Source organism: Apodemus sylvaticus, chromosome 10 (genome assembly GCF_947179515.1).
Source record: "Apodemus sylvaticus chromosome 10, mApoSyl1.1, whole genome shotgun sequence".
In the NCBI taxonomy this organism is placed as follows: domain Eukaryota; kingdom Metazoa; phylum Chordata; class Mammalia; order Rodentia; family Muridae; genus Apodemus; species Apodemus sylvaticus.
The window spans coordinates 7228937-7367078 of record NC_067481.1 but is presented as its reverse complement, the minus strand read 5'-3'; the positions used below and the strand labels follow the sequence as shown (position 1 = coordinate 7367078).

At 53.4% G+C, this 138142-nt stretch overlaps 7 protein-coding genes across 11 annotated transcripts in view; 3 read left to right on the top strand and 4 right to left on the bottom strand.

Moving 5' to 3' along the window:
* Nucleotides 1-7322, bottom strand: part of Cd300lf (CD300 molecule like family member f) — a 14968-nt gene extending 7646 nt beyond the window's left edge. Inside the window, exons 1-2 of the mRNA XM_052195408.1 lie at nt 7138-7322; nt 1813-2151 (exon numbers count right to left, since the gene is read on the bottom strand). Of these exons, the coding sequence (XP_052051368.1) occupies nt 1813-2151; nt 7138-7180 (382 nt within the window). The 5' untranslated portion in view covers nt 7181-7322. The remainder of the gene's footprint in view (nt 1-1812; nt 2152-7137) is intronic.
* A 16171-nt stretch (nt 7323-23493) lies between these two features.
* On the top strand, nt 23494-31507 carry Rab37 (RAB37, member RAS oncogene family). 2 transcript variants are annotated; one of them, XM_052195423.1, is made up of 9 exons: nt 23496-23646; nt 26333-26443; nt 27352-27393; nt 27880-27946; nt 28028-28080; nt 28956-29021; nt 29570-29626; nt 29705-29781; nt 29905-31507. In XM_052195423.1, exons 1-9 carry the CDS (start codon nt 23554-23556, stop codon nt 30008-30010), a joined length of 672 nt encoding a protein of 223 aa, XP_052051383.1. In that variant the 5' UTR covers nt 23496-23553; the 3' UTR covers nt 30011-31507. The 2 variants fall into 2 exon arrangements, with proteins under 2 accessions (XP_052051384.1, XP_052051383.1); XM_052195424.1 differs by lacking the exon at nt 26333-26443 and having other exon boundaries at nt 23494-23646.
* A 1114-nt stretch (nt 31508-32621) lies between these two features.
* On the top strand, nt 32622-50215 carry Nherf1 (NHERF family PDZ scaffold protein 1). Its single transcript, XM_052195787.1, has 6 exons — nt 32622-33249; nt 45394-45555; nt 46153-46306; nt 48067-48107; nt 49056-49145; nt 49367-50215. The coding sequence occupies exons 1-6, from the start codon at nt 32818-32820 to the stop codon at nt 49556-49558; spliced, it is 1071 nt and encodes a 356-aa protein (XP_052051747.1). The 5' UTR covers nt 32622-32817; the 3' UTR covers nt 49559-50215.
* Nucleotides 50216-51835: 1620 nt separating this feature from the next.
* Nucleotides 51836-56696, bottom strand: Nat9 (N-acetyltransferase 9 (putative)). Of its 3 annotated transcripts, XM_052196917.1 has the most exons (7): nt 56445-56693; nt 56080-56165; nt 54371-54480; nt 53720-53863; nt 52781-52840; nt 52336-52430; nt 51836-52247 (listed from the first exon to the last, which is right to left on the bottom strand). In XM_052196917.1, the coding sequence occupies exons 2-7, from the start codon at nt 56154-56156 to the stop codon at nt 52011-52013; spliced, it is 723 nt and encodes a 240-aa protein (XP_052052877.1). In that variant the 5' UTR covers nt 56157-56165; nt 56445-56693; the 3' UTR covers nt 51836-52010. The 3 variants fall into 3 exon arrangements, with proteins under 3 accessions (XP_052052877.1, XP_052052878.1, XP_052052876.1); XM_052196918.1 differs by having other exon boundaries at nt 51836-52223; nt 56080-56696; XM_052196916.1 differs by having other exon boundaries at nt 56080-56693.
* A 114-nt stretch (nt 56697-56810) lies between these two features.
* Tmem104 (transmembrane protein 104) lies at nt 56811-114144 on the top strand. 2 transcript variants are annotated; one of them, XM_052195042.1, is made up of 10 exons: nt 56826-56922; nt 57526-57638; nt 65308-65429; nt 69154-69235; nt 69630-69726; nt 70582-70662; nt 73401-73500; nt 73820-73928; nt 97216-97309; nt 110598-114144. In XM_052195042.1, exons 2-10 carry the CDS (start codon nt 57594-57596, stop codon nt 111356-111358), a joined length of 1491 nt encoding a protein of 496 aa, XP_052051002.1. In that variant the 5' UTR covers nt 56826-56922; nt 57526-57593; the 3' UTR covers nt 111359-114144. The 2 variants fall into 2 exon arrangements, with proteins under 2 accessions (XP_052051001.1, XP_052051002.1); XM_052195041.1 differs by lacking the exon at nt 65308-65429 and having other exon boundaries at nt 56811-56922.
* Nucleotides 114145-116378: 2234 nt separating this feature from the next.
* Nucleotides 116379-128722, bottom strand: Grin2c (glutamate ionotropic receptor NMDA type subunit 2C). Its single transcript, XM_052195608.1, has 12 exons — nt 128270-128722; nt 125357-125955; nt 124920-125034; nt 123505-123716; nt 123166-123331; nt 122779-122932; nt 121285-121410; nt 120930-121159; nt 120428-120588; nt 119808-119995; nt 118143-118375; nt 116379-117811 (listed from the first exon to the last, which is right to left on the bottom strand). Exons 1-12 carry the CDS (start codon nt 128666-128668, stop codon nt 116681-116683), a joined length of 3714 nt encoding a protein of 1237 aa, XP_052051568.1. The 5' UTR covers nt 128669-128722; the 3' UTR covers nt 116379-116680.
* Nucleotides 128723-135860: 7138 nt separating this feature from the next.
* Fdxr (ferredoxin reductase) overlaps nt 135861-138142 on the bottom strand; it is an 8687-nt gene continuing 6405 nt past the window's right edge. The window contains exons 8-12 of the mRNA XM_052196829.1: nt 137914-137998; nt 137600-137799; nt 137344-137515; nt 136406-136576; nt 135861-136276 (exon numbers count right to left, since the gene is read on the bottom strand). Of these exons, the coding sequence (XP_052052789.1) occupies nt 136146-136276; nt 136406-136576; nt 137344-137515; nt 137600-137799; nt 137914-137998 (759 nt within the window). The 3' untranslated portion in view covers nt 135861-136145. The remainder of the gene's footprint in view (nt 136277-136405; nt 136577-137343; nt 137516-137599; nt 137800-137913; nt 137999-138142) is intronic.

Below are 138142 nucleotides of genomic sequence, written 5' to 3'. Positions count from 1 at the left end.
GGTGCTGGAAGCAAGTCCCAGGAGGATGGTGAGCTAGAACAGCTGCGTACCTCACCTGTGGTGATGGCGCCTCAGCCAATGCCTCCCTCCAAGAGACAGGAAGCTTGAAGAGTTGCTAACATAACCTAGATTGGAAACTTCTAAGGTCACCAGCTAACATTGGAGCTAAAGAGATGGCTCTGCTGTTAAAAGCACACAATGTTCTTATAGAGGACACAGGTTCAGTTCCCAGCACCCACCTGGTGACTCACAACCATCAGTAACTACAGCTCTAGAGTATCTGATGCCCCTTTCTGGACTCGATGGTCACATGACACATACCTACATGTGTGCTGTCAAAATATAAATAAACTATATATAAACTAAATAAGCATCCTTTTAATAGTGAAAAGAAAATCCTAATAGTCAGGAGGACACATTGGTAGGGACAAATTAAGAAGTTTCAATAATAAGGGCAACCTTCTTCCAAGGGCATTATCAGGGTTCAGCAAGTTAACTCAAGGTTTGCACCATGCTGAACCTCAGGGAGTCCTGGTGATGGTGGACTGACTGACTGCTCGCATCTGCTACCTCTATCCTCCAAGTGCCCTATGATGTGGTACTGCCTGCCTGAGGCTGGCTGAGCTGAGCCCAAGAGAGAAACTACTCCAATCCTATACACCAAGACCTCTGAGCTAGCACCACCACCACCGCCGCCACCACTGCCACCGTCACCACCACCATAGCCACCACCACCACCACCACTGCCACCAACACTACCATCACCAACACTGTCACCATCACCACCACCACCACCACCACCATTACAACCACCACCATTGCCGCCACAACCACCACCACTGCCACCAACACTACCATCACCAACACTGTCACCATCACCACCACCACCAACAACAACAACACTGCCACCAACACTACCATCACCAACACTGTCACCATCACCACCACCACCACCACCACCACTGCCACTATTACCACCACCACCATTGCCACCACCACCACCACCACCCACCCACCCACCCACCATGAGCTCTGCACTCTAGAAGGATTCTCAGAGAACATCATTAATGGGCACAAATGGGCTCCTCAGGACACTGCAGACATCAGTAATGCAACTGTGTGTGAAGCCTTTTCTAGACCTTGCAAGTTAGACCACAACACCAGAACTAAACTGGTACCATTTCCCTCGGGATGGATATAGAGGGGCGGGGAACAGCATCAGGTGAAGGGCAACACCTGGAGCTCCTCAGAGAGCAAGGCAAACTTTCCACAGAACTCAAGGAAAGCCTTGGCAGGGATTGGAGATTGCAAACCATTGGAAGGGGTATCTTTGGCCTATGAGCTGGAGGTGGGTACAACCCTGTCCTCTCCTGGAATAGACTCAGGATGGAGCTGTGCAGTGAACAGGAGGGGAAAGTGCGTGGAATCTCTGGGAGTCGGGAGGCATTTAAAAGAAGAGAAGGAGGGATTGATTGACAGTTAAGAGCCCTGGCTGCTTCTCCAGAGGTTCAGGGTTTGATTTCCAGCACCCACATGGTGACTCATAGCTGTCTATAACTCCAGTTCCAAAGGGTTTGGCACCCTCACACAGACGTACATGCAAGCAAAACATCAGTGCACATAAAATAAATATTTGGAGAGGCGGGGGTAGAGAGAACCTGCCTCTTCGAATCCCAAGCAATCAATCAAGGGTATATGGGACTTCAGGACTCTACCTCCCCCACTGTGCAAGAGCTCTATTGAGTGACGGCTAATTCCTGAGACCTGAGAGACCAGAAAGGGCACTTAAAGAGATGTTCACACGCCTCTTACCTGGGTCAATGTTCACATTCACTTCAAACATGTGATCATTTCCAAATTTTGTAATTCCACACCAGTAAATGCCAGCATCCTTCATCCTCAGATCCTCCATGGTCACCGTGAAGATGAAGCGTGTCTGGTCGTCCCTGATGGACACACGGTTCTTCTTCACCATCTGTTCTGATGCATCGGTTTCAACGAGAATCTCACATGATTTCCGATAAGCTCCTTGGCACCAGTACTTCTGGTAATCCTTCCAGCCTGAGTTATATCTGCACTGCACTGTCAAGGAGCCCTGCTCCTGACCTCTCACCTCTGCTGGACCTGTGACCTCCTGAGTAGTGGAGCCGCCTGGAAAACACAAACACACAGACCACTGATCTCCTCCTCCAAGGGCGGGGCACAGTGCCAATTCCAAAAGCATCTTTAATTGAATGGTGGTCAAAGGATAGACACCCCTCCTCCAAAACAGGCTGCCTGCCATCCCTCAATATCCTGCTGAGTCAGAGAAGCCAGGAAAATTCTAGAGAAAACAATTACAGCCAAGCATGGCAGCACAAGCTTTAATTCCAGTACTTAATAGACAAAAAACAAGCAAAGTTTCAAAGTCTCTAAGTTCAAGGCCAGCCTGGACCAAGATTGCAAGTTCCAAGATAGCCAGGACCACATAGAGACCCTAGTGTGAGTGAGACCATGACTTCCATCTCTCACACCTGCCCTCCGCCCACCACATAAACAACATCCAGGTGTGGTGTTGCACACACCTAAACCCATCAGTCAAGAGGTTGAAGCAGGAGGACCATGAATTTAAAGCTAGCCTGGGCTACATAGTGAGACTCTGACTCAAAAACAAGTTACTCTTCCCTATGTGTATGTATGTGTATGGGGGTGTGTGTGTTTGATGCGTGTGTGTGTGTGTGTGTGTGTGTGTGTGTGTGTGTGTGTGTTATGCATGAGGCTGAGTGAATTCCCAAACAGCAGAGGAGGCTCGGGTACCCTGAGCTATTATTCCTCCTTATACTTTTTTTAAAGATTTATTTATTTGTTTGTTTGTTTTTAAAAGAATTCTTTAATTTATTTATTTTATGCATACTAGTCCACTGTCACTGTCTTCAGACACACCAGAAGAGGGCACCAGATCCCATTACAGATGGCTGTGAGCCACCATGCGGTTGCTGGGAATTGAACTCAGGACCTCTGGAAGAGTCGTCGGTGCTCTTAACTGCTGAGCCACCTCTCTATAGCCCCTTTAAGATTTATTTTTATTTTATGTGTATGGGTATTTTCCCTACTTATATGTCTGTGTGCCACATGAAAACCTGGTGCCTTCAGAGACCAGAAGAGGGCATCAGATCCCCTTGACTTGGAGTTACAGGTGATTGTGACCCACTGCGTGGCTGTTGACAAATGAACCAGAGTCCTCTGTAAGAACAAGTGCTCCTTAACGGCTGAGCCATCTCTCTAAAAGCCCTCTGCTTTCTTCTTTTGAGACAGTCTCTCACCTCCGTCTAGAGCTGTGCTACGGCCAGCAATCGCCAGCAAGCCATCCCTGTCTCTGCTGCTCACAGCACTGGGTGATAGAGTACACAGGAGCACATGAGCAGCCACAGCCTGGCTTTTTAGATGGGGACCGGGATTCGAACTCAAGTCCTCTTGCTAACACAGTGACTGCTCTTACCAACCGTGCCATCTCTCCAGTGCAAAACCCACATATGTGTGAAGGTCCTCTTACAACTTTCCTCATGCTGTGCTGGTGTGCAGAGGTAGGATTAGAAGATCCATGTCCACAGGACATGGACTCTTAGACCTGGACGCTCTGAGGAAGTCCAGCACAGCCACATCTAATAGCCCTGAGAGGCTGTTGGTGGAGGTTCCAGTGGGGCTCCTATAGTCACTCACCTTGAATGAATGACTCTGGTGTCTATGTTCTGTGGCCCCTCACACCCAGGTCCCATCGTGTGCATGAACTGCATTGCCAAAAAGGCAAACGTGATTTCCAGATGGATTTTCCATGCTATTCCCTTGACCTTGGAGTCCATCCCATTCTGGTTTCACACCATCCTACCTCGAAGTGTTCTTGATGGGGAGAGAGGTTTGTTGTTTTTTTGTTTTTTGTTTTTTGATTGTTTGTTTTTTTCTGCTTTCTCACCTTTGAAAGACTCGGGGTACCCTGAAATGTTCCTTTTCCAGAATAATTTTTGGGAGCTAGCGAGATGGCTCAGAGGGTAAAGGCACTTGCCACCAAGCCTGAGGACCTGAGGTTGATCCCTAGGACCTACGTGGTAGGGGAGAACTGGCTCCTGAAAGCTGTCCTCTGACGTCCACATGCGCGGCCGCTCGCAGGAATGCACACGGCCCATACATGCACAAGTAATTAGAGAAAGGAGGGGAAAGGTAGCTTGGCACTTACGAAGTATCCTTCAGTTAATCTATGCTGACCACGTGCTTTCACTACGTGTGCCGTCTGTCCTTGTGAGGCAGAGGCCTCTACTTAGTTACTGCTTCCCTCCCTTTTGTCTCTATCAAAGAAGTTCCGAGGTTGAGTTGGGACATGCGTTAGCCTTTTGTTGTTGTCGTCTCTGTGATAAAATATCTGACAGAATCAACCTGAGAAGTGAAGGGTTCTTCTGACTCATCGTGTCAGGGAGGAGGTGACAGAGCAAGTGGCTCACATCCTGACAATCAGGAAGAAGGGTGGTAAGGGCTGAGAGGGATAGCATAGCGAGAAGAGAAGAGGGAGAGGAGGAGAAGGGGGGAGGAGGAGAAGGGGGAGGAGAGGAAGAGGAAGAAGCAGAGGTAGAGGAGGAAGGGAGAAAGAGGAAGGAGAGAGAGAGAGAGAGAGAGAGAGAGAGAGAGAGAGATTGTACCAACTGTCATTTCCTCCTTATCCCGTCTGGCTCCTCAGCCTGCTGGATGAAGCTGCCCACATCAGCGTGGGTCTCCCCAGTAATTGATCCCTGGAAAACGCCCTCACAGGCACACTTTAGAGGTACGCTTTCCTAATCTCTTGGGCACTTACCAATCCACCCTACACTTACCGTTACAATGGGTCTATGGTACGGCCTTACTTCCTAAGTTAATTTCCCATCTGTGTAATTTTCTTCCTATTTCCTTGAGATTACTACATGGTATCATTTTCTGGTGTCATTTGCCTTGTTAGTAAACCTTGTTCCAAAACTAGCAAGATGGCTCACCGGAGAAAGGTACCTCCCACCAAAACAGACCACCTGAGGTCAATCCCCAGAACCCAGAACCCACATAGGAAGAAAGAGGGAATTGACTCCCACAGTTGTCCTCTGACTTCCATGTGGGTATGCTTCCTCCCCCACTTACCCCTTTTCTCTCTCTCTCTCTGTCTGTCTGTCTGTCTGTCTCTGTCTCTGTCTCTGTCTCAGTCCAGGGTCTTACTATTCCTAAATTTCTTTCCTTTCTTTATGTGTATATGTGTATGAGTATGTGCTTATAGGTATGTGCACATGATTACAGATCCCCATGAAGCCCAAAAGGGACATCAGAGCTGGAGTGACAGGTGGTTGTGAGAACTCGGGTCCTCTGGGGGGAAAAAAATCAAGCCTTTTTAATTGCTGAGCCATCACTTCATCCCCCATGTTTGAAATGTCAATGTCTAAATACAAAAGCTGAATACACACTTCGCTATAAGACTCTAGAGCCCTGAGAAATGTCCTGCTCAAGGGATACGAAATTGAAAGCCATCTGCTAAAAATACTTTAAGCCTAGAAGAGAAGCTTAGGGGCACAGTGGAAACCACCAGAATACAAAGCAAGAAGCCCCTCTTCAGTGGTCTAACTCGGCAGGCCCTAGAGCGGCGGTTCTCAACCTTCCTAACAGTTCCTCACGTCATGGTGACCCACCCACCCCCAACAATAAAATCGTTTTCATTGCTGCTTCATCATTTTGCTCCTGTTATGAATCACATATCCTTGGAGATAGAGGTTTGCCACAGGGGTCATGACCCACAGGTTGAGAACCACTGCACTAGAGTACCTGTGTACCTGTGTTTACCTCAGCGCTAGCCGCAATAACCCAGCCACGAATCAAAGTCCGCTGACAGGTGAATAGACAAAGGAGATGACACATAACTACACAATGTTGCCCGCAGGGAAAGACATTGAACAGGAGGCCATCTTGTTAAAGAGAGTGCACAGATTCAGAAAGGCAAATATCACATGTTTTCTCTCCTACACAAACTCCAGATTTTAAAAAATGAAATAAAATAAGCAGGAAGCAGAGGAGGGTATTTAGGGAGGAAAAGGGGACCAGTAAAAATGGGGGAGAAAGACGGAAAGAAGACAAGAATCTAAGTAAGTGATATGTACACATGAAAAGAACACTAAGAACTCAGGATTTGGTGCTATTTATTTTAAGACGGTCTGTCTCACCCTGCACCCTGACTAGCCTGGAACTTGCTATGTAGACGAGGTCATCCTTAAACTCACAGAGATTCACCTGCCTCTGTCTTCCAAATGAAGAGAGAGGAAAGGTGTGCATCATTGTGTTCAAGAGTAAATTCTCTTTCTTTCAGATCAAAACTGTATCCCAGTACCAGAAAGCCCCCTTCTGCGGTCTAACTCAGCACATACTAACTCAAGCAAGTGCTTCTCAACCTTCCTAATGCTGCACCCACACTCTAACACAGTTCCACATGTTATGGTGACCCCCACCCCAGCCACAAAATTATTTTTGTTGCTACTTTGTAATTGTAATTTTGCTACTGTTATAAATCGTATTATGAATATTTTTGGAGGTAGATGGGAGGCAGAAGGATCACTAGTTAGAGGGCCAGCCAGCCTTGGCTACTTAGAGTGTACCTCCCCTCCTCCATCTCAAAACACAGGAAAGCACTGTCAGCCCTCTGTCTGTGGCCTTGTCCCCTGTCCCCTCTTCACCTTTCAGTCCGCGGCCACTTCTGATAGCGCCTTCTCTCCTGGTTGCCACGCATCACCCCTCCGTCAGTTCTGAATGGCAGCATTTTTTTCCCTTCAGCGACCTGTCCCCACAATCATTTCTCCCCCCAAAGCCTTCCTTCCCTTTCTGGAACACAATCACACAGTGACAATCCAGCCTCATCAGACATTCTCCTGAGCAACCAGAGCTCTCCTGTCTTTCAAAGACTGATGAGGCCCATCTGTGTGTCTGGCCACTGTGCAGTAGACCAGTCTGTCTGACCAGTCCTGCAGTAGTCTAGAATTGTGCCTAGGACAGAGCTTAAGAGCTCAATATTTCTGCCACAACGGCACCACAGCAGTGGGGTAGTGGACCGAAGATGCCTTCTTGCTGGGCAGCTGCTTCCTCTGGCTGCCTGTTGAGCATGCTCACCTGAGATCCAGAGGAGGAAGGGGACCAGCAACGACAACTGCATCTTCTCACACCGAGCCACCTTGGTGGAGCCTGCCAGCAAGAGCAGGCTGCATGCTCCACTCCCACGTCTCCTGGGCCTCTGGCTTCCCTCCCTCTCACCGGGCACTTCCTCCTTTTGCCACTTCCCGCTGGCAAATAAAACCAAAAGAGGAAGGAGGTGTGAGGAGAGAAGTAGAATGCAAGAAGTCAGGCTTGTGAAAAGGGCTTGAGGAACATCGTCCTCCTCAGCACCAGACGACTTCTCTGGAGAGAGAACTGGGGCCTCCTACTCTGTATATGCAGGTCCGGTGATTCTGGGTCGCTTCAGCTAGAGCTAGAGTTGCTGGAGCCCAGAAGGCCAGAGCTTCAATAGGCTGAAGGGTGCCAGAAGCGAACCTCTGGAACAGAGAGGCTGGAATGGGGGGAACAGAGGGAGCTGAGGAGGTGTCATAGCCAGCCTCATCGTGGGTGGCAGGCACAGCTATAATCCAAGAAATTTAAGAGGCAGAAACAGGGGGATTCAAAGTTTGACTCAAAGCTGAGCTATGCAGTCAGTTCAAGGCTAGCCTGAGCTACATAATGACACCTGTCCAAGAGGAGGGGAGGAAGTATTGCTCAGTGGCAGAGTTCTTGCCTAACATAAGCAAGGCCTTGAGTCTGAGCCTCAGCACCCTCAACCCTTTACAAAATTACAAAAACAGGGGATCAGATGATCAGGATTTATGAACAGGGATCCACATACCCAGAAGGCTCTGCTTTGATAGCACTCGTATTGATCTGCCCCAGACTACTGGGTAATAGAGATAAACTTAACCTGTATTCCCCAGAAATTTAGTGACTATCCCAGGGCTAGCCCCACAGCCCTCCTCAGGAAACTAGCTTGTTTTTCTGACTTCTACCCTTACTCCCACGCCCTCCCCGCTGCAACTACTTTGTCCAAATAAGAAAAGAAGGAAGGTCAGCCTTGATGACCACTCTTCAATTATGACACTGTGTCCTCCATCTCACGAACACCCCTTTTCAGGAAGCCCTTAGAATAGGGTCACTTTGGGTAGGTGCTATAGACACCCTGTGACACCTTGCTTTGTGGTGCCCTCAAGTCCTGGCCAGGCTAACCAGCAGTGAGGAGGCTTGTTGGAGGGACTGTTTACACTGAAAACACCAGCCTCTGATAAGCCACTGCATTTCCAGGATGTGGCCAGAGATGGCCGCTTACTTTACATATTTCTAGGCCATAAAGGAAAGCCAACAAGGGTTTTCACTCACCACTGTTGATCAAACAGGTTTCTTCCCAGGGTTCATCAAGATAGGCAGTGGCGACCTCCTCCTCCTCTGCAACATGTAGAATGGTTTTCAGGGGGGTGGTCAACCGGCTCAGGGACCCTGAAAACCAAAGGGACATGTTCATGGAGGGTATAGCACTGACTTCTCCTTTCTTGGGCAGAGGTAGAAGAAAAAAGCAGAGCTGTCTGACAGGGGCCTATGGTCAGATCCTCTGATCCTGGTCCTGTCCAACTGACCCATCCAAGATGGAGGGCCATCCTAAGAATCAGGAACACAGACTTATTCAAGCCACTGTGAGTTATAGTGAGACCACCCCTTAAACAGGGGTCTATAGGGGTCTCCTGGTGTACTGGCTGGTTTTGTGTGTCAACTTGACACAGGCTGGAGTTATCACAGAGAAAGGAGCTTCAGTTGGGGAAGTGCCTCCATGAGATCCAGCTGTGGAGCATTTTCTCAATTAGTGATCAAGGGAAGAGGGCCCCTTGTGGGTGATGCCATCCTGGGCTGGTAGTCTTGGGTTCTATAAGAGAGCAGGCTGAGCAAGCCAGGGGAAGCAAGCCAATAAGAAACATCCATGGCCTCTGCATCGGTTCCTGCTTCCTGACCTGCTTAAGTTCCAGTCCTGACTTCCTTTTGTAATGAACAGCAACACAGAAATGTAATCTGAATAAACCCTTTCCTCCCCAACTTGCTTCTTGGTCATGATGTTTTTTGCAGGAATAGAAACCCTAAGACAAATTGGTACCAGGAGTGGGGTGTTCCTGTGACAACCTGACCATGTTTAGGGTAGGACTGTGGAAGGACTTTGGAAATTTGGGCTAGACAATATATTCAGTGTTAAGAGCTCTATAGGATGTTGTGTAGGAGCTTGGAAAATAATGTTGAGAACAGAGTAGAAGATGGAGGCCTGGCTTGTGAAATTTCAGAAGGAAGATTAAAGATTCTCATCAGGACTATGTTTTGATTGTGAAGAGTCTGTGATTTTGGTTAGCTGGAGCTTTGTCCTGTGGTCACTGAAACTAAACTGTCATACCCCTAGCTAGATGGGGCTTCCCTTCAAGGCCCCATACCAAATTTAGTATTCATAACTTGGAACTCTTTTTCTGCCAAGGGTCCCAGGATTGCACCAGCCTCAGGCCTGAAGTAGATCTCCAATGACTCATCCCCTGGTCTCACATCCTCTTACCTCAGAGCTTTTCTCTCTAAAGATATTCTATTTCCCCTTGAACCTAGACAGACACGTGACCTGTTTTGCCTTCTACAGTATGGAAGAAGTGGGGTGTGCCAGCCCACAGCCCTAGCTTAGTGCCACCATATTTCCTCCTGCACTTCCTGCTTCTGACAGGAACCTGTGGGCCTGCTGGGTGGACACTGGAGACAAAGCGAGCAGAGCTGAGCTGCCTTGGTCACCAGCCAGCAGACCACAGTCATACCAGGGAGTCTAGCTGAGGGCAGAATGGCCACCCGGACCTAGTGCAGCATTACAGTGCTGGTAGAGAAAAACTAAAATCCCCTGGAAGCAAGACCTGCCCTTCTGCTCTAAAGCTGTAGCTATCCCAGGCTCCTGTGGACTCCTTTTCTATCTGTTTCTCTCATAGCACTTGACCATGGCTCCTCCTGCCTTTCTTCCCCCAGACCCTACCTCACTGTCTCCTTGACGCTGTTCAGATTGCAGCCAGCCATGGAACTATGGCGCTGTTGTGGCTTCTGAATGAAAACAGTACATTTGTCTAGATGACTCAAGGTTCAAGAGCACAGACTGCTCGTGCAAAGGCCTGAATTTGGTCCCCAGCACTCACATTGCGTGGCTGATAACCAACTGTAACTCCAGTTAACTCTAGTTAATTCTGGGGGATTTAACGCCCTCTTCTGACTTCCGCATGCAAGCATACACATGTGCACATAGCCACAAGTAAACACACATATACATGTAATTAAAAATAAAGTCGGATGCACGCCTTTAATTCCAGCCCTCAGAAGGCAGAGGCAGGTGGATCTCTGAGTTTGAGGCCAGCTTGGTCTACAGAGTAAGTTCCAGGATAGTCAGGGCTACACAGAGAAACCTTGTCTCAAAAAACCTAAGTAAATAAATAAATACTTCAAAATTTTACATCTGTCTAATTTATTAAAGTAACACGCTCATTTTGGGAAACAGAGAAGAAGATAGGAAAGAGGAAATCTTTAAGAGAAGAAAGAATTAGTCAGGATCATGGTTTTGTAGAGTTGAATTCACAGCCACTTGGTCCCGTGTGCTTGGGCAGAACATCAAGTGGTGGGAACACAGGGCAGAGGTAACTGATCTTGCTGTGGCCACCCAGGAAGCAGAAACTGGGGGAATACCAGAACCCACCTAGATTCCTCCTGGTTTCCTTCCATTCCATCTGGGCTCCAATCCACGGGATGATGCCACCCATCTTCAGAGTGAGTCTTCCGAGCACAGACGTGAGCATGAATAGTCCTGTTCTCAGTTCAGGTTGGCAATAAGGATTGACCCGCATACTTCGTTTGTTCCAAGAAACTGGCTGACACGATTGTGGGCTCTGATTAGTCACAAGTCCAAAAGGGTGAAAGCCATCAAAGCCTGAACATTCTCAGCTGGGAGCTGAGGCTGCATGTGTGTGTGTGTGTGTGTGTGTGTTTGACAGTGTCACTGAGCAGCCCCCGCTTAACCTCTGATTCACTATACATGACTCCAGACTGGCCTCTAACTTGCAGTCCTCCTGCCTCAGCTTTCTGAGGGCTAACATTAGAGGTATGCACGATCCTGAAATAAAAATTTAATTATGGGGCTGGGCAGTGGCGCACGCCTGTAATCCCAGCACTCTGGAAGGCAGAGGCAGGCAGATTTCTGAGTTCGAGGCCAGTCTGGTCTACAGAGCGAGCTCCAGGACAGCCAGGGCTGCACAGAGAAACCCTGTCTCAAAAAAACCAAATCCAAAAAAAAACAAAAAAAATTTTTAATTATGCAGCTGAGGACCTCACAAATTATCAGACTTCAAGTCGGCCATATGGAAATGTGAACCAAATCAAGATTCCCATGAGGCAACTTTGTAAGTGAAAAGAGAGTAAAACTGAACCATTGTCTACCTCCCTTGCTCAAACACACACACACACACACACACACACACACACACACACACATGTACACACATGTACACTACACACACCTGGTCACAGGCTTTGTTCACTTTCCTAGTGTGTTCTTTTTTCTGAGAACCATTTATGCTGTGAAGAATGTTAGCGTTTTTGCCTGTCATGTCTTACAATATTTTTCTCTCAACTGTCTTTGTTTCAAATGTCTCAGGAACACCAGAATATCTGAACATCTGGGATTTGTTTGTGGTAGTTGCTGTTTATTTCTGGGTTTGATACGTTCTGTTTCCTTGAAACAAAGTATCATATAGAATAGGCTGGCTTGACCTTGATAGGCAGCCCAAGATAACCCTGAACTCCTTATCGTCATGGTTTTGTCTCCCAAGCACTGAGATTTTTACCACCATACCTAGCTAGGTGTGTTGATGATTTTTGGTTTGCCTGTTTTTCTTGGGTGTCTGTTTGTTAACAATTCTGATGTATCCCAGGCTAGCCTTAATCTCACTATGTAGATAAAGATGGCTTTGAACTTCTCATCCACCTGCTGGGCAGTGCTGGACCCTGAGCTAAGAGCCTCCTATATGCCGGGCAGGCACTCTACCACTGAGCCACACCCCTGGCTCCAGATGAATTGATCTTGACGGCGTCTGGATTTCTTGTCTGGTGACGGAGATCATTCGAAGCCACTTTAGGAGCCAGAGGACCACCCATTCACCTAGTCTCTAAATATTGCCTCCGAGTGACAGAGTCCAGCAGAGCAGCATTCAGTGTTGGTGCGGGGCACAGGGAAGCCAATACGTCACTGTGATTTACTGTGGAGCTCCTGCTTTAGAAAGGTCTGCCCCACCGGAGCTAAAAGAGAAAAGCTTTGCATCTTGGGCAAAAAGGCAGTTGCTCACCTTGTCACTGATGATGACTCTTACTGTCACATGTCTAGAAAGAAGGTTCACTCACTTGTCAGGGAGACTTTGTCATACAAATACCACAGAAAAATATCTGGTTCCCCATTTTGTCTTGACACCCAGGAAGGAGAAACCAAATGCAAGGCTCATATCAGTGATGGCCATCTGATCCTGGATCTCTCTGCCCCGCCCTCTCCTTTCCTCTATGTCCTGTGCCCTTTCTCAGACACTATCTTTAACCACCCTTTGGCACATGTGAGCCTATGTAAATGAGGAGATGCAAAGGCAGATATTAATAAAATGACTTAAGACTAGTAACCCCGCCCATGGTGGTGCACACCTGCAACTCCTGCTTAGAAGACAGAGGCAGGAGGAGCAGAATCCAAAGCCACCTGAGACACAGGGGATGCTTTCTCAAAACAGAAGAGAAGAAGAAGGGGAGGAAATGCAGACAGTTGACACAAAGGTTTGGGCCAGAACTAGGATTCATTAAGGTTTTGTTATTTAATAGTATTATGTTCGTCTGAGCCTGATGTGTGTGTGTGTGTGTGTGTGTGTGTATGCAGATAGGTGGTTTGTGTGCACGTGTGAGCGTGGGTGTGTGCATGGGTGTTGGGGGGGGTGTGCCGCGAGCGAGCATGTGTGCATTTAAGTTCAGACACACATGTGGAGATCTGAGTACAGAGACCGTTCTCTTTCTACCTTTTCAGGGGTTCCAGGGATCAAACTTGACTTCTCAGGTTTGCCAGGCAAGCAGTTTACCCACTGGGCCATCTCGCTGGCCCAGCATCATTAACTTTAATTAATTTTTCCGAAGTGCTCTGAAAGAAAGAAATCATAGTAAAAAAAAAAAAAAATTCTGGACAATGGGAGTGGGCCCAGAGAGATGGCTCAGCAGGCAAAGGTGTTTGGTGCTGAGCCTGACACCTCAGAGAAAAACATGGCAGAAGGAGAGATGGCATCCCCAGGCTGGAAGAAGGAAAGCAACACCTACCTGCCAGTTGTTCTGTGACTTCCACACACATGGATCAGAGCATGTTCAGGTACACACATACACACGCACATACACGTGCACACACACTAAATAAATAGATAAGTAAAGCATAATAACTTTTTGTTTTATTTATTTATTTTTGGTTTTATCGAGACAGGGTTTCTCTGCGTATCCCTTGTATCCCTGGCTGTCCTGGAACTCACGCTGTAGACCAGGCTGGCCTCAAACTCAGAAATCCGCCTGCCTCTGCCTCCCAAGTGCTGGGATTAAAGGTGTGCAGCACCACTGCCTGGCTATTTTTGGCTTTTCTGAGACAGCTTTTCACTGTGTAACCTTGGCTGTCCTGGAACTCACTCTGTAGAGCAGGCTGGCCTCGAACTCACAGAGATCTTCCTACCTCTGTCTCCCAAGTGCTAGGATTAGAACTGTGCATCACCACTACCTAGCTGTAATAACTTTCTAATCTAAACAGGGCTAAAGAAAGTTCTGGGCTTAAGAGAAAGTAATTACAATGCTTGTTGCTGACGAGCTCAGAGCTCTCTGTGATTACCCAGGTTAAAAAGAAAAAAATTCTTGACAACCAAGCAGGACCAGCACATGCCTGTTACCCCAGGACTCAGGAGGTGGCACCAGAAGAACCCCTAAAAGCTTGAAGCCAGCCTGCTCTACATAATGAGTTCTAGGACATAGTTACATAAGGAGATACTTTTAAAAGGGCATAAAAAATCTCTCAGCATAATTGCCAGTATATTCTTTTTAGAATGTTTATTTTATGTATATGTTTGTCTGTGCATGTGCACACCTGTGTGTGTGTGTGTGTGTGTGTGTGTGTGTGTATATACCACATTCCTGGTGCCCATGGAGATCAGAAAAGGGCATCAGATCCCCTGGAACTAAGGTTATATAGATGGTTGTGAGCTGCCTTGTGGATGCTCTTAATTGCTGGGGTGCCTCTCCAGGTCCATCAGCAGATTTTTGATGCTAAAAAGACCAACCGAGAGCAGGCCCTGCCCCAAACCTGAGTTCAGTTTGGGTGTGAAGAGCTGAACTCCAGTCCGCACCAAGTCCACACAGGTCCCAAGCAAGATGCTGTCAGAGCGAGTGAATGGAGACCTGGGCTTCCTAACCCTGTAAAGGAAACAGGGCATAAGAAGAAAGGATCGAGTCCTCTAGGAAGTGAACCAGGCAGGCTCTTCTAGACTGTTCTAGGAAGTGAACCAGGCAGGATCTTCTAGACTGTTCTCTCTAGGAAGCACATCTTGAAGCCCGGGGTAGTTTAATGTGACATGCAAATTAACAAAGCCACTATTCATAACAAGAAAATGGTGCTCTTTAACCCAGGAGGAAATGAAAGCCCAGCAGAATGTCATTTGGCTGGTAGAGACTGAAGAGGGAACGTCAGGGGACGTCCAAGGTCAACATCACAGGGAAACACTGTGTTCAACCTACTCTAATACTGATTTCCTTCCATGCCAATTAGGGCCCCAAAGTCGCTGGGGTGCCTGGACCTGACCCCAGGAGGCTCCTGCAGTCTCTCTGCTTTAGGGTCTTTGTGAATGCAAATGAAGTCTGCCTCTCTTGAGCCTTCCAACAGCCTCCAGTGATCATATTTAGAAAGAGGCCGTTGCACACCTCAAGATCAAGGCCTTTGTCCTCATATCTGTCCTTTATCCCTTCACTGAGAGCCCATGGGCACAGCCCCTTAGTTCATGGATGCTTCTGTGCTTTGACTTATGATTGATTCCCTTTGAAACATGTTGCCCAAGTTTTCAGGCTGATTCTCATCCCGCTTCCTCTCAGTGCCAACCTCCCAGGGGAGACTGACCTTTGTATTGCTTCCTAAAATTCTCCTCTCTCTGGGATGCTGTCCACTCCAAGGCTCTGTCCCAGGGAGAGCTGTGAAATATTCCCCAGACTCGCCTAGGCATCCAGATCTTGCTTTCCACACCTGGGTCTTTTTTGATTAGCACACATGGGAGATCTATCATGTTATCTAGTCTTCCAAGGAACAGACACCAAAATGAAATGAAATGTGCAAGGATTTTATGGAGGGAAATGACTCTATGAAAAACAAGGTGGAAGGTGGAAGCCAGGGAAATGTCTGACTCTGCCAAGGGTCAGAATCCCAGGGGCAGCAGTCCTCAAGCTACAGTCGGCTGTTAGAGGAGTCTAGTGTCCCCCAGGAACAGGACAGACACAGCGGCCCTGCCACACTCTGCCTTTGCCTCAGGATTGTCCCAGTGCAAATTCAGCAATAGTGGATGTCAGAATACAGCAGCAGGACCTCCAGGTCGGATAAGCCTGGGGATGGGAGGGAATCCGTATAGCATGTTCTTATAGTTATCTCAGGTGCTCAATAACTTGGTTTGGGATAGTTTTCCTCTAAACATTTCAATTAAAAAGAAAAACCAAGAGGTGTATACATGCATATGTGTGTGTACATGCATGTACATGTATGTACATCTAGGTCTAAGTGCCTATGTCTGTACACTTGGTATGTATTTGTGAGGTTTTGTGTGTGTTACCAGGGGTGGGAGACATGCCAGTGTGCATGTGGAGGTCAAAGGACATCTTGCTGGAGTGTGTCTCTCTTTCTACCAGGTAAGTATCTGGGATTGAACTCAGGCTGTTGCTGGGCTTGGTGGCAGTCATCTTTACCTGCTGAGCCACCTTGTCAGCTCTATCTGTGTGCCTTTATATTGGGATACATATTCCTAGATGTGTTTGTGTAGTATGTATGTATGTATGCATGTATGTGTGCCTGTCTGTATATCTCTGTGTACTGTATATACTTGCATGTCTGATTTTTTTATACTTGTGTGTGTGGTCTGTGTTTGTGTTCTATATATGTACTAGTGTGTATGTAGTATGTGTGCATGTGTGTGTGTGTACACGCACATGTGTAGATGTGTGGTGTGTGTATGCATGTGATATGTGTGCATGTGTATATGTACATGCACATGTGTAGATTTGTGTGTGTATGCATGTGTACAGAAAGAGTCTCCTGCACTTACAACTAAGCCACCTGAAACCCTCACTCCATCTCTATGGCTGCTTTTTCAGACCATTCTGGTTGGTGACAGTGGCGTTGGGAAGACGTCTCTACTGGTTCAGTTTGACCAGGGGAAGTTCATCCCCGGCTCCTTCTCAGCCACCGTGGGCATCGGATTCACAGTAAGTACTCACTGCCTCTGCCAACACTGAGCCTCTGCACGTGTGCCAGGGTGACAGCCAGAAACAGGTGAGGCCATTAGAAGAATCAGTAAGCAGACTGTCTCCAGAGACACAGGCAAGTTTATGGGGACTGGGAGGGGTTGGGCTTTGGCCTCGGGTGGCATGGAGGCTCCGTTCCACTTTGAGTCTAAAGACAGAACAGGGGTATCTGGGTGTAGATACTCAGGTCAACCCCACAGCAGCAAAGAATCTTTGAGGGCTAAGACAAATGGCTTTATAGAAGGTGTGAACTCAGCATGGCTATGTGGGTTGGGAGCCAGCAGGCAAGGGCTGAAGTCTGCTTCTTAACATTTGCTCTCCCCTGAGACACAGCACCTGGGTGAGTTCAGGCTCCTTCCCCCACAGTTCTCCACAGACTAACAGTTCTGCTCTGCCCTAGACCCCCCCTCCCTGACTTTCTGTGCCTGCAGATATTCCTTGATCCTTCTGAATTCTTGGAAATGCCTCCCTAAAAGGCTCTCCCTTTTCTCACACTGCTTGGTCTCCAGAATCCTAGTGTTGCAGAGACTGGGAGAGCAGGTCTTGGACCATTTGGGAGTTTGAAAACTTCTAGACAAACCAACACTTTCCCAAGCAGGCTTTCCCAAGAAGTCATAGGGAAGAAAGCAAGGGCCCAGCCTGGACATAGATACAGGTAACTATGTATGTACAGGAGGTGAATGGGAAGGGAGAGCCGGCCAGTCTGTGAGCTGTCTGACCTAGACTCTGACTTGAAACATCAGCACCCGAGTGCTCCTAAAACTAGACAAGTTGGGACCCCGCCTTCTCTAGAAGGAAGATGAAACAAGGTATGACCAAGTCCCAGACAGCCAAGCCTATTTGGATAGCGCCTAAAGCCTCGGGTCAGCCTGTCTGGAAGTGAGATGTGTGTCTTTGTGCCAGGGATGGCCTCCTCCAGCTGATGTCCCTCTTCCCTCCCAGTCACACCTACATCTGTTTACCTACCCTTGTTCCCTGACTTGGAGAGCAGAGAGTAGGTGATCCGGAGCCCATGGGGTCTCTTCTATGAACTTGGCTACTAGCTTGGCAAGAAAACTAAGGCAATTCCAGGAGCAAGAAGAGTGGATTTAAGGAAGGAGAAAGCCAAGTAGCCCTGCCAGGGTGAGAGACGTCTCCTGCTGACCTTGGGACAGCCTTCTATAGCCTCAGCTCTGCTTATCCCAGGCCGGCATCCAGACAGGCGGCAACTTGAGTGAAGCCTGAGCCTGGGAACACTTTGGTCAAGAGCAGGACCTTGAACCACAAACAAGAACAACCATGTGCCATAGCTGGTACCCAAATCCAGGGAAATACCCACTAGCAACAGTGGGCAGGAACCGCATGTAACAGGAACCACACAGAGGAAATGTGATGGGGCCCAGCCAGAGCGCAGCTGTGACAATGCCAAATCACTTTTGTACTGTTCTGTTCAGTACCAGGAACCCTCCTCTCTTTCCTGGTCTATCCCCCTGCCTAAAACAGCTGGATCTTTGCACAGTAGCTGGGCAAGAACGCTGAAGGACACTGAGTGTTCTTCTAGCACCGGTCCCTAGAGAGACTGGCTATAACCTTGCTTATTGACCTATCATTCAGTGAGATATTGTATTATTCTTTATGTGTATGGCTGCTTTGCCTGCATGTGTGTCTGTGTACCACCTAAGGCCTAAAGCCCTAGAAACTAGAAGAAGGCATTGATTGCCCTAGAATTCTAGTTACAGATACTTGTGAGCTGCCAAGCAGGTTGTGTGAATTGAACCCAGGTCCTCTAGAGGAGCAGTCAGTGCTCTTAACTACTGAGCCATCTCAAGCCACAACTGTATATAGGGTAATTTGCAAGTGCCATGTCTCTGGGCTTGGACATCAGACTTTTGCTGATAATTGAAGCAGAAGAAGCCACCAAACGCCAGGTGGCACACACTTTTAATCCTAGCACTTGGGAGCAGAGGCAGGTGGATCTCTTAGTTTGAGGCCAGCCTGGTCTACAAAGTGAGTTCCAGGACAGCCAGGGCTACACAGAGCAACCCTGTCTCAAAAAACCAAAAAGAAGAGGGAGGAGGAGGAAGAGGAGGAGGAGGAGGAGGAGGAGGAGGAGGAGGAGGAGGAGGAGGAGGAGGAGGAGGAGGAGAAGGAGGAGGAGGAGGAGGAGAAGGAGAAGGAGAAGAAGAAGAAGAAGAAGAAGAAGAAGAAGAAGAAGAAGAAGAAGAAGAAGAAGAAGAAGAAGAAGAAGAAGAAGAAGAAGCCACCAAACTCCTGCTAGCCCTGTCCAGAAGGTTAGATGTGACCTGGGCATAAAGAGAGGAAAGGAGACACAGAATGGACTTCCCTTCACTGAGAAAATTCCAGGTCTATGGCCTCTCAGGCATGGAGCTGACACCTCTCAAATTCTAACTCATAAGCCCTGTCACACTGGGTGCAGAGTCCTTTTGCTGTGTTTGTTGAAGTGCTGACACCATTAGAATTCACAGAGCTATTAGTCAGACCTTTCATCTTTTGATGTAAGCCACCAGACTTCTTTTCAATGGTCCCAGTCTCTTTGAGAGCCCTGCCCTCACTGGCTCCTGTCTTGCACGGGCTTTTCTGACTTACAAACTGTGAGTTTTTCCAGACATTCTGTTCAGCCTTTTGCTCTTCAGTCTCACTATATATATTGCTGAAAGCAGCTGACAATAACTATGCCACAGCCTGGATATTGAACTTCCTCTAAACTTCATCCATTGGGTTAATTATTCTCCTACTTTTAAACACAGCCACCTACCAAGTCTGAGAGCCCAGGCAAAATGTTAAAAAGTCCTTTTCAAGACTGTAACATGAATGGCTTCCTAGTCCAATCCCTCAAAATCCTTGTCCTCCTCACTGTCCCAATTCCTCATCACCACTTTGGTCTTCTAAGCTCCAACCACAGTCATCTACTGAGGTCACTCTAGGGCCTTTGCTAGCCCACGGCTCCAAACTTTTCCAAATCCCTCCTGCAAACCAATTCTAAAGGCAAAGACCTTCACAGTTAGGTTAATCACAGCAGCATCCCCACTCCTGGTACCAATTCTATACGTTAGATTTGCCATTACTTTAGTTTTTAAAACTGCTATAAACAACCTGAAGAAAGGTTTACTTTGCCTCTCAGTTTCAGAGCTTCTGTCATGGTCCGTGGACTCTGGGCTCTGTGGACCCTGGGCTCCTAACAGGACAGGACATCAGAGCCACTAGCCTCATGGCTCATAGGAAATGGGGAGAGAGAGCAAACATAACTTGTAAATATTAACCTGTGGCCTACTTTCTCCAGCTAAGTCTCACCTCCTAAAAATTCTACCACCTCCCAAAATAATGCCCTGAGCTGGGACTGAGCATTTTCTAAAAAGAAACTTATACAAGGGCATTTCATATTCAAACCCCAAGACATAACCTTTCCCAGTAACCTCTGTCAGATCTTCCTTGTTACAACTGGGCTTTTCTTTCCCAAGACTCTCCATGTTGCAAGTCTAAGTCTCCAAGACTAAACGGTGTTGCAAAATTTATCTCCTAAAGCTTTCCTCTGTCCACATCCCATTATCTCACTATTACCCGTTAAAGTCTACACTCCCTATCTTCTGGTCAAAGGAACACACAATTGAGGCCCATGGCTCTCAACACTCATTGGGAATATGTGCAAACCTTCAGAGTCTGCTCAAGTAGGATCATCATAGGAACACAGAGTCTGCATTTTGATGTGAACTGGGAGCTATGCTGTGAGTGATCTATGCACCACGATTTGCAAAACCCGAGTGTCAACTTTGTTGCTCCAGCCTCTGCCCTAGCCTCCCCTCCACATCTGGACCCTGCAGTCAGTGGGCTATGTGTTTCACAGCCCTGGGATCTTCTTCAGTCTACCTGCATGTCTGGGAGGAACCCTGGTGTCCCTCCAAATAGGCAGGAGAGGTGCTGGTGTCACTGGCCCATCCTGTATCAGGAAGACTGTGTGAGTATTCTATAACACAGTAGGGCAAGGGTTTCTGATTGGAGGGTAATGTGGTGTGTGCACATGCATTTCACATCTGGGGGCATGAGAGAGGTTGGGTAATTTATAGTGTTTTATATTTTGAGGGTGATTTGGGCATCCGTTGAGGATGTGAGTGATGGGGTCAATTTGAGGGCATGTGGGCATTGATGGGTTTTATGTATTCGTGGTGTGATGCAAATTATGTCTGTGGTTTCCACGTGCTGAGAGACATGCATCTGTTTGGCGTGAAGTGTCTGGGAGTCGTATAAGACATTGTATGCTTGTGCTATGGCAAGAGATGAGTGTTATGATGTTTCATGGCATGTGATCTAGTGTGTGTTTGTGGTGGGAAGTTTGTGTGTTGAGGGGTTGCATGAGGTGTGTGCATGTGAGGCATGTCTGTGCTGTAGTGCCAGTGTCAGAGTATGTGATTGTGCTAAGACATGAAATGTGAACAGCTATGGGAGAGACATGGGTTGTTGGGGCATACACACAGAATCAGAGCAGAGGTCAGAACGCCTTGGTCGTGAGTTCTGTCCTAAAGGCTACATCATACAATTCCCCCACCCATTAGTGAGCCTCTCTTCTACACAGACCCACTCTGAAGGTCCTTAAGGCCCCCATGCTTCTGTCTGTCTCAAGACTGCCCTTGAACACAGCACAGAGTATTACAGCACCTCAGGGGACAAAGTATGACACATCCATAGTACGCTGCCTGCATGCTGCCTGCCCAGGGAACATAACGCAGAGATACTAACAAGCATTGTCCAGAAAAAGGACTCTACTCCCCGTTTCCCAGTCAGAATGTTTTTATCTCTGTTGTCTCTGGAGGTTCTGGGTGTGCGCCATTCCAAACCCATCCTTCTAAAGCAAGTGACCAGTAGCTTAGTTTCAGCTGTAGTGGCATGTTTAGCTAAACCGCTTTGGCTCCCGGTGGATCACGAGCACGCTGTCCCTGCCAGAGCTCTCTGGATTCTCACAACACACACACACACACACACACACACACACGCTACCTTATTTCTGATATATCTTCACTAGCTCAAAGGCTGGGCAGTTCCAATCCGCCGCCCGGCTAGCATACATTTCCCTCCAGTAATCCTGATTCAACACCTAAATCCGTGTTCTATCTTTGCTGCCCTGGTACCTTCTGGGCGCCCTCCCATAGGGCCACTTTCCCTTTCCACCTACATTTTGGATGATTTTGCCTTCTGCACCTCTAAATCTGATCCATCTCCCTCAGAATCATCCGAGTCTCCTTTTTCTCCCTGCTTCCTGTCCCTGCCAACCCCCAGGTCCCGCCTCAGTCTTCCTGCCCAGCCATTGGCTGTAAGGCAATCCTTTACTGCCAATCAAATCCAGCTGAGGGCAGAGACCGTCAGGGTCTGGGACCTCGGCCTTTGGGAGTCGAATTGACACAGCATTAGAACACCAGCTAAACCCCAAACCCTGAAGCTTTTGCCTCCTCCCAAAATATTATAGAACCAACAACACCCGCCAAAGTCCCAGACCAAGGTATCAGCAGTATCCCAGGAGAATTCCCCCTACCGCTTCCCAGCTTCTGGTATCATCCATGCTCCGTGGAGTCATCAAAGGTCTTCCCACCTCCGTTAACCCAATCAAGATAATCCCTCACAGGCATGATTCTAGGGCCTGCCATGCTGGTGAGCAATATTAACCAGCAGGGGGCCGCTCTTCCAGGATGACCCAATTCTGACCTACATCTCTAATGTTCCTGTTGCCAAGGAAAGTCACACACATCCTGGGTACCAGTGCCTGGGGCTTCAGCATAGATCTTGGGGGGACACGATGTACCCCTGTAACACTAGTTTTCAGTAAAAGGGGAGCAAGCGGCAAGTCACTACCCCTCTCTGATTCCCCCTCAACAAAGTCACCTCCATCCAGTCTCTGGGCTCTCCTCTCAGCTGTCACGAAATAGTTCCTGCCGATGTACACAGCCAGTTCCCAAGTCACAATCACCCTCACTGCCCTCACCTAAAAAGCTGAGGGGCCCATCCCCCATCCCATTCCCTTCTATACAACGTTGGGATATCGAAAGGTTGGCTCACAGGCCACTAAGCTCTGGTATGTGCAACCCCAAACTCTCCATATCCCCTGTCACCCAGGGTCGCAGGGTTCCTGGGCTATACTAGAAACAGCTCAAAACGACCCATGTTCATGAATTCATGTTGCACCCACTCGGTGGCTAGGCCTAGGCCTCACCTGAATAATGCTGGCCCTACCTTGCCCCCTGGGAAAGATGGGCTTCAAAAGCTCGGTTCGGGTGGTGGGACATTCGGTGCTTAGGCTAACAAATGAGGGCTCTACGTGTTAGCACCCCCCAGGAGCTCCCGAGATGGTCAGTGCGCTCCAAGGTGAGTGTCAGTGAACAGTAGACTCAGATGAGCTGAAGTTCATCAGAACTGCTTGGGTGCTAGTCTCAGAATGCGGCTTCCTGTCAAACCCGGCTCAGGGACGTCATGAGCTTCTTGCCTGCAGGTAAGTACGGGACTGTCAACCGGCTGGAGCTCGGGCGCGCCCTGCTGGCCACTCTGCACAGCCGCAGTAGGAAACCAAGCACCACACCTTCCGCAGCTAGCTGGGTCTCCCCGGTCCGCTGCCTCGATGGCAATCTAACTTCGCCACTGCGACCTTAATGGGCTGCTCCTGTACCAGGACTCGTTCCGTGCTGTAAGAGCACTAAACTAGGCTAATGTCTCTCAGGGGGGACTGGCAGTCCCTCGGGCGTGCTTTCTGCGAGTCTCAGACGTCCTAGCCGGCGCCGTCGAGGGGATGGCGGGACGGAGGGAGGAGTCTATCAGAGTCCAAGCCGGTTGGTGGATGGTGAGGGAGGAGTGGGCGGAGCCTAGGGCAGGGCGGTTCCGCGCTCTCCCTCGCTTGCCGCGAGCTGGGCTCACCTCTGACTGTCCGGGGACATGACTGGCACACCAGGAGCAGCTACCGCTGGGGATGGCGAGGCCCCTGAGCGCTCCCCGCCCTTCAGTCCGAACTACGATCTTACCGGCAAGGTGGGTGGGCTCTACGCACAGTGCTGGGGACTCCCAGACCGGCACTTGGGGACATCCCTCCCGATGTCCTTTGCCTTAGGACCCTGTTCTTCCCTGTCTACACCCCTCTCTGGAAGTGTCAGCTGGGTCTCTGATCTGGGGCATAACCCCTGGGCTCATCCCAGTCTCTAGGGATCTGGGCTGACCTCGGAAGGGCGTGGGGTAAGGCAGATCAGAAGGATTTAGACTCCCTACCCTGGGGACAAAAACCCAGTTCTCTTCTGCCACACTTCGGAGTGCTGGGAGATGGGGACTCTCTGAAGACACAGACAGGGCATCCCTGCCTGCAGAGGCATCTCAAGGTTAATGCCCTTTTTGAGCCAAGCCTCAAAAAGTGACACCTGTCACACACTTTCAATACTTTAGGTCCCCCACTCAGCAGTAAATTCCACTTTCCCTCCCCCACTGCCTCCAGACATAGTCCCACGGCTCCTTCCCAACACCCCAGGCTGTGTGTAGCCAGCCTACAAATCCACTTGGGAATTTTTCAGAAGCTGAGAAAGAACATGGCCATTAGTGACCGTGGCCCCCTTCCCCCCACCCCTCTGATGACCGTAAAGGCAAGTCTCTGGGGGGCATACATTCTGCAGGAATGTCCTGCACAAAAGGAGAGGGGGACGCCAGTCTGTCACCTCCTCCCTCCTCTGTGTCCTTGACTTAAGCGAGTACATGGAACTCTAAAAAGAGATGCTGAGCCTGCCAGTAGCTTACACTCTTTCTCTACAGGGTTCGGGAGAAAAAAGTGAGCTCTATGCCAGGTAGAGCTGACGCCTGGTCTTGAAGGGTGCCTGCCTCTTTCAGTGTCTTGGTTCCTCCCCAATGCCAGATCTCACTCTCACTAGGAGCTTCATAGCTCCACTCACACACACCCCGCCCCCAGGGTTTCAGGGAAGCCAATCAGCCATCCTACCCACCCAGAGACGTTGAGATAGGCGTCCAGTGTGGGCTTGTGGCAGGAAATGGGGCTCTAAGTCCTCTGGGGAGAGGAGCTGCTGATGGCCACACACACACACACACACACACACACACACACACCACACACACACACCACACCACACACACCACACACACACACACACACACACACACACACACACACACACACACACACGTTGATGGGGATCTTCTGACCTCCTTGCCCTGACAACTGAGCTGTTTACCTAGGAGGTGGCGAGGCTGAGCAGCTGTTTGTGTTTGGTGGACTTGATGGGCTGGGTGACCGGCTGCATCATTTGCTCAAGGCAGCTGTGATCTGGAAAGTACACAAATACCAGTATTCGCCTGCCTCCCTCCCTTCCTCCCCTGTGCGGCTGGGGCCCCAGAGCCATCGAAGTGCCTGCCAGCAGCACCTGAAAAATAGCTGACCCCCAAGCCTGCCGGGCTTGACCCAGTCCTGAGTCTGTAGCTGTGGGAAAGGGGATGATGGGAGAAGCTCCTTGGAACACCTTAGGTCTGGGGTTTGGGGCAAGCAGTAGCCACCCCAGGGCACTCTTCTCTGAGTCCTAAGTGGTTCACATCAATCTTGTCGGCCCTAGACATTGACAAGCTCTAGAAAGGCCTCTAAGAAATGAGCCCCACTCCCCCACCCCACCCCCACTTTCCTCCTATTATGGTGGACAAACTGCAGAAAAAGTATGAAAATTTCCCCCAAAGCACATAGTAGGGTTTTTACAACACTGGGACTCAGCCTTGAATCCCTTCCTCTCAAGCCCACTCTGGCATCACTACCTGCATGTTCTCCACAGTGACCCAAAGATGCCAGTCTGCAGCCATTTGTCCCTCTTGGGAGGTTCCTGCTAAAAACTTCAGACGAACTGGCTCCCCGTCTCAGAATAAATTCCAGCCTTCCCTAATTCCTGCAAGCCTATTATGAGTGTAAGCCCTCATTAGACACTTCCAAATAAATGTCTGACCCAAAAGGAAACTCAAACAATAGTAATTTAAAGAGAATGGTCTGCCATTCTTCTCTCCATGTCTCTCTCTCTTTTTTTTTTTAAAGATGGGGGGGTCTCGTTATTTAGCCTTAGCTAGCCCTTGAACTCACAGAGATATGCCTGCCTCTGCCTCTCAAACGCTGAGGGGAAGGTCCTGTACCACTGTGCTCCCAGCCACCCGTCAAGTCTTGGTAGGCTACCGGAGGCAAGGTCCTTTTCCCTGTGTGAGAGACCCACCCACCTGAACATACAGTCAGAGCAGTAGTAATCTCTGCACTGTCCAGCAATGGGCAAATATATATATATATATATATATATATATATATATATATATATATACACACACACATACACACACACACACACACACACACATATATATATATATATATATATACATATACATATATATCTCCAAGGCACAGATCAATGGAATGTGAAGTTCTCTAGGGACCTCCAAGCACTTTGGAGGTCTCAGCTTGGCTTCAAGGACATTGACTAGTACCAGAAGCTCAGAGGGAGAACCTCAGAGGCTGAGGCAAGGAGACTGGGGAGAGAGTCACAGTGAGGGCAGGGACAGGCTCACCGGAGGCAAGTGTCCCTCTGTCCTGCTGGCATCCTCCTCCTCTGACCCTCTCTCGGGCATCTGAAATCCCAGAAGACCCCCTTCTCCTCCCCAGTTGCCATTAACTGCCTCTGCCCCCATCTCCTAGGTGATGCTTCTTGGAGACTCGGGCGTCGGCAAAACCTGTTTCCTGATCCAATTCAAAGACGGGGCCTTCCTGTCCGGAACCTTCATAGCCACCGTCGGCATAGACTTCAGGGTGAGGTGGCTGCAGGCTCCTCCTGCAGCGAGCTGGGCTACAGCTCAGGCCAAAGAAGGGTGCCTTCTAGTTGTCTGCTCTGACTCCTGAAGGCACCTGGGGCTTACAGCCTGGAAGGCCTCAGAGATACTCCCACCAGAACCACAGAGATGGCTAGGTCCAAGAGTCTGGGTAGAGTTAGCATCTTGCCTACCTTCTTCTCTGTTCTTGGATAATGTCCCCAAAACAAGATAGTTTCATGGTCTAAGTCGGGAGAGCCCCTTGCTAGTGGCCATCGAAGCTGGGCTCCTCTGTCAAGGTCGGTTGTCAGGGGCTGGATTCAGAGACAACAGATCTCGGAGCTGTCTCCCACCCGACTCCCCATCCCCATGTATCTAAGATCTCTATCTTTATCAGTGTGCAAGCCAGACCACTGATTACTGCATATCAAAAGATCCCAGAGGGAAAGGGCCTGTCCCTAGCAGGTGAGCCTGCAGAAGCTTCAGGCTTCTCCCAGTGGCTGGAGTGCTGAGGCATCCTTGAGAGAATTAGCTGGAGGAAAGATGGTCCTGCAGGTCAAGCCTCTGAAAGCCTCAGGATGCTAATGGCTGTCTCATCACTAAAGTTGAACCCTGGGAGACAGAGATTGAAGTGGGGAAGGGGCAGAGCCTCCCACACCCTCTCTGTGCCACCTGCTGAATCCAACAGAGGACCAGGCAAGTCTGAAGGTTCTCCCAGCCTGGTTAAGTTATAAGAATGGACTGAGGAATCTTGGAGCGGGATCCCCACTGCTCTGTTGACTGAAAATGTCTCAGGCTCACCACACCGACTGCAGGCCTGGAGAGAGACCAGGACAGGAAATTGGCACAACTCGGGGGGCCAGCCTCCCCTGCCCTCCCGTCCCAACCCTTTGCCCTTTTCTCTTTCAGAATAAAGTGGTGACAGTGGATGGTGCCAGGGTGAAGCTTCAGGTATGAGCAGAAGCTGGGGTGGGGGAGGGGCTTGCACTTGCTTCTCAACCTGAACCACAGGCCTCAGCCCTGGCCTCAGCCTGGGGTAACTTCCTGTGGGGCCCATGAGAGGAAACTGCTTTTCTTTGTTTGATATCTGCAGAAAAAGCAGTTCCCAGGCACCCTTTCTCCTATCAAAGGCAACTCAAAATGTCCTTAGCCCGGCTAAGCATCCCTCATCCCCCCTCGCCCAAGTTTTCTGAGTCTCTACTGCTCTAAGGAACCCCAACCCCTAGGCTGGAGAAAAGGAAACAGCAGTAAGTAGGCATGGGACCCCAGAAAATCGATTTAAGAAGTCATCACATGCTAGGGAGCCTGTGAGAAACCCAGAGAAGGAAGCGCCACCCCCATCTCTCAGACAGCGCTCCCCACCCCCATCTCACAGACAGCTCTCACACCACAGCATGAGGTAGCCCTGCCTCCTTCCCACCTCTCTCTCTTCCCTAGATCTGGGACACCGCAGGACAGGAGCGCTTCCGCAGTGTGACCCATGCTTATTACCGAGATGCTCAGGGTAAGTCCTCTTATCTTCTGTCCCTCCACATTCCACAGCATCTCTGCAGATGCCCTGAACTCTATATCTGTCTCCCTCCAGCTTTGCTCCTGTTGTATGACATTACCAACCAGTCTTCTTTTGACAACATCAGGGTAGGTCCTCCCCTCCCCCAAGGCCCTTCCCCATCCCAACGACCACACCTATTATGAGCAGCCAGAACAGGGCTTCTGCAGACCAGACTGCTTCAATTCTGTAAGACCAGGTAGACCATAGAGCCTGTCACCTTTGAAAGACACTCAGCCGGGACTATCTATTTCATCGCCTTGTAGACATGGAAACTGAGCAGGCTGATGTGCCCTGTATAGCCCTGACTGCAATTCATGAGCATGTTATATATCAAAGTGTTTAGAACAGTCCCAGCTCCACCCTGGACAGTCATCCACAGGAGGAAAGCCCAAGCAGAAAACTCCACGTGCATCCAAGCCAAGTTGCAACTCAAAAAGACAGAATGAGTGGCTGTGTCCAGGCCAAACCATTAGAGAGGCCATAACCAAAAACCACAAACACGGCTCTGTGCACAGTGTTGTTACCGTTTTGTGTGCTTCTGGACTTTGAGGACTGACAAGCAAACTGAGGGGATAGGACAGATAGGTATAAAAGGATAGAAACTGGATAGATAGCACTGCCATCTCCAATCCTATTCTCGTGGCAGACATCACTAATCGATCACAGTACTTATTGATCAGAAAGGCAATACAGGATAATGGACCCCAGAGCCCTGTATAGTCAAAGCAAGTATTTACTGTATTACATCCCCAGCCAAGCTGAGTCACCTCCATCTTCAATTCCTATCTGTTGTTGTTGAGTTGTTTTGGTTTTGAGGCAGGGTCTAGATGTGTTGCTCAGGCTGACCTCCATTTCTGTTCACCTGCCTCTGTGCAGGGAGCATTAAACCCTGTGTCCCCACATATGGTGGATCACATTGCTTTTGATTACTGAGCCTGGATCAGCTTCCCCTCTCCCACAGGCCTGGCTCACAGAGATTCATGAGTATGCCCAGAGGGATGTGGTGATCATGCTGCTAGGCAACAAGGTGAGTGGCTCTGTGGTACCGTCGATGCACTCTGGCCTTCCTCTTCCCACTGCCTCAGCACCAGCCCCACCCAGTTCCATAGCCACCTAAATCCTTCCAGCAGAGGACTCTGAGGTCTCCGGTGTGGGAGTCAGACATGTCTTGTGGTTTCTGCCTGTCCCTCTCCAAAGCTTCAGTAGTAGCCCCTTCCACCAACAGCCTCCATTGCCGCCAGAGAGATGCGGGGTGACTCAGCTGCCAGCCATCCTTAGATCATAGGGTCAGGGTCAGGGTCAGGGGTTAAGTACAACGGGTTTAATTCAGCTGCTGTCACCTGATGAAGCTGGGTCACCACACCCTTTGCTAGAGTTACACCTCCCCGAGTACTCAGGGCTGGCTTTGGGCACACAGCCTGAGCAAAAACCCTGGCCCCAGGCCAATCACACCTGCCTGCAGTCCCTCAGGTTACCAGAAGAGGGCAGGTAGTGCTTGCTCCTAGGGCAAAAGATGGGCTTCCTGGGGTCCAGGCTTCCTTCCCAGAAGTTGATTGACCCACGTGGGCTTGACAGGCGGATGTAAGCAGCGAAAGGGTGATCCGTTCTGAGGATGGAGAGACACTGGCCAGGGTAAGTGACTGCCAATGGGGTTGGGTGAAAGGTGAGAGAGGCCAGAAGCAGGCCCTGAGGAAACTCTCTCCGGGACAGGAGTATGGAGTTCCCTTCATGGAAACCAGTGCCAAGACTGGCATGAACGTGGAGCTGGCCTTTCTGGCGATTGCCAAGTAAGACCTGAACAGGGAGGGGAAGGAGCCTGGGGCTGGATGGAGGGCAATCTGAAAAGCCAATGGTGGGGGAGGGGAACGTCTGGCTCTACTCTCCCAGCCCCGTGATTCTTCCTTTTCCAGGGAACTGAAATACCGTGCAGGGAGGCAGCCAGATGAGCCCAGCTTCCAGATTCGAGACTATGTGGAGTCCCAGAAGAAGCGCTCCAGCTGCTGCTCCTTTGTGTGACTCCCGAGGGGCTGAGAGGAGGCCCAGAGACCCTTGGGGATGCGCTTACTCCAGCCGCCACACCAGCTAGGAGAAGCTGGGGGCTCAGTGGGCAGCCTCTGCCGGGGAGGTAGACTAGACGCTAGCTACCCTGGTTTCTTTAGCTTCCCTGCATCATGGGAAGGATTAATATATACTTTATCTTAATATACATAAACTAATAACACAAAAGGTATCAGTGTGCCCCCCCCCAAACCAAAATAGGTAGGGATTTGGTGGTCCTTTGCTTACTGGGACTAACTTCTAAAAGGCTGGGCCTCTCTCCTAGTAAGTGTTACTGCACCAGCATGGCACCAGGGGGCGCCAAAGCACTGCTAGGGCGTGGGAGCTGGTTGTGACCCTATCACCAATCTTCTCTAAGGAGGTGAAAGAGACCCAGACTTCTCTTCCTCCAGCTCCCAGAAAGAGGGGCCTTAGTGCTGGGAGCTAGCCCAAAGCCTCAGGAAAGATAAACATGGAGAGTGTCGTAAGAAGAATAGCGATTACTAGGGTGAGTTTGCACAGCTACCTCTGGCTTTCCCGACCCTCCTTCTGGAAACCCGCACATGCTTTTTCTCCAGCACGCACGCCCAGTGCCCAGTGTGGCACCTGAAAACATCCTTTCCTGTTCTCTGGACCTCACCTCCCAGGGGATGCCCCGCTCTCCCACGGAACCTCTGTCCTCAGTTTTCCACCTGGGTTCCTAGACACCAGAGGTCAGAGTCTGGAAAAAAAATTCCCCTCCCTCCCAACCCTGAGACAAGGTGTACAGCTCCACAGCTATTTAAGGCAGAGGTCAGAACCAGATAAAGAACTTGTCGGCTCCTAGAATACGTGGGAGGCAGAACTGAACAAGCCCATAGTCCAGCTTTTCCCATTAAACCCCCGCCTTCTGACCTCCTCCCCACTCTTTTCTTAAACTTCAGACCAATACTAGGGCAAAATGGTTTTATCCCTTCCTCTTCCACTAGATTGGGTTGACAGAGTGGGAAGTTGTCCTTTTGCGGGGTGAGCTGATGTAATGTGTGCAAAACAAGGTAGTGTAGGCAAGTCTGGGGTACAGAGAGGGGCAACAAGGAAGCCCTGTAAGCCCAAGGCCATGTCTCCCCTAAAGCTCTGATCTAACCCTTAGAAGGAAGGACACTTGGACCTGTGCAGACCCATGACCTACAGGAAGCTGTATACATCTCTGTAGGTTGGGCAGAGACTGAGGCTCCGAGAAAGTATGCATTGCACATTTCTGAGGTTACGGTATGGTATTTGCTTTCAAGGCAGAAATCTTGCTCCCAGAGCAAAGTCAGCATCTAAACTTGGGTTGATAAGGAAGCTCTCTGTGATCTCTCACAGGCAGATCAGGGAGGAGCCTGGGCTCCCAGTTCTCCTCAGGGGCTCTGAGCAGATTGCTGGAGCTCTAGTCACAAAGCTCTGGGCTTCTGGCATTTGTGTTTTTCAGAATTAAATGCAGTATTTTGAAAAATATACTCTGACTGGTTTCCCCCCCTCCCCCCCCCCGTTTATTCCCAGAAGAAGGATCGAGTTAGAGAGTTTGTTACGTGGCACATTGTGGGAAACTGTTACCCAATGTCCAATCATTCCATCCTTACCCATTGCGTCCTCATAGGTTCGACTCACCCTTTACTGACTACCCTCCCCCCACCCCCCAGCCTCTGTGGCTACATCAGCGCTGGCAAGAGGGAGCTGGAATGCTTATCCCAAGATCCAAGTCATTTTTCTTTCTGTTGAAAAAAGCCAGTCTTCCATTCCCTCCGGAGTGAATCCTGAGATTGACTACCTAGCTTTCTCCCCCGCCGGCTCTTCCTGGCTAAAGGCTGCTGCCAAAACTAAGCCCTTTATTTATTTATTATTTATTTACCTGCTTTCAGACAGCCTGTCTTCCAGGTGGGCAGCAAGGAGCCTCAGGCTCTCTACCCAGCCCTACAAGTTTCTAGAAGGGATCAGAGCCCAAACCTCTCTCTATAAGCCAAGACCAGGGATAGCGCATTGGCTTCACGAGTAGAAACTTTGTTATTTAAACAACTCTACTCCAGAGTTATTCTGTTACAGTTACCCTGTTACAGTGTTACTGTGTTACAGAAGACATCCGTCCGGTTCTTAAGTTGGCCCTGGGGAGGGGGAGGAGTAAGTGTGGGGGGGTATGGGGTGGTTTCCCTGGCAACTGTCGCTCCCCTCCCTCGAGCCAAGCTATGCCACAGGCTTTGGCTGAAGGCGGTTAAAGCGTTGAGGATCCTTTACCCCGAGACTGGCTCTTCTAAATCCCCCTCCATGACGTGGAAACCAGAGCGGAGCCGGTAGGGCCTCTGGGCTCAGTACCTGGAACCCGGCCCCAGCCCCGGCCCCGGCCCCGCCCGAACGGCCCAACTCGGCACTTGGTAACAAACACTTCCACTTCCTGGGCTCTCTTTTCTTCTCCCGCTGCGGGGTGCCGTGCTGAGCGCAGGCCGCGCCCCATTGTTCTGATTGGATAGATTTGTTCACCCTGGCGCAAGAGCCCGGTTAGTGATTTCTGATTGGTCCACTTTGATCCACACCCACTTCTCGGCTCCGCCCCCGAGTTTAGGAGCTGGGGGCGGGCTCTGGAACGCTCAGACACCGCGCAGGGCGGGGATTGGCCGGCTCTCTTCCTGTGCTTTCCCAACCGCGGTTCCCGGGACACCTGTTCTCTGTGCCCCGTGCGGTGCTCGGCTCCCAACTCGAGCTCTGCGGCTCGGGGAGAAGGTCGTGAATCCCCGGCCTCCGACAGGACCCGCGCTGAGCCTTCGTAGAGCAAGATGAGCACGGACTCAGCGGCCGGGGAGCTTCTGCCCCGGCTCTGCTGCCTGGAGAAGGGTCCGAACGGCTACGGCTTCCACCTGCACGGGGAGAAGGGCAAGGTGGGCCAGTTTATCCGGCTGGTGGAGCCTGGCTCACCGGCCGAGAAGTCGGGGTTGCTAGCCGGGGACCGATTGGTGGAGGTGAACGGCGAGAATGTGGAGAAGGAGACGCATCAGCAGGTGGTGAGCCGCATCCGCGCTGCTCTGAACGCTGTGCGCCTGCTGGTGGTCGACCCTGAGACCGACGAGCATCTCAAGAAGCTGGGCGTCCCGATCCGGGAAGAACTGCTGCGCGCCCAGGAGAAGTCCGAACAAGCCGAGCCGCCAGCGGCCGCCGACACTCAGGAGGCTGGGGACCAGAATGAGGCCGAAAAGAGCCACTTGGAGCGGGTAAGTGCGGGTTGGGCTGGCTGTGGGACTAGGATTCCGGAGAGACTCGGGCGCCCCGAACGTTCAAGCACTTTATGAAACTCGAGCAGCGAGGAGGAAACGGCTTCCGCCCTCTGACCCGGAGCCTTCGCAGTTTCTAAGGCAAGCTTCGGAGTGCGATCCGCGACTCCATCGCCCTGTCTGGGGTGGCTGGGGAGTGGAGCGCCTTTGCCGCCTGCATCTCCCCTGTCTCCTTGAACTTTGGGGAGGCGGCGCAAAGAAACCCAGTCCCCTTCTCTGCTCCCTTTCCTTGGATTCCGCCCCACAACCCGGACTCATTCCTGGGTTATCCTTGCCTGCAGCTAAGCTAAGAGCTCTCTCTCACCTCCCTCCCTCCCTCCCTCTCTCCCTCCCTCCCTCCCTCTTTCTACTCTCCTCTTGTCAGTCCCTGTGGATGGTAGTTCAAAGTGGCTTACAGGCTGAGTAACAAAGGGTCCCTGGAAGTGCCCCTTCAGCCCTACCCGCACCTCCTGGGTCCTCTAGTTTGTGCATCATTAACCACAACGGTTGGACTTCATCCTTCTCAAGACTAAAGTGACTTCTAAGAAAGAGAGGAAGTCCCAACGTCTCGGAGCGAGGAGTGGGGGTGGGGGTGGGGTGCCGAGAGGAGGCACAGAAGCGACTTGGGGGTGGTGGCTCTGCCACCCGGGAGGATTTATGGTCCTCTGGAATGTGAGGAGTAAGCGCTCGCTAGCTGGTATCTGGGAGCCTGGTGGGAGGACCTTAGAAGAGGAGGAAAAGGAGAAAGCTGGCTGGGGGAGGGAGCAGGAATAAAGCCAGGCCGCGTCCTGCAGAGCCGACCCTCCGCAGGTGGTCCCGCCCTGGTGTCGTCTCTGTTCAGTCCAGTGATAGCAGGCCGGCTGGTTGGGTTTTGCCAGTGTTTGGTATTTCCCCCCAAACAACCCCAGTTTGGATCAGCTGTAGGAGGGGCAGTTGGCAAAACAGGAGCTGTTGAGCTGAGCCTCCCGGTCCCTAGACAGCAAGGAGGGAGGGAGGCCAGGTTCAGGGCTCCGCTCTGACCGTGGGAGCAGGATCCCTTCAGTATGCACTGACCTGATCAATACCCCCACCACATGCAGATCAGCGGCATCCATGGAGCCAGGAAGATCTTCCCTCTACAGGGAAAGGGCACTGTTGAGCCGTAAGGGTGAAGGCGGAGCCTGAGTACCAACTAGTTTGGTGGAAGTGAGGTCACCAGAAGCCCTGTTCTGCCAGAACTTGGTGCTGGGAACGCCAGGGCCACCAAGTTCCCACTTCCTGCCAGTGCCAAATTGGCATTGGTAAGCAGTAGTAGAGCCCCTGGCAGCAAGTCGGAACAGGTGACCTCTGCACTTAGGCACAAACCCAATTTGAACTTTGTGCCCAGTCCATTGATTCACCAGTCCGTCAGCTTCCACCCCCTGCCCCCGCCTTCCATTCTTTCCTTTGGACTTTAGCACCAGAACAGATAGCAGCCTCCCCTCACTCCGGATACACACCAAGTTGCAGTCTCTTTGGTTGCACCGTTGGGTGCTGGAGGGCGGTGTCGAGGCTGTTGTGGAAGGATCTGTATTAGACTATTTCGTATCTAAAAAGTCAGTGGGCTGGAGCTACTTGCTTGGAAGTCTGTCTTCCTGAGAGAACACAGAATCAGGGACCCTAGGTGGTAGAGGGACCCCTAAATTTGTGTAGATCCTCCCTCAGGCCGAGAGACTCTAGAACCAGTCATTTTCTGAGTTTGATTTTTCCCCATCTCTAAAATGGGAGCAGTGGCAGCATGGCCTGTCTGGCCTGTCTTCTCCGTAGTTATGGAAACAGCAGGGAGCACTCGTGCCCTGCTAGTTCATGGCTCCCCGGGCTGTGAAAAGCCCAGTCCCTTTCAGCTTTGTTCTGCTAAGTATCTCTCTCTAGTATAGCGTTCCCAAAGCCTGATACGGGGGAGCTTGCCGGGTGTTTTTCCCACACCCCATCTGATACTGCGATATTGTAAAATACACCAATAAACATACCTTTCCTCTGAATACAAAGCACTCAACTGAGATTTGACAGTTTTAGCCTGGATTTGTTTGTAGAGTGGGAACTGCTCTGTTAATCTCAAAGATAGAAGCAGAAGGAGACTGTGGTAGCGGCTGACTGGCCCGGTGGGCCGGGAGGAAGCAGGGCTGGTGATATCAGGCCTGGAACGCTGGCCATCCCTCGTAGCCTGCTGAGGCCCAGGAGGTTGATGGAGGTTTCTTCTCTGAGATGGGGTTTTATTATGGCGCTCTGGCTGCTCTAAACCAGGTTGACCTCAACTCACAGAAGTTCTCTTGCCGTTACATCCCAAATGCTGGGGTAACGTCGTGCTCTGCCACCCTGAGCTTTGCTTGCTGCTACAAACAATATCCCTCACTAAGACCTGGGACTTTTAGATTCGTAGGGATGGTTGGTTGGTTTTGAGACAAACCAAACTCACTATGTCACCTCGGGCTGGCTTGAAACTATGTAGACCAGGCTGGCCTTGAACTCACAGAAGAGCTCCTGCCTCTACCTCCTGAGTGCTGGAATTAAAGGTGCACCAGGCTGGAATTTACAAATCTGGCTAAGCAGGTCGGGCAGTAAGCCTAGAGATCCTCCTGTCTCCATTTCCCTAGCGCTAGGACTACACACCTAGACCTACCCTGCTGGGGGATTTGTTTTGTTTGTGGAGGGAGATGGTCTGGGTATTGAACTCAGGTCCTCTTGCTTACAAGCAAGAGCTTTATCATTCGCTTGCCTTTTTTTTTGTTGTTGTTGTTATTGTTATATGTAAGTACTGTAGCTGTCTTCAGACACACCAGAAGAGGGCGTCAGATCTCATTACGGATGGTTGTGAGCCACCATGAGGTTGCTGGGATTTGAACTCAAGACCTGCCTTTGGAAGAGCAGTCAGTGCTCTTAACCACTGAGCCATCTCTCCAGCCCCCTTCCCTTTACCTGCCTTCTTATTGTCTTTCCCTGTTCCTCACCAGACATGGGACAAGGCCTAAATCCCTGAGCTTTGGCCTGGGCAGTCCTCCTGAGCCAGCTCAGCTGTACTAGCTGGACTGCCTGGAGCCCAGTTTCTTCATCTCCCTAAGCCTCTGTTTCCTATTGTGTAAGTTGGGGGTGACGGCGGTGACCTCATGAGGTTATTAGGATTACATAAAGATGTGTCTGTAAGTCACTCAATACCTGGCACTAAGTAAGTGCTCAGTAAATGTTGGTTGTTGGTATTTGAAGTAATAAATAGTTCATTTATTACTATGACGCCTCCCTACCTAGGCAGGTACAGCTGGCCAAGCCCAGCCCTTAGACATGCTCAAAGATCACTGTTGTTTAATGTTTATGTGATGAGCTGGGTGTGGTGGCTCAGGCCTATAAACCCAGCACATGGGAGGTAAAGGCAGGAAGATCACCAGTTCAAGGATGGGACTCTGCCTGAGTATTTGATAACAACGACAATAATAGTTCTATGTAGCATCACGGTCCTCCACAGATTGGCCATCCACCCTCTTACTCCCAGCCACAGCAAAGATCCAAATCCCCTCAGGTACGCTATGTATCCCTGTGTCTCTGTACACACTGTGCTGTTGGCAAGTACACATCAACTACATGGGAAGCTCCGGGGCACAGCCTTGGGTTAGTCTAGTTACTCTGTATCTACTGTAGGGAGGTGTTCAGTAAATGTTATTTGAATTAATGAGTGAATACATAGTAGCTATAAGGGACCTTTATATGTTCATCCTGGACCAGCACACCTGGGCTTGTTTATGCAACCTGTCCACCCTGAGATGGAATTCCAGATAGAATCAACCTACTCCTTCTGACTAGCACCTTCCCTTTTGACAGGGAGACCAGAAGTCTAGGCTTTGGGGTCAGGCAGAGTAGCTCGGAGAGTCTCCACTCTGTGGCTTCCTGGCTCTGAAATGCAGGAAGCTCCCCAGTCCCTGCAAACCTTAGCTTCTGTGCAGCGAGGGAGGGTACCAGTCCCCAGCCTGCTGGGCTCTTAGGGAGATCCATAAGGTAACAGACATGAGTGTGAGAGCACCCAGGTTCATCTGGTTCCCTCCCAGCTTTGACCCTGGTCTAGAGGCAAAAATGGTGTCGCTATCCCCTGGAAGCGACAGTGGAAGTGATTAGGTGGGTGGGTGGGCACTGTGAGCTGACAGGCAGCTGCCTCCTCCGCAGGCAGCTGACAGGTTTACTTTGGCTAAGATGGGCCTTCAGAAGGGCAGTCTTTGGAAGGAAGCTGCTGGGTATTTGGGTTTGAAACAGACAGGTCAAGGCCCAGTCTATCTAGTGGTGCACACTTTTAATCCCAGCACTCAGGGAAGCAGAGGCAGGTAGATCTCTATGAACTTGGGGCCAGCCAGTGCTACACAGTGAGACCTTGCCTCACAAAAAGAAAAAAAAAATAGGTTGTGCCATATTGGGGATCAGTTTCTCTACGGGTTAAATGATGGGGCCCCTGCCTCTTAGTTCGCCTCAGGCCAATTTGCCTGGAGTGATTGTTTTAGGGACAGAAAGGGGCCTTCTCTGGAAACTTCAGACAGATGGGGAAGGAACTCCCCACCTTGGAGCCTCTGGGAAAGTGGGAGAATGCTGAGACCTTAGAAGGCCAAGGAGTAGTGTCAAAGTCTGCTGGGGCCTCTTCTCTAAGAATGGACTGTAGTGACTGATCATAAGGTCCTAGCCTGCCCTTCTAAGGTAGAGTGAACCTATTTGGAAAAGGAAACTAATTTAATGCATGTGAGTGCCATCAGCACAAGTGGGTCTCTTATGGGATGGAAATAGCTATTAAGATGGTTCTCGGTGGTTCTCAGAAGCAAGGTGTCTTGGTTCCCCAGTCATGACTCCGTTGTGTGTGTGCCTCTCTTTGGCCACCCAAGTCGGGTTGTGCTTCAGATCCTGTCTCTTCAGATAAATCTGGACCACATCAGCACCATCACAGAGGCAACAACTCACAGGCTTCTTTGTGCACAGTGATAATCTGTCTAGTTTACATGAGGCTACAGGTTCACACCCCAGCAACACAGAACACAGACAGACAAAGCTGGCAGTTCAGGCCGCCTGACCCAGCTTCTCGCAGGAGTTGGGGTAAGTTCTTGTTGGAGCCAGAGCTTTTAGGCATTCTGTCCTTCAGAAAAGTATGGATACCTCCTAATAGCTCAGTCCAGAGGGGTAGTTCCTATCCTTTCACGGGTGGGGTCCACCCCTCCCAACCCTACCTTCCCTTGCTAGTCCCCCACCCTCACCCCCACCCTCCGACAGCATAGAGATTCCAGGAGACTGGCCTTGGAAAGTTGCCTGAGCCTTTCCTTCCAGGTAGAACAGTGTATTCTTTTCCATATCTCCAGCCATGACAATGTCTCAGTCCTTGTATCCTAAACAAGGACACTGTAGATTCCCTGAAATCAGATGGCTTCAAAAGGCAGCATGGTAACATGTGGAGAACATTGGTCAGATTCAAACCTCACTCGCACAAAAGCGGCCTCTCTGTGTACGTGACAGGTCAAGGGCCCAAGGCTCGTAACAGCTTCACAGAGTAGACCATGGTTGGGGCCGTCCGGTAACTGACCTTTCGGCCGCTGGCCACATGAGGTGTCCAAGTGGAAGTACTCTGGACATGGGAACTGGTTCAGGTTGATACCCTTCACCTATCATTCTTGGAACTAGAAGTGTTCAGAATTTTGGATGTTTGCCAACTTCAGAAAATTTACCCAAACCTGAGATATAGGGGCAAGACCCAAGTCTATACACAAAATTCACCTGTGTCTTATACGCCTGGGGGTAATCACAGTTTGTTTAGGAACCGAAGCTTCCTAGTGTGGAATTTTCCATTTGTGATATCATGCCAAAAGTTTCAGGGGACTAGGAATATAGTTCTGTCAATAGAGTGCCTGCCTAGCAGGGTTGATGTCCTGAGTTCCAGTCACGGTGCCACATAAAACTAGAATTGGGCATGGTGGCGCTCACCTATAATCCCAGTCTTCTGGGAAGCAGAGTGGGGAGGTCATTCTTTAATCTGTAATGAATCTGAGGCCTGGCCAACCTGGGTTATACAGGAGACCCTGCCTTGAAGAAAGAATCAATTTTTTTTTTTTTTTAGATCAAGTTGTACTTTAGATCTTTAGATTTTTAGATTAGGAATACTCAGCCTGCAAAAATATGAAAGAGGTAAAGTAGCCAGGCCGTGGAGGCAAGCATCCTTAGCCCTAGCACTCAGGAGGCAGAAGCAGAGGCAGATGGATCTTTGAGTTCGAGACCAGCCAAAGCAAGTTCCAGGCCAGCCAGGAATGTACTGAGAAACCCTGTCTGGGCTGGGAATGGGAAGAGAGAGAAACTTCAGGGGTGCTATTTGGTTTTGTTTTGATTTTTTTTTTTTTGGTTTTTCGAGACAGGGTTTCTCTGTGTGGCCCCAGCTGTCTTGGAACTCACTCTGTAGACCAGGCTGGCCTCGAACTCAGAAATCTGCCTGCCTCTGCCTCCCAAGTGCTGGGATTACAGGTGTGCGCCACCACCGCCCGGCTTGTTTTGATTTTTGAGACAAGGTTTCCCTGGTATATAGCCCTTGCTGTCTCCTGGAACTTACTTTGTAGACCAGGCTGGCTTTGAAATCAGAGATCCACCTGCCTCCCCTTTCCAAGTGCTGGGATTAAAGGTGTGCACCCCCACACTATTTCAGATTTTTAAGCAAATCCATACATTGGAATGGTAGTATTTTGGTTACGTTGTGACTATCTTGGGGTGGGGGGACATGATGCTGGAACTCACTGTGTAGACCAGGCTGGCCTGGAGCTCACTGTGTAGACCAGGCTGGCCTGGAGCTTACTGAGGTGCCTGCCATTGCCAGCTTGCCTGGTTTTGGTTTTTTTTTAAATTCCCCATGTCTGGTATATCTGTACCCTAGCACTTCTCCAGCTCTGAGTTTAAATCATGGCCTCTCAGTATGGTCAGGCATATCACTCTTCAAACCTGGCTTTCTCCTCTGTGAAATGTGGGCTTATCTCCCTCCCTTTCAGAATTACAATTGGGGTTCATATGGGAAAAAAATACCTGTGCGCGCCCCCCCAGCATGGTGCCTACCTAGTAAACATTCAGTAAGCGGCAGCCATATTTTTTTCTTTCAATGGTGAGCCCTAGCTTCACAATGAGCTCCTTGAATGTCCTTGCTTAGTCTCTTGGGACAGCCCATAAATCGGCAACTTCTGGGAGAAGGCTTGGGGGTTGGTAAGAAGGGACTGCCTGCAGGACCAGCAGGAAGGCACCTGGCTGCCAGCCTTGGCTGGAGTCCAGCTAGGCAGCAGCCCCGGTACCAGTCTGCTCTATCTCAGGCCTCCCCAGCCTGGGAGAGAACCGAGCAGAACTCTACTTCACCTTAAGTCTCTGGCCAGCACTGAGGAGACACAGAGGACCTGGCTGGGGTCCTCTGTCCCAGGAGTATCAGTGTCTCTGAAGCAGCACCCACTTTAGCTCTCTTGGTTCCTCCTCCTACCTGGTTGGTTCTACAAGGACCATCCAGCGTGTACGCATGCACGCACACACACACACACACATACACTCATTAGCAATTGGGACCAGACGTGTTCTGATACCAAGAAACCGCAAGATCAAGGACCAGGAGTAGCATCCTTCTTTACAAACATTACTTGGCCTGCAGAGCTGAAAGAGGAAGGGTCCTACAGAGAACTCCAGATGATGCCTTCTGAAGTCTTAACAGATGGCACTTTCCGCCCGTGGTAGCTGAAGTGTCCCAAGTCCCCAACCGTTTCCCACCCAGTCTGCCAGAAGGATAGCATCCCAGACACTACAAAGCAAACCTAGGCAGAATCAAGCCTGAGTCCACAGGGGGAAAACAAAATAGCTGTCTCCCACAACTCAGCAGAAATGTCCCCAGCCCTCCTCTCCCCACCCACTCCCACCCCCAGCTCTGCCTCCCTCATCTCTATCTGGGACTCCTTCCCCTGTGTGGACCAGCAGGGTCCCAGGCATCTTTTCATAAAGAAGGCTTGGGCTGGGTAAGGACAGCCTTAGAAAGTGTCCCCTGGCCACCAGGGTTGTTGTCTCCCTAGGCTAGGTGCCAGTCCCCTACTGGGTGTTATTTCCCCTGAGCCCATCACCACAGAATCAGCCAGTGAGGGGGCTGGGCCCAAGGGGGCTTTGGTCCCCCTAGTAGTACAACCTAGGAGCCCTCCCTCCATGGGGAGCAGGGAGCAGCCTTGGGCCCGTTCCCCAGAGACAGCACTGGGATTCGGAGTATCGGCTTTCCCCAGCCTTCCAGGTGGCTGAGGCGCTGGTGACTATTGAATTCCGTGTCCCTATCCTCTCTCTCCCTGGCCCGCAGAGCGTGGGTGGAGATGGTGGCGTGGCTACTCAGGATGGGGTTGGGACCCTGGGTCAGAGGAGTCAAGGAACAACCTGAGAACTGAAGAATGGAGACAGGGCCCTTTGAGGAGGCTTTGGAGGCAATGCTCCAGGTCCTCTCTGGAAAACTGAAAGAGAGGTTCAGTCAGTCCAGCCTTGACCATTCCGTTGACACCACCCTCTGTCGCCGTTGCCTGGGGCTCTTGCTCCCTGTCTCCAGTCGCCCTTGAACCAGTCCAGATTTTTACTTCCACCTTGGAAATTCATGTGAAGGTTTACACAGCCTCTGGCCTCGTGTTCCCACGAAGGTGTCCTCCCACCCCCGTGTCCCGTTGTGGATCCCTCGAGTTGGCACCAGTACAGGGCACACACACACCAAGCCCAGGGAGGGCAGTGTAGAATTTTCTCCCTTTATCCCCTTTCCCAGAGGCAGAACCCAGACTCTGATACCTTGCCCTTCCCCCATTTCTGCTTGGCTCTAGGCCTGGGAACTAGGGGCCTGTCCCCAGGGGACTCCTCCAAGCTCCACCCAAGCTAGGATGGGCTGACTCAGCAGCTACAGTGAGTGACAGCTCCTGGGGACAGGAAGAGGACAGGCTAGTTTCTCTGAAAGTTTAAAACACTCCTCCTCCCCTGCTTGTGAAGGAAGAAGAGACCCTCTGGAGCAGCTGTTCTCAACCTTCCTAATTCCGAGACCCTTTAACACAGCTCCTGTGACCCCCCCAAACATAATGTTTTCCTTGCTACTTCATAACTGTCCTGTTGTAAATATGATATGCAAATGTACTGGATATGTCTCATGACCCCTGCGAAAGGGTTGTCGACCCCCAAAGAGGTCTAGACCCACAGGTTAGGAACTGCTCTAGAGAATTCTGAAAGGGACACGTTAGTACTGAAGGTCTGCACGTGCTGCGTGGAGTGGGGCTTTCTGGATAATACCACCCACCCTATCACCCACAGACCCAGAATCAACCAGAGCCAGCCAGAGGGAATTAAGTAGAAAATGTCTTATCCCCTTAGGCAGGATCCTCCCAGTCTTCCTGGTCCTCCTGTTGCCAAAAGGATACCAAGTGGACCTTTGGATTCTGATGGTAGGCGTCACAAGAAAAAGGGATACTGGGGTGACGCTTGCTGAGGTGCACTGGGGAAAACCCAAAGCACACACCTGAAACCGGAAGGTGGTCATAACAAGGCAGTCCAGCCCAGCCCTGCCGACTCGGGAGTCACCTCCCCTGAACCCTCAGCCTGGTTCTGGCCACAGTGCCAGCCTGGGCATGTTCACAGCCCCGTCACCTAGACCAGGCTTTATCCTTCCACTCAGGCTGGGGTTTTGACTGAAAGAGGTGTGGAGCTCCCGGAAGGAAGCCTGTGGTTTCATTAGCTCCCAGACACCTGGTCAGTGTGAGGAAAACCTCCACTGTCTGTCTTTCCTCCAAACGGGCTGCCCGCCTGGTTCTGGACCCAGTGCTTAAGGACCGACAAGCCCATGGTGGTGGTGGTGGGAGTAAGGCAGGCAGATTCCCAGTGAGGCTTGAATGGGTGAGTGGGTTTCCACACAGCTAAACAACTTCAGCCAGGCTGCTGTGGGAAGTCTGGGGTAAGGGAACCCTAGGGAGGGTGGAGAGGAACCTGAGGGACACAGGAGGTGTGTGGCTGAGGCAGAAAGTTGAGCCTGTCCTGGTGGCAACAACTGGTCAAACCTGTTCCGGCTCCCCTAGGCAGGCGGGTGTGTGTGTGTGTGTGTGTGTGTGTGGTGTAGCAGCTTTGTCGGGGGATTAGCGAATCCTCACTGAGAACTCCTTGGTGCGCTGGGAGGGCCGCTGGAGGGGCTGGGTCCCAGCAGGGTGAGGAGGGGGCTCCTGTGGCCACCCTCCCTTTGCCGCTTGAAGTGAGTGCTAAGTAGCCACTGAGGAAAGTCCCAAGTGTCAACTTCTCTGCCTCCATGAACTCCACCAACACCCTGAAACAGGTACACACTGCCTGTCCAAGCATCCTTTTTCCACCTTTAAAATTTACTCTGCGTGTGTGTGTGTGTGTGTGTGTGTGTGTGTGTGTGTGTGTGTGTGTGTGTGAGAGAGTGTGATGAGGTAGAGCGTGGTAGGCCCACCCACCCCTCCCTCTCTCCCACCTCTCACACTCTCCCACCCTTTCTGGCCTTTTGTACCCTCAGCTAAGGATTTGGGTTTCAAAGCAACCTGGTACACTGCCCTCCCCCACCCGGCCTCTCAGCGTTACCGGACTGTTCCTTAGGCAGGCGGAGGGCCCAGGAACAATGGTAAAGTGTTGGTATGCAGAGGGGCGTAGTAAGAACAAAGGCAGCGTCCAGGTCTGCCAGGAGGGACTCGGAGCTCCCCAGTGTTGCTTTATATTGTGTCATTACGTCATTGTGCCTCAAAGGCAGCCACCCTAGGAGGGTAGGCTGGTAACTATAAGCACCTTCCATAAAGGAAGACCCTGGGCCTCAGAAACGGAAATGATTCGCCCCCAATCTAGCCAGGGAGCCTCTTTGCCCCATAGGGTTGGGTTAGCCAGCCAGCCAGTGTCCCAACAGGCTGGAGTTAGGGTCAGAGTAATGCTCTTGCTCCCAGGTTCTGCCCATCTGTCAATCTGTGAGGAGCATCAGGAGTCCACCTGTCAATCAGCGTGCCGGTGTGAGCGTCCTCAAGGCTGTGGCCTCAGAGCCTAGACACCTGAAGAGAATGACAGTTTAGAGACCAGAGGGAGATGGCTCGGCGGTTAGGAGTACTGACTGCTCTTCCGAAGGTCCTGAGTTCAAATCCCAGCAACCACAGAGTAGCTCACAACCATCCATAATGAGATCTGATGCCTTCTTCTGGCCTGTCTGAAGACAGCTACGGTGTACTTATGGATCATAATAAATAAATCTTTTTTTAAAATGTGGAAAACTGATCCCAGCTGAGTGCACTAAAGTCAGCTGTTTGTGTCCTTTGACCCCCCTTGGTGAAAGAGAACCAGCTCTCTCACAAGCTGTCCTCCGTCCCCCATACGTTGTGGACTGTGGTGTAGGTGTGCTCTCTTTCCCACACTAAGTACTTTTAATTAGAAGTAACAGGCCCTGCTTTTCATGACCTCCTCCCCATATGAATCCTTAAGGATTAGCCAGTGGCGCCCCACCCATCCCGCCTCCCCCCACCCCTGTTCTGTTGCTCCCTATGTCCCAGGCTGGATGCACAGCTCCTGAGGATGGCCCCACCCACCCCAGGACCTTTCACCCTGACACTCACAGGGTTTCCGGTTATCAGTCCTCACATTTGGCTGGGCCATCTGGTTCACCGGGGTCAAGAAGCGAGCCCACGAGAGAAGAGAGGCTTTACCGTAAACAAGCTGCCTAGCTTTCCGTAAACAACTGTCCTTGCCTTCACGACAGAGGGCAGATGCACAGCCAGGAGCCCACCCTTGAGCCTGAGGTATCCAGCCAGGCCTGGGAGGGCCAGAAGAGCCTGGGGTGGGGCAGGATTCCACCCAAGTAAAACCAAAACATGTGATAGAATGACAGAGAGGGCAACTCGCCTCGGCAGGGACAGCGGCTTGTCCAGAGCCACTCAGTCGGCCTCAGTGCTAAGTGTCCATTCACATTTCCTGAACCCCAGGCCAGATTCTCTTGTATTGCGCTAGAGTTTCCAATTCCCCATTGGATCATTTCAAATCCTTCTAGGCAGGGAGGTAGGGTTGGGCAGGGGGGCAGAGAACACCTCGATGGGACAACATGGAGTGACATGGGTGCTTCCTACATCCCCACAGCGCGAGCTCCGGCCCCGGCTCTGCACCATGAAGAAAGGCCCCAATGGCTATGGCTTCAACCTGCACAGCGACAAGTCTAAACCAGGCCAGTTCATCCGAGCAGTGGATCCAGACTCGCCGGCAGAGGCATCGGGACTCCGGGCCCAGGACCGCATCGTGGAGGTGATACGCCCTGCACAGTGTTCCCGGGCTCCCCCTTCCCAATCTTTGACACTTTGGGGGCAGCCTCACACCATATATGCTTTAGGTAACCCATGGGGGAAAGTATACACTCGACGCTCACGATTTACCCTGCCGAAATCCAGACAGGTGCCATGGGCCACCCTCACGGCCTTCCTGATGGCTAGCCTGAGGAGGAGTTAAAACCCCTCTCCTGAGCCCAGCTCCGAGACACCCTGTTCTTCAGCTGTGCTCACGAGAGGAAATGTGAACTAAAGGCTTGGGCTGCTCCCAGAATCACAGTCTGAGAACCTTAGAGCTGCAGATCAGCCTTCCAAGACTTCTCACTTTACACGTGAGAAAACCAAGGCCCAGAGCGGGAGGTCGGAGGAGAGCCCAGCCCAGGCTCCCAGGCCTCTCCTCCCTCACAGCTGTGTTTGTGGAGTCTCCTCTGGGTATTTTCTTTGGCTCTTCCCATTCTTACTGCTTCCCAGCTGACTGTCCGAGAACCCCTGGGAGCCACGTGAGGGAAGGCAACATTCTCGGGTGGGCCTCCCTCCACCCACCCTCCCCAGTGCCCATCTCCGCCTTGCCTCGCAGGTCAATGGCGTCTGCATGGAGGGCAAGCAGCACGGGGACGTGGTGTCTGCCATCAAGGCAGGAGGTGACGAGGCCAAGCTGCTGGTGGTGGACAAGGAAACAGATGAGTTCTTCAAGAAGTGCAAGGTGACCCCGTCCCAGGAGCACCTGGATGGTGAGTTCACAGTTGGGTGCTTAGCGAGGGCCTGGCCAGAGATGGGGGAAAGTTTCTCCATTGTTCTTTCTCCTTCCCAACAGCCAGCCCTACCCCTGGGTTGGTAGACAGGGGTAGCAGCGGTGGCCCAGGAGTGTCTGAAGGTGGCAGGTAACAGCAGTGAAATAGCATGAAGGAGAGAGGGTGGGGTTTCAGTCAGTACCAAGGCATGGCCTGAGTCCCTTCCTAGTCCAGTGGGTTCTGAAGCTATTCCTCTGAGAAGAAAGAGTTAATTAACTCTGAGGCAGCCTCCAGCCTCTGCTGAGTAGATCAGAGTCCAGTGACAGGGGCCCAGTGCTCCCCTCCCCCTCTTCTGTCAAGTTACCTTGGAAACTCAGGCTTGCTGGCTCTAGAGAGCAGTGGGTCCCCTTCAGTCCCTGGGCCCCCTGCCCTCCCCCACCCTCATCTTGCCAAGCCTGGCACCTCCTCCTGTCTAAACCAAGCCAAAGTGAGTAGGGCCTACCTCTACACCAGGCAGGAGGGGCCGAGCACCCCTTACTCCTTAGTTCAGACTTTTCCCTGAGAAGATGGCTTTGGAGGGAGATCCGTGCTACGCTGAAAGTGAAACCTTTCTGGACTTTGCAGTGGGTGGGGCCTCCCCGAGGATCAGAATTGTAGCAGGAGGTCAGGGTCCACATAACTCAGTTCCCCAAGGGGAGGGGTAGAGTGGCCAGTCCTGTCCAGGGGAAAGATTCACGTGCCTCATTACCTGAGTATACAGAGGCACCTCACCCATCCATCCTAGTCTCTGAACGTGGAATAGTGCTTGCCTTCACAGGCCGTGTGGGAGGTGACCCCAGGCCTGGCTTTCTCTGCTACTGGACTCTCCTGACTCCACCCAGGACAACTGTCCTTGAACCTTCTTGTCCCCTCATTTCCAGGTTGGCATTGTTTTCTCTCTAAGGCTGTAGGTGCCAGCTATATAATCTGAGGTGTGGCCCCAACTCTGCTGTCACATCAGCAACCCTTGGGACATGTGAATACCTAGGCTCAGCCCTGCCCTAGGAGAGATCATGGGAGATTGGAGGACGACTTTACAGGACTCCGTTCTCCCCATCTACCGTCTGGGTCTAGGGATCCAACTCGGGTCATCGGGCTTGGTGGCAAGTATCTGCCCACTGACCCATCTCTCTGGCCATAGGGAACCTGGTTCTGACTGGCTACCCTAGAACCCCATCCCGTCTTAACTCTCTAGCAAGTTTGGCAACTTGACATTCTGGGTCAGATGTCAAGCTAGGACGGGAAAGGTAGCTCAGTGGTCGGTCACATGATTAGTGTAGGGGGTGGGGGACGGATGTGCATCTGGTCCCCAGCACCTTATTATGGACTCCATCTTGTTCATCATAGATTGCCAGTGAGCATCAAGTGGCACTCCTCAAGTATGATCCTTCCCGACCCCCCCCCCAAGTTCTCCATTTGCCAACTGAGATATTTTAAAAATAAATTTTAGTCGCAAGTAAGGTATTGCACTGTGTGTGTATGTGTGTGTGTGTGTGGGGGGGGGTGTCTTGTTTTCTGAAATTGTCAAACAAGTCTTTCTGTCCACTGGGTCATCAAAATGTCAAATGTACACGCACTGGGTTGCAGCCAAAAAGAAGTTGTAGCCACTGGCCTCCTGTATGAAGTCTGGTGAGCTGCCCACGCCATAGCTCCAGCCTCCTCTGTTCTCCTCCTGCAAAGTGTCCGAGCTGACCTTTGCTCTCTCTCTCTCTCTCATCCAGGCCCCTTGCCTGAGCCCTTCAGCAATGGAGACATACAGAAGGTAAGGGGTCCCCTACCCACGTCTCTGTGGGGACAGGGCAGGTGGTGGCACAGATGAGACTGGCTCAGGCTCACACATCAGGGCCCAGTTCCAATTTCTTCCTGAGTTCCGATCCCTAGGAGTGCCAGAGTACCCCGGCCTCTGTCAGGGGGCAAAGCTGTCACTTGGGAAAGGCTAGCCTGGGGCCCCCTGTGCAGCCCCCGCCTCTAACTCCCACCATACAGAAGAAGCCATTCTTCCCCCTAAGAACAGAACCTCAGTGTCTGGCTGCTGATCCTGCCACTTCCAACCCCTCCTCCTCGGGCGGAGGGGAAGGGGGTGAGGCTGGGAGCCAGCAGAGGCTGTGGAAGGACCCAGGAAGGGGCTTCGTGCCAGGCTCACACCCCAGCCAAAACCTCTATGCAGGCATGGGCTGTCTCAGAATCAGACCATAGAGCTGGGAGTTGGCAGGATCTGCTTGAAGTCTTCCTCATCAGGGACCTGGTGGAGGCGAGAATCAAGCTGTGATCATCCCAGCCTTCTGCCACCCCATCCATGGTTCTAGGACACTACCCCTTAAAGACCCTCCACACTTAAAAACTCCAAAGTGGCTGTCTTGGAGTTAAGGCATGGAGAGGGCTGCAGAGGGTTAAGGGATCATATATGTTCTTCATGCCTTACAGAGATAGAGGGCCCAGGTAGCCCTGTGCTCCAGGAAGCCCCTCCTGGGTCACTGGTTCAAGTGAGTCAGTGCTCAGGAGTGTTGGGGAGGATGAGCGGGCTGTCAGCCGGTCTCCGCCCTCTGCCCAGGTGATGGATGGAACCAGGCTGCCCCAATCCTTTTAGGAATGCAGTAACATAAATCTGGAATTTGGATGGATTGCCAAGGCCTAAGCGAGGACCCTTCTCTCGGCAGGAGTTTCCTTTCCCATTCCCTGCCAACCCATATTTTTTTCCTCTCTGTTCCAGGAGAGCAGCCGTGAAGCCCTGGTGGAGCCAGCTTCAGAGAGCCCCAGGCCAGCCCTGGCAAGATCTGCCTCCAGTGATACCAGTGAGGAGGTAGGCTGGCCCCGTGGGGGTTAGTTACGGGAAGACATTTCCAGGCCACTCTGGTTCCTGGCACACTAGCCTGCCCTCGAGGTCACATGCTGAGGTGCAGTTTGTTCTTGCGACCTGACTACCCTGGCCCTTGCTCCAAGGGATCTAACCCACTTCTCTGATGCCAAGGACCAGGGATCCCTCCAGGGGTGGACATTTGACTCTTTCCTCTTCTTTAACAGCTAAATTCCCAAGACAGCCCCAAGAGACAAGTTTCTACAGAACCCTCATCTACCTCTTCTTCCTCTGACCCCATCTTGGACTTCAACATCTCCCTGGCTGTGGCTAAAGAGAGGGCCCACCAGAAGCGCAGTAGCAAGAGGGCCCCGCAGATGGACTGGAGCAAGAAAAATGAACTCTTCAGCAACCTCTGAGCACCCTGTCCCCACTGGCTTGTGCTGGAGGGTGGGGCTGCCCACCCTACCTAGCACCCTTCTTCTCCCCAGGTGCCCACCAATCAACATTCAAATCAGCATCAGCACCCACACCACTTCCTGACAAATCTGATTTTTCTAGAACTCTCTTCTTCCCTCACCTTAGGGAAGGAGAATATTGGTCCTGTCTCCCTATTCTTCCCTGAGGGCTTCTTCCTACCAAAGTGTCCCCTCACCAGTCTGCCTAGAGCACCACTGGGACCTTCACCAAGCAAGGACCTTTGGACCAGACAAGAAGCCTTCCCTCAACTACATGTGATGACCAAGTCTAAGTTTGACCAGGGACTGACTATAGCAGCCACTGCTCATGACGGACAGGGTACCCAAGGTCCTCCGAGCTATGGCTTGGCATCTTTGGTTCATTTGATTTTTTTTTTTTTAAGAGTGTAGTATTGAGATTTTTAGAGTTGCTTTCATGATTTTTGTGATTTTCCTGGTTGTTGTACCCAGAGCATGGCAATGGCCTCCTCCTTAAAATGTTATTTCTATTGTCGTCCTGAGACCTGGGCAGCATGGGAAGACATGGCTGCCTGTCCTGAGCCGGGTGCCACCACTGTAAGGAAATGCCTTCAGAAATCCACTGGTTCCTTCAAAGTGCTTGAGCCTCTGCCTCTTCCTTTGTATCTTTGTCCTCCAGCCTCATACATGGCAGGTAGCTGGGTAATGAATTCCCAGGTTGAGAGGCAGGATACACTCCTGGGGGACCCATCTAGGGCTCCGGCAAGCACGAGCTTGAGTGACTTTGCAGCTACTCTGGGGTCCTCCGGGCCCTTCGCTCGGTGTCAGTGCACCCTGGGGCATAGGGATGCTTATAGGGACTCTGGGAAGAGGAAGGAGAGGGGAGAGTTTGGGGCCTTGAGGCACTACAGGTGGAATCTTAGTGCAAAGCCAGGTTCGGGATCTGAGGACTTGACGCTCCCCACCCCCACCCTGTGTATTCATCCCCTTAACCCCCAAGGGGTGCAGATTCTCTGCAATCCGAGCCTGCCCCCGACACCTGTATCTCCCAATGGCCTGATTGGAAGAGATATCCAGCAAGGAAGAGTAGACCACTTAGCCTCAGGACACATCCGTGGGATGGAGGGGACTTTGCAAAGGGAAACACACTGCCTCTCGCCAAGAGGCTCTTGAGGGCCCAGGTTACTTCCCATTCTGTTCTACAGGAAGACCACCCCAAACCAGGTCGCTGGTCTGAAAGGACAAGTAAAGGCGATCTGGTTGAGAAGCCCTGGAGCCCTGTGGGTTGGGAGAAGAGCCAGTCACTATCTGACCATCTTAGCATTAAGGTCTGGATTCCTTAGAAGAGCCCATCCAGAGCCTTTATCACAGTACCTGTCCTCCCGTGCCTGCCTGCTCAGGTGGCTCTGGCCGCCCTCATCCACCCACACTTCTACCCTTTGACCCCAGGTGGAGGCCCCCAGGCTGGTGTAACAGGCCTAAGGATTGCCCTTCAGGGCTTGGAGGAACCCCTCCCTACCTCACCTGCTGGGTGGAGAAGCCCTGGGGGACCTTTGACTCTAAACTAGGCCAGGACTCTGGCTAAGGTCTGGAGTAGAGTCCAAAGGGAGCCAGTAACAAGCTTCACTTCAGATTCAGGAGCTGTGGATAGCAGTTTTTCTCCCTGCAGTCTCAGGTGAGATGCCAGGACTGGTGGGTCTGGGAGGTCTCAGCAGTACCCTTATCTGGAGCCATCTTTCTCACCAACGCACTTCTAACCTGTCAGAGCTGTTTTGAAATTGTGCCTGGCCTAACCTGGGGGTGGGGGTGGAGCGCATGACACCCTCTGGCAGAGCCTAAAGAACTTTGCCATCCAGAAATCCTGCCTCTGCTGCCCCCTAGTGGCCAGGCTCGGTGCAGCTACCCAGAGGCGATGGTGATGAGCAGGCCGGAAGGCTAAGAGCCTGACGGACCTGTACTTGCGGGAGGGGCTGAAAGTGGCCTTCAGATTCTCTCACCTGCAGCAGGCAGGCAGGCTCCTGGCTTCTCTAACAGGGACGCTCCCAGATACAAGGTGCTATACTCAGAAGGCATTCTTCCCTCAGACCTGTCTGGTCCCAAAGAGCTAAAAGCAAGACCAAGGATGCTGGGCAGAGAGGCCAACCCACTCCTTCACCTGTCTTCTGAAGACACTAGGTCACTCTGGCCTGCTGACCAAGACAGGACTGACTCCCCCTGCCTCCCCTTCCACCAGGGGCGGGCAGATGAAGAAACAAGGGAAGCTGCCCAAGAGTGCTTTACTCAGCCAGGGCCCCAGCGAAGGGCTGGCTCTCCACACCCTTCCGGCTTCCAGTTCACACCTCCACCCCTGCCAGTGCAGTCCGGGTTGGGGTATAGTTCGGAGCTGGAAGGAGTGTTCTTGACCGCTACTAGCCAGGGGAGGGCCGAGGCGGGCTCAGGAGGGCCTGGAGCAGACAGGAGATACTGTGCTTTTATCGCCTGTGCAGCTGTCCGGCCTTGGGAGTGGGTAGCTCCAACTCTGCTCGCTCAGGGTGGCTGTCGCCGGCTCCGCCTCCTTAGCTCTGTAGGGCCTCTCTTCCACGTGGCTCGTCTGCTCCAAGATCCACTTCCGCTCCGGCTCGCTCACGGCCAGCCTGAGTGTCACCTCCTGGAAGACGTTGCTCATAGACACCTGTAAAAGCCAGGGGGCAGACCTCCTGGGTGCCACCCCGACACCAACAGCTCTGCTTCCCTAGCCTCCCTGCCGATGATGCCCTTACCTGCTTAAAGTGAAGCTTCTGGAACATCCGGATGCTAGGTTCATTTTCTTGCCCGATTTTGGCCTCGAACTTGGTCAGACCTAGCTTTGTCACTCCTTCAGTTACAAGACAGGGGTGGGGGGTGGGGGGGCGACACAGTAAAAGCTCCACTCTTAGCCCGGCATGGTGGCGCACGCCTGTAATCCCAGCACTTGGGAGGCAGAGGCAGGCGGATTTCTGAGTTCGAGGCCAGCCTGGTCTACAGAGTGAGTTCCAGGACAGCCAGGTCTACACAGAAACCCTGTCTCGAAAAACAAAACAAAACAAAACAAACAAAAAAGCTCCACTCTTCTAGCTTCTTGTCTCAGACTACAGTTGAGGGCCTGTCATCTGCTGCCTCCCCCCTGAAGAAGGCTTGGATGAGGCCTACCCACCTCTACCCACGTGGTCAGTCCTGCCTTCTTACCGTAGGACATTATCAGGAGAGAAGCCTCGGTGCCAAGTCCCTGGCGTCTGCAGCTGGGCTCTGGGAGAAAGAGCACACTGTGGCTGGTACCAGGCGCCGGGCTCCAGTGTGTTACCTGACAGGTACTGGCTCACTCATTTACCAAAATCCCACTGCGAGCATTCTGCCTGGGAAAGGCAGGCACACTGAAGTGACAGGACACGTGGCTCCCTGTCAGCAATCTGAACCTTGTTCCCTTCACCAGGGAGCGCTTGGCAGAAGCTAAGAACCCAGGGTGCACATGCTGGCAAGGCTCCTCCACCACATGGCGGGGCATCTCCTGAATCGTTGCTTTTTGGAGGATCCCCCCCAAGCAAGAGACCGGTGGGTTTTGAAGCCAACAAACTCAAGGGCTGAGGGTGGGGAAGCTGACTCAGCAGTGAAGTGCCCGCAAGGAGGGCCAGGGTTTGAGGCCCAGAATCCATGTAAAAAAAAAAAAAAAAAAAAAACTAGGCATGGTGACATGCGTTTTGAAGCCCTGTACTGAGGAGGCACGCTAGCCTGGCTCACATGGCAACTTCCAAGCTGGTCAGAAACCCTGCCTCAACAACAACAACAACCAAAGACTTTAAAAGGTTGATAACGTGAGGAACAAAAGCCATAATTGCACGCGCACACACACACACACACACACACACACACACACACACACACATACGCGCGCGCGCACGCACACACACACACACACACACACACACACACACACACGTACACTCGCGCCAAAGGTTAGGGTCACACCAAGGCAGATGGATGAAATTGATGAACCCAAGGGTTAGTCACTGCTGAATGTGGGACAGGAACAGTCTGCCACCCTGAGAGCCAGCTGACGGCAGCTGACTGAGCTACGCCGGGGCACCCAGTAAGCTCTCTGCGGTTCTGTCTGGGCTGGGTGAGACAAACCTGCAATCATGACCTCAATCTCCCCCAAGGTAGGGTCTTCTAGGTCTGTGAGGAAGAGGTTCACGTCTCCCACCATGCAGCTCTCCTCAGGGGGTCGAGGCTGGGCCCGCCACTTCTCTGCATCCAGTACAATGAAGGTGCACTCTGTGGGCAGAGGCAACAGGGTTAGCACCTGCAGACTTCAAAGAAAAGAGGTGAGGTTAGTATTTCCCACCTGAGCCAGACAACTGCAGGATAGGGCTGACTCTGAGCCCCGCAGAGGAAAGGGACCCAGAGCCTAGTAAATAGTTCAAGTTCACCCTTGGTCTGAAGTGGGAAACGGCCTTCTCCAAGGCATCTACACTCAAAGGAACAGGGGACCCAAAGGGTAGGAGGACCTCTACCAGGCTATGGCAAGGGAGGGGAGAGCAGGGCCCAAGCAAACAGCTAGAAATCAATTTGCTTATTTTCTCTAAATCCCTCCAAGCCCAGGGTCAAGCTCAGGAAAAAGGAGTCAGCCCTGGGGACGACTTTAAGCAGTTCAAGTACAAGTGACCTCCAAACATTTTACCATTACAGCTTAGGGACGCCCCTGGGAGGGAGGGGCAGTAGCTGAGGAGTAGGAGAAGGGGAGGGTGGAGGCTGCCTGGGGTGGGGGTGAGGTCTCCTCACTGTCTTCATCTTCACACCAGCTACACTGCATCTCATACTCCTGCTGTAGGGTCAGCTGCTCTGAGGCTGTCAGATGCCGCAGTTCCTCTGACTTCATCCACTCGTGGTACCTGCAGGGGTGGGGGCAAAGGCTTGCCTTAGGTGAGAGGCACTGATTCAACAGCATTGCATCGGGTTTCCTGGGTGCAGAGAGACAGGCTCAGCACCCAGGAAGGGGAGCCAGGAGGATCAAGTGTTCAAAGCCACCCTGAGTTCTAGGAGATCCTTTCCTCAAAGCAAACGAACAGGAAGAAGATGGCGTGTTTACACTCTGGCCAGGGAGAGTTCTACACCAAGCTGTCAACCATACAAGTCCAAGCGGCTCTGAAGTATGAGGTACGAACAAACAAGAATCTGACACTGGGTGTGGTAGCACCCGCCTTTAGTCCCAGCACCCACCGAGGAGGCAAAGGCAGGTAGGTGACTTTCTATGAGTTTGAGGCTAGCCTAGCCTACGCAGTTCTAGGCCAGCCAGGGCTGCCCAGTAAGACCCTATCTCTAAATATACATAAATTATAAAAATAAAGTATGGGGATCTGAGATCTGCTCCTTTCTGGTTTTACCCACACAGGATAAGTTCTGAGGAGGTAGGGACTTTAATCATTTTGACTCTGTCAAAACACATTGTAGGTATTCAGTTAATATATAATTGATAAAAAAAAATACCCCCCACCAGAAAAAGTATGAGTTTGTGCTTTCTGAGATGAGGTGGGTGTGGGCAGTCAGCAGTGAGGGTAGGTTCTCCCTCAAGCAGCAGTGGAGAGGGAGGGCAGCTCTAGATGCCCAGTATTCCACGCAGGCAATGTAAAACCAAACACTCCTTCAATTCTCGACGACAAGTATATGCCAATCCAACCTCAGCAAAGAGGGCTGGGAAGACCTCTACAAGATGGTGACAGAGACCTCCCTAAAGAAAAGTATTGTCCCCTACACTGCCTGTTTCTCCATCTACTAGATGTTTGCCAACTGACCTCACAGAGAGTCCCTGTATCTCACTTCTGGCCTTTAAACAGTAGGCATCAAAATAATGAATTCAACATCTGGGACAAGCACACGTTAAGTCTCTAGACGAAACCAGGGAATGCCATCAGTAATTTAGAACAAGGGAAGAAGACATGTCTGTTTTTTGTTATACGCCATCTGAATGATGTAATCCCTGATTGAAAAGCCAAAAAGAAAGCTGAGAGATGGATGTAAAGGGAAAGAAAATGAAAAAATGAGTGGCTGGAGAGATGGCTCAGTGGTTAAGAACACTGACTGCTCTTCCAGAGGTCCTGGGTTCAATTCCCAGCAACCACAGATTCCCTCTTCTGGTGTGTCTGAAGACAGCTACAGCGTACTTATATATAATAAATAAGTTTTAAAAAATTAAAAATGAGCTCCCCACTTCAGCTTTATTCTTCCTGCATGTAATCCCCATCCTCATGCCCCACTTTGAAACACAGTCTCATTAAGAACCCCTAGCTGGCTTGGAACTTATTAGATAGACCAGGCTGGCCTCAATCTCATTGAGAGATCCACCTGTCTCTGCCTCCTAAGTGTTGTGCCAGAATCAAAGGTGTATAGCACCACATAAGTACCGTTTCTTAAACAAAACAGGCTCCTAGATTAAAGCCCCGTGTTTCCAACTGCTCTCCACGCTACAAGCAGCCGGGCGAGCGGTCAGTTACCTAGGCACATGCGCGGAGGTGTAGGGTACGAGGACCACCTTCTTGCCCAACAGCATGGTGTTCTCATTCAGCTTCATTGTAGCTGCCTACAGGTGGGGAGAGTCACAGACTTCAGAGCCCCAAGTGTCTTTCCACGCAGGGTGAGAACCGGAACTCTTCCCGTAGCGGTGGGGCTATGCTGACAGAAGAGCGTCCTGCCTTTCCCTCACAACTACTTGAAACAACAGGGATTCCAAAACTCTTCTAAGAGAAAGAACCGAAGTGGTCAACACGTCCAGGCTCTCACTCAGGGGCCAAGTTCTGGCTCGGTTTCCATCCCACTCCTACACAACGTGCCCCAGTCCACCCCCAACCCTTTTTTTAACCTGTTTCCAACCCTAGCCTCCAGAGTCCACGTCCCCTGGCTCTGGCCCTTCCGTTTTCCTGTCCCCAAGCCCCACTCAAAGTTCTCAGGCCTTTGCGTGGCACGACAGTTGTTCCTCGCCCTTCTAAGCGCCGCAGTTTGCAAACTGCAAAGCTCACAACCACCCCCCACGGAGGAAGGCGTCCCCAGCGACAGGCGTCAGCGTCTGTCCCGGAGAACCAGGCTTTCCGCATGCGCGTAGGTGCGCACCGTCCGCTTCCGCCACGCAGACGGCGGCCGCCCGAGCCCAATCCCGGCCCCGCCCCCGCGAGGCGCCCAATCAGCGCACTGCGCCCCTCCCCAAGCGCTCGCTTGGAAAGGTGGGCCTGGGGAGCGTGCGCATGCGCGTAGCGGGCGCTGGTGCTGGGCCGCTGGTGCCGGGTGGCAGCTGTGGAGCTGGAGGTGGTGGACACTGTGCCCGGGAGCTAGCTGTGCTGCAGGTCTGGGACGGGCAGGAGGGGAGGATAGGGTGGAGATGGGTGTGAATTTTGGAGTCTCACCAGGAGGGGAGGGGACGGGAAGGCGAGGCTCAGGGACGGACTCCTGAGAGGAGAGGGAGGCTTAAGGGTGGCAAAGCAAAAGACAGGTATGGGTGCGCGAGGCCCCGTTTAAAAAAAGAGGCTTTGGGGCAAGGAGTTAGTATGGAGGGTCTACCTTGGAAAAGCTGGCTCTCTGCTGTGGGCGGAGAAGCAGACAGTTGTGTGGGCTGTCCCGTGTGGTAGTGAGCTCATAGATACTGAATGAAACGGACGTAAGCATTTTAGGGTAGAGGAGGTTGTGATGGTGAGTGAGGCTTAAAGGTCCGGAAGCCCCTCAGTCACTTGGAGTATGAGCAGCATCTAGGCGCAGAGAAGTGCCTTGCATAGCAAGAGTCAAGTTAGAAGGCATTGTCCAGGAAGCTGCGTCCCACCAAGGCTGTCTCATGGCAGATACGGGGACCAAAGTGTCTGAGATGAAAGGGCTACAGGTGAAGGGGCAGGCTGCGAGTCTTCGCTATTCCCATCTCTACCATTAGAGAACTAAAGTCTGCTCTCTTGTCGTAGGAGCTGCAGCAGCTGCTGGCACTGCACAGAAGTAACCTCTTGGGCCAGCCCTTCCTCACTCTCCGGAGATGGCAGGCGAAATCACGGAGACCGGGGATCTCTATTCTCCTTATGTGAGTTTTTCTGCATAAATGTGTTCTGCTTACCACCATGCTCTTGGTTTCTAGAGAGGCCCACTGCTGTCTGTGGACAGCACTAATTATGGCCCTGGTTTAAATAGAACCTGGTGAAAAACACAACTGAAACACCACAGAGCTCCAGTCAGGGTTCAACTGTCTTGGCTCAGTCTATATATATCAGACTCGTTTCCTATCTGTGTATTTATAATTATTTTAAGTTTTTATTTTAAATGATGTGTCTGCGTGTGGATATGTGCACGCCTGTCAAATCCAAAAGAGGGTACCAGATGCCCTGGAGTTAGTTGTAGGTGGTTGTATGCCACCCAGTGTCGGTGCTGGGAGTGAACCCAGGTCCTCTGCAGGAGCCGCAGGTGCTCTGAACTGCTGAGCTGTTTCTCCAGGCCTTTTAGACACCTATCACAGAGCATCAAACCAAACTAACTTGCTAGTCTCCCATAATATCTATCACAGGGCTCCCACAGATCTGAGATAGTTAGATGGGCGGTCACAAACAGCTGCCGCCGTGGAGTTTTGCTCCCCTCAGCAGTCAGCAGCTTCTTTGGTCCATCGCTGAATTCTAAATTGCACAACTCTTGTGGTCTTGGATGTTGAAAGAGGCGGTGAACTGCAGAGTCTCCCTCCCAATTGCAGTTTAGTAGAGTATGCAATTATGACAATTAGAGCGATTGATTTCCCTCCGTCTCAGCTCCGTGGCCCCTGCACTCCCCCAGACACTCAGTTTATCTTCTCTCTGTGCAGTATCCAGTTGGTTGTGGTTATTGCATCATGGGGCCTTCACTGCGTAAATCACTGGAGGTACTCGTGAATAACCTGGGTTGACTCACATTGCTACTGGCTATCTCCAGGAAAAGGGGCTCTTCTCCGTGAGCCGCCTTTTTAGGATTTTTCTAGTTTCAACAGCTGCCCTGCTGTTCACAGGCAGCCACAACCCCCCCCCCAAACACACACACACACACACACACACACACTTTACCACTGCAGCTCACCAGGGAAAGTCTCTCGCATGCTGGAGGGGATGGTGGCCCTGTCCATGCAGTCATGTGATAGTTCTTAGTCTTCCTTGTCAGCAGGAAGATGTCTGCACCGTCCCTACACATTGCCACAGTTACTGCTTTTTCTGACACTAACTACAAAGTTAGAGACGAGGAGGAAGTGAGTTATTGCTGTGATTGCATTTTAGAAGGAAAGCGCCTTATGTCCCCGTTTCTTGTGCCTCCACCATGTAATCATCCACACGGGCCACCTGGTGGCCACAGACGCCTGGACAGTTAGGCCTGCGTGCTATAGGAGTTCCGCCCCACCCACCTCCCCCTTTTCCTCCTTCCCATTTTGTGTGTACTTTATTTTATCCAGGGGTCTTTGCGGTTTGCCATAAACCACTGCTGTAGTTTAATCATATGGTTAAGGAAGAGAGATGTGGGGAAAGATGGGTGCTGGTGGCCACAGGGCAGTGTCAGTCAGGTGGTGGTCAGGGTTCTGAGGAAAGCGGCCATCTTCTTATGGCTCGTTGTTTTTATTTTAAAGATTTAATTTTTATGCATATGAATGTTTGGTATGCATATATATGTGCGTATGTAGTACTCATATATGCATAGGTATATATATATACATGTGTATACATATACATGTATATGTCATATGCATGCAGTGTCCTCAGAGGCCAGAAGAGGGCATCAGATATCCTAGACCTGGAGCCGTATCTGGTTTTAAGCCACCATGTGGGTGCTGTAAGCTGAGCCAGGGTCCTCTGCAAGAGCAGCAAGTGGTCTTTATCCCTGAGCCATCTCTCTAGAGCCTAAGGTTCTTTTTCATTAGTTTCTTGGGAATTTTATACAATGTGCTGTGAACACACTGACCTCTTCTCCTAGTACCTCCCAGATCCACCCTACTTCCCTGCCCACTCAGCTTCGTGTAAAACAAACGGCCATCAAGTTCAGTTTGTACTGTTCATATACTCTGGGACAGGTGGCCTCCTACTGGAGGAGCGTGGGTCACCTACCAGGGGCTCCTGACACACAGACACAGTGTCTGTCTGTCTCCATCCATCTCTCTCTCTCTCTCTCTCTCTCTCTCTCTCTCTCTCTCTCTCCAGCTTTCAATCGCCACTAGTGACTTGGCTTCACATCCTCCTTCCCCCTTTATGCTGGGACTTGGTCTGGCTTGAGCTTGCACAGGTCTCGTGCGTGCCCTTTGTCATGGCCACTATGAGTTTCTGGGCAGTTACCTCATTGTGTCTGGAAAACGCCATTTCCTTGCGGTCATCCAGCATCCACAGGTCCCATGTTCCTGCCCACTTCCACTGCGTCTTCGGATTACCTTAGGGTTTCTTAATATACCATCCTAGAAGAATAAGTCTGGGGTGCATGTGTGGCGTGTGTGTGTGTGTGTGTGTGTGTGTGTGAGAGAGAGAGAGAGAGAGAGAGAGAGAGAGAGAGAGAGAGAGAGAGAGAGAAACAGAGACAGAGTTGGTTATTGTTTTGAAAGAGAGAGCGTGTTGGTTGGTTATTGTTACAAATTTTGTGTGTGTGGGTATTTGCTTACATGTATGTCTATGTACCATGTGCCTGGTACCCACAGAGACCAGAAAAGGACATCAGATCCCCTACAACTAGAGTTACAGATGGTTGTGGTCTGTCATGTGGGTGCTGGAAACTGAACCCAGGTCCTCTACAAGAGCAGCAAGTGCTCTTAACCACTGAGCCATTTCTCCAGTGGCACACTGACCCACTGGCACACTGACCCCACTGCCTTTCTCCCCTCCCCCTCTTCCCCTCTCCCTCTTCTCTCTCCCTTCTTCCCTGTCTTTTTAGATTTATTCTTTTTTTTTAAACTGAGTTATCCCTGTTTGTGTATGCAAGAAGAGGATGTTAGATCCCCTGCAGATCTCCTGAAGTGAATTGTAGGTGCTTGTGAGCTGCCTGGCACGGGTACTGGGGACCAGACCCCAGTCCTCTGCCGGAGTAGTGAGTATCCTTGACCTGCACTTTGCCAGATCAGCTAGGCCAGCTAGGCAGCAAGCACCCTCCTCCCTAGTGTTGGGATAACAAGTGCATGTGCCCATCCCAAGTTTGAGTGTTTGTTATTTTGAGACAGTGGCTAGCCTAGAGCTCACTATTTAGACCAGGCTGGCCTCGAATTCATAGAGATCCACTAGCCTTCTCCTTCTGAGTACCAGGATTAAAGTAATGCACCACCACGCCCCAGGTTTTTATGTGGGTGCTCAAAAGTAAACTCAAACTCTCCGGTTTGCACGGCAAGCAGTTTATTGAATGAGCCATCTCCACAACCCTACAGTCTTAAATCCTGGTTGGGGCTCAGACACCGCTGCTGCCTTCTGACTCCTCTGACTGCCATCAAAGGGACACTTGAGAGAGATGGTGCATGGGTGTCCTGGGTGTCTTCTGGTGAAGGGGATGCAGACAGATAGAACACCTCTCTACTACGCTCTCTAGGACATGGAGCTGTGGGACTGTGCCTTCCCTGGTTCAGCACACAGAGGAGCCCGGTGAGCCTGCGTGTGTGTGTGTGTGTGTGTGTGTGTGTGTGTGTGTGTGTGTGTTTAGGCTGATCTTCAGAGAACACAGCAGGGCCTCATTCCTCTGCTTTCTGTCATGCTTCCAAGGAGGCTGCCCCTCCCCCCATCATGTGGCCGCCTTTTCCCTTTCCACAGCCTCTTGTCCTGGCCCTTGACTGAGTTGAGAGTGGCTTCCTTTTGTCTGCTCCTCACACGAGTACCTTTCTCTGAAGTAAAGGGGATTTAGGATGCGCCCAGACTGCAGAGGCCCGCAGATGCCCAGGAGCCCTGCCTTACACTGCTGAGCTCCCAGTGGACACACGGTGTTTACTCTGGACCTAAAAATAGTAGCAAAGCAGGACAAACAACTTCTAGAAGTCTGTTTCCTCGTTTACCTTCTTGTTGTTTGGTTTTGTTGTTGTTGTTTTTGTTTTTTCAAGACAGGGTTTCTCTGTGTAGCCCTGGCTATCCTGGAACTCACTCTGTAGACCAGGCTGGCCTCAAACTCAGAAATCCGCCTGCCTCTGCCTCTCAAACTCTGGGATTAAAGGCATGCGCCACCACTGCCTGGCTTAGTTTACTTTTTTTTTTTTTTTAAAGTCAAAAATTGTTAGGTGCTGTCCCTGAATGCAGTTCCTACAGAAAACCAAAAAAGGTCAAATCCCCTGGAACTGAATCTATAGATGGTTGTGAGCTATCACGTGGTGTTGGGAATGGAACCCAGGTCCTCTGGACGAACAGGCAGTGCTCTTGACTGCTGAGCCATCTCCCCAACCCAACAAATGTTTGTTTTCAAGACAGGGCTTCTCTGTGTAACCCTGGCTGTCCTGGGCCCCATCTATAGACCAGGCTAGCCTTGAGCTCAGATCTCCTGAGTGCTGTGCCTGGCTTCTACAAATGCTTCTTATACTTAATTCTCCCATAAAGTTTTTGCCTAGTCTTACTTTTTTTTTTTTTAAGATTTATTTATTGTTATATGTAAGTACACTGTAGCTGTCTTCAGACACCCCAGAAGAGGGCATCAAATCCCATCACGGATGGTTGTGAACCACCATGTGGTTGCTGGGATTTAAACTCAGGACATCTGGAAAAGCAGTCAGTGCTCTTAACTGCTGAGCCATCTCTCTAGCCCCTAGTCTTACTTTTTTTAAAGTTATTTTATTTTTATTTTATATGTGTTAGAATTTTACCTGCATGTATGTCTGTGAGAAGGGTGTCAGATCCCCTGGAACTGGAGTTATAGACAGTTGTGCGCCACCATGTGGGTGCTGGGAATTGAACTCAGGACCTCTGGAAGATCAACTTGTGCTCCTAACCACCGAACCATGTTTCCAGTCTATGTCACGTCCTTAGAGCCCTTCGCCTTGCTTCCTCCATGAGAAGCCTCTCAGAAGGCCGTGTTCATAAAATTCTGCCCCTGCTTAGTGTTTTTATTAAAAGTATTAGACAGAGAGCCAAGCTGCCCAGAGCGTAGATGTCAGGGGTCAGCTGGGGTCTGTGCTCAGTGCCTATGGGGAGCCCACCGGAGATGGCCACTCAGACACAGTGTATAGTTGAAGGTCTTTATGCCAGCTGGCTGGGACCACACCCCAGTGTTGAGGTGGGTGACGACATGACACAGGACAGGGCCCTAGGTGTGGCCCTAAGTGTCCAGATCACGGGATTTTAAAGGACAGAGATCTTGCCAGACATCTTGCTCTTCAGCCTGGGGTGGGGGACGGAGGCTTCACCGTGTAAGCAGTTTGAAGTGGGCAGTTTTAACCGACACCAAGACACTAAGATAAGCGGTTATCTGGAGGAGGTTCCGCACAAACAGGCTAAGATAGCTTAGCCCATCCTGACCTTTGGTTCCTAGAATAGAATTGCATGGTCTTCCCTGGAATTCTCTATCAAGATCAGATTCTCGTTAAACCCAAAGCTAGCTCAGCAAGAATACAAGATGAGGAACCTCTGCACTGGCTTGACCTGTCACCCCTGCCTCAAACTCTTCAAACTATGGCACCCCTGTCACTTCCTCAAGGGCCTGAGTCCTCCGTGGCTTGGTTCACCCACTGTAGCCACTAGATATGGCTGCCAGAGAGTCCTATTAACACCCGTAAGAATGTGACATCAGAGTCCAGCTGTGGCTCAGACCACAGTTCCTGCAGGGGTCCTTCCCTCACACAGATCTGGACATTGCGAACCCCTACTAACAGACTTCGAGGTGCCAGGGTCTTTCGCCTGAGGACAAGAAGGTAGCCACACACTTCCCTTCCCTTGCAGCATGGAAGGCAGAGAGCCCAGCTGCAGACTATACTGTGAAACCATCCCCATCCTAAAAGCTGTAAGACACCCCCCCACACACACACTCACGCCCTGGGGACCAGAGTCCTCAGCTGTCGTTTATCCGTTTGTCCGGCTGTGGCATTACTAACTCTTCATAAAGTCCTTACCTCCAACCATCTGTCCCAGTGTCCCCTCAAACCCCACACTCAAGACCCTGTGTCCTGTCCCCCAACTTCTCCCACTCTAAGCCTTTGTAGCTGGAAGGCCCTCCCCTTGGCCTTATTTCCTTGTGAAGGCGAGGCGCACGGAGCAGGAGATGTGGGGTAGAGCCCATGTGTGGAGGTCAGAAGGCAACTCCGGGGGTTGGTTCTCTCCCCTGTTACACAGGCTCAAGGGATCAACCAGAGAGGCTCAGGCTTTTCCGAAAGCACTTCTGCCTACTGAGCCATCTCAACAGCCTGTGTTCCTCGTCCTCCTCCTCCTCTTCTTCTAAACAACATCTCATTGTGTGAATCCTAGGTTGGCCAGACCCATGCTCCTCTCTCCTTAGACCCCCAAATGCCGGCGGCCTTGCCAGAGTGGGCCACCTGGGGCTGGTTTACTGAAAGCACTTGGCTTTATCTCTTGCAACAAAGCCACGGTTCTTCTTTTCCTCCTTTTTCTCTCTCAGTGTAATCTGTGTCTCTGTTCTCATTGTCTCTCCCCTCTGAAGTCAACAGCTCTATCAGGTGAAGGGGTGTGGCTGTCCAGTCACATCGAATCCACGTCTCCAAGCACTGGACCGGACCAGGGCTCAGTAATGGCTGACTGAGGGGTGCGCTGAGCTGAGCTAGCTTTAGCTAACTTACTCTAGCCAGGTGCACACTGGCTTCAAAGTGCCAGTAACGAAACTGACCCCAGCCAAGGTAGGAATGTGTCTGCTGTCGACACACTCCACTCACTTGTAAAAATCCTGGCTTACAAATCAGAAGACCAGAGGTGTAGGGTCAAGCCCGAGATAACCTGAGCAGGGTCCAGCGAGGTCCTTTGACTTTTATTTTGTAGCTCGTGAACTATGTGTCAGGTTTTATAGTTTTGTTTATTTATACAGTATGTGTATGCATATGCATGTACTCATGGGTGGCCGTTAGAGGACAATTTGCAGGAGTCAGTGAGTCCGTGGACTTGAACTTGGGTTGTCAGGTTTGGCAGCAAGCACCTTTACCCACTGAGCCAGCTCTCCCGCCCTATTGGCTTTGCTATTGTTTTAAATCCCGAACTTGCTAGCCAACTGTGGTAATACACAACTATAATCCTAAGACTTGGAAGGTCGAGACAGAAAGATTGCCGTGAGTCTAAGGCCAGCCTGGGCTACTTAATACTAGGCTAGACAGGACTACATAATAAGGCTTTGTCACAAACAAAACAAAAAGACCCAATCCTGAGGTTGGTGTGGGGAGAAGGATATAGATAGGTGGGTGCCACTGCCCAGTGGACAGTGGCAGAGCTGGTCCAGAAGAGTGAGTGAAGGGATCCGCCACCTCGGAGATGTTCTCTAGAGATCAGTGGGTTCACTTAGCCTTGTGCCAGAGTCCTGCCCGTGGTAGTCCGTCTTCAGGAAGCCCCAGCCAGGTTGAGTGGCACGCAGACACTGATGGAAATTGATAAGAATGGAGACCAAGGGGCTGTCGTCCCCCGGGTGTCCATGCAAATGTGTGGCTTCCCAACACCTGGCTACAGATCGTGGCTCCTTAGGACAGACTCAGGTGCCATCCCTCCCCTGCCTCCCTGGTGAAGACCTAGGAAGGCTTTCACAGTTGTGATGTCATCCAGAGAGGTCAGTTGATCGATGCCCTGGCTGAAAGTTGCTCCCGTTGGTTCCAGGTCGGGCTGGTGTACATGTTTAACCTCATCGTGGGCACGGGTGCACTCACCATGCCCAAGGCCTTTGCCACCGCCGGGTGGCTCGTCAGCCTCGTCCTGCTGGTGTTCGTAGGCTTCATGAGGTAAGAGCTGCTAGGGTGGGGACGGAGGGCAGACGGGGTGTTACTTCGGGGCTGGGGACAGAACTGGAGGAAGTCCACCCAGGGAGCCTGGATGTCTCTCAGTTAACAGGAGAGCTCTTGAGGCTTAGGAAGATTGCTGCTTCCATACATGTAGCTAAGTGGGTCCTAAGCTAGGTGGCCAGGAGCAAAGACAGTGGGTTCAAAGGTCACTGGGGCCTTTTGCTAACAGAGCAGAGGAGTAGCCCTAAGCACTTAAGCCCTTGGGGTGCCTCACGAGGCAGTGGCCAGGTAGTCCCGGCAGACTCCCAGACTCTTTCCTCTGAGTTTTATCTCTTTAACTATCAGTCCTTGCTCTCTGAGAAGACAGCACTAAAAAGGCCAGCTAGTGAATCAGTTTGCAATTTACATTTGCTTAAAATAATTGACTACGGGCACACACATATACATATGTACCCATACGTACATATGTATACATGCATGCATGTACATATGCATACACATACATATGCATACACATACATATACATATATGGGGCAGTTTTTCCCTTGTGTCCACCCCACCCACCCAGGCCTTCACAAATACTGGCTTTGTTGACCAGATGTTAGAGGGCTCAGCAGCTGGTGCCTCAGAGCAGACAGAGCCTCCTCTTGGGGATTCCGCTGTCTGAAGTCCCATGACAGACATCAAGCTGTAATTAGAACATGGCAAGTCGGCCGGGTGGTGGTGGTGCACGCCTGTAATCCCAGCACTTTGGGAGGCAGAGGCAGGCGGATTTCTGAGTTCCAGGCCAGCCTGGTCTACACAGTTGAGTTCCAGGACAGCCAGGGCAATACAGAGAAACCCTGTCTCCAAAAAAACCAAAAAAAAATAAAAATAAAAAATAAAATAAAATAAAATAAACACGGCAAGTCCAGCCCCCTCCCCCAGGTAGGAACCCATGCTAAAGAGGTGGGAGGTCGGGGCTGCAGAGGCAACTCAGCAGTTCAGAGCACCTGTTGCTCTTGCTGAGGACCGGGGTTCAGTTCCCAACCCCCACACTGTGGCTGGCAGCCATCTGTAACTCCGGTTCGGGGGATTAGCTGCCCTCACCTCCATGGGTAGTGTATAGTTTTATGGTGCACATGCATATATACATACATACATACATACATACAGGCAAAAAAATATATAAAAATTAAAGTAAATAAGACTTAAAAATAGAAGGAAGCCTGGCGGGGCAGTTGACACCTGTAACCCCAGGACAGACAGGAGTGGAAGGTCATACTCGGCTACATCATAGATGCCTCGCCTGCCCAACCCCTGCGTGCGTGAGTGTAAAATAAAAGCAGTAGGGAAGCTCGGAGACTCTCCCCCGGAAGGCAGCGCTTCTCCCACACCATCCTCCGTGTGAGGGGCGTTCCATGGAGCAAATCAAAGAGCAAGTTACAAGGTGGGAAGAGAAGAGGAGCTGGAAAGGGGCTGGGGAGGTGGGGAGACTGCAGAGTGAAGTAGGGCCCAGGGTTGGGGGTGTGGGAGTCTGGGGCATGGGGACCGGGGTGTGTGGGGGGTGTGGGCCTGTGAGTCTGGGGGCATGGGGACCAGGGTGTGGGGGCCTGTGAGTCTGGGGGCATGGGGACCAGGGTGTGGGGGCCTGTGAGTCTGGGGCATAGGGACCTGGGGGAGGGGGCCTGTGAGTCTGGGGCATAGGAACCTGGGTGTGGGGGCCTGTGAGTCGGGGGTGTGAGGACTGGGGTATGGGGGCCTGGGAGTCAGGAGCGTGGGGACCGGGGTGTGGGGGCTGAAGCATGGCATGTGGGGGTTGGGGGTGCGAGAGGGAGCTGTACCACACCAGAGGCTTGAGGAGAAGCGCACCCTAGAAAGAGCAAAGCTGAAATAAAAGCTGAAAGAAACAGGCCCAGCAGAGGCTCACGGGAGGGGATCACACCCAGAGTTTGAGGTTTCTTCATGCACTTATTTTGGGGAACCTTGGGGTGAACTTCTGAGTATTGCCGGCTCACAACATACTTCATGCTCTCGCAACCAGGAGCTCTCAGAATCCTTGTCCGAGTCACCGTGTCCCCTTTAAAGACTCAGTACAGGCTGCCATCTGCAGGGAGGGTGGTGACTATGGGAGCCCCCAGGTCAGGGGCTGCCACGCACCACCTGGCTAAGCCCGTTTGTGTTTGAACGTGATCAGTGTGTTGGCTCTGCGCAACCACAACCGTTAGAAGCTTTCATATGCCTTAATTAAGATCGATTTCAGTCTAGCTTCCAACAAGGCACAGAAACGCAGTCCTTCGAAGGGCCAGTTAGGCAAGATAATGGGAAACCTTTCTGGGCCTCCCCAGGCTTGATGCCCCCCACCGCGCCCCCACCTGGTGGAGGGATGTGGGTTTAACTGTGAGCTGCCCCGCCTGGTCCTTTCCTACCTGATTGCACTTACTGCTGGCTGCTGTCAGTCCTGGGCGGTGCAGGCTACAGAGCTGTGTAGTCCTCAGAAAGCCTGGGGGGAATGTCAGCCCAGGGTTGCAGCAGCCCAGGGCAGCATCGTGTGTCTACTGTGAATGGACGCATGGGGCGCCCCAGCTGCCCGGAGGCCGTGGGTGAGCCTCTAGTGCCTTTTCCCAGTCTCCCTTTAGAGAAACAGGAGTACACACTTACTTTAAAATCGAGCCAAATGATTTAGGAAATGAAGGTGCTACCGCAGGAACAGGGGTTGGATTCCGGAGCTGAAGTGAGCTTTCAGCCTCTGTCCCCGCGGTCCTCACATTAGTGTGAAATTGAAAGTTGGCCATTGCTCTGTGTTCTGGAAAGAAGTTAAAAGTTGCCTGCTGTCCTTCCAGAAGCTGTAAGAGGCCCCTCTGTGAATCAGCCCGCCTCCTCAGAGTGCCGTCTCAGGTCTGCCCCGGCAGGACCTTAGCAGGACTGCCTCACCCACCTGAGTGCCGCCTACCTCCACCCCAGCTGGGGCAGTCACCCTCTGTCCCAGTCGGGGTTACCACTGCTGCAATAAAGGGGCTCACCCCTCCACATCGCTGCTCATCTCTAAAGGAAGTCAGGACTGGAACTCGCACAGGGCAGGGACCTGGAGCCAGGGACTGGTGCAGAGGCCATGGAGGGGTGCTGCTTACTGGCTTGCTCCCCATGACTTGTTCACTCTGCTTTCTTATAGAACCCAGGACCACCAGCCCAGGGATAACGGGCAGGACCCTCCCACGCCCATCACTAATTAAGAAGATGCCTTACAGCTGAATCTTTTTCTCAGTTGATTTTCTTCCCTCTTGTCAGTTAACTCTAACCTGTGTCAGGTTGACATAAAACCAGCCAGCACACCCTCCCTTAAGCTGGCTTCCTAACCCTCTTCTGTGAGGAGATAGACGCTTACGTCGGCAGTGACTTTGAGGAAAGGCAATCATGTGGTGTACACAGTGACAGTTTCATTTCTCCTTTACGTGTGTGTGTGTGTGTGTGTGTGTGTGTGTGTGTGTGTGTGATTCTCTCTGTCCTTCATGTGGGTCCCAGCGATCAGCTCAGATCTTCAGGTGTGGCAGCAAACACTTTGACCCACTGAGCCTGCTCGCTGGCCCCAAACCATGGGTTTGAGCCAGGGAGGACATCTCAGAATTTCTGTAGAGAACAAACAGGCCTCAGAGGAGAGGGTGCTGCGGTTGAGGACCCGTTGCTCGGGTCCAATTGTACTTCCCCGCTGCCTCTCACGCCATTAACATGTGGCTTCCCTCTCAGCTTTGTGACAACCACCTTCGCAATGGAGGCCATGGCTGCAGCCAATGCCCAGCTCCACTGGAAGAGGATGGAGATCCACAAGGTATGTGCGTCGCCCTCACCCCCCATCCTCAAGGCAGGGCCTCTGTTCAGTTGTGAACCTGGGCAGTCTCCGCAGGCCTCTCCAGCAGCCCTGGCCCAAGTTTCAGCTTCCGCGAAGTAGCCACCTGCAGCACAAGGGACACACACGGTGGCTGCTGTCTTAGCATTGCAACCTTGGTCCCTGACACAATCACACGGAGCTCACTCGTTCACTCTGAACCTTTGTCCCAGGGACACTCCTGTCTCTATCCTCTGATGTGACAGGACACCCAGAGCCTCCAGGGGACTTTCTGGAAGGAATGAGCAAGGAAGGGCCAGAGTCAGCTGGGGCCTCTTAACGTTGCACACTCAGCTCTCTCCTTTCTTTTCCTCCTCATCCATCCACTGTCTCCCAGGAAGAGGATGACGAAGACTCGTCCACAGCCTCAGACAGTGACCTCCTCAACCAAGACAACTACGAGAGGGCAGAGAAACGACCCATCCTGTCTGTGCGTAAGTCCTGGGCTCCTGGTCAGCAGGGCTTCCCGTCTTTGTAGAGAGGTTTCTGGGAAGTTTCCCTGCAGACAGCCTCTGAAGCGTCAGTTTAGAAGGCCTGTGGAATCGGGGTCCTGAGCACAGGCCTAGCCTCTGCCCCCTGTGTATAGATTGACACATTCCCTAGGCTCTGTGCCTTAGTTCCCGCCCTTCTGCCTGTGTCCATAGGCTTCTCTCTGGCTTTTCTCACACCCCCACCCCCACCCCCACCCCCACCCAAAACACACACACCCTTACCTCACTGTCTCATCCTGTGCTGGCCAGAGTTCGGGGCACCTGCTGCCCCATTAGAAGCATGCTTGAATTCTCTTTAGACCTGGGGCTGGGATTGCAGCTTACTGCTAATAGACTTCCCCAGTGTGCCCTGAGCTCAGTCTTCATCCCCAGTGCCACACACACAAATAGCTAAAGAAATTAAAGACTTCAAATGCTTGAAGCAAGAAATACAGCCGGGCGGTGGTGGCACATGCCTGTAATCCCAGCACTCTGGGAGGCAGAGGCAGGCAGATTTCTGAGTTCTAGGCCAGCCTGGTCTACAGAGTGAGTTCCAGGACAGCCAGGGCAATACAGAGAAACCCTGTCTTGAAAACAAAACAAAACAAAAAAAGAAATACTAGAAGGAAGATTGAAAGTGCCGGGGAAGTGTATCTCAGTACAGACCACCTAACTGGTGGCAAGCGCGGGGACCTGGGGAGTGAGGGGGAAAAGGAAGCTTCATGATAGAGTTATTCTAGAGAATTTCCAGAGTTGAAGCAGCCCCGCTCAGGGCTCTTCTGGTGAACAATCACTGCCCTGTCTGTTCTGGCCCCACAGAGAGACGCTCATCAGCCAACCTTTTTGAAATCACAGACCGCGTGGAAATGGGGCAGATGGCTTCCATGTTCTTCAATAAAGGTAATGGTCATTCTGGGACGGTGTGTGGAACGGGCACATGCAACCCTTGCTGAAACTCCCAGCCTTCAGACTGGGGTTCCCTGTTGAGGGGCAGGGCAGGGCAGGTGGCTGGGAGCAGAGCAGCCGTCCTGTTGGGAGGCCTGGCCAGCTTTCCATCCTCTTCCTGGGGTCCCTTCCTGCGCACTGGCCTGAGGAATACGGCTTGTCCAGCTGACTAGGTCAGGAGTCCTAGGTAAAGAAGCCAGTGGCACACAGCTATAGAATCTTCCTCACACACCTGTCCCCTGTCAGCCAGCAGAGGGAGCTAGAAGCCCACTTCCATGTTGCCCAGCGGTAATCACGCACTGGAGAGCCGAGGTGACACGTGCCTGCCTTCTGGGCTCTGCTTGCTCCTGGCTGGCATTTGCTATAACCTGCAGGTGTCCACCTGACTCCACTATCTGCCAGCGATAGCCTTTTCCGTCTCTGTGGCAAATCTTATTTCTCAGAAACTGAGCTGTTTTAAGAGCTTAATAGTGCTCAAACTTTTGCTGTCCCTACTCGCGCAGGCCTGGAGCGTGACCACCGTAAGCTGTTCTTTCTAAGCTGTCGTAGAGTTTATGCCCCTCTGCCAAAGCCTCCCCATCTACCAAGTGGGGCATCTCTGTCAGTTCTGGTCTTGAGTGTGGCTGCGGAGTGCAGGGGTATTGCAGAAACGGGAGCCTACTTGACTCGGAACTAAACACCAAGTGCTCAACTTGTCATCCAAGGTGCAGATCGGTGACTGGTCCAGGAAGGGTGACTCCATTCCCCTCCCTGAGCCAGCGTGGCTGTGCTGAGGTGGCATTTGTGCCTTTCCTTTCTGTCCCCTTCTGCCACTGGCCCTCACCAAGGTGGGGCACATAAGCCTCCTCTTCTGGGAGCCACTCAGTGTTCTCTAAACTCAAGGTTGGAAAAGACCGACTGCTCTTCAGTGAGAGGGCACACGAGTTGTAAACCATCTTGCTTGTCAATGTGTTCTGTGGCCCATCCTGATTTCCCTTCTGATTTGTATACATAAGAGTGTGTGTGTATGTGTGTGTGTGAGACACACATGCATGTGTGCAGAAGCCAGAGGCTGACGTCAGGTGTCTTCCTCCTCTTTCCTCCGTATACTTTGAGAAAAGGTCTTGCACTGAACCTGGGGCTCACAGATTCAGCGAGGCTGACCGACCAGTCCCGCCCCCAGTGCTAGGATTACAGGAGCATGTCTGGCTATTTTTCTTTTAATGGGGTACTAAAGATACAAACTCAGGACCCCATGCTCCTGTCCTGATTTCTTAAGATTTTTATGCACTAGTAGTTTGTATTGTCTTGTCTGCCCACATCTCATTTGAGTGGGAGCAGCCCCAGCCATTGAAGAGCCACGCCCCCCCCAGGACCTCCTGCAGGCCTTCTTGGGCTTGGTACCAGTGACATTGAGCTGGTAACCCTTTGTCATGGCAGCCTGTCCTGCGCCTATAGGACGGTGACACAGTGTTCCTGGCCTCTAGTTCCAGAGCCCACCCCTGTTCAATAACTGAGACCACCAGGTTGTTTGGTCACCTGTGGCGGAACTGCACCCTCCACAAAAGGCTCCCCAAGGCTCCACGCGCATTTCTTGTCATTAGATATGCCAGGCCCAGACGTTAATGTCTTCTCTGGAGTTCATTGATCCTCGTACTTTGTGTCTAGTAATGAAATTTTATTGATCAAGGAGGGCTGACAGCAGTTCATATACAGCCAGAGCAGCTGGAGGCGGTAATGCCTTCCCTCTGAGAGCGTTGTCGGTGTCTGAGAGGAAAGGCGGCCTGCAGCGGACTGGACCTAGAGCCTGGGGTCATGAATGACAGACAGCCCCAGGGGCTCCTAGCCACATCAAGGTCAATTCTGACGCATCAGAGAAGGGCATGACACCTGTCATGTTTAAAAAGCATGTGCTGTGCCCTTGTGGGTTAGTTTTTCCTAAATTCTGTTTTCTGACCATTTCTCTCAGGATTCCAAGGAACAGAGCTGACCTCACATAGCCCAGGACTCACATGTCCCAGGCTCCCCCCTGGGGACCTGCAGGCTGTTCTGAGCCACCAGGATGAGAAGGGAGCTGTCACTTCTTTTTTCTGCCTGTTCTCAGAGAAACCAGCAGTTTAGCATCAGGAACTTGAGCACTTTGTCTGAATGCAAGTGTGGAGGAGCCGGTGGCCTGGGACCCTAACCCTTAGTGTTAGCCTCCGCTGCTGCTGCCGAAGCGTCTCCAGGGCACGTGCCTGGGTCTTTGTACCCTAATTAATTAATTAATGTATTTATTAATTAATGTATTTATTTCTTACACTGTTTTGTTTGGGAGTGGGGGGCGTGTATGTCAAGGCCAGGGGTGGGGCCCAGGACAGCCTGCTGAAATTGGGGCCGAACTCAGATTGCAAACATGGCGACAAACTCCTTCACCCACTGAGTCATCTCTCCAGGCCTGCCAGCGTAGATTTGATTCCTCTCTCTGATCTTCAGGTTCAACGAATCTCTCAGGCACCAGTCCCAAGCTGATGCATCTCCTGCCAAGCCTCACAGTTTAGCCAGCCAGAATAAGAAACAGGAATTTGGGGTCATATTTTTTTCCCACTTTTTGTAGAAGGCAAATGGCCTGAAGCACTGAGAACAGCAGAAGCGTAAAGAAAGACTCAGGCGTCAGAAGAGAGCGCAACCGCGTCTGCCTCTGGCTCCCTGACCTGTGACTTTGTTGCTTTCAGTGGGGGTCAACTTGTTCTATTTCTGCATCATTACTTACCTGTATGGAGACCTCGCCATCTACGCGGCAGCCGTGCCCGTGTCCCTCATGCAGGTGACCTGGTGAGTAACCCCTCATCTTCCGTCCCCTTCCGTGTTGGCTGCAGACCCACAGGCCTGCTCCACTAGTGGGGCAGAGGGTCTTCCACAGAAGCACAGCCCTAAACAAACCCACAGGCTAAGGAACGTCACACCTAGGGCCCTGCTCATCACAGGGTGCCCTCTGCCCTCCCAAGGCACACGTTCTGTATTCCCAGACCCATGAGCCAGTGAGCCACTGTGCTGCATGAACAGGTGGGGCTTGTCCCAAGCGGTGGTTTACAGGAAGTGCAAGCTGTAGCCCTGCCCACGCTGAGCCCCAGTTTACCATTGCTCTCTGCAGCAGCGTCTCTGGAAATGAGTCTTGCGGCGTGGATACAGACACCAAATACAATGACACTGACCTGTGCTGGGGGCCCCTGCGCCGGGTGGATGTCTACCGGATCTACCTGGTGAGTGTCCGCCCTCTGCCCAGAGAAGAGTCCTGCACTCCGCCACACTCTGGCTCAGGAGTGAGGTCTTAGCCGCCGAGTCACGTGAGGCAGGGAATGGCCCTCCAGGTTCAGGCTAGCTGGCTGCTGTGAGCTTGTGCAGTTTGAGGGGTACTCTGCAAAGGTCTTGCGTTCCAGAGACTTCCCGTGTCTTGGCCTTACTCCAGGCCAGCGAGGTACACACAAGCAGGTGTTAGGTTTCGTGACAGGCTAGACACGTCGTTACAGTTGACCCTTTCCACAGACAGCCTCCTCAGACAGGTTGGGCCGAGCCCAGCCTTCCTCCTGTCTTCCCATGGACGAGGGAAGAAGATGAATCACCCGCCTTACTCTTGACTGCTTCGTGCCGTGGTGTGGTGGGGGTGGAGTGGAGTAATACAGCAGACGGGCTCAGATAATAGGACGACACAGCACCAGAGGCCATTCGTCTCTGCCTGCTTCAGAGGCGGGCTCGGAAACGCCTCCCTCCAGCTTCTGCATCATCTTAGTGCTTTCTGCCCCCGCTTGGTTCTTCTTGGCCCTGGCACGTGGTCAGGTGCACTGAGAGCGGCTCAGTCCTGGCCGTGGCTGCTGGACTGGTGTGAAAGGGGAAGGGGAGGGTGGGGTCTCCCTGCCAGCGGCCTCTTGACTTGGGTCAGCCCCATCCCGGCTCAGGGTTCCACGGACTCTGTCGGCCGTGTTGCTGTGGTCTGGATTGATCTATTAATCCCAAGGACTGATGAATCTTTCTAGCCAGGCGGGCTCCTGAAGGAATCTTGAGGCTGTGGCTCGGGAGATGTCTTGCCTGTGTTTTGGAGCTATCACTCTATGATCTGTTTCCTCTCTGGGGCATAAAGCCCTGGCCAAGACTTTGTGTGCTCGCAGAATATCATCCCTTACCTGCCATCAAAAGTCGGGAAGGTATCCGATAGCAAATTAAATTACCCGGTGGCCAGGTCCACCTCTACACCTTGGGAGTAGGCACATGAACCCACCAGGCAGCCAGGTAGAGGGCCAGCCAAGGCTTTGTTAGTCTCTTAGCATTTCGGTCTACCACGATTAAGATAAAAGTATTCACTAAGGCCCTCTGAATCTGTTCCTCCCCGGGTGTGAGCGGGAGTCTGAGGAAGATGTCCGTGTGCTCCAGGGAGGAATGACGGACGGGGCTCTGGCGGGTCCTCGCCCTCCACCTGGTATACGCCCCAACCCACAGCACAGTCCACACTGAGTACGAGGGGTATATGCTTGGTGAATTATTCAGAAGCATTGTTATTGCTGTGGTAAATTGTCCCTTCAGTCTTTTCTCTAAACCTTCCACACGATGGAAGCCTCCCTCCCCGAGTCTCAATAACTCTTCACGGAACAGAGGGAACCCCTCGGGGAAGCAGACAGGCAGTAATTACTGCCTTCATCTCCCAGATATTGTGCTTATAACTCAGGGAGCTAATTGTCTTGGTGCCTACAAGCTCTCCAGGCCTGAGAGGCCAAGCCTTCAGAGTAGGAAGGGGACGATCAGTATCTCTCCGGGAACGTGCTTTCTGGGTAGTAGGCGCGATCAGAGCTGGAGCCCCAGCCTGCCCAGAACCTTCCCTTCACCTGCACACCTCTCCCAGCTCAGAGAGCCGCTGGTCCAGGGCTCATCTTGGACGTTGCTTTGCAGCCTTGCGTGCGGCTGCCAGGGTCTGAGGTCCAGTAAAGCTCGCAGCCTCCTGACGCCAAGTGTCAGGGATTGTGTCTGTCTGTAGGCCCCCACCCCACCCCATCCTACCCCACACCCAAGTCTACAGAAGAGCAAGAGGAAAGATAGCAAAGATGCCGGCATCTTTCCCCAGTCTCAAGCCTCCTGGCCAATGATCAGAGCATCTTCCCTCCCAACCAAGGGAAACTAGACGCTAGCAAGTGGCCTCTTTGCATCTCAGAAGTAGGTCCAGCATCCTGTAACCTGGCCTCTTCATCATTCACGTTCAAGCCGTCTGTCCCTTCCCAAGGCTCTGGCCTGCCTCTCAACCACTGGCTGGTCTGATTTTGCTGTACATCGAGGTCCACCCAAAATGCCAGCAGGGCAGCAAGCGGGTAGGCGTAGGCTGAAAGCACCCTCCGCCCCACGCATAAATCACCTCAGGTGAACAATGCTGTCCCGGGCCTGCCTCTTTAAGGGGACTTGGGAATAATTGTCTTCGTTGCTATTCTGGAACGCTCTTCTGTGGGATAAAGAAACCGGCTTCTATAATCTGCAGAGTCCTCTGGAGACCGGCTCAGGAAGCCCCTGAGAAGCACACAGAGAATGAGAATAGGCGGGCTAGGGTCTTCCCCGAGGCTTGTCTGTGATTTGCACCACAGGTACATCAGGAAGGGAGCTTCCCGCCAGCAGCTTCCAGGTTCCTCCCGAAGCCCCTTCCCTTAACAGATGGAAAATTCCTCCTCCCTTCCCACTGTCCATGGTTCTTCCCATGATTCCCCATGCAGCTGAGTCAGTTTCTCCTTCTTCATCCCTGTGTTAGCCTCGGAACAGGTGCTGGCGATGCTGAGAGCCCCCTGCGTTGTCACCCACTGAGGCAGGCAAGCTCTCAGGTAGCCTCATGTCTGCCACTGTGGCCAGTGAATTCGTGTGCGTGCCCATGAGCGTTAACAGGTCTGCTCCGGTTGTCTTTGTGCGCTCGGCCCCCTTCCCTGCTCCTCAGAAAGATGAAATGGGAGCGTGTCAGGCGGCCTGCAGCTGTGCTGGTGGAAGCATCTGTATCCAACCCCAGTGCAGGGCCAGGCTGGATGGAAGGGAGAGCTGAGGGACCCGAGGGGCCATGCCACTGGTCCAGCCAAAGCCGCGAACTCCAAATTCAGCAAGAGACCCTGCCTCAAAAAATAAGGCGGAGGGTGATACAGGAGACGTGGGACTGATACAGGATCACGTCAGGGACTTTCATATGCTCACATACAGGCGGGTGCACCCTCACACGCATACACCGTTCACACCTACGAAAAACGTGTTTTGGTTCTATGCCACAGTGCCAAGGAGCCAGGGTCCCAGTGAAGCAGTGGGTTGTGCGTGACTGTTCTGTCCCGGGGCGCTACCCCGTGCCTGTGCCTGCGGTGGCACCTGTCAGCAGCTCCTTGATCCGGCAGCACTTTCGACCCCCTACCCCTGGTTCTGGATCTCCATCCAGCTCCTTCCCGCCTCCCAGAGGTCACCACGGGTCAGTGGAGACTCCCCTAGAGCCGAAAGCTGGCAGCGTCCGCCGCGTACAGGTGGGCAGATGCTGCCAGATCACGCGCAGACCAACAGGCACCAGCCCGGCAGAGCCAGAGCGCAGATGGCAGAGCGGAGCTCAGCCTGCTGGAGACCCAGCCACAAACTGGCCGTGTCAAACAGGGGTCCTTTATTGGCTGCCTTGGGACAGGACAAGGTGACCCCAGTTCGTTCTCCACAGGAGTTGTGAGATCCTCCTTCAGGGCACAGGTAACCGGGAGGAGATGCAGCCTATTCGTGACCAGCAGATACCCCATCTCCCTCTGTGGGTGAGGGGCATCTTCCCCGGACCCCTCCAGATACCTCCGCGAAGAAGAGGTTGGAGCTCAGAGCAGCACTGCTTGCCAGTCACACTGCTAGGTCACCTCAGGGGGTTCGCCCTGAACCTCCTCAGTAGCCCTGCCCAGTCCTTCTACCGATGTCTTCCTCCGCCGTTTGCAACATTGAAAACAGCAGTTCCTCTTTCCAACCCAAGTGTTTCTTCCTAGAATGTTGAAGCACAGACAGACAAGGACAGAGTGTCCTCTAAATGAGATGTGGAAACCCCACAGCCCAAACTCAGAGCCCGTCTGTACCCTAGCTCAACTGAGGCTCCGTTCGACTTGGCTCACTAAGGCTTGTTCAGTGTTGATTTTCAGAGATTGTTTTGTTTTGTAGCTAGGGGCTCTTGCAGTTTAAACTGTCCTTGAACTCACCAAATCTGATCTTAAACTCTTTATCCTCCGGCCTCCACCTCCTGAGTGCCGGGATTACAAGAAAGGTCCATCACGCCTCAGACAGTGTGCCTTCCTTCCGAGCACTGCAAACAGTGGCTTCTGTGTGTCTGCTTCCGGCCTCCCAGTCACACTGTCAAGGACACACTGTCATCCCAGAGAATGGCTTCAGTCGGGTCCCTAGACTGAGGAAGACAGCCTCAGTAGAGCAGTCCTCAGGTGCTCTTACAGACTTGAGACAAGTGCTCGGTTTGCAGGGCAGCCCTAGCCGTGCCGCACAGCTTGGGGTAGACCAGCCTACCGTCCCCAGAGCAGGCCCTGGACCAGAGCCTGGGCTGCAGCGGCCTGACTGTCCTGCGGACTCTGAGGCCTTCTTTCTCTCCAGTTGCCACTCATTCCCAGGGAGCAAAGTGGGCTTTCCTGTTACCTCAGGTAGGGCTGGAAGCGAGAGCCTCTTCCCAAGGACATTCCCTTCCCCTGCCAGAATTGCTTTGTACTTTGTACAGCGGCCATGGTGCCCTGGGGCTGTCTAGCATCTGCTAATAAGTGGGTCACCGCCAGGATCACTTGAATATTCATCCTCACCCATTCTGGGGCAGGAGGTGGCCTAGAGGCCTTCAGGACCAGTGAGAAAGGAACATTAACCAGGAATAAGTAAGGCTTGGGAGCAGCAGTGATTGTCACAGGACGCAGCCGCTCTCGGCTACAGTGCTGCCTCTCCAGGCCATTTTCTGGTGGTGGCATGCCCTGTGGCTCCAGAGCAAATCTCCAGGTGTAAACAGGTGGATGTTGCTCCCCCACCCACCCCACTCCCCTGTGTGCAGTACGGACCCTGGATGGAAAGAGGACCTGGCCATCACCAGTGCCTGAGGTGGAAGGGCAGTGCTTACAGATTTAGAGTATCCCAGTGACTTCTTAAAAAGACAGAGAGAGACCTTATGGGCATAGTGAGGGATGCCCATCCCTTGTCCCTCCCTCCCTCCCTCCTCCCTCCCCCCCTCCCTCCCAGCCTCATTCAGCCCTGCAAGCCTGGATTTGTTTTGTTGTCACCCACCCAACTCTCCTCCTGAAAGGATGCTGCCCCCACCCCGGCGGCCCCACAGGTGTGGTGCGTAGGGCAGTCATGACCAGGACACAGTTCTGTAATTCAGAGGGCGTGGGTCTACCCCCCAGACCCAGGGCATCCCCACCAGTGCTGAACCCTCTGCTTTCATCCCAGGGGTTCAGGAAAGGAAGGGTGCACCCTGGAAGTTCAGGGCGTACGCTCCGGCTAATGTGAAACGAAACCTGTCATCTGGCAGTGGCCAAGCTCAGGTGGGAATGATGGATGTGGAAGGATTAACTTGTCTCTTTCCTTCACAAGGAAATCAATAACACAGAAACAGGCCTATGGTTTTCTTCCCAGAGAGTTAGCTTTGCATCTCATACAGGAATCGCCGTGTGTGTGTGTGTGTGTGTGTGTGTGTGTGTGCGCGCGCGCGCGCACGCGCGCGCATCAGACTACCTATCACTTGCTCCAGCACCGGCTTGTTTTGTCATCTCCTCTCAAGGGAAATCATGGACCCTTCAGGCCACCGTCACTCCGATTGTGATCTCTCAGACCTCCAGACCCCTCTGTTCCTCCTTGTCCATTGTCCAATGTCGCCCCAGACCTACCCGTTCCTTCCTTGAGGACATTCTGGTGCCACCCACCACACACACATACACACACACACACACACACACAGACACACACTAACAACTTCCCTCTCCCCCTTCTCCACTGACCCCTTTGGGTGTTGGGCCTGAGCGCCCTCCTCCTGCTCAGTGGGAAGGCTGCTGTTGTTATTTTTAATGGCACTCTCAGGGACACCTGTTCTGTCAGGTGACATTAAGCCCCACCATCCATCATGCCCTGTGTCTCGCTGCTGCCACGGCCAGTGCCTGATGCACCATCTTGGAGGACAGTGCATGGCCCTGGGCCCCCAGTTGTGGAACACAGGATCCTGAGGCGTTGAGCATGTCTGCCTCAAGAACTCAAGCCACTCTTGAGTTCTGAGTCAGGGTCCCTCAGGGTAAAAGGGGACACTCAGCCCTCTCCTCCCCTGCTCATCCTGGCCCTGTTAGGATGCCTCATGTGTCCCAAATCTGGCTCCTTTGTCTAGAAACTAGTACAGCTTTGCAGGCAGCATGTCCCCAAAGTGAACCAGTTCATTCTGGGGCAGCTGGGGAGCCAGCGGCTTACCTTACCTGGCTGTCAGGCCCTTTCTTCTCCCTGGTCCCCAGTTCAGGGATGCAAAGGAGTGTGGAGACGGGTTCTGATGCCTTCGCCCAACTCCCATTACATGAAAACGTACCACGTACAACAGACTGGAGTACTGTTTGTTGTTCCTTACCTCACAAGAGGATATGCTGCAGTCCCCAGTGGATGTAAAATGTCCTATGAAGACTGAACTTTGGGAAGTGGAACTTTTAGAACCCATCTATTGTGTAAAGAGAAACACCAGGCATTTGGGCACATGGGTACAGAAATTCAAAACCTAGCTCGGGTATCTGGAGAAGCAGGCAGATGTCAGGTCTGGGTGGTCACCATGAGGAGCCCACCAAAGGGAAGTCTCAGGGACATCCCCACCCACGCACACACATGGACCCCTGAGCTGGGAAAGCATTCGGAGCCATGGCATAGCCCACGCCCACACCTACACCCTCGCCAGTTTGGCTGGGGAGCTTCCAAGTAGGTCTCCGTGGGGCGTGTTTCCCTGCCGAGGGCCTTCTGTGCCGTGTTTAGTCAGGACTGTTTCTGTGCACGCTGATCACAGACCCCAAGCTGGACACTTAAGCCCTTTCTGTTTGTAAGCAGCAAAGTCAGGGAGCAAAGACAGGGCGGACTGTATTCCCCCAGCCACCAGGCTGACCTTTGACCTTACCTCTGTGTACATATGCACATGCATGTATATGATGTTTCCGATCTTTCCTGTAGCAGAGCCGAGCCCTGGGAAGCCTCCCAGTCAGCCCAGGCCACGCCCTGCCCTGTGTGCCCTCTGCTTCCAGAACTCCCGTGGCTGGGCACAGTACTAAAAAGGCTCCCTACGCTGGTTGGTTGGCTGGCTGGTTTGTTGGTTTAGGTTTTTGGTGGGGTTTTTTGTTTGTTTGTTTTAGTTTTAATCATGTGTATATGTTGGGAGTGAGGAGTACGTGTACCTGTGAGTGCACCTGGTTGTGGATTCAAGAAGAAGACACAGGTGACATCCTGGAGCTGAAGGGTCAGTCACAGGAGGCTGTAAGCCACCCAGCGTGGGTGTTGGGAACATACCTCTGATCGTCTGCAAAAGCAAATCACATTCTTAACCACTGAGCCATATCTTCAGCCTGGTATAGTTGTTTGAGAGTGTATTCCTATGTAGTTCAGACTGCCTTTCAATTTACTACATAGCCCAGGTTAGCTTTGAACCCGTGATCTTCTTGCCTCCATTTCCCAAGTATTAAAAGCATATGCCATGACACCTGCCTTATATTTTTTAATGAAATGCCCTAATTGGTGACTCCAGGTGGGACCCTGATCCTTACACACACACCATCTTTATTTTATTTGTCTCACCCCTCCTCCCAAATGATTCCAGTTTTGTCCAGTTGACATAAAACTGTCCAGCACAGTGGCCCTGGGAGCAGCAGTAATTGCTTAATGAAACGAAGCTCTTACTCTAAGCAATAGGCATGTTCCTCCATGTGGCTGTGTCCCTGCACGCTGTCCCCATAGCAGTCCATGTGAGCACACGAGAGCTGGGCCTGCAGAGGCAGAAGGAGCCAAGGAGCCCAGGGGGTTACAGGCAGCAGAAAGCTGTGCGGTGCACAGGTGCGAGCGGAACAGTTAAGTGCATATTAACGATGCCGCGTGACCTCTGAGCAGGAGCTGAGAAGATGGAGGGAATCTTTAACAAGCCTTCAGGCACAGAGGGAAGTGCCGTGCCGCCTAGGGTGTTGCCAAGGAGGTGCTGTGGGAGTGTGAATCTCGGAGGCAGGGTCACAAGCCACCGGGGTGTGCCACTCAACCCGTGGCAGTAGCTTACTTGTGCACAGATCAAAAGACGTCCTGGGAAGCCTTGATGGGCCCAGGGCCCGAGGTCCTGACACCTTACGACAGCCATGCAGCCCACACCACTGGTGCAGAGGCTATGTTCCCCCAAGCCCAGCAGCAGCTAAACCCTCTAAGAAGACTTCCTAGCTGTCCCTTCCCCAGATCAGGGATGAGGGCCTTAACGGTGCTTCTTAATGCCTGGTTCCTTGACCGATGACCAAAACGCACAAAAATGTGGGCTGTTGGGGGAGGCCGGTGGAAGGCAAGATGGCTCGGTAGACAGAGATGTTTGCCATGAAAGTCTGGTGACCTGAGTTTAGTTCCCAAGGCTTCAGGTAAAGGTGAAAGGAGAGAAGTGACCCCAGGGTGCTCCTCTGACCTCCACGCACATGCTGTGGCATGCACGCATAGACATTAATAATTTTTTGTAATATGGGCTTGGGACTCAGGCTGGAAACAGAACACTTGCCTAGCTTGCAGAAGGCCCTAAGCCTTGTCAGACTAACCTAGCAGATGCCTAGAGGTCACGAAGGAAGCCCAGGAATCTGCATTTCATACCAATAACCTTGTCAGCACACAAGGCCTCTCTGGGCTTCTCTATGGACCTGCTTGTGCTGTCATGGAGGGGTGGTCAGGGGCTTCCAGGGAACAGGTTGGCCAAGCCACCTACATAGCCCCAGCCTGGGGAACAGGACCTGACTGCACAGGCCCAGTGGGGCTCTGCCCACCTTTATGGGCAGACGGCTGCTGCGTTACCTGAAAGCAACAGGTACCTTCCATGTTCCTACCAGACAGGTGCTCTGAGCTTCCTCCAGACTTGCTGCTCGGACAAACTGTGAACCCCACAGTTTGTCAGCTCCCCAAGGAGGTCGCCTCCCAGGAGGAAGGCGCTGGGGAGGAAGTGGGGTTGCTGGTGTGGCACCTCACCCCCTATTCAGTAGAGCTCATTCAGCAGACATCTTGATGTTCTGCCTCCCTCCTTCCCTGCCTCCAAGGTTGCTCAGTTCCTGGTCTATTTTGAGGTCAAACATCATCAGGGGAAAAAAAGGTGAAACCAGCTTGGCCCGTGCGTTCCTCTCTGCAGGGCTCCCATACCCTGGGCACCTGACTTCCCTCCCTCCTTCCAGCTCAGCATTCCATCCTCCATCTCTCTTACCAGGAGGGACTATAACTAGGGAGGGAAAATACTAAGAGCCTCTCAAGTGATCACCTCACACCCCTTGTGGTGCGCAGCACCAGACAGTGGGCGGCTTGCAGGAGATCAAGGGCCAGACCCCAGGCCCAAGAGCTCTGGGATTCCAGCCGACCAGGGAGATCTGCGTTGCCCACCGCCAGTTGTACCAGAGCAGGTTCATCCTGACAGAATCAGGTAGCTGGAGTGTGTGGGCTTCCTCCCACACAGGCTGGGGCTGGATTGATGGCCCAGGGGTGGGGTCCCATGTCCTCATCACTCTTGACATAGCCTGCCTTTCCATAGGAGTCTCTGGTTCCTCAGAGCTGTCAGAACCAAGGTGACCCTCGGCCCAGCTCCTGCTGGTTCTTCAGCCCACAGTGGTTGGGGCCAGCTTTCTCATGTTGCTGTAACATGGCAATCCTAGTTGCTTCTCCCTGACACCCAAGTCAACATGTCTGAACTAAGGATTCACTAGTTACAGTGAGGGACAGTAACTCAAGTCTGTCCAGTGCTCAACAAGCTTTGGGGTTTGTACCTGTGAACTTGGCTCCGAAGAGCCAGAACATAGCACGCTGCTCTCCATCAGAGTTTCCAAATCCCTGCCACCCTGCACCAAACCCATCCTCCTTAGTTAATCCTCCTGTGATTAAAAATAAACAAACAAACAAAAAACCACCTAGTCTAAAAGCAATTTAGAGAGCTGGGCATAGTGGCATACACCTTTAATTCCAGCATCCAGGAGGCAGAGGCAGGAGGGTCTCTGTAAAGTCAGCCTGGTCTGCAAAGTGAGTTTTAGAACAGCTAAGGCTAGGTAGAGAGACCTTGTCTCAGAAAACAGCAACAACAAAAACTTTAAAAAGCAGCTTGGGGGTGGGGTGGGGGGGAAGGGTTTATTTAACTTAAATTCCAGGTCACAGCCCATTGCTGCAGGGAAGTCAGAGCAGGAGCCTGAAGTAGCCAGGCACATCCCAGTCCAGGACTCTTGCCTAGGGAATGGTGCTGCCCACAGGGGGCCAGGACTTTCCATATCAACATAATCAAGATGGCAATTCACAGACATGCCCATAGGCCAGTCTGATGAGGCAATTCCTCACTGAGACTCTCTTCTCGGATAATTCTAGATTGTATGGAGTTAAACTGTCACATCCCCCAACCCTGTCCTCTCACTGTGGGGGTCTCTACAGAGCCTGTGCTAGGCAAATATATGTTATATGTTTCTGCCCTGCCTTCTAACAGGCTCCTAGGAAGGCCTGGGACAATTTTCATTCCTCCATCCCCGTGGAACAAGTGAATAGCCTTGTTCTCCATGCATCCTTCATAGCACACATGAAACTTAAACTCACTAGAGCCGGGAACAGTGGCACATGCCTTTCCTTCTAGCACCCAGGGAGGCAGAGGCAGGGGGAAATCTCTGTGTGTTCCAAGCCAGCCTGGTCTGCATAGCAAATTCCAGGATAGCCCACATGGAGGGACCTGTCTCCGAGAGAGAGAGAGAGAGAGAGAGAGAGAGAGAGAGAGAGAGAGAGAGAGAGAGAGAGAGAGAGAGAAGGAAGGAAGGAAGGAAGGAAGGAAGGAAGGAAAGAAGGAAAGAAGGAAAGAAAGAAAGAAAGAAAGAAAGAAAGAAAGAAAGAAAGAAAGAAAGAAAGAGAAAGAAGAAAGAGAAAAGGAAAAGAAGAAGAGAGACATCGCTTCTCAGCCTGTTGGCTAAGATCAAGTGTAGAAGAAGAAAGAGATTAAAGTGTGGGGGGGTCTTCATTAAAATGAGAGAAGCCCCACCCAGGGGGGGGGGTCCTGATGCAAACTAGGAGGGTGCATTTGATTGCTGTTTCCTTGCTTGAAGCCCCTTGGGATCTAGTCTGTCTGGCCCCTTAGAGTCCCTCCAGTTACTGTCCACCCTCCTGATCAGCATCCTCCAAGGATTCTAGGGACCTCAGTGCTCTGAGCCCTTGCCACGCCTCAGCCGTGCTCCCCAGGCTCCTGGGCTCTTTACCCTGCATGGGCTCAGGGATCCTCTGGGCCTGCTGGATCATTAGGGCCAGCTACCTTTGAATAGCGAATGAATCCAACTCCATACATACTGCTGGCTGCTTTCCCCAAGGGACGTCATCCTCTGGCCCTCACTACCAGGACAGAAACTTCCTCAGCAGGGCCCAGAGCATCTTTGGGGCAGTAATTAAAAGCTGTCCACATGTTTGGAAGTTGCAGGTCCCACTCGCACTCCCCTTCCAGCCCCGCTTTGCCCCTGACCTGCCAACAGGGAGTTTAAAGCTCAGCGCCCTCCAGAGTCTGCTCTGTTCCTCCCGGCAGAGCGCTCAGCCTCCCTCCGCTGCCACAGCCAACTGTGTGTATGCATGTATGCCGGGTTGTGCACACACACAGGCATGCATACACGCATGCTACCCTGCCACAGCTCCCCACATAACCTCACAGAGCCTTGCTTTTTCCTTCTGTTCACCTGGGCCTGGTGATGCTGGAGCCCTCTTCGCTCTGTCTCGCTTGTGAGGAGACAGCCATCCATTAAAAACCCCCAATGACTTACAGTCATTAAGGGAATGACTGTGTGGGTTTTCCACGATATTTATCTTTTCCCCCAAACCACAAAGGTTGTAGCTCTGGCATCAGATTCTTGGAACTCTGCCCACCACTGGGCGCCATCTGGCCTGTCAGCTGAAAAAAGACCACACAGGCATGCAGGCATGTCCCCAAATGCCAGGGCCAGAGAAACGATGGCTGTGCCAGGCTAAGGGCATCCCACCTTCCCAATCCTCCCCAAAGGGAGCCAGGTCTGAGGAGAGAGGGGTGGTGGAAGAAGTGGCCCTCGTGGGAGGCCCTTGAGTGCTCTAAGCAGGAAATAGGCTTTGGATACAGGTAACCTGGGCTCTAATCCCAGCTACAGCTAAGTAATTGAGATTTTGGACAAAGCTTTTAATCCCTCTCAACACCTGTTTGCTGAAGTGGAAACAGCCAGGATTAGAAAGAGGTCCCACCTGGGAGGCCTCCAAAGCTCTGCTTCACCCGCCAGCTCTCCAAGTCCTTCCTCCACCCCCAAGCCAAGCTTCTCCAGAGGAATAGGTGGCAGCCCCATGTGAGTCTCAGCCCTGAGAGCTTATCCGGAGGCTGCGGGCCCAGAGAGTGCGCAGCGCCCCTCAGAATGCAGCCCCAGAACCACCTCCCTTCTGCAGGCTTCTAGCCCCTGGAGACGTTGGCTGCAGCAAGTGTTATACCTTGTCGTGGTTTTAAAGGCCAGGCCAGGCAGGCTGGCGATGTATTAGCTGCCCGGGGCTGCGGCCTGTGTTCTGGGCAGACATGGGGCCCTTTTGACGGGGAGATGGCATGTGGAGTTTCCAGACCATCAGCTTGGGGTTGCAGGCGCTCCTCCCAATGTCCTCCCAGATTGCAGATTGTTTGGGGTGACTTTCTTCCTCTTTCCCATTTTTTCCCTCATACGGAGGTCAAGGAAACTTGGACCTCTCCACAGAGAAACTCCCAGAAGCAACTGGAAAGCAGTTCTTAGGGTCACTTGAATGTTTGTCTCACCCCAGGTCCCTCATCAAACTTTCTGCCCCCTTTCTTTGTTTGTTTTAATTGCTTTTAAGTGTGTGTGTGTGTGTGTGTGTGTGTGTGTGTGAGTGAGAGAGAGAGAGAGAGAGAGAGAGAGAACACACATGCACAAGTGCCCATGGAGGCCAGAGGTATCAGATACCCCCCAGAGATGAAGTTATAGGTGGTTGGCTGTTTGAGGGCATCTGGGGGCATCCATAGAGGCCCACCCCCAAGTCTAAAGTCAGGGAGGTCAGTACCTCACCTAAGTCAGGTCTGGAAGGTGGCCAGGAAGATGACTCAGAAAGTGAACTGCATGGGTTCCCCCCCTGTTTATTTACTGTTGTCTGTCAGAAGGGAGACAGGCCAGGGTGGGGTGGCTCAGCAGGCCCAGGCACTTGCTACACAAGGCTGCAACCTGAGCTTGTTGCCCAAAACTCAGGGAGAGGAAGAAGGAAAGAACTAACCCCACGGTTTTATCCTCTGACCTCTATACCTGTGACGTGGTACTGAAGCAAATAAACAAACAATTAAGTAAATAAATACATTTCAGTGGTGAGCAGCGGGCTGGAGAAGTCAGTCAGCAGTTAAGAGCCTGCACTGTTCTTGCAGAGAGAGGATCTGTGACCCCCAGCACTCACGTCAGGTGACCCACACCCACCTGTAACTCCAGCTCCAGGGTACCCGAGACCTCCGGCCTCCATGGGCACTTGCACATGCGTGCACACAGACGCAATTAAAAATAATACAAACATCGCAAGGAATGGGGGCAGAACAATTGACAAGGAACCTGGGGTGAGACAAACATTCAAAGGCGACCCTAAGAACTGCTTTCCAGTTGCTTCTGGAAGTTTCCCTGTGGACAGGTCCAAGTCTTGAAGGAGGCAGTGGCTGTGAAGGATCTGCTCATGAGGACCCCATGGTCCATAGCTCCTAAGACAACGCAGGCTCCTCAGGTTCAGGAGGGAATGAAGGGTCCACCATCTTAGAGATTGCCCCGGCATCTGCATGTGGCCGTTCTGAATCTGTACCAGGCACGTGGAGCAGGTGACCAGTGCCCCGCCTTTTCCTCAGTTACCCAGCTGAAGCCACTCGATCCTCCTGACCGGCTCCTGATTGTCTTGTGAGGCGCCGTTGTCCACCCCCTAACCCTGTTCTACAACTCAGTGGTCGCTTCCTCCCGCTGGCCGTTTTACCTTTTGTCCCATTATTGCCACCTCTGTGACACCAGCGTCTTCAGCAAGCTGCAGACATTCGCCTCTCCACTCTCAGAGCCAGAGCCGGCTGAATATCACAGCCACGGGAGGTTTTCCAAAGGGCGTGGCAACACAAAAGCAAGATTGACTCCTGGTACCGGGATGCACACGATGCCCATTTCCCATTTGGGGTGGCCTGAGTGTCAGCAGCTCCTGGTCATCGTCAGTCCTGAGACATGGCCTCTGTCGAGCAGTGTGTTCTGCTGAGTGTTAGACAGATGCCAGTCACTGCCATGGAGGGATCAGCGCACTGAAAGAGGTGCTCCAACCTCCTCCACCTACCTCATTTTCCCAGCACCACAGGAACTGAAGGGTCAGTGAGGAAGAGCTTACAGTCTCTATTGTGTTAGGTCCGGTCAGTGCTGAGCCCTGCCCTGACATGGGTGGTTTCTTCCGGTCCTCTAGCTCCGCCCACCCACCCCTGGGCGGATCCAGTTCAGGGTCACAGTTCATCCTCTGTCCCAGGGCAGGTCACTTCTAGATTGGTATGAAAAAGCCCTCCTCTCCACAAGCGTAAGTGCTTGTCCTAGAATTTTAGCAAATGCCTCATGACAGCAATTGACTGGGCTTGGCACACCTGCATTGTTGACACGGTTTCCAGTGCATCTGTTCCTGTACTGACTGCCATCTTCTGCGTGGTGGCTGGGCCTCTCCTGTGGGATCAGAAGTACTTGAACTCTCATGAGTATTTGGACCATGATTAAACTCACATGGGCAATAAATATAGCATAACATGTGACGAGGGGTAGTGTGTGTAGCTATAGTCCCAGCTACCCAAGAGGCCAAAGCAGGAAGATCATTTACAAAAGGAGGGACATAGCAAGACTCCATCTCAAGAAAGAAAAATGAACAGTATTTGTTCTTCTTAGCACGCAACAGGTCTTGGCAGTCCCGTGGTCCCGTACTGGGATGTTTGGAGAGTGGATGTGTCCCGGTTAGGGTTACTCTGCTCTGATGCAACACCATGACCAAGGGAGCCTGCTTGCTTTTATAGAACTCAGGACCACCAGTCCAGGGATGGCACCACACATACTGGACTGGGCCCTCCCCATCAGTCACTAAGAAAATGCCCTACAGCTGGATCTTAGGGAGGCATTTTCTCAATCAGATAACTCAAGCTTGTGTCAAGTTTGACCTAAAACTGTCCAGTACAATTGACCTTTGTCAATTAGACACACAAACACATCACTGGTGGTAAGCTATAACCTTTTCTCTCTTATTCTTCCCCAAGATTAATACCAATGTTATAAACTTTCCAAATTCTAAAAGTCCCACAGTCTTTAAATTTTTAAAAACTTAAAAATTCGGCCTCTCTAAAATCCAAAGTCTTTCAACCGTGGGCTCCTGTCATATCAAAACTAAATCCTTTCTTACTGAAGCAGGAAAAACCAGCGCACAGTCACAGTCTGACACAGCAAACTCAAACTCCAGCAGATAAACAATTTAATGTCCCATGTCTGGGATTCCCTCAGGATCTTCTGGGCTCCTCCGGTGGCTTGGGTCACTGCAGCTCCTCCCCTGCAGCACACACAGCTGCTCCTCTGGACCGCAGCTGGCTCCATGCCACTGCTGCTGCTGACCATGGTGGTCATCCTGTGGCACTGGCATCTCCACAGTGCTGGGGTCTCTGCTGCAACTGGGTTGCCCCTCACCATTAGCCCCTCCTGGACTCTCTTCAGGGGCCCCGACCCTGTCACACAGTGCCAAGCCTCAGCTGTTCTCCACGACCCCTTCCTGCCTTCAAAACCAGCACCACCTGGGTGGCTCTCACACCACCCAGTTCAGCTGCCAGCACAAATACAGACAGCCTTGGCTGCCTCAGGACCACAGCTTCTGTGTGCCGACCCTGAGGAAGCACCTCCCAGAAGGCTTCACCTCAGTGATGCTGGTCTCTTCTTAATCACAGCTGATTCTTCAGCCCCAGCTGACCAGACACCCACAGACCGGTCACACAAATGGCTCGGTAGAGTGTTTGCTTCTCTCTGCAACTTCTCAAGTGTCTTACTCAGGGTTTCTATTCCTGCACAAACATGACCAAGAAGCAAGTTGGGGAGGAAAGGGTTTATTGAGCTTACACTTCCACGTTGTAGTTCATCACTAAAGGAAGTCAGGACTGGAACTCAAGTAGGTCAGGAAGCAGGAGCTGATGCAGAGGCCATGGAGGGATGGATGTTCCTTACTGGCTTGCTCCCCCTGGCTTGCTCAGCCTGCTCTCTTATAGAACCCAAGAGCACCAGCCCAAAGGTGGAACCACCCACAAGGGGCCCTCCCCGCTTGATCACTAATTGAGAAAATGCCCCACAGCTGGATCTCATGAAGGCACTTCCCCAACTGAAGCTCCTTTCTCTGTGATAACTCCAGCCTGTGTCAAGTTGACACACAAAACCAGCCAGTACAACAAGCCCGGCCTTCATTTGCATCTTTCTCAACATTATTGTCTCCAAAGCTCCTACAGAACAGCTTACCAAGCTTTGAACATTCAATGGCTTCCCCCCACCCCCCACGAAAGTTTCAAAGTCTTTCCACAGCCCTCCCAAAACAGTCTGGTCAGATCTGTCACAGCAATACTGCACTATGCACTACCCTGGTACCAACTTCTGTCCTAGTTAGGGTTACTACTGCTCTGATGAAACACCATGACCAATGCAATCTGGGGAGGGAAGGGTTTATTTTGTATTTTACATCCAGGTAAGGGTCCATCACTTAGGGGAGGCAGGGCAAGAACCTGGAGGCAGGAGCTGGTGCAGAGGTCAGAGGGTGCTGTCTGGGGGCTTTCTCCCCATGGCTTGCTCAGGCTGCTTTCTTATGGGACCGCCAGCCCTCGTGGCCCCTCCCCCATCAGTCAGTCATTGAGAAAATGCCCTGTAGATGGGTGTACTTTGAGAAGCTGAGTGACCCCACAAAGCTAGCCCAGCAAGGACATCCGCACTGGATCCCTACCCCACCCCAGCAATCTGAACTGGTGTCCCTTGTGCCCCGACCCAGTGCCCACCTGCCTGCTATAGACGAAGCCCCAGAAGTTGCGATCCCGTTAGGCGAATAAATGTTCCCAGCCACTTGAGAAATAAAAATAGACTCCTTGAGCATTTCTTCACTACGTGTCAAGGACGTGTGGCAAGCTCGGTTAGGGATGGGCTCATGCCAAGATGCTATTAACCCCAATTAGCTTTTAACCCCTAGCACTCAACAGGAGCAGCCCCGCAAACTTGGCCTCCCTCCCTCATCTGAAATACCCTCCAGGATCAATCCAGACAGCTCAGCTGTGCACTTGGCATGTGGCCATTGCCACTCAAACCCACTCCTCCCCGCCCCAGATGCTCTTATGTCTGTGAATTCCGCCCTCGCAGATCCTGTGTGTTTAGGAAAGCCCTTATACTCTGTGTCGACACACTGCGGTCTCTAAGAAGTTCCTTTATCACCCACGCTGAAGTAACAGGGAAACCGGAGGTACCAACCAGCCCTGGGGCAAAAAGGCTGGGAGCAGAGCCCGTGGGCCTTTTGTGTTAAGACCCCAGGAGCGGACAGGCCGGATGGAAAGTGCTGGAACCTTGAAAGCTCCACCTTCCCTCTTCTGCAGGTACCATAAATAAGCAGGCACCTGAAGCACTGCCCACTTGGCAAGGAGGTTGCTCAGCGCCCCGTGTATGGCCAGCAGGGTCCAGCACTCCCCCTCAGTCCTGAGCCTTCTGTGGGAATGCAGGATAGCATGTGAACATGCTGTCCTGGAATTTCCTGCACCTGCTGTCCTGGAATTTCCTGCACCTCCTGTCCTGTGTACCCAGAGATGGCAGGAATGGGAAGGCCCCTCCCCTGGCTGGCTGGACAGCGGCTGGCTCCTGCCTCTACAAGTGTTTCCCACCATCTTGTTGCCAGAATTGAAGCTCTAACCAGAAGCTGCAGGCCTCCCCTCCTCCCCTAAGCAGGCCTTAGGGGTTGTCTTTTTGTTCAGGGAATCCTACCAAGAGGTAGGTGCTTCAGAAAGACCACAACCCCTTTGAATTAGTTCTTTAGGATTTCAGAGATGTCACCTCTTGGGGCCACTGCAGAGTACCATTCAGTGACTCTGCTGTTCATGGATCCTGTGACTGGTTGGGGTTTGGGGGAACTCTGCTGATGGCAAGAGCCCAGTGCCAGGCTCCTCTCTGTTAAACCTCCATCCTTCCCTCAGGTCTGAGACAGAACCAGAACCGAGGCCCTTCCGAACACTCTCCCGTTGAGCCACACCTCCCAGTGCTGCCAACTGGGTTTGGAAAGAGACACCCCACCCCAGCGTGGTGACTGATGGTTTTCAGCAGAGCAGGTGTACCTCGGAGCCGCCTGGCAGGAAGACTAGAGGGGTGGGAATGGGGTTACAAAGCAAATGAGCAGAGCTAGGGCTGCCTCTTCCCCAGCACAGCGGTGGCACCTTCCTCCCAGGCACTTCACCAAGCATGGCATAGTCCACAAATACTCGTTCATGCCTAACTGTGTCAAGTGTGCCGTATTCTCTAGATGTTAGACAAGCAAGGACCTGGCCCTCGCCCTCAGCACGCTGCCTCCTGCTGAGGGTGCAGGAGCCCTGTTCCCTGCAGGACGGAAGTCATGCAGTGCCAGCCGAGCACTGTGGACGTGGTCACCAGCCCTAGCGAAGGTTGAGGAACGGAGGAGGAAGCTGGCATTTGAATGCGCTCTGAAGGTGGGGCCAGTGAAAGGAGCTTCTCTGTCATCAGGAGGGTCCAGAGGGCAAAGGCATGAAGGTAGGAGTTAGCGTGGTGGGGCACTGTGAGCTGGGTTTGCAGAGAAAGCCGGGCTGTGTCAGGAGATGCCTGCAGCCCTCTTCCTCTGCCCCCAAACCTCACTAGTCCTTCCGTCTCCTCAGTCAGATGCCGGGTCACCGCTTGTGCTGATGACCTTGCAGACAAGTGAGGAAAGGCACACATGTGGGCGCTCTGCAGATGTGAAGGCGCCTGTGGCCCTGAGCAGTGACGTCATCGCAGGGTGACTTTGATAGAGGTGGAGTGATGAGAACTGGGACCAGAAGGCTGAGGCTGTGACAGATTCCTGTCTGGCTGTAGGACCCAAAGGATTCTGCAAACTCTTACGGGAGAGGCGATTTGTGATTGACACCAAATGTATGTACTGTTTTGTTTCTCTGGCCAGGGAGACTTGGGGACAGGGAAAGTTGGTATCACACTGTGTAGCTTGTGCTGCAGTGTAGACTGCCACCCATGCATTCCCTCCTAAACAGCAGACAGGGTGCCCCATTTTGTTCAAGACGAGACTGAGCGGAGCTGGAGCCTCTCTTCAGTGCTTGCCAAGTGTGGTGAGATCAGGCCAGAAGTGACCATGGCTCAACCACAGCAGCCTTCTTGATTTAAAGATCCACTTGTCACCAGCACAGTGCTTAACGCCCCCTGCCCCATAACTGGTGCCCGAGGCAGGACCCCGGCAAGAGGGAGTGAAGGCGCTAGGTATACTCAGCCCACCACAGGAGGCTCCGAGGAGAACCACAGCTCTCAACCTGTGGGTCTCGCCCCCTTCAAGGGTCAAATGACTCAGGGTTGCCTAGATCATCGGAAAACACAGATGCTTGCATTAGGAGTCACAACAGTAGCAAAATTACAGTCATGAAGTAACAATGAAAATAATCTTTGGTTGGGGTCACCGCAACATGAGGAACTGTATTAAAGGATCGCAGTGTTAGGAAGGTTGAGAACCAGAGTTGGAAGCTGACGCCTCAGCGCTTCCAGATCCCACAAAATTCCATGTTACCTGAGGGGTGGGGGCGCAGGTAACATGCGCCCAACCTGTGTAAGGCTAGTAACACCTGCCCCAGGAATTCCAGTCCCTGGCCTGTGTCCAGGGCACAGAGACCAGGATGCAGGCCAGGAGCTTTCTGTCAAAGGCTTATTACTAATACAAGTTGGAGAAATTCAGCTTCTGAGAGCCTTGCTTGGTCTGTACACTGGGTGTGGCTTTGCCCTGCAGGGGGCGCTCTGTGGCACCATCGGGAGCCCAGCTGAGCTCTATCTGGGACCCCTGGTGTTGGGAAGACTGTGGCTTGGAGCTGCTTCTCTGGGGGACTTGTTAATGGCAGCCTTGCTGGAGGCAAGGAAGAGGTTGGAGGTGGCTGGACACTTGGCACCTGAGCAGCTCCAGTGGGTGTCACCTGCTTGGGGACACAGGGAGCCTGACAGCCCTGATAAACAGTAGACTCCAGAACATTCTGAAAAAGCAGCGGCTGAGTGCTGCCTGCAGGGCCTTGGGAATGGGAGCTGCCTTCCGTCCATCACGGCTCCAGCAAGGCTGCTGCACGGGCTTTGGTACCAGCCAAACTCACTGACCCAGAAAGAGCGATCCCCGCTTGCCCCCTCCCAGTCTGTCTCAGACTTCATTCCCAGAAACCAGCTTGAAGATTTCATTAGAAATCAAAGCATTGCTGGTTCTTTCTTCTTCTTCTTCTTCTTTTTTTTTTTTAAAGAAACACACTTGGCTGCCGTGATCAGTGTCCCGGCTTTCTATAATGAGGGGGTGACAAGAGTCCTTGAGCAGAGACTGAGTTGGAACTGATCAATGGCATTCGGGGCTGGAAAGTTTGCTCAGGAGCCAGCTAATTTATAATGTCATACAGGCTAGACTGGAAGACCCAAGAGGATAGGCTGTCTCTTGGCTTTCTCTTCTGTCTTTCTGTACAAGGAAAAGAGAAGGCACGTCATCTGGCTGGGGATCACTCGGTGGTAGACTCTGCCCTGCCAGACCCCAGCAACCTCTGGCTTCCCACGTCCACTTCCGGCCTCTGCCCTGTCCCTGGGATGGCGCACTCCCGCTGCTTGCTTCTGGTCTGAGCTAATTTGCAAAGGACACCTGTTCATTAATTCGCCCAGCTCCAGGTCTGTTTCATCTGCGCTCCTCCCTCTGCGGAGAGAGCTCAGCTCACACCCCATGCAGGGGCTGCTGTTTGGCAGTCTGTGTGTGCTGCCTGTGACTTGGTGGGCCCTGAAATTCCTCAGCAGTGAGGCTGCTCTGGGTCTCCGATTATGGAAAGAAAACAGCCACTATTCAGCTATTCGTGTCCTAGCTAGAGCTCAGGCCTAAAACAGCGCTTTGCCGCCAGGTTCACCACCCGGTGTCTGGACTACACCTGGAACCCTGAGCAGGTGGGACTTCATTCTGACTCTCCGTCACTGAGCTGGCCCCAGGGACCCTCTGCACCTGGGAGCCCTCCCATAGGCGTTCACAAGATGGGGCATCTCCTGTCCTCCAGCCTTTACAAGTGTGCACTGAGAACGAAGAAGATATATGAGGACTCTGTGTGATGGCCCCTGGAGAGTGACCCTGCCCTCCAGAACAATCCTACTCCTTCATACTGTCTTCATACAATAGGGCAGTCTACTTTTTTTTTTTTTTTTTTTTTTTTTTGGTTTTTCGAGTCAGGGTTTCTCTTGTGTAGCCTGTAGCCCTGGCTGTCCTGGAACTTACTCTGTAGACCAGGCTGGCCTCGAACTCAGAAATCCGCCTGCCTCTGCCTCCCAAGTGCTGGGATTACAGGCGTGTGCAACCACACCCTGCACAATAGGGCATTCTAAAAATCAGGCTTCATGCTCTATATACAGCTGACCTTCCATCTAAGCCTCCCCACGATTTCTGGCTTCCCCAGATGGACACCGTCTTTGCGGCTGGAGACATCGCAGGTCAGAGCTGAATTGCCCAAACCCCCAAACATACCGAGAGCCCAGTTCCCAACAGACCAAAGTCATCTGGACACTCTGTGTTTATGCATCTCCCTGTCAGTCCCTTCTGTGCGTCAAAAGAGAGATTCATCAATGGAAAGTTTCCCCGAAGTGGTAATTTTCCTAAGTGTCTTACTGATGGTACCGCTCACAGACAGGTCGACCAGGGATGGTGGCTGGTATCCATGTCTTACTATGGTCCAGCTTTCCTGCCTGGGCTACACAGACACCTGCCCTTGCCTTCCCCCCCCCCACTCCCACTGTCACCCAGGCCTAAAAAACTGCCTCTCTGTCCCCCCCCCCCTTTTTCCTGCCGAGAACCAGGGCTGATTTTGAGGCCCCCAGCAGAAAGCCCTTCTCTTCAGAAATCTCCCAGCCCTGGCGACTGCCAGGGTGCCTTCACCCAGCCCAGCTAATTAGAGCCTCTCTTGGGCGGCTCTGGAACCTTGTCATTCATCCTCACAGAGATAATGGGCCTGGATAAGAGGTCACAGCTTCCCCCACTTCCTGCTCCCCCTCCCCCCAGGAGCTCCCTCCTGCCCAGCACAGGAGCTGTCTGGTCCGCCCTCCCCCACCCCCCACCCCCCACTTGGCAGCCTGAGATAGAGTCACAGCCGGCTCATAGGGCCAGAGCCCAGCTCCCTCCAGTAGGCCAGGTTCCGCAGGCTCCTCGCCACCCCACCCCACCCCACCGTATGCTGCGTCTCTGGTGAGTGTCATTAACATCCGCGTGATGAAATGGCACAGTGTAAATGTTAATAAGGGCTGATGTTTCGCCTGCTTCCGAGTGGCAGATTGGAAATGGTTCCATCCTAACTCCAACCAGCAGCTTTCAGCCCCTCTGCTTCCTGAGCAGCCAATTTGGCATGGAAAGCACACCCTCCACCCCCTCTCAGACACCCCATATCTCCCTTTGCTTTCTTTAAAGGGGTTGCATATCCCACAGGCCAGCAGTCTAAAGCAGGCTGGTTTGTTTGTTTGTTTGTTTGAAGTTAAGCATCTTCCCTTGTTCTCCGAAGAAAGGGAAACTAAGGAGCCACTATCACAGGCACCCAGGTCTTGGGGCAGCTCACTCCCCACCCCTGACCTCTGTGGACGAGGATGACCCTGGGAACCCTGGAGCAGCAGGCCTAGGGAAACAGGCATCCTTATCCTCTCAGCCTCTGCCTGAGAGCCCTCAAGTCCCCTGTTGCCTCTGTCCTCTCTTCCCCATGATGGTGAGGGCCTATCTGGTACCCCCCACTGCGGTTTCATTCCCCATCCTCATTCCCCCTGTGGCACACCTCTGGGCCTGAGGTTCCCTCATCAGTACCTCCTGAAGAATGAATTGGGTGGGGGTCCCAGGATAAAGCCTGGGCCTTTCCTAGACATGGCAGTGACATCGGAGCAGGAGGTTCTGGCTCTCTCTTCCTGCCTAACCCTTGGTATCCATCTTCAGTGATGCTGACAGGCCCCAGGGAGGCTCTGTCAGTAAGTCCAAGCATTCAGTTCACCTGTGCCCTGCACAGGCTGTGGTCCCCTCACAGCCTGCCCATGTGCCCGCCTCTGCAAGCCTTCTCACCACTCCTCTTGTCCGCAGGCTATCTTCACCGCCCTCCTTGGTCCGTTCACCTTCTTCGACGTCCAGAAGACGAAGTACCTGCAGATCCTGACCTCTCTGATGAGATGGATCGGTGAGTGAGAAATCTCCCCGCGTGTCTAACCCTTCTCCTGGGACCCTTCCTCCAGCTCTGCAGAGAAGCCAGGCAAACTCCCAGCCTGGTCCTCTGACCTTTCCAGAGGGCGAGGAGGAGCAGGCGCTCCATCGCTTTTTACTGCTGGGGAAATTTAGTAGCAAAAAAAACCACGAGTGACTTTTTCCAGGTCACATTGAGTGGACGGAACTGGGCTAGGACCTGAACTGCTAATTCTGGTCCACCCTTCTCCTCGTGACCATGCTAGGCTAGGCTGTGCACCCTGGAGGGGACAAGAACACCATTTCTGCCTTGTCAAGGATGTGATGTCTGGCACAGCCATTAAACCCAGTGGGCCACAGCCGCAGCCACTCTGGCCCTTTGACTCTTAGACCACCAGCGTGAGAAGAGATGCTCCTGCCGTCTGAGATAGCTTCTAGCTGACTGATACCCCGAGTGATAACACGCTTGTCCTCGGGTAGATAATGGCTGGGGATCTTTCCCCTTAAACCCGGCTAACAGCAGGAACCTGTTCACTCCCGCCATGCCAACCAGCCAGCCACCTCCATCCGGGAAGGGCACTACCATATCCAGTTTAATTTGGTGCTGGGGACCAAACCCAGGCTTCGTGCATACTAGACAGGCACTGTGCTGACTAATGACCCGGCCCCACCCCTTTTTTAGCTTTTATACTGAGAAAGTCAGCCGCAAAACAAAGTCACAGGAGAGGCAACAGCAGCCCCACGGCTGATCAGCCTCAATCCTGCTGCAGCAGCTGGCTCCTTCCCGCATAGGTAGGTGGAGACAGGAGAGCTTGTGAGGGAGGGAAGAGCTATGAGTGAATGAATGTTCTCCTGAGCACTAGAACTGGGTGAGCATCTGAGGATCACAGCGGAGCTCCTGATGCCACCAAGCCCCAGATCCTACCACCAACCCGCCTTTGCTTCCCTCCATTCTGCCCTCCCCTGAACCGGGACAGACAGGAGATGGCTCAGAAGGTAGAAAGCACTCTCCACAGGAGCCTGATAGCCTCCGTTTGGCCACCCCCACCCCCACCCCACATAGAAGCTGGACACAGGGAGTGGCAGCACAGAGGTCTGGCATCTCAGTTCTTAGGGGAAGTTGGGGGTAAAAGAAAGGATCTCCAGAAACTCGGGTCTGTGCAGCAGTAAACAAGAGAGACTTAAAACTGGGCAGCAGCTGCTGAAGACTGACCACTTGCTGCCAACATTCACAGGAATACGTTATGTTAGTGCATGTTATACATTACGCATTACATGTTACACGTTCCCAGCACCGTGGTGGTTTACAGCCTCCTGTAACTCCAGCTCCAGGGGGAAGTGATGCCTCTGCCCCACTGGCTCCTGCATGTATGTGCATATACCCACACGCAGACAGATGGACAGACAGACACACACACACACACATATACACACACCTATACACACACTTTTGAAATAAATAAGCAAGGCTGTAGAAAGTTGCTTAGCCATTAAAGCTAAGTTTTATAACTAAAACTTCAGGAATAAATGTTGAAGAAACCGAAGGTAAGCAGTGGTAGCACACACCTTTAATCCCAGCACTTGGGAGGCAGAGGCAGGCAGATTTCTGAGTTCGAGGCCAGCCTGGTCTACAGAGTGAGTTCTGGTACAGCCAGGGCTACACAGAGAAACCCTGTCTCAAAAAAGAAAGAAAGTAAAAGAAGGCTGAAGACCAGCACCAGGTATATACACAAGTTCCTGACTCAAAGCCGCTGTTCCTCAGTGGGAACTGCCATCCGGCCTTCTACAGGGCAGAAAAGCTCCAGGTCTTCCCTGGGACTCCTGAGGCCTCCTAGCAGCTCAGTGCTGCAGGTCAAGAGGCAGTGGTCCTGAGGGTTTGTGACAGCCCGGGGAGCCTGAGCAGGGAGCAGAAGAGAGGCTCCCGCTAGTCTCTTGCTAGAGACTCTGCCTTTGCCTGTCTTCTCCCTTGGAGCCGAGAGATAATCAAATGTCAGGAGTCTCTCGGGCACACTGCTGTGGGTGACAGAGCACAAGGCAGTCATTTTTCTCCATGAGAGACCCAGTCAGACCTTTGAACGTAAAAGGCTGGGCCTCCCAGTGACAGAACCACCCAGGAAAAGGAAAATTGCTGTTAAGTAAGCTAAACATAGTGGGCGTGGTTAAGCTCCCAGCTGGGGCAGAGGAAGTGCCAGGGAAGAAGCTGGCGTTTTCCTCCTCCTAACCCCAGGTCTTGCTCTGAGGAAGAGAATCAGGCAACAGAATCCTCCAGAAGTCCCCAAAGCCACACCAAACAGGCAGTCCATGTAAGGGACCTCAACCTACCAGACCAAGCCCTGGGCCACAGTAAGGGGGGGTCTTCCCCCTCCTCCCCCCCAGCCAAGTTCATCCCCTGGGAGTTTTTCTAGAACTCCCTTCAGGCAGTGATCTCAGAGGTCCTCAGGAGTCTTTGCCAAGCTGTCCTTCTGCCTGTGAGAAACAGCTGTGCAGTGTGCCACCACAAGACTGGCCTCCCCTTCCTCCTTCCCACACTTTGCCAGCACCCACCCTCTCTCCCCTCTTCCCAAATGAGGACTGTTCCTTTTCAAGAGCCGAGCAGGGGGCTCTCGGGGAGGCAGTAAGCTGGCCCGGGTTCCAGAAGACAGGAGAAAGAATGGGCACCAAAGGGACCGGAAAATCGTGAATAAATGTGCTGAGCCGGAAGGTTTCTTGCGCTTAATTAGGAATTTGTTCTGCCATCTGTTGACACGAAGCCGGGGTCGATCTCAGGGTCCCCAGAGTTGTCCCCAGGAGCCCCAGGGGGATTTCTCTGGGGGCTTTGCCTCTACCTTCCCCTCACCTTGGTAGCTGCCTAGGTCTAAATGCCTCTGAGTTCAGTTCACCAGGACAGGGCAAAGCTCTGCTGTCTCCAGTGTAGGGGGCAGGGCTTATCCTCCAGGTCAGTGTACACCTCCCTGCCAGCCTCTGGCCCTCCAGTTAGCGCTCCACAGACTGGCCTTGCTCCCCAAGGGGCCCAATGGTCCCCTCTCCCACTGAGCGCAGATCGGGTTCTGTCCTCTGCACCCTGCTTCTGTGCTGTGGCAAAGAAGACTTGCCTCGCAAGAGCTGTGAAGATACAGTGAGACTAAGTCGAAAGTTCTCCTTAGAACCACACTTAGCACCTGCTCAGACCTGAGGCAGGGGCATCACCCTCATTGTCTGCACAGTCAGCTGTCCCAGAATGAACCTCCCTTGGGACTGGCTGTGAGGTGAGGGACATTACCTCAGCCACGTTCAAAACAAACTGCAATGCTCAGGACCAGCAAAGCCATCTCTTCTACCCCCTCGCCACACACCCAGCCTTGGTCCCTGCACCCCAGCCTGTACCCCACCCCCACCTGAGAGAGATGAGCAGACTCATTCTTGTTGTCGGGGTATGGGGAATTATCTTTAGTTTCCGCCCTCCATGAGCATCAGGCTGCCCAGGGACGCACGAGTCAGCCAGAGCACCGTCCTTCATTGCCACAGGCCTAGCAGCCAGGCCTTCAGTCCTGACCCCTAAGCAACAAGACTCAGACCTGTTGGTGTCCCCTTCCCTCACCAGCTGGCTGCCCCATGAGAGCTCCCAGGCTTGCTGGGGCCACAAGGCCATTATGACTTCAATCCCATTACCCACCCACCCACCCACACTCCGACTCATGCACAGATGCCTCCCAATTCGGTTCACCAACAGCTGGCTCAGCTCAGGGCGCCCCATTGGTGTTATTAAAAACGCGGTTCTTTCTAATAAAGGCTGCTGTGGAGCACCACCGCCCTCCTCTGGGCTGTCGTGAGCCCGTAGGGCTTCCTCCCCTCTGTTTGTGTATTCAGAACTGACACCTCCTGCTCTCCAGCTCCACGCTCCCCTCAAAGTGGGTCAGACGCCATCCTTGCCCTCCCGCCCGCCCGCCCGCCCGCCCGCCCATCCATAGAGGAGCTGGGGCTGTTCCACCCGCTCAGCCCTGCGCTCCCACCCTGCCCCCCACAAGTGCCCCAGATTTGTTTTCCAAGCCAGCAGGCGGGGTGCAACTAAGCAGAGATGGCAAACAAGGCCACAGGTCCCCAAGAAGAGACCTTCACCTGGGAACTGGAGGGCTTTCTAATTTCCACCATCCCCAGGTCTGTGGTAGTCCCAGTGGCGAGTCTCCTAGTGAGGCTGCTCTGATGTGTGGCAGCCAGCAGTCAGGAGTCTTGTAAGCCTGGGCCATCTGTCCCCACTGTTGCCAGGCGGCCTCTGAATTCCTGTGCTGTTCCTCAACTGCTGCTCCCCAGGAGTCCAGAAAAAACCATATCCCATATGCATGCCTGCTGCTGGCCTCCCTTGCTAACACTGTCCTGCCCAGTGGCCACCCTTGTGTGCTCTGTGGCTATTCCTCAAGTAGAGGGGACCGATGAGCCCGCGGTGGTCTGCATTTTGTATGCTGAGTTTTCTAGACGTTCTCACCGTACATGCAGAGATCAGGGTGTAGGGAGGGACTTGGGGTCTCTGTGGGCAGGCTGCTGGGATGAAGCAGACATGTCATTAGCCTTTCCTAGAGAAGAGCCAGCCATAGGCTGACAGTTGCATCAGTCAGGGCCAACCAGAGCACCGTGCCGGGCTCCAAGAGAAGGAGGCCAGCCCCTTTCCAGCCTTCCCCTCAGCAGCTCTCCTTGTCTGCAGCTCTGATCTGCCCATCGCAGCCACATACAGGTCTACCCACCAGACCAGAACTGCCGACCCACCCAGGAGGTTGGTGGGGACAGCTCCCTGGACATTCCAAGGCAAGGGACAGACAGACAGCACCTGTGGTCCGCAGAAGCATAGTTTCCGCACAGGGTTGTCCCTTATAGCCACCACTTACAGAGCCACAGGAGCCCTGCAGCCCCAGAACAAATGCTCCTTCAGGCCAGGGGCCTCAAAACCACCAGTCCCTCTGCACTAGCTGGCCATCATGGAAGGAAGGCTGCCTGAAGTTCTATGTTTCAATCTCCAGGAAGGAGATTAGCTGGCTCACAACCAAGCTCCTGACTCTGCCGTCCCCACAGTCACTAACCCAGCTGCCCTGATGACTCAGGAATGAAAAATGGAGACTCTGTCTCCCAGGCACCACCTGTGTGTGCCAAGAGTGTGTGTGTGTGTGTTGGGAGGCTGAGTCGGGGGGGGGGGGGGGGGGGGATTGAAGGATGACAAGGCCAGAGTTCCTGCTCTCATACCAGTAGCTTGGCTGCTCTGGGGGCTGAGTGCCTGCCCTGCATCTTCTACCTCAGGTAGAGAGGGAGAGCTCTGCCCCAAGCCCCTGCAGGAGAAGCTTGTAGCCGTGGCATAGAATTAGTCCCAAAAGTGGGTAGGACACATCTTCTGCAAGGTCTGGGGAGTGGACCTGCCCAGCACCAGAAGGAGCCAGGCTAGCACCCAGACATTTCCTCCTTTCAGTAGAAAAGGTATCCAGAGTGAGTTGTTACAAGTGGGGTCAGCAGAGGCAGGCCGTGTAGTGTCTGGGAAAGTCTCACCCTGCACCCCAAAGTACGTCCTCCCAGAGAACACACGGGAGACTCTGGCCCCTGTTCAGGCAGATGCGGAACTGCCAGGAAGGATAGACCAACGCAGTCATCAAAGAATCTGTGAAGAGAGAACACACAACCACACACACACGTGCATGCACGTACACGTGCATGCACGTACACGTGCATGCACGTACACGTGCGCACGAACACACATACACACACATATACACACACACTATGGAGGACGCTTACCCTGTATCACTTTAACTACTCTAGATAGGGTAAAAAGAGACACCATGGATCTTTGTAGGGCAGGTACAATCGCCTGCCCCTGGGTCCCCCACCCCACTCCCCTGACCTCGAGCCCCTCAATATTAGCTGGTACCAGCACTGGGTGTACAGGGCAAGCCCCTGTAGCTCCTGGACCAGCAGGGAAGGTGGAGCCCCCAGAGTGACCCCAGTCTCCTCCTACACAAGGAGAAATCTACCCTATGTGCTAGTGTTGGGAGCCACACCCTGGTGGGGACAGTAAGGCCATGTGATGACAGAGAGGCAACTTTCTCTGAGACTTCTCCACCGGTCCCCGCCCATGCCGGTCACTGTGCCTGGGGCTACCTTTTGTGTCTGTGTGTGTGTGTGTGTGTGTGTGTGTGTGTGTGTGTGTGTGTGACTGGGGGAGGGGAGGAGAGAGAGAAGGGGAGGCAGGGCATGCACCACTGTGGCCTGTTGAGGTCCTTTCTCTCCTTCCACCTTTGCGTGGGTCCTAAGTTGTCAGGCTTGCGTTTGTCGCCGGCCCAGCCAGCCAGCCTTCTGGGTTTTTTGTTTTTAAAGGCAGTACAGCAAGCTGCTTGATATTAACAGGCGAGAGGCACTTGGGCTGAGCCCAGTGTAACTCGAAAGTCTCGACTTTTTTGCGTCTATCCCTCAGCTGTCTGTAAGATACAGCAGGTTCTCAGGGCAGCACTGATGCCCCACCCCCACTCTGGCTCTTTTCCTGTGTCTGAATGTGGCTCCCCCTTTTGCAGGCAGTTAGTCCTATTGGTTAAAGGACAAATGCCAATCACCTGCAGCTGTTTTAGGACTGGGAAATGTCTCACTTCTCAGCTCAGGCTCATGGTGCCTTGTCAGTCTCCCTCCCTCTCTCCATCCCCCACTCCCACCCCACCTCCCTGGATCCCCTCCCCCCTCCAACTCAGCTTCAGGCAGGACCCATGGCCCTGTGTCCCCGGAGGGCAGTGTGGTGCTGAAGGACAAAGCTGCAGCCAAGTCCTCCACCAGACCCAGCTCCCCGCCGGCCCGAGCACGGCCCGAGCACGGGGCCCAGCCGCCGACGCGTGCTCACTGGCCATTCATTATCATTAGCTCTGGCATGTTGATTCTCTGCTTGGAGAAGACAGCGCTGTCCTCCTGACAGCCACAGTGATGGATGGCCCCCTGGATGGATGGCTGCTTCCTGGTAGGTGCTAAGCTGAAGCCAGAGCCACGACCAAGACTTAGGAAATGGCACAGGTTGAGCGTGTCCCAGAGTGGGTGTCTAGGGCCAGAACGGACGTCAGGGTTGAAAGGAGGGGCTCTCCAGGAAGCATGCAGGAAAATGGCTGCTTGTGGAAAAGGCTAGGGCCTTGATATGCCAGCACATGTTGGTTGGAGCCATCCTTGACTCTTGAGAGTCAGGGTTTCATGTATCTGTGTGCCTCTGGGGCACTCAAAAGATTAAGGCAGGACTTAGCATGGCCTTAATAGACGTATGTCCTCCTCATCTGCCACAGCTGTATTTCCTGTCCTTTAGGTCCTGCTATAGGAGACAGGCTGGTGGCAGGGATGTGTTTCAGCCTGGTGGCTTAGGTCCCATGCTGTTTTCTTAGCCCCACCCCCACCCCCACCAAGCCAGCACCTTCTCTCTGCAGGGCAGGACAACCTAGCTGGCTGTCACTGCCCATGGGGGCTTAGCCGGCTCAGCCTTTCACCTTTTCTTCATCCAGGATACTAGGGATTGTACCTGGGCTCTGCCCAAGCCTGGCTGAAGCTCTCCTGGCTGAGCTGGTCTAGACCTTTCCTGTCCCCCCATGCACACCCTGAGAGATGACTGATGCTCAGTGAGGAGACTCAGCTCTTCCCCTGCACAGACCGTGAGGCTGAGGTCTGAAATCTTTCCAGTGAGTCAGTACATCCCAGGTACCCACAAAGAACGCGTGGTCACAGTGAATCCCCGTTGCCCCCCTGGGTTTGGGGTAGAGGGAAGGCTACCTGGTAAAGAGCACCTCCTGCTCTTCTGGAGGACCTGAGTTCAGTTCCTAGCATCAATCTACATTAAGCATCTTAAAACTGCCTCTAACTCCGGCTCCTGAGGACTAACGACCCTTTCTAGCCTCCCCAGCCACCCACATGTATATGAATACTTGTGAATAAGAATAAATCTTTAAGAATATTCTTGATTGGGCCAGGTGTAGTGACACGTGCCTTTAATCCCAGCACTCGGGAGGCAGAGGCAGGCGGATCTCCATGTCTTCTAGGTTAAGTCTGGTCTACAAAGAGAGCTCCAGGACAGCTAGGGCTATCTCTAAAAACCAAATACATGCTTATCGACATATCGACGTTTCTTTCAGCTGTAATCAGTATGAGCAACTGAACGTGTTGGGCTTGGTGGCACACACGTGTAATCTCAGCAGCTGAGAGGCGGAGGCAGGGGAGTAAGGCGCTCAGGTCCATCCTCAGCTACATGGAAGTTGGAGACCATCCCGGGCTGTGTACTTCATGTGGTTGCATGCATGTGTGCATGCCATGGCTCATATGTGGAGGTCAGAGAACAGCTGCAGGAATGAGTTCTCTCCACCCTGTGAGCCCCAGGACTGAGCTCAGGCGGTCAGGCTTGGCCACAAGCTCTTTCACCTGCTGAGGTCACTTCCCGGCCTAAGCTCTGGTTTGTCGCCACCTTCTAGGAGACACAGGGGCAGCAGTCAGCATGCTCAGAAGTCCCCCGCGCCATTTCACAGCTAGTCTCAGGGAAGAGGGAAATGGAAAAAGCCATTAAGAGGGACTCCATGCCACACCTTCACAGTCATGGTGTCTCCAGGGAATGGGGTGGGAGAGCCCTGTGGTTTGTGTACCCCAGTATCCACAACCCCAACACAAGCCAGCTCTTAGATAACGGCCCCAGGCCGGGGGTCCCATTGCATGAAGAACTCTGCCTGACAACTCTGCCCTAATGTCAGACTCCTGCTTACCTTCCATCTGGCCCCAACAAGTCTGTACCTCCTCCGGTGGCTTCACCTGACTAGTAGGTCCCTGGTCACCTTCCGTGCCCTGGGGTGAGTCCCGGGAAGGCAGGACCTGCAGGCCAGGTATGAATCCAGGAGGGATGATACTTGTTTATTTTGAGGCGCTTAGGAATCAGCATCCCTTAGTCCTTGGCACACATCCAGAGGGTGTGGCTTGACCTTTCTCTCTGCCGAGAAGATGTTCTGAGGTCAGACAGACAGCATTGGGTCAGACAGCTCCCATGGGCATTTATCTGGCTCTTGACAAGAGAAAGGAGGAAAGAAAGCCACCCAGATGCTGTTGGGCAGCTCGGTGCCGATTGCTTTGGCCCTAACTTCCCGACACAGGGAAGGGAAGCGGGCCATCTCTGGGCTGGCCACTCAAGGGGCCTAGGCACCTGTTTGGTCTCGGCTCCTCAGAGAACAGCTTGCTTTCTACACCTGTCTCCCTCTTCCCTCCCTCCCTCCCTCCCTCCCTTCCTCCCTCCCTCCCTCCCTCCCTCCCTCCGAGGGAGCAAGCTGTGCCTCAAGGTGAATCAATATGGCAAGGCCAGCTTGTAGACCTCAGATCAGCTGTCAGAAGCCCGCCGGCCCGTAAGCAGCTTGCGGCTTCAGGCAGAGTCAGGCACCACAAACCTGGGAACTGGAGGGGCAGCTGGCTTGTCCTCACCCTCCTACACCAAGAGCAGGCATCCCAGCCACAGACCCTGGGAACAGAGCAGCTAGGGTGGTCTTCATGTGCCCTCCGGCGCCTGGCGCTGAATCCCCGCCTCCCCTACAAGGTGGGCTTCCACCCTTGAGCTCGGACCGTTCTCCCCATGTGGATGTCGTCCTCCACCCTGCCGCTAAGGTGACCACCATCCAGTCCCTCCTCCTGCTGTGATTGTCTTTGGTGCCTTCCTCCTGTTGGATCCACGAGGACAAGGCCTGTGCCTGCCTTGTGCTCTCGTCCCCACCCGAGTGGCCAGACCAGTGCCAGTGCTCAGCAGACCCTCAGCGAGTCTGTTCGTGAGTGAGTGGGTGATAAAGACCACGTCTCAGGTGGTACAAAGCCAGCACAGTTGTTTCTATAAATAAGAAAAGTGTGCTGCCCCCTCATTACACAGATGATCGGCCCAGGTCCACTGTCCCCATGTGACCCGATGTCAAGCTCTCACCAGCCTCCCGCATCCTCCCTGGCTCCTCGATGCTTCTCCACACCCCTCGCAGTGTGACTTCCGGTGCGGAAAGCAAGTGCATGTAGGGCTTCTCGCCTTAGCCTAGGATAAGGGAGAGGCAGGGACACCTGACACTGCCACCCAGGAGCCGCAGGCTCTGCTCCAGGGCAGACCACTCGGCAAACCCGCATCCGTCTGTGTCTGCCCCGCAGCTGGAGGTGAGCAGTGTCACCCAGGATGGCACAGCAGTCCCCTCCGCGCCTCCGCACTGTCTGTCCCTCACAGCCTGTCTCCTCTCACCTTGATTTATTAGCAGACCTAATGAGTTTTTGGAGCAGTCGCCTCCCCGGGGACGGGGCGATCAATCTAGGAGATAGCTGGTGAACTCTGCTGCTCCCCTGGCACCCCGGGAAGGCCGGAGGTCCCAGGGACAAAGGAGTCTACCCCCAGAGAGTGGGGCTTCATCTTGTAACGTGTCTTGTCTCGAGACCTCTGCGGGTCGCAGCCCCCACTTTCTTCTTTTCTCGGTGTCTGTCACTGAGTTGAAGACATAAATGTTTCTTTTGAACGAAACTGTAAGCCAGGCCAACAGTCGCCCTCCCCTTTGTGTTCCCATGGCCAAGGCCCTCTGAGTGTGCTCCAGAAGGCAGGCAGAAGCTTGGATTCTTCTGTCGGGCTTGCCTGGGGCTCTCCCTCGGGCCATCAGGGACAGATTTAGGAAAGTGTGAGAGGGGAAAGAGAGAGAGACAGAGACAGAAAGAGTGTGTGTGTGTGTTTAATCCCCATATGTCTAATATGGTCCTGTGCACACTACACGAGCAGTCTACCACGGAGCTCCAACTGCGGCCTTCCTTACCTTCCCTTTATAAAGAGAAATATATCTTTGTCTATGTAAGCGTGTGCCACGTGTGTGTGTGCCCATCTGATGTTACAGACGTGTGCCAAGATCGTAACTCAGATGCTCTGTGAGAGCAGCAAGTGTTCTTACCACTGCCGAGCCTTTTCTCTAGCCACTGATTCTCATTTTAAGATAGAGCCTCACTGACCTGCCCAGGCTGGCTTTGAACTCCCTGTGTAGCCCAGGCACCGGCTGTGACCTCGCCATCCTTTTACCTCTGCCTCCTGAGTTAGCTGAGATTCCAGGCCAGCGCCATCAGGCCCAGCCAGGTCCCTAATCACCTCTATCATCACAGTAACAGATAAGGCTATCCTGGAAGTTCTAGAAAGGCCCGAGATAAGAAAGCAGCCCATGGAAGACCATGTTAGAGGATAGACCCTGGAGGTGTGGGACCCAGCCAGACTGATCCAGGTGGCCACCCTGAACAAGCAGGCTGCCACCGCCTCACAGCTCTAGGGGTCTTGAGGCTCCCCTCCAGAGAGCAGAGAAGGAGCCCCTGAAACCAAACCCAGCCAAGAACCACGAGCATCTCAACAGCCAGCCTCCTGGTCTTGCCTTCTCTCAAGACCCAAGGCCAAGGTCAGGAACAGACAGCTGTAGGGTTTCTCCACTGGCCCCTTTCCAGATTCACACTCACTGGCTGTGGCCAAGGCTTGGAGCGGGGCCAGGTGGCAGGTAGCCTCCCAAACGGTGGTGGCAAAGAAAATTTAAGTCCTGCTGTGCAATGGCTATTCCCGTGGCTCTCACCCAGTGTCCTTCCTACAGTGGCCCTGCTGCCCGCTCCCACCGCCTGGGTGACTGGCTACTAGGCCCCTGAGCCACCATGCGGCAGCTGCGCTGTTCTAAGCCCTCACCTGCACACAGGACATCGCTTCCAGTCACCTAGAGGGTTCCCCACGCCATGCCTCGGTACACCTGCAACCTCCTACACATCTGGGATGCGCCAGCATCCTGGGGTCGGAGGAACTAGGTCGATGCTTCCCTCTGACTGGCTGGCGCTAGCTGGGAGGATCTGTGGTGCCCTGGAGCAGGAGGGGTGTCAGAATTGAGCGCTGTGAAAACTGAAACAAATCATCTTTATTGACAGTTTTCACAGGCCCTTCTGAGCGTCTCCCTCCCCTCCTTCCCCTGCCATGTCAGACAACTCTGATTAAAGCAATGAATGACTCCAGCCCACTCCAGGTGACATCATGGGAAGGGTCACTGGCCTGGCTTCTTGTGGGTCCCAGCAGAACAACCTCTACCCAAACCAAGGGCTGTACCAGTGTCCTGAGGGAGTACCACGGGGCACCCCCAGCTTCAGACTGAGTTAGAGCCCTGACCCTCTGATGGGCCCACAGACAGGACATGCCAGACTCTTCCGTCCCACCACTCACAAAGAGGTGTCACGTGCCCTGTGAACTTGTCCCAGACTACAGGGAGTAACAGAGCTGTTCTGTGTAGAGGCAACAGGAATGTGTAAATTCAAATTGAAGACAAAGATTCCGGGGTGGGGGCTCTCTGTGTGTGTTGAGAAGTTACCACTGGCAGCCCTGGGTGATGTCAGGAAAAGATGCCAGAGAGATCTAGAAATGTCTCTTAGCTGGCAGGGACCTTGGCCATTGTGCTGAGGCATGAGTGCTTGACTCTGACTTCTTTAGGGACTCAGGTTTTAGAAGCAGAGCCCGTGAGGCAGCCAAGGGGCGGAGGGCTCGAGAGGAGTTCTCCCAGGAGGCTGCCGGGTAGAATCAGCTGTCTCCACAGAGCCTGATTGTCCTGAACGGAGAAGGTCACAGATGCCCTTCCACAGCAAACTCCCTGTCCCCTAACGATGTCACCAGCCCAGAAGAGCAGAGCCACATGCCATTTGCAGCATTAGGACTAGAAACTCGGGACTTGCCTGTCTCCAGCATTGCCCTCTGGTGCCCTTTCTTCCCTGGAGTGACCCCTCACCATATCCTCCCTGCTGCAGACCCTGGTCACCTAGCCCCGCACACAGCAGTCTTGCCCTCTCACCGGAATGCAGCAGGGGGTTGTGCCTGGGAGATGCCTCCTCCTTCCAAATGTGCTGAACCCTCACCCTCAGCCTCCCACCTCCCACACCTTTAAACTAAGGAAGAGAGAAGGAATGAGTGCTGGCCAGGTCTCCAGGTCTGCCTCTGACAGGAAGCTGACAGAGCCCCTGAGAGGGACCTTGAAGGATAAGGGGAAGCTCGTAGCTGTTACCCCAGTATCTCCATTCTCTGGGTCATGCCCAGGCCCTGCCACTGGGAAGAGGGGGGAGAGCAGGATGTGTGTACCTAAGACACTGGTAGACTCAGCAGCCCACGTGGCCTGGGGAGGCGGGGCTCAGCAGCCCACGTGGCCTGGGGAGGCGGGGCTCAGCAGCCCACGTGGCCTGGGGGAGGCGGGGCTCTGCAGCCCCACATGGTCTGGGGGGATGCAGGGCAGGCTGGTGAGGTTGTTCATCCCTCACTGATCCTCCTTGTCTTACAGCCTTTGCCATCATGATTGTGCTGGCCCTGGTGCGCATCGGGAAAGGACAAGGAGAGGGGCACCCGCCCCTAGCCAACTTCTTGGGGGTCCAGAACCTGTTTGGGGTGTGCGTCTACTCGTTCATGTGCCAGCACTCCCTGCCGTCCCTCATCACCCCCATCTCCTCCAAGCGCCACATCACGCGGCTGCTGGCCCTGGACTATGCGCTGATCCTGGCCTTCTATGGGCTGCTCTCCTTCACGGCCATCTTCTGCTTCCGTGGCGACAGCCTCATGGACATGTACACCCTCAACTTCGCCAGGTGTGACGTGGTGGGCCTTGCAGCGGTGCGGTACTTTCTGGGCCTCTTCCCCGTGTTCACCATCAGCACCAACTTCCCCATCATCGCCGTTACCCTGCGCAACAACTGGAAGACGCTCTTCCACCGTGAAGGTGGCACCTACCCGTGGGTGGTAGACCGTGTCGTGTTCCCCACGATCACCCTGGTTCCTCCCATTCTGGTGGCCTTCTGCACCCATGACCTGGAGTCCCTGGTGGCCATTACAGGAGCCTACGCCGGCACTGGCATCCAGTATGTCATCCCTGCCTTCCTGGTGTACCTCTGCCGCAAGGACACCCAGCTGACCTTCGGCTATGGGACCGTCAACAAGCACAGGTCTCCGTTCCGCCACACCTTCTGGGTGGCCTTTGTGCTGCTCTGGGCTTTCTCCTGCTTCTTCTTTGTCACAGCCTACATCGTCCTCAAGGAGACCCAGCTCTGAGAGCAGATGCGTCTGACAACAGGAGGCAGAGACAGCCCGGCTCCAGCCTCCCGGCATCAAAGCAGGACTTAGCTGCCACCCAGGTCTACGTGAGCGTGCTATGCTGGGGCTCTCGGAGAAGGCCTTCGACGCCTTTAGCTGCTGTCCTCTCCCCACCCAGGACGTCATCCTGCAGGACAGCCCTCCTGCGTGGAAACATGGTTGTCACACACTCCTCCACTTCTGCGACTGGAGGCTGGATGCCTCCTCCGCAGTGGAGCAGACAGTGCTGACCCCGCTGCTATTTATACCAGACCCCGTGCCCCCTCCTGCATCCTTGACCATCCCCTAGCAGCTGCTGCCTCTTCACAGGTGATCCCAGGCCCTGGCTCTCCTAACCCGGCCTGCTTGGGAAGGGCAGGGCCCTCTTTCCTGTCAATCCTGAGTTGCTAAGTTGTTTGGTCCCCGTCCTCCATGGGAGACCTGGCCAGCTCTAGTGACAAGGACAGGAAGTGCTAATTGGCACCAGGGTCCCTAGGCAAGAGCTTCAAGAGCTTCTGCTGTGGGTGCCAGCTCTGGCACAGCAAACCCGTGAAGCACCCTTCCATGGGATTTAGAGTCCTTCGCTTAGGACCCTGAGAGGGGCCCTCTGTCCCTGGCTTCTCCTTTGGAGCCCAGGGGCCCCCTGAAATGCGGGGTTCCACTTGAGAAGCTGCCTCATCACCTTGCCCACACCCATAGTGGCTGACCGCACAGAGTGACCCTCTGCAAAAGGTCAGGCTGGTGTTTGGCAGCCCGACTTGCCGCTGTGCTGCATCACGGCACTAGGGTGATGCCCTTAGGAGCCTGGTCACGGCTGCTCAGTGGCCACCCCTCTCCAGGTCCCTGGCTACTGTGGAGCTGGAGCGGGTGCATGCCACCATTCCTATGGAAGGAGGCCAGGCTTCCAACTGCCTCCTGTTGAGTCACGCATGCGCCCACTAGGCCCAATGCCTTGGAATGATGAGTGACTGATGAACTGCATTTTCAATGTGCCTTCTGCTCTGGGCACCAGGGATCCCTCCTGACCCTGACTTGCCCCAACCCTGGGCCTAGTCCCACCTGTCCCGGACAGAACTGCCTCTGGGGTGGAGGGTCTCAGACCCCTGCCCCCTCCCTCTTGATTTCAGTGCCTTGCTCCATCCTAGTGAGGGGACTCTCGCCAGCCACTCCTTCCCTTCTAAGTCTTGCCATATTTAAAGCTTGAACTCCACTGTGTCGTCGGATGTCCCAGGACCCGGGGGGCTGTGCAGAACCTGCCAAGAATGTGGGACCCACTAAGAGCACCTGCCACTTCTGGTCCCAGCATCCTGCCTCTAAGCATCGATCTGAGATCGAGGTGAGACAGGCTGCAGCTTCCCACAGCTGTCTGCACTTCAGTAGTTCCAGCATCCCCCCAGGGCCCCTCAGTGCGCCAAGTAAGGAAAGCAATACAGTAGCAGACCCAGGAGTAAGGACCAACTGCCCATCATCATCCATGCCCCGCCCCCAGGCTGTCTGCTGAGAGTTCAATTAAAACATCTGTACTTAGCCTTCTCCCTCTTGCTTAAGGACAAAACAAATTAAATCTTCCTCCTGCAACACACACACACCTCACCCCACCCCCAGGCTCCAAACTGAATTTTGGTGGAAAATTTATTAGCATCATAAAGCCCGAGTTGATTTATGTGGCAATCTGGAGCCGCACACAGGGCCTGCTGCGTTCCCCACCCCCAAGCTAAGTTAGGGAAGCCCCAGCCTGGGCAGGAGGAGGGACCGGCTGGCCACATCACTGCTGCCAGCCAACCCTTCCCACTGTCTGGTTTCTTTGTTCCTTCATCTTCACCTATTGTCTGACCTGCTAGAAGTCACATGAGGTCTCATCACACCAGGCCTCTGTCACTGGTCACCAGGAGAACTGGGCACAGAGAGGACAGGACTTAGCAGTTCTGGGTATCATTTGTCCCCCACACACACCCACACAGGCATCAAGCACACTAAATATTTGTGTATTGCCTGGGTAAGGTGATAGACTAGGTCATGGTATCTGCAAAGAGGCCCTGGGGTTATTGATCGGGGGTCCAGGGGGGACAGCAATGAACCCACCCAGCCTGGCCCCAGATCCGAGTCTCTGAAACTCAGCCGTTGTCACCACCATCTTTCTGCATCGCTGCTGCGGACCCATCCCAAGGGCAGGGCAGGTCAAGGTGGCAATGATGGGTCTCCACAGAGCACCAGGCCCAGCTGAGCATCAGCACAGTGCCAGGAGCGCTGGCTGTGCCTCACCTGAGGCTGGTAGATGGGGCAGATGGCAGGTGACAAGCTGTGAGGCACGGCGGAGTGGTAAAAAGTGGCAGTGGGCACCAGGCCAGGTCCAAAGCCACACAGCTGTCCTCACCACATGGGGCCGGCCAAGAGCAGTCTCAGCAACAGGCAGTGGCTGTCTCCTGGGGCTCCGGCTGAAGAGCAGTCGCTGGTGGTTCCAGACCCAGGGGCAGGGGAGGCTGCCGTCTGTCTGAGGAGTAAAGGGCCCATCCAGCGAAGTGCAGGGCTGCCGAGCGAGCAGCTGACTGTCAGCCTTCCTCCCGGGCGGGCACGCTGCATGCCTCGCACAGTGCTGGACACATTGTGAGGGCCAAACTGTCATAACCCCCGTACCCCGTGGCCTCTAAGCAGCAAGCATCTGTAACCCTCCCTCTTGTGGGGACCTCCAGATCACAGGTCTTGGAAATGAAAGGACCGAGCTTATCCCAGCACCGAAGTCCTTAATAAAGCTGCTACTACCCACAGTTGTCTCCTCTGTCGTTTGTCGGCCATGACTGTACTGGGAACCCAGGACTGACAGGTTGAGACTCCCAGATACCACTTAGCTTTATCACCCCCTGATCCTGTGGCTGCCGCAGGATATCACACGCGCCTGGAGCCTCCCAAATCTAGGAGACTTTGGGGAGAGAGGGATTGGCTGTAGATCCCTAATCTCGTGGGAAGTTTGAGGGCCACCCCCTCCCCTTGTAGAGAACCAGGTAAAACTGGAGGGTCGTGGCTAGAGATGCCCTGTCACCCCACCCCCACCCCCACCCGCTTGTGAGCACTGGCTCTCTGGGAAATGCTGATGTGCACATGAAGCCTTTGACTAAAGACAGATGGAGGGGAGCAGCTAGGTCAGCCACGGGAGGGAACTGGGTCAGACCATAAGCAAGTCCCACTGTGAGACAAGTGGAAGGCCCTGCATTTTCTATGTTGCATCAAAAGGGGAAAAAAACAGCATTGGGGGTGGGGTTTGTTAGAAGCTCTCCCTTCAGTGACCTCACCCTTCTCCCTACCCCCCACCCCCACCCCCAGTCCCACCCCAGCCAGGCCAGGCACTCCACCCCCTCTTAGAGGTACAAGAGAGCCAGGGGCACTTCCATCATGAGCACAAGCTAAGACATCTGCCCTTGCACCTCTTGCCCCTTTATACATTCCTAGAAAAGAAGCAGGCTCCTGGCGCCTGAGCCAGCCAACAGCAGGCCCAGCCAGCCAACAGCAGGCTCAGTTCCGCATTTGACTCTTAATTATCTTAACAGTTCTTGGTTATTAATGATCTTGGGCTGTGAGCTGAGCAGTCTAGACCTCCCATCCCCCTCCCGGTTTTACTTGCTGCAACCTCCTCCCACCCGACCCCTGCCACCCCACCCCCACCCCCACTCTGACTCAGGAAGGTGGGAAAATAAGGACTCAGGCCCAGAAACTGGTGCCCATCCGTTAACCCTGTCGCTGCTGTGTCTGAGTCCAGGCTCCCTTCCAGAGAGGACGCTGTCGTCCGTGCCCGCCCAGACTCAGGATCTCCACCTGTTGCAATTTCCCCGTCTTGTGAGCAGTAAAGCGACCAGACCGGCCAGACCAGCGTAGAGGGGCCCGCCCGTTCTTGGGGTGATCACACTCTGCCCATAAACGGAAATGTATCCGACCTTGCCATTTTTTCCCCTAAAACCGAACTGAAAGGGCCCAGTTCTCATGGTTCCCACCCCCAAGCAGTGTGGCCATTGGTGCCTGAAGAGCTAACACAAGCTACTGTAGCAGAGGACGCTGGGTCAGATCAGGGATCACCGTACCCAACACTCCCCTATCCGAACTCCTCCTCCCTCTCAGTCACACGGGAGAAATGTCAGCCAGTCTCCACCTCACCTAACCTACAGGGGACAACAGGACTCCAGCTTTACTTCCTTAGCAGCACAGGGATGAGTCTGACTGGATCCGTAATGCTCACCACGGTTGGAATGGTGACCGGCACTCGGTCACTTCACCACCGTTGTTGGAGAACAGATGTAGTTGCTGACAGGAAAACTTGAAAGACTGAAAAAGTCGTCTTTACAGAAGTCCCAGAACCAATGATATATGCGACAGTGAATAATAGTCCCCTGAGAACCCCAAAGGGAGGATGGAGCAGGATGGGTGTGCAGATTGTCACACCTGAGGGGTTTGGGCACAGTGAGGCTGAGCCATGCCCGACGCGGGATGGCACCTGTGCCCAGCTTCTAGGGACCACAGGCCAGGCCCCAAACCACACTCCCCAGACCAGGCCTCCACAGGCTACCAATGACACTGCCCGTCTCCCAGTGGTGCCTCCTAGCCTGTCTGAGACAGCCACTGTCACCAGCAAGAGCCTCTCTTTTCAAGGAGACTGAGTGTTGAACTCGGCTCTCCACTCCCAGAACCCCATACTGCGCACATCTGTCACAGAATACCCCCCAATACCAAATAGCTGCCACTGCCCAGAGCCCCTCCCCAGCCTCACCTATTCCCACCTCCCTCTTGGACACCCTTGGACCTAAGACTTCCCAGACGGAGTTGTCCACAAGCAATTCTCAGGTGCCCTGGCTCAGAATACACCCGAGGCTGGACTGTGCGCTCTCCAGGACGCAGAATAAGGCAGCCACGGCCAACTGGGTTGTAAAACGCTGCTTTAATGTTCCAATGCTCCTATGAGAAGAAATTCCAACCTATTGGAGCAAAAAGTGGGATGGTCCCACCTCAACCTCCATTTCCAATTTCTGTGTCCCCAACCCAAGGTCACAGCAACCACAACTAGGAACTGACTGAGGACAGGACGGGGACACAGTTTTACTCCCTGGGACTGCAAGACTTCATTTGATGAGCACAGCCCACACCAAGACCTAAGCCACTAAGGTCATAAGCTGGCCATGGAAGATATCTTCTTCACTGGGGTCCCATGGACAGGGTTTCAAAGTAGAAGGCAGAGGAACCCAAGCTTGTCTGTCCCCCGAAACCTGGCAAAGGCTAGCCACAGAATCCAGTCCAGCAGGAACCAGAGCTGCCAGTATCTCACACTTCTGATTCCAGGCTGGAGACCCGCCTCCAGGTGCAGGACCTTGGAAAACCTTGTGTCCCACAGGCTTCCCTGCTGACCTCTTCCAGAACCCCACTGTCCCTGTAGCCTGTGCCCAGCCCCAGAGTCCTGCCTCTGTGTGACGGAGGCTCCCAGGTTCCAATGAGCCAGGGGCTGTGGCTGGCACAAGGCGGAGGGTGACGGCAGACAGTCCCCCAGCAGAACGGCAGGTGGGTATGGGTGTGCAGGCAGACGTGCTGTCTGGGCTGCCAGGTGGCCACCCCTGCTGGTACGCTCCCCACACAGGCTTCTCGGTAGGACGGCAGCCGCAACGACTGTGTCTGAGCCACAGGCCTGCAGGCTGGCCGGCTTTGGGGGCATGGGCAGGCGCAGGCGTGACCGGTACACCTGGCAGGCAGAGGGTTGGATCGAGTGAAGGCCTCTGCCACCGAGCTGGGCAGGGAAGCATGGCGAGGGCGCGGGCCCCGGGCCCAGGCCGCGCGCAGCAGAGCCTCCCGCCGAGCCAGCTGCTCCGGCCCGAGCAGCGGCAGGTCGTCCGGTTCCGGGGGCTCCGGGAATAGCGGGAGGAAGGGGCGCCTTGACCTCTCTGCTCGAGGGAAGGAACTGTAGTGGCAGTGAGCGGGCAACAGGGTGCGCTCCGGGAGCGTACGCCGCTCGGAGGTCGAGAGGTGCGGTCCCTGACTCCCGACTCGCACTGGCCACCGCGCGTCCCAAGCGTGCCTGCAGGATGCTCGGGATACGTCGGGCAGAGGCGGCCCGCACGGCGCGGGGCGAGCAGGAGGCTGCGGGGCTCTGCGCGCTAGCGGGGTGCGGCTCCCACCGGGAGGTCCCCAGGCTCTAGGACTCGGTTGTCCCGGAGGACCCGGGGTGGATGACCGCGGGCCAGAGGTGGCGGGAGCAGGCGCGCGGCGGTTGTTCCCCCAGTTCTCGATGGTGCGAGTGGCGCGGTCCAAAGAGCTGCTCACGTCCGCGGTGCTCACCATGTCTCGAGCCGCCTGCAGCATCTTCAGCACGTTGGCCTGGGCTGAGCCTGCTGTAAGGTCCGGGCTGGAAGTCCGCGTAGGGCTCGGGAGGCTCTGTACCCCGTTGAAGCAGCTGTAGATGCCCTAGTCAATAAAGGGAAGACAGGTGGTGAGCTGAGCCAGCTTCTCAGGGACAAGTCACCACTGTCCCAGGCCTTGCTCTAACCGGCCAGCAACAGCTTTTTAAGGTCCCAACTGTGTGCTCCCTGTGTGTCGAGCAACGTACGTTCTGAAGATGAATGAGGTTTTCTTGTTCTAACACTTTCTAGCAAATGGCGGCAGGGAAACTTCAAAGCTCCACCATGCCGTTAAACCACGCCCCTTCGCAGATCTGTTTTACTTCTAAATGGGTCTACCGCCAGCTGGGTTGCTGTGCCTAACACCAAGACCTACATAGGGAGAGACAGACATCTACCCTGCTGAAGGCCAGCAAGAAGTCCAGCTGGGATGAGCTGGGCACTGAGTGTCGAAGTTTCCAGTAGACCAGGTGCTCCCACGCAAAGACCAGAAGGGCCAGCCCCATGGCCACCAGCAGCATGTAGAAGACGCCGGCCATGTTGTCAATGTCCAGCTTGCTGCTCATCACCTCGTTCTTCTCGTTCTGGCAGATCCCTGAGAGCCACACTGTCTCCAGCTTCTGCGTCTCCCCTGGCAGAGGACACATACGAGACTCAGGAGCGCCTCCTTTAACCGACCCAATCAACACTTGCCTAGATAGAGAACAGGTATGCATCCTTGGTTCCTAGTAGGGAAAAGTCCAGCAGAGAGGCAGGACACGGGCCACCAGTAGCAAGAATTAAAAGCAGAGAGAAGCTAGCTGCGGGATGATGCCAGCCTCACCCCTTCTGCATGCCTGCTCCCACATGCCTGGTAAAGTCTTGGTTTTGTGGTTATTTTGTTTGTTTCTTTTGAGGCAGGGTTTAAGGTAACCCAGGCTAGCCTCGAGCTTGAGCTACTGATCTTCCTGCCCCCACCTCTCCAGTGCCAGGACACCGCTACACCTGGCAGTCGCGGCTTGTCGGTTACATTTTAGCATTCACTCACCTATTCACACTAATCATCATTGGCTCTTTACCACAGCCATGCCAGGCCGGAGCTGGGCCCCCAGGAATCACAAGCACTCTTGTTTGCTCTCCTTACTACAACACTATGGACGGTGTGTTATGTTTAAGGTTGGGGGAGTTGGGATTTCTTTTTAATTATGTGTAGGTACATGTGTGTCTATGTGTGCGTATCATAAGAGTGTGGGTGCTCAGGAAGGCCAGATGTATCCAATCCCTCCTTACAGTCATGTGCAAACTATCTGATGGGGTGCTAGGAACCGAACTCGGGCTCTCTGTAAGAACTGCACATGCTCTCAGCCACCGAGCCATCTCTGCAGCCCCAAGGCGTGGATGGTGAGTGTTATGTTCTATTTGAGACAGACTCTTGATCTGTAGTTCAGGCTGGCCTCAAACTCATGATCTCTATATCCCTGTCTCACGAGTGCTGGGACTACAGGTGTCCACTCTTCTCAGACAACAATCTGTCGCTGAGGATAGAACGCCTGCAGACAGAGAGCTTTCTCTGGGCTGGCCATTGCAACCGGTGAGCCTGCCTGCCCAGGCTAGCCTGCCTCCAGCTTGGGAGTAGCCAGACAGTCGGCCCTAACCTGGGTAGTCTCAAGATGACAGGAGAGAGAGAGGAACTCATCTAGGAAAGACCATGCAGGAGAAGGTTCTTGGGGGGGGGGGCACACGGCCACTCAGAACCCCCACCAAGCAACTTGGATATTTTCTTGCCTTCCTTGCCCTTTGGGGACCCTCCAGCTCTGGCCCTTGCTCCTCCCTCTTGCAGGTTATCCTGTGTAGCCCTGGCTGTCCTAGAACTCACTCTGTAGACCAGGCTGGCCTCAAACTCAGAAATCTACCTGCCTCTGCCTCCCAGGCCCTTGCTTAGGTCTTGAGTTTTTCCTCATACTTGCACCTCAGCTGCCCCAGCCTCACTCCCAGAGACCTTTCCCTGCAGAGGTTCTTTGCACACAGAAGTCACAGTAGAGATACTGATAGCCACCCTGGAACCAAAAGATGGCGGTACTCACCGTCCCCCAGGAACTGCAGGAGTGCCAGGTCTATGGACCGTTTCCAGTGAGAGTCTTTCTGCATGGCAATGCCGTAGCCAGTGGTGGCAAAGACTTTGCCAGAGCCAATGGTGACCAGCTTGCAGCCTTCGTCCTTGCCCGCCATGTAGTTGAGCACAGCAGCGTCATAGATGAAGGCGTCCAGCTTCCTAGAGACATGCCGAGCCCTCAGGGCCAAGGACCCATACAGGTGAGAGGGAAGGGCCAGGACACAGCTCTGAGCACAGGAGCCTGCAGCCACCACCAGGGAGGGCCCCTCTCAAGGGCCCCTTCCTCATCCCTCAGAGAGAACAGGGGACTCACTGCCCGAGAATGCGCAGTGCCTCTGCTCATCCCCTCCTGCTCTTCAAAGTCTGCAGAGTTTTTAGTCACCACCTCAAACGTCTGGGTCATAGGGTAAATAGCCATTATCCCTCCCAACTCTCTGCCTCTCAAGGCCTCCGCATCCCTCCCGAGGCATCTCACAAGACATGCCAGCTCCACTGTCCCTACCCGGGGTCTCTAAGGGAGGGGTGCCTAAGGGTGCCTCCTGGGGAGACATGGAACCTGAGGCAGAGGAGGGTGCAGGACTGGGGACCCACCCCATCTTCAGGCTTGTGAGAGCGTCCTCCACCGAGCGCTGGTTGAATTTGACCATGTGGGTGTGCATGTCACGGTAGTTGCTGCGAATGTTCCTCTCTGTGCTGCCGTTAGGTACCGTGCCAAAACGGAAGGGTGGGTATTGGTCTTGAGGCCGCTGAAACTACAGGCAGAGAGCAGGCCACTCCCACCCTCTTCGTCTAGCCCCCCACCCCCGAGTACTAGAGCCCCAGCCCCCACACAGCCTTAGACACAACCCAGGACTCTTCTGTCTTTGACAGATGGAAACTCAGAAGCCTGAGATGGATGAAGACTTAGCCAAGGCCACTCAGTCTGTGGACCTGAGCAACCATCATGAATCCTTCTCCCCACAACCCCCAAATTCTTCCCATTCCAGCCTTGGTTCAAATTCCCCAGACTCAGTTAGTCCTGTGTGTGCCCTTCCAAGGTCTGTCTCCACCCTTGGTGCACCCCCCGCCCTCCACCTGGCTGTGGCCCAGGAACCTTCTTGTCACTAAGGCCCGACACAGTGTCGATGTATTGCTCCTGGATCATGAAGGCCGCCAGATTGGCCGTGTAGCTGGCGAGGAAGATGACAGCGAAGAAGGCCCACACCAGGACCATGATCTTGCTGGTGGTCCCCCGGGGGTTCTCGATGGGAACAGAGTTGTTGAAGACCAGGGCCCACAGCAACCACACGGACTTGCCAATGGTGAAGGATGGTCCGCCTGATTCTGGGGGTGAGAGGGTGCGTGCTCGGGCTCTCCCAACCCACTACGAAAGGGCTCAGAGCCTAGTGGGGACTTCATCACCGGCCAGTCCACCCTGTCCCTCCACCCAGGCCCACGTAACAGCTTACTCTTGCCCTTGGTGAGGTTCTGGTTGTAGCTGACAGGACTGAAGTACTCGAACACGAAGACGGTAATGGCAACCACCGTGAGACACATGACAAACATCATCACCCACACGGCAGGGCTGTAGGGTTCTGGGGACAGAGGCAAGAGGCTCAGAAGCCTGGGCCCCGTCCCATTCCAGCAGTACCAAGAAGCAACAGCTGGAGGCAAGTGCAGAGCAGGGGCCTGGCAGCCCTGTAGGTGGGGCCAAAGGTCCCTGACCCTCAGATCAGCAGGAGCCCCAAAAGCCTAAGGCAGGACAGTGTAGAGTGTTCAAGGCTTCCGCCCTGAGGACACACATTACTCCACTATAACTGCAGAGCTCCTACAGTCCAGAAGTGCCTGTCTCGGGGAGGATTCCGATCCCTTCCTGGAGACCGAGGCCCTCAGGTCAGGTCTTACTCCACATTCCACAGACATGGGGGATGAAGCCTGAGGCAGTGCTCCAGAGACTGTCTGCTGGATTAAGAACCAGCTGCTAGACACAGCCCTTGCTCCTTTGCTGGGAAGGCCATCCTAGGAAGTAGGGGTGGGGGTGATTCTCTGTCCTGTGGCTGGAGAATCCACTCAGTGAGGTTCTGTGCGTGCGTGCGTGTATGTGTGTGTGTGTGTGTGTGTGTGTATGCGTGCATGTGTTTGTGCGCACCTGGAACTCACTATCACTGTGTAAACCCAGCTGGTGTGGAACTCATGCAGATCCTCCTGCCTCTACCTCCCGCATGCTGGAATTAAAGGCATGTGACATCACTCTTGGCGTCTGTATCTTTCTTGGTTTTGTTTTTGTTTTGTTTTTGTTTTTGTTTTTGTTTTTCGAGACAGGGTTTCTCTGTGTAGCCCTGGCTGTCTTGGAACTCACTCTGTAGACCAGGCTGGCCTCGAACTCAGAAATCCGCCGGCCTCTGCCTCCCAAGTGCTGGGATTACAGCTAGCTCTCTACATCCCACCCGTCTCTACCGCTAGCCCTCTGAGCCACTTCACGCTGCAAGCCCCACCTGACCTCCCACCGGTCACTCTGGAAAGGGAAGGAACATAGTTGTACACTCCTGCCCTGAACCTGGCTGGGGAGGAGGGTTCTGACACACGGGGCGGGCCCCCAAAATGCAGGGTTCCCAACGGGGTATGAAAACCGTTATCAGCTCTTTCATGCTCCTCCTTGGCCCGTGGTCTAACCTCCAGCACAGTGAGTAGCCAACCTACCAATCTGCCTCTACAACCTTCCCGGTGGCTCCGCTGCCCTGTCCGTTGGATTCTTCTCACCTGACCTCGCTTAGAGCCCACTCTGTTAACATCGCTCCTTCCAGTTCCTCTCCACTCGCCCCCTCCTGCCAAGACTCTCAAGGATAACATGCTTTGCTCTGAGGGCCCACCTGAAACATCGCCTTTCCGTTCATAGCCCCACCCCCCTCCAAGCGCCCCTGGACCCTTGTGCCGAGAGCCTTCCCTGGCTGCCCGAGCCTCACCCAGAAAAGCCGAGGGGGAGACGGTGCCGTTGCTCCTTGCCACCATCACACTGATGCCGGTCTCCACAAAAGGCACAGAGAAGTCTATAATCTCAGAGCGCTCCTCATTGATGGTGAGGGAGCCAATGGCCATGTCTGCCCTCTTGTAGTATACCTAGGGGACAGGAGGACATCAAAGAGGTCGCCCCACGGGACTTCCGCATTCTCCCCAATCCCCATGGGGTGTACGTCCAGCACCCATCAGTGGAACTGGCTACTCCCTCCCAGACCTCATCGCTGCAGTCGTCAGCCCAGGTGCATGACCACATGGTGAAGGGTAAGCACGGAATCTGGCAGCAAGCAGGGGCGGCCCCGGTTGGCTCTGCCGTTGAACCTGGGTGAACCTACCTCCCCGATCATACCGTTCCACACGCCGCGAACCCTCTTGCCGTGTTTGCCGTTGGTCACCAGGTACAAGTCGTAGGAGAACTTGACCACCCTCGCCAGCTTTTTGAGGATGTCGATGCAGAAGCCCTTACAACAGAGCTTGGTGTAGGGGGTGATGTCCCCGCTGCTGCAGCCACCACCAGGAGTCAGAGCCCTTCACAGTCCTTAGCCCCACCCGCTCCTCCCAGCCTGACATAGGACCCCCATCCCCCACCCAAGCGTAAGACACAAGCACAGCAGCTGACCGTCCCCCCCCCAACCCCACCCCTACCCCAGGACAGCACTCAGCTCACACCAGACCTGAAGGTGTGGTTGCTCTGTCTACGGCAGGGCACGGTGTTGGGAACACAGCCACCTGTGCCAGGGTCAGGGCTCTCCACAATGACAAAGGGCCTTTCTTCCAGTGTGGCCACTGTCAGGTGCCGGCTATCCACCACAGGCTGCAGAGAAGTGCTGTAGCGAGGCCACACTGGATACTTCATGTACAGGACTCCATGGTCCCACCGTCCCACCTGCAGAGGACAGCCAGCCTCAGCCAGAACCTGCAGCACTGCTATCCACCCGCTACTCTAGACGGGGCTTCTGGGGATCATCTGCTGAGGCCAAGAACCCTAAAGATACCCAGGGCAGACAGATGAGGGGACCTTGGGGCAAAGGCATTTGGAGAACAGAAATACAGGCCAAGGACTAAACATGGACGCAAGGGCAGACTCCCCACGTCCTTCTCCTTCAGGCCCCTCTGGGCTCTGTGATCTCCAAGGCTATCACCACATCGCTGCTGGTCCAAAACACCTTCCCAAAGCTCAGACTGTCTCACAGTGCTCACTCCCCATGACCTCAGCACAGTCTTCCGCTAACATCCATGTCGGGCACTTCCCCACATTTTCACACCCCTTACACCACCACTACCACGTTAACAGCCTTTTGTCTGCACCAGATTAGCAGCTCTTCCTGCTCAGTCCTCAAAAGTCCAACTGGACGTCCGATCTCGAGTAATGCCTTCCCTAGTTCCTCCTTTAGAAAGCAAATAAACTGGGCAGTGGTGGCGCACACCTTTAATCCCAGCACTTGGGAGGCAGAGGCAGGCAGATTTCTGAGTTCGAGGCCAGCCAGAGAAACCCTGTCTCAAAAAACAAACAAAAAAACCCAAAAAACAAAACAACAACAACAACAACAACAACAACAAAAAAGCGAGCAAATTCTTCTCTTTTTCTCTACTCACTGTTTGGGGTTGTGTTGTGTTGTGGTTTGTGTTGGCTTTTTATTTTAATTAGGTAGCAAAACAAGCTCTTGCCATGTGCCCTGCTGGCCTGTAACTCCCTATGTAGATCAAAATAGATCAAGCTGGACTCAGATTTGAAGCAATCCTCCTGCCTCTGTCCCTGAGTACTGGGATTACAGGCATGAGTAGCCAGCCCCCACCCCCACACTGTTTTGCATACACCTGCACTCAGGCACAGATTTCTACTTATTTACATGTCCAGCTGGCTGGCACAGACCTGGGTCACTCACTCCTCTAGGGCCAGGACTATGTGACAGAAACGCTGAAGTTCAGGAGTGCAAAGGAAGCAGGGAATTATGGGAGGGGAGGAGGGGGCCTCGAAGGTTTCCCAGTGAAGGAAGTTTCAGCTGAGATGTGGACAGAGGGCATCTGCTCAGCTGCAGGGACACTAGGGGACAGAGGACAGAGGGCCCTGGGCTCACCCACTTCTCACCATCTCCCAGAGGCGGTGCCGGTTGAGGGCGATCACAACCATGGTGGGCTGGACCAGGTACCCACCAGGGCTGAAAGAGAAGTCTCGGCCCTCCCAGGTGACATTCAGCAGATGCCTGGGGAGGGGGGGCAGAGAGATGCCAGGATGTCCCAAGGCCCCGGGATGTGGCTCTGATTAGGACACCCCGTAGCACCACCATCATAGGGCATTTGTGTAGTGATTACTTTAAAAGTCTCCCTGTGTTGACCTCACTGGCTTTTTCTATACCCTAAGATCCGCTGTTTCTTTAGACAAAGATTCTAAGAGCCGGACACCTGAAGGAACTTGACCCCAAATGTATATGCTAGTGGTCACTAGATGGAGATGAGACCAGGGTGCCCAAGCTCACTGCCATTCAAGTCCCCTGAAGTGGCCCACATGCCTGGGTAGGTGCTCACCTGTAGAAGGCCTCCCTGGCAGGGCTGACGGGTCCCGGGTGGCTTCGGCAGTCTCCAGCCGGGGCTGGCAGGGTACCGTACTGGCGTCGATAACTGTGGGCACCGAGGGCCAGAATGGCCACACCGTCGCGGACCTTCTGGCGTAGGCTAAGGCGCCAACTCTCAGTGACTACACTGATGAGGCCCACCGGGAAGGCTGCAGGGGGAGCGTCGGTGCTTCCCAGCGCCAGGTTAGGCACCAACCACACGTGCCCGGGTCCCACCAGGCCAGCCTGTGCAGCCTCAGCGAAGAGCACCTCGGCCTCTTCCCGGGAGCAGTAGGCCACCAGCACCGGCGCGTCGACCTGGCGCAGCAGGCGCTGAGTGCGCGCTCGCGGCCCACCCGGGCCCAGCTCCAGAGTGAGCACGTCCAGCAGTCGCCAGCTCAGGTAGCTGGCGTCGGCGACAGCGCGCACGCCCTCGAGGAAGAGAGCGTGTCCCGGGTGCAGGCTGGTGATGACGGCGAACGCGCTCCAGTCGTATTCCTCCAGCACCTTGAACAGCACCTGCAGCTGCTGCTCCAGGGACACGCCCAGCTGCAGGAAGGCGGAGCCTGGCTCCTGGGGGCGGGGTGGGGCGGGGCCTCAGCAGGGCAGGGTGGAACGTGCCCCCTGACCCCACCACCCTCCCTTGCTCCCGAAACCTTAGAGTAGGAGGGGCTTCAGTGTCCTGGGGGCACCTCACCTGGGGAATTTTACAAACTAAAATATCCGAGCCCCCAACCTGACCCTGCTGGACCACGGACCAGAAACATCAGCACGGTCAGAGAACTTATTAGAAACTCAGAAGTCAGGGCCGCACCCCAACACCTACGGTATCCATTAGAATTCTGGGGTGACTCCTGGAATCTGCCTATGAACAACCTCTTCTGGCTCTCCCCTGAACCCACGAGTTTGAGAACAGTGGTCCAGACCAACCGAATTTGGGTCTTGGAATTACAGCGCTCTCTGCTAGCACCATGAGAAACAACGTCCTGCAGGAGAGACTAGGAAAGCACCTGCCCAGAGCCTCTGGAGTGAGAAAGCTCCTCCTTCACACCACACCTCTACCACCTCCAAGTCCTAACACAGCCAGCTTCAGTGAGCAGAGTCTTTCTTCTAAGGTCTCCTTGGGGTCACTACAGCTGCTCTCAAGACATCTGCTCAATGTCACCCCAATCTTGTTTTTAAAAAGGGAAACTGTAGATCCCAAACCCCATTTCCTCAGTAGATGCGTTCCAATTAAAAGAGAATCAGAGAAGCAAAGTGTGGTAGCACATGCCTATAACCAACCGCAGCACTTGGGAAACGGAAACGAGAGGGTCTCCACAAGTTCGAGACCAACCTGATCTTCTACACAGTAAATCCAGACTATGTAGCTCAGACTGCAGATTGACCCCCTATCTCAGAGAAAGTGTAAAGATGGAGACTTTAACGGCGTAGCCACCGGCGGCCATGCGTGAGCCTCACTTGGCTCCGGTTCCAAGCAAACCCAGACTTAAAAACAAACACGTATGACATTTATGAGGTGGTGGGGAGACCTGGGCCCTGGCTGGATATTTGAGGAGGCTGAGGAATTTTTGTTATTTATTTTAGACGTGATAATGTATGGCGGCCTTGTTTTTTTAAGCTTTCTCGTCTGCTGGAGGTACACACTGAAATATTTATGGGTGGGATAATAAACCGTCTGGACATTTGCTTCAGCGTGGGGCTGGGGCCGGGGAGGGGGATGAGCCAAGGTGGACAAAAGATCAGTGGCCGGCCTTTATACTTTTTCTGTATATTCTAAATTTCTCTGTGATGGAGTGGCAATGAAATAGAAGCGAATCAAATCGGTCCTCCCCCTCAGCTCCTCCATGGCCCTTACGGCCCTTACGTAGAATAAAGCCAACTGCTTCCTACGTAGTGAGACCCTCCTCCTCCTCCAGGTTTCTCCCTGCCATCAAAAGCTCCCAGCAGATCCCTGTTACCCTTCCCAATCCCCCCCCCACACACACACACACCTTAGCCTCAGGTCTCAGAGAAGATACCATTTGTTTAAAAAAATCATATCTGGAGAGCAACCCCATAGGAAGAGCAGCAGTCTCAACTAACCCAGACCCCAGGGAGCTCCCAGAGACCGACCAACCAGGAGCACACACGGCCCGTCCGGCCTGTCGGAGGCCCCTGGACCCTGTACAGCAGAGGTCTGCCTGGTCTGGCCCCAGTAGGAGAAGATGCACTTAACCCTCGAGAGACTTGAGGCCCCAGGGAAGGGAGAGGCCTGGTGGACGGAAAGCACCCTCTCAGAGGCAAGGGGGAGGAGGAATAGGATGAGGAACTGTGTGAGGGAGATGGGAGTTGGGGGACAATGACTGGAATGTAAATAAAATAATTTTTAAACATCCTATCTGGTCAACACCCTATCCAAACAGGCCCTGGGGGACTCTTTCCCCCAAGGGGCATCTGACTTTCCTTCAAAATGTCTGTCAGTTGGAATTACAAACAATTCCATGTTGGGAACTTTCTCCTCAGGAGACCAAGTGTGTCTGTCTTCTCCATGCCCTGAGCAGGGGTGGAGCAGAGAGACATAGCTCTGTAGTGCCATCCCCTGCAGATGAATACTCAGTGCCCAAGGGGTCTGAGGCCTGACCGTTGAGAGCTGCAGACGCAGAGGAGGTAACTTGGCCAGCACGGCTGGAGAAACATCTGCCCACCGCCTCCAGACACAACTGATACTCAGGAACCGGGGAACATCCTCCCCACGGTATCTTTCCCGTCCCTGGTCACATCTTCAGTCCCAGCCATTCCAGCTCCCACAGACCGAAGCTGCTCCCTCATCTGAACTCAGCCCCGCACCCTAGCTCCAGTCTAGTTGTTGGCTGGGGAAAGAAGAGATGAGAATTTAGACAAGCACCTTGGGGGTGAGGACCACAGCAGAGCCTCCGCTGATGCTGAGGATGGGCACGTGGGTCTGGGAGGAGACGAAGTCCAGTAGCTGGGCTACGGCCTCGGTGTCCACGTTGTCCTCAAAGACGATGCCGTGGACACGGGCAGCGCCCAGAAGCCCACAGATTTGGGTGAGGACGCTGCTGGGGTTGGTATTGTTGACCCCAACGGTGAGAGGCTGGATCTCCAGAGGCAGGTCCAGGAAGTTCTGGGGGGTGAGACGAGTCCGGGCCTGGGCCTGCACTGGCCCAGAGCTGCCAAACACCACTGCCACGGTCACGGCCTGTTCTCCCTGCCCTGCGCCCAGCCCTGCCCAAGCACCAAGGAGTGACGTGAGCAGCAGGGCGGGCCCCAGGGCTCCACCCATGTCCACTGGAGGGTCCTGCAGAGAAATCAGAGCAGGCAGCAGAGAGGTAGATGGACAGACAGAAGGTAAGGACCAGAGAACACCCAGCCAGCCAAAGGACAGCGAAGAGAGAATCTTCCTACACAGGAGAAGCAGAAGCAGACAGACAGACAGACACAGAAAAAGAAGACATGTTAGCTGAGCTTCCCCAGGGCACCTTGGAGAGGGAAGAACTGGGGAGAACAGAAGCCAGGACAAGGCTTGTCACCCTTATCTATGAAGGGCTAGAAAGGTCATGGTTGCCAAACCCAGTTATCTGGCTTCTACCCTAGCAAAGACACGGAAATGTTAGTGTGTTGTTCAGGAGCACTGAGCAGAGGTGGACGGAGCTGAGTTCAAATCAGCCGCTTACTAGCTGTGTGATCTTTAAAATAAAAATTAAAAAAATAAGATTGATTTCAAAATTATGTGAAGATGTATGAGTGTTTGTGTAGGGGTCTGTGCATACGTGTGTGGGCAGCTGTGGAGTCTGGAAGGAGGGAGTCAGATCCTCTGGAGCTGTAGTTACAGGTCAGTGTGAGCTGCCCGGCATGGGAACTGGGAATGAATCTCCGCAACGCCTGAGCCATCTCTCCAGCCTCTGCTGGGTGATTTGAGAAGTCACTTTGCCTTTCTAAACTTCCAAAACTAGAGATCCAGCTATTCACTGACATTAGCAAATTATACCCTGTAGGTAGGTGTCAGATGGGGAAAGGCAGCCCCTTAACACTCCCGTTACACTCTACAACCGAACTAAACCTCACATCTCTCTCTCTCATCAGAATGACTACCATCCTGCTCTCCGTGACAGCCCCTGGCTCTCTGCTGCGTGGCTCTGCCTGGCAGATCCTCTCCTCCAGAGCTTGTATGTCTTGGCCACCTTCCCCTCAGCCAGCTCACTTAGGGTAGCCCTCTAAAGCGGGGTGGTCAAGGACGACTTGCTTGGGTTCAGGACACCTGAAGCCCTCAGCTGTCCAACTTGTATCCACTATTTCTCATCCCATGGCTGGTGTGTAGAATCTTTTTTTTACACCTAACCAAAGGGGCGGAGCTTGTCTGCTACACAGACTCATTCTGGATCAAGACCAAGAGGCACGCAGGTGAGAGAAGCATGACTCGTGCGCACCTGCGAACGCAGCTCACACCTGCGAACGCAGCTCACACCTGCGAACGCAGCTCACACCTGCAAACGCAGCTCACACCTGCAAACGCAGCTCACACCTGCAAACGCAGCTCACGGCCACCCTCTCCATCTTCTTCCCACCCCAAAAAAAAACCAACCAGGGAGAGTTGAAGGAGGATCAGAGTGCACCTTCCACTCCAGCCAGAAATTTGCACACCTTTGCCACAGAGATGCAGATTAGACCCAAGCAGGCTACGCAGGATGCCCTTGGCATCTTCCAGAGCTGGAGCCCAGAAGCTCACAGAGCAGCCCTGGTTTCTTCCAGAACTTTCTTTCCTCTGCTCTGCAGACGGCTACATCTCTCCCTTCTTTTTTTCCAAGTCTAATTTCTCATGAGACACTCCACAAAGGCTTCCCTCTGGAGTCTCCAGTTCTCTCTAAGGGGTCCCCAGGGAGTGTGCACGAATGGAAACCTCTTCTCTTGGCTGAAAAGACAGCTCTGAAGGAGACCACAAAAGGGAACTTTCTGGTTACGAAGTATGACTCGGTACACGTGTGTACGGATCACCTTCCTCTGGAATGAGTTGCTGGGTGGTAAGACATAATACAGGGCAGGGGTGGGGGAGTGGGGTGGGGCACATGATCCCTGGACAGAGTCCTCAGGAACTCTGAGTAGAGGAAGCTGCAGAACCAGCAGACTGTCAAGCTCCTCCCGCCTGCTCTCTCTAAACTTACTTCTTTTCCCATCAGACCCTGGCATCCCTACTTCCTTCCCAGCATGCCTTCTCCTAGCTAAGGATCTAGCACTTGTTCACTCAGGTACAAGGAGCTGATCAGAGCTGACAGTGTTATGATTGACAGGTGAGATGAAATTGAACAGGTCCAGGGTGGCTCGCCTGAGTGCCAGGCAGCAGAGGTTCAGACTAGGGAGGGATTGGCGGCCAGGCAAGGACTGCTGTAGATTTACTGAATCCTGTGAGATCTCCTCAGAGCTGTGAATGGCAGCGTGGAGGCATAATTGAGTCTAGGATGAGATCCCAAGTTACACCACACCATGTGGCGTGGACTGTACAATGTCCAAGCATGATGGTGACATGGTATATGACAGTATGGTGACTGTCGTGCTCTCTGCTCCTTCTGAAGGCCTGGGTGTGCATCTGGTATGCTAGTCACTAAAGTGAGTGTGCGGTCAACGTACAGGCACACTGGATGTCAGAGAAGGTGTGAAACGTATGCAAGTGTGTAAACTACCTCAATAACATTAATGTGTGTGTGTGTGTGCGCGCGCGCGCGCAGGCATGTGTGTGTGTGTGTGTGTATGTGTGTGTGTCTGTATGTCTGTGTGTGTGCATGTATGTGTGTGCATGTATGTGTGTATGTGTATGTGTGTGTGTCTATGTCTGTGTGTCTGTGTGAGGCATCAAAGTCAGTCTGCCTTACACCCCACCTTTTTCAAGAAGGCAGAGTCTTTCCTTTGAATCCAGAGCAATAGAATTCAGGCAAGCTGCAGTTCCCATCCAGCATTTACATGAGCTCTGGGGATTCGAGCACTGGTACTCCTCGTGTTTCTTTGGAAAACTCTTTATCTGCTGAGCCAGCTTCCCAATGCTTCTCACTAATATTTTTATATTCACTACATGTTAAACTAGTATGGGGGGTGTTGAATTAAACTATACAATAAGAAGACAAGGTAGTACCTGCCTTTAATTCCCAGCACTCAGGAGGCAGAGGCAGGAGGGTCTCTGAGTTTGAGGCCAGCCTGGTCTATGCAGTGAGCATTCCAGGGCAGCCAGCGCTACACAGAGAAACCCTGTCTCAAAACAAAAACAAAATAAAACCAACAAACAAATAAAGACTATACTATTTGAATTTTCTGATTTCTTCCTTCCTTCTTTCCTTCCTTCCTTCCTTCCTTCCTTCCTTCCTTCCTTCCTTCCTTCCTTCCTTCCTTCCTTCCTTCCTTCCTTTTGAGGCAGGGTTTCAGTATGTAGCCTCTGCAGGCCTAGAACTCACTACACAGACCAGAACTCAAAGAGACCTGGCTGCCTCTGCATCCCAAGCATTGAGATCAAAGATACGAGCGCATCACACCTGGGTCTTTTCCCTTTTATTAATGTTGGTACCTGGAATTTTAAAATCACACACAAGTGCCCTGTTTTAGTTCCTCCAGACAATGAGAGTCTGGGGGGAGGACCCAGGTTCTCAGCCAGCTCTGAAGGGAGGCTGTTCTCTTCCTCCCCAGCTTCCTTCCACTGTGAAAAAACCCTCCTGTGTGAAGGCTGGAGAGGGGGGAAAGTTGAGGCAGGTTGAAAGCCAGCAGGCCCCTGAGCTTACAAAGCCCTGTGACAGGGCATCTCCTCACAAGATGGCATACTTCCTGTCCTGTGTCCCTGGCCCCCAACCTCTCCTTCCCATCTGCTTCCTGCCTCCTAACTGCCACAACTTCTGCCTTGTCCCTGTGACAAGGGTCAAGTGCAAGAGCTCTCTGGTACCCACAAACGAGCTGCCAATGTCCGGCAAGCTAACCCAACCCCTCTGTCTTCTTCCTGGATACTCGCCCCTGATAATCTAGTGGTAATCTGTCTTTACCTCCTTCCTTCACTCCTAATAAAAGCCTATTGTCTTTCAGAGCACAGCCTGAGTCCCTCTTCTATAAGCTCCTGGAGTCCATCAGTGCTGGACTCCAGGGGGGGAAAACAAGGCTTGGGTCCATTGCTCTTTCTGTGGTGCGTGCTGGGTGTGGAGCTGGGAGCTGGTCCTCCTCAGCCCCCCTCCCCATTATTGGGCTTTTATGGGTTTTTGATGACACACTCTCTCAAAGGGTCTTTAAAGGAGTGTTTGCTGAACACCTGGTCCCCAAGTACAGAGGAGAAGTTGGCAGTGACCATTCTGTACCCCTTGAAAGGTTCTATTAATCTCATATGTTCAGAGAGCTTCTCGTCTGCTTCCACCAACCCCCAGTCACACACAGGCTCCTTGACAAGGCCATATACATACATACATACACACTCACTAACCCGAGACACTGATGGTGCCCCCATCCCTAGGCCCAGAAGCTCTGGTATCAAAGCTAGTATCATCTAGCTAGGCTGATGATTCTTGCCAGTGAGGGACCCTCACCATGATGACCCTCCTCTAACCCTTGTCTCTTTCTTTCTCTACCCCGCTAACACCCCAGGCGCTTGGAAAGACATAGCCCCTCTGTCGTCCACATTGGTGGGGACGAGGAGTTCTCCCTTTTCCAATACTACCTGCCCTCTCCCGGCTGAACCCCCTTAGCCCCTGGGGGCGCCCCGCCCCATCCCCTTGTAGGAATCTTACTCTGGGGCTGTGAAGTTCGGGGTATTTTTAGGCCGGCGATAAATAATTCATGGGGAACGTGGCATCTGGCTGCCCCTGCGGGAGGAGGGGGCGCGAGCACCGAAGAGCCACCATCACTCGCCGCTCAAGGACACTCGCGATGCGGCGGCAGTGGCGGTGACTCCGGGCGCGCGGGGACCCGCGCCACGCCTCCTGGCGGCCAAATTGAGCACCACGCACTCTGCGCCCCCAACCTGGCCACTGCCCCCTGAACTCTCTCCACATCCCCAGCCCCAGCTCCAGGCCTTCAGCCTACTGCTTCAAGTTAGGTCTGGATTTCAAGCCCGTGGGCAGGGGGATGGCCGAGTTAGGCTGGCAGGCGAGCCGGTGGGTCAGGACCCAACTCCGGTGGTCTTTCAAAGTGAACCCCCAGGCAGTCCATGTCCTGCCGACCTGTCTCTTTCATCTCTTATTCTTAAGTTTAGAAACTAGCTCAGAGGCAGACATTGGACCTGCTCAAAACAGCCAGAAGTACGGCACATTCTCCCAATTTTCTTGTGGCCAAGGGGGGGGGGTTGCTTATGGGGCCAGGGCTGGGCCACCATCTGAAGCCGGAGGATGCTATCTATACCAGATGTCTCATTGGGAAGGGAGGGCTGGAAAACAGAGTCAGCAAATGGGGTCAGAGTCCGACCCAGCGGGAATTTCTGCCTGTCACCCAGCAGATCTTTGAAGAGTCGCCAAACCAGCCCTTGGGAGATTTGCAGCCCGCTAGGTGCCTTGGTCTTAGGTAGTCGATCCCCCTGCTCGCCTAGGGCAAGCACAGACCGACCGCCTTCCGCCTTCCGCAGCCAAAGGCTCAGGCTTCCCTTCTCAGCCGTCGGGGAGCCTGGTTGAAGCCCCAGGAGACCACAGCTGCCAACTGGAGCTTCCAGGGCCCAGGGCACCCGAGCGCAGGCTCTCCGGTGCCCTTTTCCTCCCACCCTCCTTTTGGAGCCCCCAGAGCCGTGGGGAGCCAAGACGTGTGGGGTAGGGGTGGGGGTGGGGGTCAGCGTTTGGAGAAATCCTGTCGCCCCAGATTGTCAGAGGTCAGGGGATGGAGTGTTAGGAGCTACTGGGGAAGGGGAAGAGAGTGAGAAGCAAGCGGAGGACCTAGGGAGACTCACCCTACTGAGGGGCTCGGTAGTAGGCAGATGCGCGCAGCAGGTACCCAGCAGGGACCAGCTCGCCAACTGCTACAGCTCCGTTTTTGCTCTCCTAGCTCTGTGTCCTTTCCAGCTCCCCGCGCTCTGGTCGAACCTAGCCTCGGCCCGGGCTCTTGGCCCCTGCCCGGATCCTTGCCCCAGCCGCTTCTACCTGCAACAGTTGGACCCGGCAATACAGACTCCTCCGTCGTCCGGGGACTGTGCCCAGCATGGCACAGCCACCGCTCCAGGCGAAGGGAAGGAGGCTCCGCGACCCTAGGGACATCGCCTTGGGCTCTCTGCCCGCGTCCTTCCCTTGCGCCCGCGGTCAGTCTGTCTCCCCAGCCTGTCTCCCCTCGCCTCCTCTGCGCCCAGGTCGACAACAGCAGTCAGGCTCCCGAGGGTCGCGTTACCCTCCCCCTCCCCCCCAGACCTCTGACGCCCGAGCTCGAGTGTGCCGCGTCTGTCTCCACCGTCCTTGTCCGCGCGGCGCTGGAGCCCCTTAAGTTGTCTACGAAGTTGGCACCCCCGCTCGCTGTCAGCCCTCGGCCGCCACTCACCGGGGAAGGGGCGCTGCACCCACGCCCAGAGCCCGCGACCGTCTCCCGCGCGGTGCTCGTCCCAGCGCCAGCCCCTGCGAGCGGGCACGCTGGCTGCGAGCTCGGCGGGCACCGGCGCCGGCCGCGGCGGGACCAGTGCGGGTGGCGCGGCCTGAATGCCGCCCGCCCCCGCGCCCGGCCCGTGCCCCGCGGCGGGGCTGTGTCCCGGGCTGCGTAAAGGCGCGCCTCCCGCTCTCGGGGCTCACCAGCCGACTGTGATGGAGCTCGCCACCTCCGGTCGCCTCTGCCCCGCCCCGGCCCGCCCCAGCTGGCCACCGGTGCCCCTCTGGCCCGTCCAGGCCCCTCCCTGCCAGCCTGTGCTCTTAGCTCTTAGCCCTCTCCTCTCTCCTGCTCAGGGACCCTGTCCCCAGCCTCGACGCTCAGAAGCAAGGGCAACATCGGAGAAAAACACCGGCTTGCCAGGAGCCTTGGGTTTGAGCCCTCGGTTCCCTAGCTGTGTGACCTTGGGCCAGTTAATTTCAAGGCTCTTTCAGTTTATAAAGTAAGGCCTCCGCATCTTGCTGCCATAAGAGGTCTTAAACTGCCGTAGGCTGAAGTCGTTTTTGAAAAGGCTTGTGGGTTTGTCTGGAAGCTTGAAAATGGAAAGGCACAGAGTGTGTGGAGATTGGAGGGCCAAGCCACACCTGCCAGCACCCAGGAGAGACCGGGTGGACTGGGGCAGCTTTTTTTGTCACTGTTTCTCCATCCTGGGGGCACCAGACAGCGAGGTCAGCAGGGCAGACTTGTGAGGGACTTATCACCAGGGACTGGTGTGAACTGAAGACAGAGGCGGAAGCAGCAGAGAACAGACAGGAAAGGGAGGACAGGTGCATGCCCCCCACCATCCCCACTGTCCCCAGGAAGCTTTTGAGCAAGGATCAGTTTCCTTATTTGCATCTGGCAGCCACAGACAAATGGGGCCTGAAAGTGACACCCCTCCCCCAAAAAAGGTAGCCTTCAACGGTGGGTCTTAGGCACATCTGTTTTATTTCCACTGTGTTCCGTTCTAGAGGCTCCCCAACGTCCATCAGGAGGGAGGCAGGACGGGTAAGGCCAGTCTCTACCTCCATCCATCCCTAGCTCCAGGTTTCCACGCTGGGAGGTCAGCTTGCAGAAGGCAGAGCACAGAGGCCCTGGGAACGGCCATGGCTCAGCCTCTAAGCCAGGGCAGTCAGCAGTCTGAGAAGCATCCAACCCGGCCTGCCTCGGCCCCTCCTCTTGCTCGGTGAGTGGGGCTCAGCGGTGGGTGGGGCTCAGCGGCCCAGCAGCTGCAGCATCTCTCTTCGGTCCACCAGCTTCTCCCTCGGTTTCCCAGTGTCCTGGCCTCGAGATACTTCCTCAGCATCCAGCTTCTCCCAGTCTGAGAAAGACACTGGCCGGACCCCTGAGGCGGATAGGAAGACGGGCTAGTGCCATGACTTTCTCTCGGACCCTTAGGGCCCTCTTTCCAAAGGGTAAAGTTCCAAAGACAAGCCACCCGCCCTGCCCCCAGGCCTCAGCATTAGGCTCGGACCTCGATGGCTGAGCAGGGCTTGAATGGCTGAAAAGCCAGGTCTGGGGCCAGAGGGCAGCAGCCCTGCCTTCAGGTCCTCCAGCAGCACCTGGCTGGTGAGAAAGCTGTCTGTCATGGTTGTGGTGATGACACCTGTGGGTCCCCTCTTCACCCAGCCACTGCAGTAGAGGCCTGAGAGGGGAGAGAGAGAGAGAGAGAGAGAGAGAGAGAGAGAGAGAGAGAGAGAGAGAGAGAGAGAGAGAGAGAGAGAGGCTGAATACCGCCTGACAAGTGTGTATCCCAAACTATATACACATACACACGTAAATCTTCTTCCTTGTCTCCCAGTGGGCCACACAGTGTGGCCACCAGCTGGCCATGATAGCTGTGTGTGTTGTTGTTGTTGTTTTGGTTTTTCTAGACAGGGTCTCTGTGTAGCCCTGACTGTCCTGGAACTCACTCTTTAGACCTGATTGGCCTCAAACTCAGAGATCTGCCTGCCTCTGCCTCCCGAGTGCTGGGACTACAGGCGTGCGCCATATGCCTAGCCCAAGACAGAGTCTTGTTTTATCACACTATCCTCCCCCGCCTCCCAGCTACTGTGTGGAAGAGATGTTCCCTGGGGACAGGAGCTGAGCCTTTCCCGTCACAGTTGAGCAGGCCCTTAGTAATATTTACTAAAGAATGAACAACAGGATGCGCATGAGCAAGACCACTGATGCTTCCCAAGGTCAGGGGTCATCTCCCGCCAGCGCTCCTGAGGGGAGGGCCTCAGCAAGCTTGTGCTGAATGATGTCCCACTGCCTGAGCATTTGTCCTAGGGGGCAGGAGAGGGAGGGCTCTGTTCTAGAATAGTCTTGTCCCAAGATCTGTGTCATCAGCGGTGTAGACTGAGTAGTCTTAGCATTCTAGCCTCCCGTCGAACCCAGATGCTCACCCGCCTTCACTCGCCAACTCACCTGGTACATTCACAACCCGGCCCTCTATGTTGGGAATGATGCCAAGCTTGGGGTCAAAGGGCACGCTGGGGTCGATGGGGCGGCTCTTATACCCAACGCTGCTCAGCAATAGCCCACAAGGGAGATCCTCCACATCTCCTGTGGGCACTGCCCGAGTGGACTCTCCAACACCCTGTTGGGGAGAATGTGGGTAACAAACACCAGGATGGGATGGGGGAAGCCTCAAAAGGGGAAGTCTGGGTAACAGGAGACTCACTTCCAGGCTGGTAACTGCCAGGCGGATGCCTGCCACCTGTCGGCCATCTGGGGTGGGTAGCACCTCCTGGGGGCTTCGGAAAAAGCGGAGGCCCCAGGCCCGGGAGGCCAGCGCCCTGAAGGCAGCCTCTTCCACTCCTGGCTTCTCTGTGGCTGTCCGAAGCAGCAGTTCTGTCAGCCGCCTCCTCGGACGGGGGACATCTGTCAGCAACACAGAATATTTCAGGGGTGTCCCCTCTGGTCACCCTTCCCCAAGCTTTACTTAACTAACACATCCCCTTCCTGTGAGCTAGGGGGCTGGACTTGGCCCCTCACCCTTAATTTTGTCCTGGAGGCCCAAGAAATCCGAAGAATCCAAAATGGGCCGGGTTCCTGGTAACTGAATCATCTCCCGAAGCTCCTTGAGGGTGGGGGTGGGGTAAGGGGGGAGGTCAGGTCCAGAGCACTGAGCACTCCTGGGCCCACCAGAGTTCAGCCCTGGTGGGAGAAACCATCAGCAGTGTGGGGAAACCACAGCCTCTGGGCCCTGCCCCCTCCCCCCTTC

What these genes read in the sequence shown, in the direction of transcription:
- Rab37 (XM_052195423.1), top strand. Translation starts at nt 23,554, where the DNA reads ATGACTGGCACACCAGGAGCAGCTACCGCTGGGGATGGCGAGGCCCCT. An exon ending in CCGTCGGCATAGACTTCAGG is followed by an intron (nt 26,444 to 27,351) that starts GTGAGGTGGCTG and finishes TTTCTCTTTCAG; the next exon opens with AATAAAGTGGTGACAGTGGA. An exon ending in ATGGAGAGACACTGGCCAGG is followed by an intron (nt 29,627 to 29,704) that starts GTAAGTGACTGC and finishes TCTCCGGGACAG; the next exon opens with GAGTATGGAGTTCCCTTCAT.
- Nherf1 (XM_052195787.1), top strand. Translation starts at nt 32,818, where the DNA reads ATGAGCACGGACTCAGCGGCCGGGGAGCTTCTGCCCCGGCTCTGCTGC. An exon ending in AAAAGAGCCACTTGGAGCGG is followed by an intron (nt 33,250 to 45,393) that starts GTAAGTGCGGGT and finishes ACATCCCCACAG; the next exon opens with CGCGAGCTCCGGCCCCGGCT. An exon ending in GCAATGGAGACATACAGAAG is followed by an intron (nt 48,108 to 49,055) that starts GTAAGGGGTCCC and finishes TCTCTGTTCCAG; the next exon opens with GAGAGCAGCCGTGAAGCCCT.
- Nat9 (XM_052196916.1), bottom strand. Translation starts at nt 56,156, where the DNA reads ATGAAGCTGAATGAGAACACCATGCTGTTGGGCAAGAAGGTGGTCCTC. An exon ending in TCTCCTGATAATGTCCTACG is followed by an intron (nt 52,431 to 52,780) that starts GTAAGAAGGCAG and finishes TTGTAACTGAAG; the next exon opens with GAGTGACAAAGCTAGGTCTG. An exon ending in AGAAGCTTCACTTTAAGCAG is followed by an intron (nt 52,248 to 52,335) that starts GTAAGGGCATCA and finishes TGGCTTTTACAG; the next exon opens with GTGTCTATGAGCAACGTCTT.
- Tmem104 (XM_052195041.1), top strand. Translation starts at nt 56,824, where the DNA reads ATGCGCGTAGCGGGCGCTGGTGCTGGGCCGCTGGTGCCGGGTGGCAGC. An exon ending in ACGACCCATCCTGTCTGTGC is followed by an intron (nt 69,727 to 70,581) that starts GTAAGTCCTGGG and finishes CTGGCCCCACAG; the next exon opens with AGAGACGCTCATCAGCCAAC. An exon ending in TTCCATGTTCTTCAATAAAG is followed by an intron (nt 70,663 to 73,400) that starts GTAATGGTCATT and finishes TGTTGCTTTCAG; the next exon opens with TGGGGGTCAACTTGTTCTAT.
- Grin2c (XM_052195608.1), bottom strand. Translation starts at nt 128,668, where the DNA reads ATGGGTGGAGCCCTGGGGCCCGCCCTGCTGCTCACGTCACTCCTTGGT. An exon ending in GAACCTCACCAAGGGCAAGA is followed by an intron (nt 121,160 to 121,284) that starts GTAAGCTGTTAC and finishes TCTCACCCCCAG; the next exon opens with AATCAGGCGGACCATCCTTC. An exon ending in CGGGCCTTAGTGACAAGAAG is followed by an intron (nt 120,589 to 120,929) that starts GTTCCTGGGCCA and finishes CTCTGCCTGTAG; the next exon opens with TTTCAGCGGCCTCAAGACCA.